The following is a 121,362-nucleotide window of genomic DNA, read 5'->3' on the forward strand; positions in this document are numbered from 1 at the left end:
AGAGGAGAAAGACGCCGCCCTCTCCCTCTAGGACTTAGATGAAACGAAGGAATTCATTAGTACACGTTCATTCATTCCGGGGGTGCTTATATTCTGAAGCGCGGGGGTCATGGAACTCCGGGACAAGGCTCACGTTTCGGAGATGTTCTAAGGGAAAAGCGAGAGGATCACCCTTCGCCCGCGTCGGGCAGCGAGGGCCAGGGCGGGTCCCCTGTGGGGCAGCAGCGGCAGCATGGCCAGGAGAGCAGAGCGAGGGCACAGACCCAGGAGCCACTTTTAATCCTCCTGGTGGCAGAAAAAAAGGACGCTGTTGGGAAAACGGACAAGACCATCTGTCCCACTGCTGAATCACCAGAAGGCTGTGGGCACATGCCCAAAAGCTACGTTGTTCGAGGGAAGGTGGGGTTGGCTTGACTGGACAGGCCCAGGCCCAGCCTCTTCTCAGAAGAGTCATTGTCAAAGGTAGCAGGAGCAACCAGACGCCAATTGCAGAGAATTTGTATCAGCAAGTGTTTAAAAAGATCTCCAGGCTTAAGCCACGAATAATCTGCGGGGTGGTCATTTTAATAGGCGTCTCTGAGGCCGGGCGTGGTGGTGCACACTTGTAATCCCAATACCTGCGAGGCTGAGACAGGAAGATCGCAGGTTTCAGACCAGCTTCAGCTACTTAGTGAGGCCCTCTGAAACTTAATGAGACCCTGTTTTCAAATAAAGAATAAAAAATAGGGCTGGGGGTGTAGCTCAGAGGTAGAATGACCCTGGGTTCAATCCTCAATACCGGGGGAAAAAAAAAAAAAGGCTTCTCTGCATTTAAAAAAAAATACTCTGGTACAAACAGTCGGACAGAATCATGTGTATAAAATCCTACACAACTGACCCTCTTTTAAAAGTCACCTCCAAATGGCTGTTATACTAAAATGCCTTATTTCAGAGTCCCTCTCCTCAGAAGGGCCCACTGGGTACAGAAGGCTTGAAATACTGCAGTTTGGGTGAAAGAGGCGACGAGTGGTATAATTGGGGAGTGCTAGAGGTATATTGTAAGAAATTGTGTGTAACATTCATTTTTATGCTAATGAGTTTCTTTTTGCAGGTCTGGGGATGGAACTCCAAGCTACACCCCCTGCCCTATTTTTTATTCTTTATTTTGAAACAGGGTCTCACCAAGTTGCAAAGAGCCTCACTAAGTATCTGAGGCTGTCAGCGAACCACGATCCTCCAGTCTCAGCCTCCCCAATGCTGGGATTATAAGCATGTGCCACCACGCCCAGCTTAATGAATTTTTAAAGTATTTTAAATTCAAAGAAAAACAGCTATGCCAGGACAATGCTGATAACTCCAAAATGCTGGAACTCCAGTAAGGGCAACAACTCCATTTCGGAAATTGTAAATTAGGATAAAGCTTCTTATATGAATAAACTTTTCATTATAAGTCTTTTCTAAAGCCAGAACAATTCTACTGAACAACTTACCAGTCGGTAATTTAAAAGAAAATGCAGTTAACATTGAGTTTATTAAGATCTTCCACATGCAAAGGTTCTGTGTTTCAAGGGGCCCAAGAGTAACCTGGAGGGCCTACTAGGCATTTAGGTTGATTTATACATGTTAGCTCATAGAATGTTAAGCATTCTGCGTACTCTCATCTCCCTTCTCAAATGAGGGAATGAGCTCAGAAAGGCTTGTCACTTCCTCAAAGTCATCCACAGTGCATGTAGCAGGCCCTCGAGTTCTACTCAGGTCTTTCAATCTCCAGAACCATTTTCTAACTTCACAGCTGATAGAGACACGATTAAACAGTTGTTTCTCTTCTGAATCTGGAGGTAATAGTTTTACAACGTGGAAAAGAGAAATGCTTATCTAAATAGCTGTGGCTGATGATGCAAATATTATTAATAGGTATAGAAGTGCCATTAAAAAATAAACTATGAGCAAATTGTAGAACACTGCGGAGGGAGAAACTTTCAAGGGGAAGATCCAGGGTCTCAAGTGTTAAGTTGCCTGTGACTCACCCGCCGGCCTTATTGAAGCAGACTGCTTCAGTAGGACCCACAGCGGCATCTCTAGCTAGGTTTGAGGAAACATTTAACCTGAATGCAGGAGGGAATCAGGGTTGAGGAGGAAGAGAGGAGAGTGAGAATGGGAAACAGCTACAGTGAGATGCCTGGAGGGTTTGGCTATCGTGCTTTCCAAGAGATGTGAATTATGGTTTCTAAGCACCCAATCTAGCCATTCTCAGCTAGTGAATGCAGTTCACAGTAGACATATTTTTCACTTTCAGAAGGTTGCTCATTTATGGTAAAGATCCTGGCTCATTTCTCACTGAATAGTAAGAGACATTGTTTTGTGCAGTGCATTATTTCTTTCAAGCATCAGTATATCTGTTCAGTACATCACAGTGCAAAAAGTTGTATACTCTGGCCCAAGTCTGTAATATCTAAATAATGTAAGAATGTTTTGCTCTATATATAATAGAACATTTTAAGTTTACAAGCCAGAGTCCATGAATATCTCTGGCAAATTGTCTTCTTCTGATAGTTTCACTAATTTAGGGACATTAAAAGGAATTTTTTAAGTGGTTTTTTAAGTGGTTTTTTTTTTTTAAGTGGTTTTAAGCAGGCATGGTGGTGCACACTTGTAATGCCAGTACTTGGGAGGCTGAGACAGGAGGATTGCGTGTCTGTGACCAGGCTCGGCTACTTAGTGACACTCTCTGCAACTTAGTAAGACCTCATTTCAAAACAAAGAATTTTAAAAAATAGGGCTGGGGGTGTAGCTTGGAGGTAGGATGCCCCTAGGTTTCATCCTCAGTTCCACCAAAAAAAATAAAAATAAAAAAGGAGTCTAAAAAATGTGAACCAGGTGAATAGTAGAGATGTAACAATGTTCTGGGGTAGACAGATAGAAACAACATTCATTATGAAGTCAATGCAAAAATTCCCAAACTTTCTGGCCTAGCATCCCCACACACTTCCACACGCCCCTTATTTTTGTTCAGTACCCCGGAATTGCACCCAAGATTGCTGCTGCCCTCTGGATTGTTCCAGCCCCACACACTCCATAAGGGAGGGAGAAAACTTTTATTGCACATTGTTAAATTCATTTTATTTGAATAAATAAACAATACAAATATTCATGTTCTGAAAATCCCTAGAATTACCATTAAGTGGGCTATAAAGGATAGAGAACATTTTGTGTCTGTTTAAGGCACATATTTTTCACTTATTTTTTGAGTATAGTTATCCAAAATATTTTTGCATGAATTATAAAAACTTGTTCCATGAATCCACAGCTCCTAACCTCAAATTGCACTGCTGTGACCATCTGTGCCTATGAAAGACACGGTACAACACAAGTTTTCACAAGGCCACTTAAAATACAAATAAAATAATGATTTGATGGAATATACATTTGGTACTTTTTTTGTGTGTGGTACTAGGGGTGGAACCCAGAGGCTTTCTACTTCCGGGCTACACTCCCAGACCTTTTTTATATTTTATTTGAAAACAGGGTCTCACTAAGTTGCTGAGAGCCTCACTAAGTAGCTGAGGCTGGCTTTGAACCTGTGCAATCTCCTGTGTCAGCCTCCCAAGCGCAGGGATTACAAGCATGCGCCACCACGCCCGGCTACATATTTTAATTTTCACTTTATGTGTCTTCTTTAACACTGAAGAGAACTTATACATGAATATTAAAACACCCAGTCTTCTGCAGAACTAAAAGCAGAATAAAATAACCATTGACCTTCAGAGTCAAATATCGCACTGGCAGCTGGTGATGGCTCTTCCTGCTTGCTATATTCTTTAAGAAAGGTTTTAAAATGCAGTCGTTTTAGATAGAGAGCCACAATCTTCACTGTCTCAGGGATGGACACTGAGACAGCGAAGTCTCTGTCAGAACAGGGTTTGTTTTCTACTGGGGACACAATCCTTTCAGAGAGGAAAGAGGGGCCCAAAGAACACATTCAAACACTGACAAAATATGGAAGAGAGAACAATAATCCAATACTTCCCTTATCAAAAGTAATTACTTTTTAAAACAAATTCAATATAATGCAGCAAAGACATGAAACATATTTTTAAAAACATAAACATAGTTCTTGGTGAATTATAGCCATAACTGCTCAAAATAATAGTGTTTAAACATACTACACCTGATCTCAAAATATTGCCAACTCACTACATATTAAATTCTCCTCTAGGGCACAAATAAACCCAAGAGCTACTTTTTACAACAGCAGAATAAAGACACCGGAGGTTCATCTTCTAATCTGTATTTTCCAGAATTGGGTAGATCTTTGCACTCTGATATAAAGGTTCGCAGATCGGTCTCTGGGAAGCCCTCTTGTTGGTAGTGCTATGCAGAGGAAGAAAAACGCTTCTATTAATACACCCCTTGGAAACAGCTGTATTCCAAATTCAAAATGGAACCATTTGGCAAGGGAGGACTTTTTATGGCTGTTTTTGTTTGTTTGTTTGTTTGTTTGTTTGTTTCCTAGAGAGCCAATTCACTCCAGCACTGCCAAGTGTTTTACTACTCTTAGGAGCTACTCTTAGGCTTGGCTGAGGTAGGGTGGGTGTGGAACTCTGAGCTGCCCTCCTGAGCTCTTTTTTCCTAGGTCCACTGTCAGCCCACAATGGGTATATGGAGTCCAGCTGTGCATCCTCCTGGGGAGAATGGAGCCAGCTGCATCCTAAATCTAGCACTTCTACCTCCACTCTCTTCTGCAGCCCAGTTAGCTCCAGACCAGAGTGAAGTAAGTTTCTTAAGTGGAACTCAGCTGATCCAGATTAATGGGGTGGTGTTGGGGGCTGAAGGGTAGGCATCTCTCGTCTTCTCCAGATGTCCTTAGCACAGCCTTGAATACTCGAGTTGATCCAGGAGTCTGAATAAAGATCTGAATGCCCTGAGGCACCTTTCCAACCTGTGACCCTTTTAGAGTCCTTCCTCCAGGCAGACAAGTTTATTTAAGGGCCGTGTATGTTAGCCATTTGTGGTCTGAGATCTCTAGAACATGCCCCAACCAGAAAGGATCAGATATAACTTGACGTGCCCTAAAATAGGAGGCTCAGGTTTGTTTCATCAAGATGTCACTTTTGAATGGCACATAGTTCTTCCCATGCAGAGCTGAAGGTAGTGAACTTTGAGAGTACCGTGGGGAGGGATTTGAACAATTACATCTAGATTTTTTTTTTTTTGGTCATCTTGGGGACCACATACATGTCTACAGAGTGAGTATTGAAGAGTGGGGAGGATGTGCAGGTGCTGAAATATGGCCAAGAATGAAGTCCTGGCCCTGGCTTCCTGAGCAATATATTCATGATTATCTACTCCAAACCACTGTCCTTCTGAAGAGAAGGACAATCACATGGCAATATGTTACCTTATTCTTCTTCTTATTCCCAGAAAGAACAGCCCTCAAGTGGAACTATTGGTGCCAATAGCACACCTAACAGTGCCAGGTTAGTAGGAATTTAGGTGTATGTAGATATTTATTCTACCTTTCCATATTCCAAAAGGCTCAAATGGAGTTTCTAATTATCCCACATGAACACTAGCTATTCAAATCATGTTTCTAACTGTATAAAGTATACACAACCAGACTTGACATATTAACCCTTTTGCAGGTCCAGAGGCTGGACCCGTGGGATGGTTCTTATAGAGCCCTGCGAAGAGTAACGGGTTCAGTTACAGATACTACAAGACAAGGGTCAGCTTTTCTTTATGAATATTGCACTTTTAAAGTTCTCCACAAAATCCTGGCCTTCTAAAATGCCATCTGTTTTATTTACTCAATACTTACCTGATTCCTATCATTGTAATATAATATTAGAAAACTTGCTTGAAAAAGGACAAAGACTTAGAGACAAGACTTTTAACATTGTAGAAATTCTATTTCTCCTTCATTTCTGTTTCTTGGCCTCTAAACTTGAAGCCTTCTCTATTCTGAGGAAGCTAACATCCCATCAGCTCTTCCCCTCTCTCGGGTACTCAATTTTCCTGTTACTATACAGAGCCTAGGAGAATGCTGCTCATATGGCTCCTGTAAACCTACCTTAATTGTTTCGTATGTGTCGGTGATCAGTGCAATAAAAAGGCTTAAGATCATATAGATGAAGAGGCTGATGAACGAGTAGAGGTAAATTCTGCTGAACAGCCAGACCAGGTAGCTCTTTTGCTGCATTTTTGCAAAGGTGGCAAACATATCATCTCCATTTATCAGAGAGAAAAGGCACTCCGAGACCCTGTTCAGAGAACGGAACTAGAAAAAGAAAAAAGTTTACTTTCTTCTACATCTCTTTCCATTGGGCATCTTTGTTCATAACATCATTCTTTTTTTTTTTTTTTTTTTTTTTTTGCAGTACTAGGGGTTGAACCCAGGGGCTTTCTACCTCTAAGCTACACCCTCCGTCCTATTTTTTTATTCTTTTTTTTTTTTAAACAGGGTCTCACTAAGTTGCAGAGGGCCTCACTCAGTAACTGAGGCTGGCCGTGAATCTGAGATCTTCCTGTCTCAACCTCCCAGGTACTGGGATTACAAGCCTGTGCCACCATCCCTAGCCATGACACCATTCTAAAAGTATGTGATCAGATATTCCAAGTTTCCCTTTCCCAACAAAGAGCTCAAGGTAGCTACAGCATTTGCTTTGTCATATATCATGCTTAAACCTACTGTATGTGCGTGTGCATATGTTGGGAAACTGGGGGGCGCACTGGGGATGGAATCCAGGGGAGTTCTACTTCTGAGCCACACCCCCAGCTCTATTTTATTTTAATTTTAAAACAAGTTCTCAGCCGGGCATGGTGGCACAGGCTTGTAATCCCAGCATTCAGGAGGCTGAGACAGGAGCATCGCGGTTCGTGCACAGCCTCAGCTACTTAGTGAGGCCCTCTGCAACTTAGGGAGACCCTGCTTCAAAATAAAGAATAAAAAAAATAGTGCAGGGAGTGTAGCTTGGAAGTCAAATGCCCCTGGGTTCTATCCCCAGACCTGCAAAAATAAGTAAATAAATAAATAAAATAAAATAAAACTAGGTCTCACTAGGTTGACAAGAGTCTCACTACTTGTTGAGGCTGTCCGTGAACCTGCAATCTTCCTGTCTCAGCCTCCCAAGTACTGGGATTACAGCACCACGCTGCTCCTTCTTGGTGCCCCTCTTTATTGGAGCAGCCTGAGTAGAAGGTAGAAAGGGCAGTTTCTATAACCTTGGGGACTTTCTGAGATGAACCTTCCCTATCCCCTTTATTTAATTGTTTATTTATTAGTACTGAGGATTAAACCCAGAGGCATTCTACCTCCAAGCTACATCCCCATTCGTTCCCTATCCCTCCTTTTAAAAAAAATTTAGTATATTTTTATTGGTGCGTTGTAGTCAAACATCTCAATGGAATACAAGATTTGTAAGGAAATATAAGCACACATTATCCAATTAGCCTTTTCCAATCCCCATCCCATTCCCTACCACTCCCTCATTCCCTTGCTTGATTGAGTGAATGACTTTAATATATTTGTTTAAGACAATCATGTGTTGTGTTTAAATACTTTCCATCTTCCCCCTTCCCATCCCCTCAGATAGTTCACTTTAATTGCTCCTCTATAGGGCTCCTTCTTGAACCAGAGTTCTTCCTATTACCCATTTCTCCCTAGTTTTCGTATATTAAGGAAAGCATCTTTTTATTTTGTGTGTGTGACATTCCCCTGTGGATGCCGCACTGCAGGCTCCGATCCCGGCCTCGCTGGCCCCGGCACCAGCCTCGCTGCTCAGCAGGCTCCAATCCCGGCATCACAGGCCCCCAAAACTTTTTAAATTTTGAAACAGGGTCTCACTAAGTTGTTGAGACTGTTTTCAAACCTGAAATCCTCCTTTCTCAGCACACCAGGGATTATCAGTGTGCACCACCATGGCTGGCCTCCTTCCCCTTTACAAATTTATAAAAAGACACCTTGAAGTACTTCTGCAGAGGCCAGGTGTGGTGGCACACGCTTGTAATCCCCGTGCTTGGGAGGCAGAGACAGGAGGATCGCGCAGGTTCAAAGCCAGCCACGCGTGCTGGTTTAGGAGACCCTGTTTCCAAATAAAAATGTAAAAATAGGTCTGGGAGTGGAGCCCAGAGGTAGAAGGGCTTCCAGGAACCCCAGTACCACCAAAAAAAAAAAAAAAAAAAAAAAGAAATACTTCTGCAGAGATATTCAAATCCAACCATGCACACTCCTATCTCACTTCAAAGTTCATACCATTTAAAATAAGGTCTAATGCTTAAGACTATAGCTCTGCTAATAAAGTTTTTATTTTTTTGTGTTTGTTTTAATTTTTTATTGGTGCATTATATTCATACATCATATTGGGGTAAAAAGCTTGTGTGGACATACATTTACACATCGCCTAGCCCCTACTCAATTCCTACCCAATAAAGTTTTTAAATATTTCTACAAGTTTCTCCCTGTGCTGCTGTTTGTTTGTTTGTTTGTCTGTTTGTTTGTTTGTTTTGCAGTACTGAGGATAGAACCCAGGGTCATTCTAACTCCAAGCTATACCCCCAGCCCTATTTTTTATTCTTTATTTTGAAACAAGGTCTCACAAAGTTGCAGAAGGCCTCACTAAGTAGCTGAGGTAGTCTGCATGCGAACCAAGATCCTCTTGCCTCAACCTTCCACGTACTGTGATTACAGGTGTGCACCACCATGCCCGGCTCCTGTGCTACTTTTTTTTTTTTTTTGGTGGTACTGGGGTTCCTGGAAGCCCTTCTACCTCCGGGCTACACTCCCGGACCTATTTTTATATTTTTTTAAATTTGGAAACAGGGTCTCCTAAGCCAGCCCGTGCGGCTGGCTTCAAACCTGCGCGATCCTCCTGTCTCTGCCTCCCAAGCACGGGGATTACAAGCATGCGCCACCATGCCCGGCCTTCCTGTGCTACTTTTTAATCAAGTCACATTTTGTGAAGGCTTTCTCATCATCTGCTCTAACATATATTGATGAATCAATTGACTAAGCTTGACTTCGCTGGTCATAGAAGGAACTTAGTTTTCTGACATACTCCAAACAGAATTTGAGACATTTGATTGAATCACTGTTTCGGTCATGTGAATCACACTTTACTCGTTATTATAAATATGGCAATAGAGCCGGGCATGGTGGTGCACGCTTGTAATCCCCGCGCTTGGGAGGCAGAGACAGGAGGATCGCGCAGGTTCGAAGCCAGCTGCGCGCGCTGGCTTAGGAGACCCTGTTTCCAAATAAAAATGTAAAAATAGGTCTGGGAGTGTAGTCCGGAGGTAGAAGGGCTTCCCCAGTACCACCAAATAAATAAATAAATAAATAAATATGGCAATAGATATATGTATATGAACATCAATATTTTAAGGCTGACCCACAAACTAAAAGGAGTTCATTTAAAAGAGACAGATGAGCAACTGGCCCTATTCTAAGAGCTTAATAATAACAAGGCAAAGTTGTGCATCAGTACCTTGTCATGGTAAGGCCCCAGCACAATCCATCCACAGAAGCAGTAGCCTAAATAAATCATGGCTGCACAGCAGCAAAACCTGATGACGTTGGGTAATGCTGCTTGAAGGGTCAGAATAAGAAGCTGAAAAGTAAGAGAGATCGTTAGCATCCCTCAGTCCTTCATCCAAAGCAGTGAAATAGCCATCAAATACCAACAGCATGGACACCCATGGGCTTCCTTACATTGTACTTCTCAAAGAAACCAAGGTATCGGATGACTCCAAGCCACACCAGCATGGTAGATGTCCCGAGAAATATGCTACAGATATCATAACTTGTTAGACTCTAAGATGCAATGAAAAAGAAAAAAAAAAGATTAAAAACAGCAGAAAATAATTGAGCAAGAATATGTATTGGGTAGCTATGAGTCAAGTGCTATTCCGAGTGCTAAAGATAAAGCAACAAACAAACACAATCTTTCACCTGTAGGAGGCTTACATTCTAGTGGGGGGGTTCAGAGAGGGACAGTAGAAATAAACTAATAGAATTTTTGGTACATCAGTGATGATAAATGCTGAGGAAAGAAGTCAAGAGAAGGGATAAGGAATGGATATGTAATTTGTAATAGGGCGATCAGGAAAGACCTTCATGAACAGGCAGCATGTAAGGAAAGATCTGGGGGAAAAAATGAGGGAATGAGTCAAGCAAAAAATCTCAGGCATGAGCTTTCCAGGTACAGAGACCGGGAAGTGCAGAGGCCCTGAGACAGGAGGGAGGCTGCGGAAGAGTGAGCAACAGATAGAGAATGCAGACACAGCGGTCAGGGGGCAGGTCGTGTAGAACCTGGTGGGCACTTAACAATTTTGTCTTTTACCCAGAACAGGTTGGAGAAACTTGAGAACCCTACACAGGAGTGACATGATAAAAACACTATCTGCTATGGTTGACAGAAAACTATTAGAGGAGTAAGGGGTTCATTGCAATAACAGGTGAGAGCGGGTGGGGAATTAGACCAGGCTGGGCCTAATGTCAGTGATGAGAGGAATTTTAATGGTAGAACAGTAGAGTTTCCTCTGGGATTACATGTAAGAGAGGTAGAATTGGTGAAAACGGAGCCTTCAAAGGATCTGAATCTATGGTTTGGGCTTGAGCAGCTGGGGAGGCTTGCCATTGGCTGGAATTGGAAAGCTATGGGAGATGCAGGTATGACCCGTGCAGGTGAGGATTTTAGTTCTGTTTCAGACATGTTAAGTTGGAGAGGAAAGCAGATGTCCAAGTAGAAATGTGAAGTCGACATTTGGATACCTAGGTCTGGAACTGAGAGGAGAATTCCAAGTTGGAGATGTAGATTTGGGAGTCATTAGCAAATACCACATAGAGGATCTACAGCAGAAAAAAGAGAACTGTCCAAGCAGGACAGCTTGAAGGTTATCACCTCACTAGGTTGGCAAGGTGAGAGGGAACCAGCCAGGGACGGTGTGAAGGGCAGCCAGTGACTCAGTGTCAGCCCAGGGAAGAGGCTGTCAGCAAAGCTGCCAAGAAGTCAAGGTGGGATAAATTAGGTCAGTGATGAGACTTAGCAACATGCAAGGTCATTGGGAAGAACACAGAGCCTGCTGGGGACAGGTAGAAGAAAAAACAGGCCAGGCGTGGTGGCACACACTTGTAATCCCAGCGCTTGGGAGGCGGAGACAGGAGGATCGCGCTGGTTCGAAGCCAGCTGCACTGGCTTAAGAGACACTGTTTGCAATAAATATATAAAATAGGTCTGGGAGTGTAGCCCAGAGGTAGAAGGGCTTCCAGGAACCCCAGTACCACCAAAAAAAAAAAAGAAGGAAAAACAGAAGGAATAGAACCACAAATAATGAGATTAACTATTTTTGAGGCTCTTTGCTCTATAAAGGAGAGCAGAGAAATGGGGCAAAACTGAAGAATGGCATAGGGCTGAGACTTCTCTCTTTGAAAAGAGAGAAAAAAAAAAACATGCTAATGGGAGAAGTACCTGGCAGGGAGAGGGAGATGGATCACTAGCTGGAGGGGTCCTTGAGCAAGAAGTGAGGACAGTGCCTGGCGGGTGGAGAAGGAGATGGTCTCAGGTCGCCATCTAAATAATTCACAGTGACAGAGGGAAAAATAGAATTTGTGGGCACTGGTGCTTGTAGGCAGATAAAAGAGGTGGGAGTTTGTGGAAAGTTCTGTTTTATTATTATTGGTCTTGTGAAATAGGAAGTAAAGTCATCAGCTGAGAGTATGGAAGAGGCAAAATGATCATCTGTGATTCAGGAAGAGTGAATGGTCCAGAAAAGCAGAGAATGGTTGTTCTCCCACTAAGGGCTCACAGAGATCAACAATACTTGAGGTTGATAAAATTAGTCTACCCCTCCTCCCTCTGTGTGTGTGTGTGTGTGTGTGTGTGTGTGTGTGTGTGTGTGACTCCCTCTCTCTCTCTTTCTCTCCTCCCTCTTAAAGGTAAATGGCATATGCCACAGCTACATATGCTGGTGGCTGCTGTGTTGATTGAACCCTTCCTCTCCTCCCAGGGCACATGCATTTGCTCTACTGCTCAGCATCCCTTGCAGCTAGGTCTGACTAGTTTATATCCAACAGCAGGATATGAACAAAAAGGAGGTCTTCCAATCTTGAACAATGGCCACAAGACATAGAAGAGCTTCTGCTGTTGGACTGATGTGTGCATGAATTGGAAAGCATTTTCACTTTCCACAGGCCATAGGCTGCAACCCGTTTGTGAGCTGACCAAGCCTGCATCATATAGTCAGGGTGAATCCTTAAGGGCTGGAAAAAAAAAATGGAAATGGGAGGAGCTTGGGTCCCTGAGTGACATCATGGAGGACATCATGCAGCTGAGCTGTCTGCCAACCTAGAAATCCCACCTGAGAGAAATAAGCTAGTCTCCTATTTGAGCCATTGCATCTGGGGGCCTCTGTCCAGGCTCATAACTAGCTCTGTTGGTGACTCTCAGTCATAATTAGTTGCACTGAGGCCAGAAAAATAAAAGAATAAGCAAGACTCTAGCCTAGGTTATTCTTAAAAGGGCATAATCTTGGACTCATCAAGGGAAAAACAAGAATATGGGAGCATTCTCACTTTGAATGAATAAAAGAAAAAAACAAATGCTCACACAATAGAACCCTGGCCTTCTTTCTCCTCCAGCCATTCTTTTCCTGCTGAAGACCTATCATTTCTTGTAAGATATTTTCTACACTCTTATCTTAATTACCTTGGTGGGTATATGGATTTTGTTGTATATAAGAATTCACAAGCCCTCCACACCGCCCTGGAGTTCAGACTCAGTAGATTTAACATGGGGTACTTTTACAGGGACTACCCAATGATATTGATGCAGTGGCTTGTAGATTATACTTTGAAAAATTATTCCTAAGAGACTTCCTGAGTAGAACAAAGAAAATTACTATTATCAAGTCTAAGTCTACTCGATATAAGGCTCAGAAGAAATAATTTACTCTAAAAATCCTTACATCCTGGAAAAATACATGATCTTTAACACAAATGTGATACTAATGATGACGTGGTTTGGAAGAATATTTACCTTTGCCTGGATTTCCATTTTCAGAATGGACCCAGTAATTGTCAGTATGTCACTAACAATAATCATAATGTACCATCCATTGACAAATTCCATTTGATCAGAAACAGAAACTTTCTTCTTGTAATGGAGGAGGAAAAAATTGACAAACTCCTTAGGGGAAAGAGGAGAGGCACAGTGAGTTTCTCCATCTGTCAGAACGTCAGTGGCATCCTGGAAGCAACAGCCCCTACCTGCTGGAGCTGAAGCCCTCGAATCACAGATCTAATGCAGAGGACTAACGAGGAGACGCAAGTCAGAATGACAAAGGCATCGAAGATCATCATGTAGTGAGTGTTCTTCTGAACTGGAAGCAGAGAGGATTACGTAGTGTGCATGTGGCAAGACATTAATGTGGTGACATCTACTCCATTTTAGAATAATAAAATAAGTCCAGCATTCTTTCCAGAAAGACAACAAAGGTAGCCCAACATCATTTCAATTAATATTTAAAGAAAGGTTAAAGTCTTTCTTTTAAAAATCACTGCAACCATCAAAGACCTTTAATTATCAACCTGTGGTCTTTTTTTCCAAATATAGTTAGCCTAGCCTGTATAGCCTATAAACATATTAACATATTCTCATCTGGGTATAAAATATAAGCACCCACTTATGCACCAGGCATTTTTCTAGGTGCTAGGATACAGTGGTAAACAACATAGATAAGGCCCCTGATCTTATAGAGATCTCTATTGCGGTGAGCCAAGGAATGAGGTACATAAGTACATGTACAAAGTACTTTCAGATATAAATAAGTGATCCTAACAGAATAAATTATATTAGCTGACATATATTGAGAATATTTCTTGCCATAATTTCAACCACTTTATTTATGTATTTATTTATTTAATTCATTTTGGTGGTACTGGAAATGGAACACAGGGGCATTCTACCTCTGAGCTACATTACCAACTCTATTTTTTTTTATTTTGAAACAGGATATTACTAAGTTGCTAAGGGCCTCACTGAGTTGGTGAGGCTGGCCTTACACTGTAATCCTCCAATCTCAGCCTCTCAAGTACTAGGATTACAGGCACGTGCCACCACACTGAGCTGTTCTGAGCACTTTATGTGTATGAATGTATTTGATCCTCGTGGGAACCCCAATGAGGGGGGAGTTATTCTCCCCAATTTGCAGGTGAGAAAACTCAAGCATAAAACTTCAGTCTACCCAAGGTGGCATGGTCAGTTAAGTGGCAGAGTCAGGATTCAAAGCTCTGCAGCCTATTTCCGGCACCCATCACTCAAGGTCCCTGATTCCTGGCATCCTTAGGGGACTTATTAAAAATGCACACTCTCTGAGCCTGGAATGGTGGCACACGCTTGTAATCCCAGCATTTGGGAGGCTGAGACCGGAGGATCACGGTTCATGGACAGCCTCAGCTACTTAGTGAGGCCCTCTGCTACTCAGTAAGACCCGGTTTCAAAATAAAGAATAAAAAATAGGGCAGGGGGTATAGCTTGGAGGTCAAATGCCCCTAGGTCCCATCCCCAGAGCCACAAAAAAAAAAAAAAAGCACACTCTCAGGTCTGGACACACTGCATCAAAGCCAATGTGTCCATCCACAAGCCCTCCAAATGAAGCTAACATGTGAGGACCATGGGGGAGGTTGGTGTGGGGACTGGGCAGAAGAAAGTTTCATTACATTAATAAAGGAAGGCTTCACCAAGGGGGCAGTGGGTCTTAGCTGAGACTTGAGTGACAATAAAAGGCCACCCATATGGAGATTTTAGAGAATAAAAAGTGCAAAGGCAGCCAGGTGTGGTGGTGCACACTTACAATCCTAGTACTTGGGACGTGGACACAGGAGGATCGCAGATTCACAGCCAGCGTCAGTAACTAAATGAGGCCCTCAGCAACTGAGTGAGACCTTGTTTCTAAATAAAAATTAAAATAGGATGGGGGATATAGCTCAGGGGTAGAATGCCCCTAGATTCAATCCCCAGTACCACACACAAACACACACACATGCACAGTAACTGAATGTGGTGGCCCACATCTGTAATCCCAGCTGCTCAGGGCCAAGGCAGGAGGGTCACAGAATCAAGGCCAGGCTGGGAAACTCTTTAAAAAACCTGGATATAGTGGTGCATGCCTGTAATTCCAGGGACTCAGGGGGCTGAAGCAGGAGGTTGAACTTGGGGCAGTTCTAACTCCCTTTAGTATTATTTGTTTATTTTAAAACAAAGTCTCACTTGGTTTCTGAAAGTCTCCATAACTTGCTGAGGCTGGTCTCAAACGTTCCCAAGTACTGGGATTATCATGTCCATAAAAGGGGTAGGGGTATACTCAAAGGTATAAGGCCCTTGAGTTCAATCCCCAGTACCACAAATAAATAAAAATAAGAACATCTGGGGATGTAGCTCAGTGAAAGAGCACTTGCCTAGTGTGTGCAAGGCCCAGGGTTTGATCCCCAGCACTCAAAAACAAAAACAAACCAAAAGAGTGGAAAGTCCTGGCCACATGCATGGAGCCAATAAAGGAAGACAGACAATGCCTCAGCCATATGCTCTGCTATAGAGCTTGTTTCTAACCAATCAGATTGCTCTATACTTATTAAGTACTTAAAACTAAGTCTGTAACAAAGCATCCTATTTATACCTGACAATGGGGTTTCTAATGGCTATACAACTGTCTAAAACTAATTCAGAATAACTTTAAAAAACCAAGAAGCAAACATTTGAAAGTCCGTGTGCTGAGTACTTTCATATGCTTTTATTTGTCCTCTTCTAAAGATTGCCAAGAAGCATTATGATACTTACAGATGACAAAATAGGCTTGTGTTTCAAATACACAAGTTTATGATTGAAATAAAGTCTGTGATTCAAGATCCTCATATATTTTAAGTTTCCTATTAGTGCAAAGAATACTCTAATGCAGAAATTTCATTTTATTTATCACATTATTACTTCTGAATTCTGTAAACCAATAATGTAGTAATCTATAAAATAGCATGATTTGACTAAGAACTATGCCACACTCCTAGGCCCCTCACCCCAACTCTGACCTACTGACTCTCTTGGTAAAGCTGGGAAAACTGTTTGCCAGACACCTGAACTCAAGACACCTAGAATTCAAGAACTCCGAACCCAATCATTAACTTCAGCACAACATACCATTAAGTTACTTATGAGGGACTGGAAAATGAGATAGATAAGTTCTTTCCAGATAATATTCTCCAATTCAGCTCCAAAATTCTTGACAGTGCACAGTCTACACCTGAATTCCTGTCCATATTGCTAAGAACAGACCCTTTCTCATTTAGTCTACTTCTTATCTTTGATCTAAGATGATGATCGTATGTGGACTGTTTCAGGTCAAATCCTACCTGACTTCTTTGTGACTATATGTCAATGAACTCCAAGTATCATTTTTAACCCCTGGTTTCTTCAGCTCTAAACATAAGGATTTCACCTCTCCCAAGAATATTTAAAAATATTAAAATGAAGACAGGCATGGTGGCACATGCTGCTTGTAATCCCAGTTCTTGGGAGGCTAATCCCAGTAATTGGGAGGCTGAGACAGGAGGATCCCAGGTTCGAAGCCAGTCTCTGCAAGTTAGTGAGACTCTCAGCAACTTAGCAAGATCTTGTTTCCAAATAAAAAATAAAATAGGTCTGGGGGAGCCGGGCGTGGTGGCGCACGCTTGTAATCCCCGCACTTGTGAGGCAGAGAGAGGAGGATCGCGCAGGTTCAAAGCGCGCGCTGGCTTAGGAGACCCTGTTTCCAAATAAAAATGTAAAAATAGGTCTGGGAGTGTAGCCTGGAGGTAGAAGGGCTTCCAGGAACCCCAGTACCACCAAAAAAAAAAAAAAATAGGTCTGGGGGTATAGCCCAGAGGTAGAAAGCACATGAGTTTCATCCCCAGTACTACTATTACAAATACACACACACACACACACACACACACACACACACACACACACGAGGAAAATGAAGGAGAAAATGTGTAACATGTGCTCCATAAATATTTATTTGGGTCTATGTATGTTTCTGGTGGGGTGTCTATATGTAATAACATATGTATCTCTGAAAGTATCAGATGTCTACCAATACACTGATCTACTTGCAAAGAATCAGAAACTTGGGAATCTTTTATTTGCAGTTCTGCATATCCTGAGAGTAGTCATTTAATAACAACTTTATGCTTTTTAATATGCGTTCTGGAAATGAGTAACACTCATCACTTACTTGACCCAGATACATGCCACTCTTTACATTCTCTGATGGAAATGTCGTTATCTAAACTTATTTTAATTCTTCCATTATGAGCCTTGTTGTCAAATGTTATCTGTAAAGACACAAAAAGGGTCAAAGACATGTGTACAGTTTTGAAAGCCGAGATACCTCTATGTATTTAATTAGGAAGTAATTCTTTCAGGACAGAGGACCCAGATTCTCATCTCTAATGTGTTGATAGCTCTATTCAACTTTGGGAAGCTCCTTTTGTTTCTCTGTGAATTGAGATGGTTGAATTAGATCTTCTATAAAACCTTGTTTCCAGGGTTGAACCTCAATATAAGAGTTAGTTCTTTAAGTGGACACAAGAATCCCAGATGTTCATACATCTAATAAAGAGCTTCAAAAACAAATGAGGCAAAAAATACTAAATAAACCACTACGCATGAATGAAAACTCATTATTTTTCCATGATAAATCCAACTGAGCACCCACAGCAAGGGTTTAAAAATAGCTTTTGAGGACTTAGGGTGTATCTGGGTTCAATCTCCAACACAACAAAAACAAAAACCACAGCAGTTGAATGAATCCAATCTCTATTATAGCCTAGATACCTAGGTAGATCCTTTTATGTTATATCTTGAGGACAACCTTGGCCTTAATTTTGTCTTTTAGATGAGCAAACTTAGGTGCAAACTACTTACATAACTTGCCTAAAGTTACATAGCTACTTTGTAACTATATATGTGTGCAGTTGGTGAGCTGAAATTAGGCTTATCTGGCTCCAAAGTGCCTACATTTTGCATCTGCTGTATGCTGTCCAGTCCACATTTTCTTACAGTAATGTGGTTACACTAATGGCTTCTATTATTACATCACCTTATAGGATACAAGTTTTACTGCAGTTCTGTGAGATGCTAAATCCACAATGCAAAGGCACAACTTGGAATGATTAAACAATAATGTTAATAATAGAACAAGTCTACCTATGTCTAACTAACCAGGTTGCTTTTACTACTGAACTGAGTCCCTAGAAAGGGTCCAGATCTTAAAAGTGTTTCATTTATTCATTCAATAAATATCTGTGTTGCTTACTATATTTGCTGAGGGGGGTCAAAAGATTTACAAAATGGTTTCTGTGTCTTTGTTTTTGTTTTTGTGGAGCTGAGAATTGAACCCAGGGACATTTTACCTCCAAGCTACACCTCTGGCCCAATTTTTTTGTTGTTGTTGTTCTTTATTTTGAAACAGGGTCTTACTAAGTTGCGAAGGGCCTCACTAAGCAGCTGAGACTGGCTGTGAACCTATGATCCTCCTGTCTCAGCCTTCTGTGTATTCAGAATACAAGTATATGCCACCATACCCAGCTTGCTTTTTTGTTTGAGAAGACTTTTATCTAGCAGATTTGGTGATAAACACAAAGAAAATACTAAATAGGAAACGTTAAACTCATATAAAATCCAAAGGGGAGCGGTCAAAAGCAAAAACCACTCACAATACCTAGAAATTCAGAGCATAAGATATATTTCTAACTGGAGAACCACAAAAGGATACATACAGAAGATATCAGGATTATAAAAATTCTGAAAAGTGTCCTTCCCCACAAGAAAGAAAGAAAGAAAGAAAGAAAGAAAGAAAGAAAGAAAGAAAGAAGACCAGATTGTGAATAATAGCTCAAGCTTTAAAAAAAATCAGGTAATACTGATAATTCATTGCACGCTGGTTAATATTAGGATAAAAAATTGTGGCCCAATTCAAAATATTCATGGTTTAGTGGCTTTTCTTGATAAATGCTTTATCTAATCATCATATTTTAAGTGCTACAATTTGTTTTAACCTCAATCTCTTAAAACTCAATTTTTTACAACCAGCTACCTGAATAGTAGGGCACAGCTATTGATGCAAACTACTATTGAAAAAGAGAAGTCCGGAGACTTCCGGGAAGATGGCGACCGAGAAAAGTGGGGCTTAAGAGCCCCGCTAACAACCAATCTCCATTACCACAAAATCAGCGCCTTTCATAGCCAGAAAACACCATTACCAGAGAAACAAAAAAATCACCAGGCTCCAGAGAGAAAGCGGACGGAGAACAGAGCTCAGAGCCACAGAGGAGATACACTGGCCTCACCCCTGAGGACGCAGCAGCAGCGCCATACTGCCGGCGGCAGCGGCAAATTCACCGGACGGCTACAACAAGCCAAGGTGAGCCGCTGCCGAACAGCCAGGCGGGATTCCTTGCCGCAGGTAAAATCTAAAGCTCCCAGTGGCTGAGCTCAGCACACACCACAGGGATTCAGAGTGGAAATCAAAACCAAGAAGAAATACACCAGCCTCACGGCCGAGGGCGTAGCAGTGGCGCCATATTGCCGCCGGCGGCAGCAGCAGAGAATTCACTGAATCCAGTACAGCTACATCTGCGTACTCAAGAACAGTGAGTCAAATTGCGGGCCACAGAGGAGAAATTCCAGTACTGTACTCCCTGGGACTTGACCCAGTGGGGAAGGGGCGGTGGCAGAGATATCACACCATAGGAGAACGTGCAACCTGGCACCCCCCACAGTCTAAAGCAGCCTCTATCGACTCTCTGGGTCGGAGACTCTGTGATACAACCCAGTAAAGGAGTAGTGGGGTCTGAGATACTACTGACTTGAGATCCAGAACACCTTAAGTGAAGTCATAGTGACCCAAGGGAAGAACCCAGAGAAGGCACAAACTTCCTAAATCATGGGAAAGAGGAATAATACTGGAGCAATGAATGCCCACAACCCCACAACATCAGAACCCGATAAAACAGAAAATCAGAGATTTCTAGAAGAGCAAATCAGGAAAATAACTGTAGAAATAATAGAGGTGCTTCAAAAAGAACTCAGAGAGAGCCAAAAAGAGATAAAGGATGCAATTAATGAATTAAAGGCCTCAATTCAAAGCACAAACAACCGATTAGACCACATGGAAAACAGAATCTCACTCTTAGAAGATGATCATTCCAAAAATGAACGCATAGTTTCTAATCTAGGAAAAAATATCTGACAGCGGGAATCTGCTATTGAAGAAATATGGGCCCATTTTAAGAGAGCTAACCTAAGAATAATTGGAATAGAGGAGGGAAAAGAAAGTGAAACCAAAGGGATCAACAATCTCTTCAAGGAAGTAATAGCAAAAAATTTTCCAAACATAGAGCAAGAGGTTGATACACAGATCCAGGAAACTTATAGAACTCCCTTTAGACAGGATCGGAGAAGAGGATCCCCACGCCATATAATTGTCAAAATGACCAATGTGGAAGCCAAGCAGAGAATCTTAAAGGCAACAAAAACAAAGGGCCAAGTGACATTCAGAGGCAAACCAATTAGAATCACTCCAGACTTCCCAAACCAAGTCATGAGAGCCAGAAAGGCTTGGAGTAACATATTCCAAACTCTGAAAGAAAACAACTTCCAGCCAAAAATTTCCTACCCAGCAAAACTTTCTATCAAATTAGATGGAGAAATAAGAAGCTTCCATGACAAACAGAAACTGAAGGAATTTATGTCTTCAAAACCAGCACTAGAGAAAATACTCAAAGAGATTAACTACAAAGAAGAAATAGGTAACACACACCAGAACCAGAGAAACAAGAGTTTCCATCCAACAGTCAACTAAGATTGGTTATCTGTGGAGATTCATTACTTATGTTAGTCTTTTACCTATCTCTAAATGGTATTGTTTGCCTTTATTGTTGTTAATTTTTAGGATTTCTAGTTGGAATATCAATATACCTTCAGATATAGCATTTGGAAATATTTTATCCCATTCTATTAGTAACTGTTAAATCTGTTTACATTGTCTTTGGATATACAATATATATATATTTTTAGGGAGTTTGTATACTCTTCTGTTGCCTGTGCCATTGAAATCATATCCAAGAAATTACTGCCAATTTCAATGTTGTGAGGTTTTATGACCCAGATTTTCTCCTAAAAGTTTATAGTCTTAAGATTTATATTTAGGTCTTTTATCTATTTTGAGTTAATATTTGTATATGGGATTAGGTAAGGGTCCAACTTTATTCTTTTCCATGTAATTATTATGTTTCAACAATATTTAGTTAAAAGATTATTATTTCCACCACCAAATGTTCGTGGAAACCTTGTAAAAAAAAAAAAACTTGACAATACAGGGAAGAATTTAGCTCTAGGCTTTTATTTAACTCCAATGGTTTATATATCTGCCTTTAGAATAGTGCTACACTGTTATAATTATTGTAGCTTTATATGGTTTGAAGTCAGAAAATATATATCTTCTAGCTTTGTTCTTTTTCAAGATCGTTTTGGGTATCTAGAGTCCATATTCCATATTAGGATAGATTTTTTTTCTGAAAAATAAATATATATATTTATTTCTAAAAAAAATAGAAAAAAAATATTCTCTGGTAAGAAAGAAAGTAAAAAGAAATATTGAAATGTTATCTTTAAGTCATCAAAAGCTTGGTATCAGACAAATGAAACTGTTATGTGAGATTATCATTTTTAATTTTTGGATAAATTGCTATAATACTAGATGTCAAGCACTAAGCCAAGCATGGGAGGGAGGGATGGGGAGAGAATGGGGTGGGCATCGGGTGGGGGCTGACTGGGCGATGTGTGCATGTATGTCTACAAAAGTTTGTATCCCTCTATGATGTATGAATACAGTGCACCAATAAAAAAAATAATAATAATAATAATAAAAAATAAAATAAATAAAATAAAAAAAAGAAAAAGAGAAGTCCGGATCTTGTGAAATAAGTCATTTCAAACGCTGTCCTGCTGGGACCAAATAGCAGTAGGTTCCTGCGCTTGATCTCGTGATCCCCTACACAATAACCCAGTGACTGCAACAGTCATGTGTTGGAATCTCAGTACAAAAACCATTGACAATGATGTCAGCAGACAGCCTCATACCCACACCCAGCTCCATTTGTGTCTGAATATCTACCCTGTGCTGGACACTTCCCCCACTCTTATAGAACCTTCGGTGAGGTGCAGAGGCAGATAACAAGTAAACAAATTATAACGAAACAGAGGCGCTCTATCAATGTTCCTTCATGCACAGCCATGGAGACACATCCTGCATCTTATCACGCCTTCACACAAGTGAACCTCTAAGCATAAAACTAGAAACAGTGATTTTTTTTCCTCCAGACTAGAACCAAATTCAGTGAAGCCCACACTTACAGTCAGAGTAAAGTCATAGCAGTCAGGGAGCTCCTGATGACGAACTGTCTGTAGGTTAATGGCCTTCAGTTTAAACTGAAGCTCCACTGTCAGAAGTCTAGAAAACAGAGGGCCTGGGCTCAGTAGACGTGATCACACACAAGAACACTAGCTGTGTTCCCGTGAGCTCCCCTCACCTGTGGAAGTCCAGCGTGAAGTTGAGTTTATTTTCTTCCAGTGTTCCACTATGAAAAGGGTCACCCGGCTCTACAAAGAAACATTCTGCCACAGAAAGGAACAAAAACATGATGTGGTGCCAAAAACAAGCAAATAAAACTGCATTTTGAAAGGATAAGACATTTAAGATCAGTTAACCAGACTCTTGTTTTTCCAAATTAAGCCTTTTTTTTTTTTTTTTGCGGTACTTAGAATGGAACTCAGGAGCATTCTACCTCCGAGCTACACTCCCAGCCCTATTTTTTATTCTTTATTTTGAAACAGGGTCTCACTGAGTTGCGGAGGGCCTCACTAAGTAGTTGAGGCTTTCCGTGAGCCATGATCCTCCTGTCTCAGCCTCCCAAATGCTGGGATTACAAGCCTGCGCCACCACGCCCGGCTCCAAATTAATATTTTAGAAGCTAGATATCAATATCACCTGGCTATAGTGCTTCATGTGTTTTTAAGACAGAAGAGGCTGAAATCTTTGTGGAGTAGTTTGGGAGCTAGAGAAAGACCTGAACTCTGTCCCACTAGGGTCCTATAGAATGCTGCCTTCCTTCTTGTCTAAGACTAGACAAACTTTGAGGGCCTCCCTCTCCTCTTTTCATATCGTAAAGGGTAGGATTTGAAACAATTGCAGTGCCTAAGAATTTCTGTTTTTGTAAATAGAAAAAAAGCATCCTTTTTTTTATAGTACTGGGGTTCCTGGAATCCCTTCTACCTCCAGGCTACACTCCCAGACCTAGTTTATATTTTTATTTGGAAACAGGGTCTCTTAAGCCAGTGCGGCTGTCTTCAAACCTGTGTGATCCTCCTGTCTTCGCCTCCCAAGTGCAGGGATTACAAGAGTGTGCCACCACTCCTGGCAGCATCTATTTTTTAAAATAGTATGTGTTGATCATTATTCCTCAAAAAACACATTTTTAAAAAAGGAACAGAGTGCGTGGGAGGCTGCCACAGGAAGATAGAAAGTTTGAAACCAGCCTCAGCAACTTAGCAAGACTCCCAGCAATCTAGTTAAACTCTGTTTCAAAAAATAAATAAATAAACAAAAAAGGCTAGGGGTATATAAATCCAAGGTAGAAGGATCTGGATTCAGTCCCCGTTACCTCCCACCTCCTCAGTAGAAAAAGAAAAAAAAGAGGAAAAATTTGTTTACTAGTTGGTGTGACTGTCCCCTCAATACAATACAGCAGGAGTTTGTAAGCATAATATTTTGTAAGCCTAATGTCCATTGAGCTAACTGGTGTACCCAGCTTGGAGTTGGCAGGATATGGTGGCTAAGAGCAAAGACAGTCTGGGCCAACTTTCAGTGCTGCCTCTTACTAGCTCCATCCTGAAGATACCATATAACTCTCTGAGCCATTCCTCATTCTTCTAGGAAGTGGGAATAATAACCCTTGCCTCAACTGGCTTTTTTGAGGATTCATGAGTCATAGTAAAGGGCTTAGAACATGAGCTGACATATAATACCCTCTAGTAATCCCAACTGTGTCCCAATAGCTCAGACCACATCATTGCCTTCAGAGATGAAATTAATGATTGTAAGTCAAGGAGTTAAGAGCCAACATTGTAGCTCATAGAAGAACATCACCGGTTTCAATTTCTGGATCAATGTCAAAGGTATCATTTCCAGGACAGATGTTTCCTCGCTTGTAGAAATGCTGACAGATTGCCATAGCAGACTGCTTGGGACCCTGATTCTCATAAGCGTGATTCCCAACTGAGATGTTGCGTAGCTGCAAGTACTTAACCAAAAAGAGAAACAGAAAGTGAGATTCCAGCCAGGGCAGAGGTGAGTCCGCGACATCCAGCCACCAACACACGCAAACCTCAAGCTCACGCTGGAACTGGAGTTTAGAGTCTAAGACTCATCTCTGTCACAGACTTCATGAGCTTCTGGGTTTTTTTGTTTTGTTTTGTTTTGTTTTTTTAATCTGCAAAACTAAAGTCTGAAGCCACATCATCTTGGAAGTTCTTGCCATGTTCAGGGTCTGATTTTTACAAACTGTATGAATACAAATGTTGTTTACCCTTGAACTATTACCTGCAAGCTTCTACTTTGCAACTATACTGTAAGAATTGGGATACACACATTCCATTTAAATCATTTAAGCTCTTTCTTTAAAAATAAGTTAATCTTTATTTTGGCAAGAATACAGTTTAATTACTCTCATGAAATTATTTTCCTTGTCCTAGTAAGTCCTCTAAAATAAAAGGAAACATTGCTTTTGTAAGTGAGAATCTTACGGTACCTTGCATGGTCAATGTACGCTCAATGGGTTTTTGTAGAGGTTTCCACAGTTTACTGTGGGCAGACATGTTTGGCACGACTGGTCATATGAAGATAAAAATGTGTTCCTGTCTCTCTTGGCATTGACAGTTTTGGTTCATGGACACGAAACAGTAATTCTACTGACACATGTGAAACATGATATGATAAATTAAGGAAATAACTTATAGTCTGGGTCTATGGGCCACATCTGAGCTAGGCTTTGTCACAGTCAACAGTGAGAAAGCAGCAGGTCACCAAATCTATGTCCTCAGTCCTCCTTCAACCTCTCCATTGTATTTGATGCAGTTGACTGCTTCTCTTTTGTGGGATACTTCTTCCCCCAACTCCTAGACCACAGACTACTTCTTCTTGGTCTTCCTTGCTGAATCCTCCCCTGGCTGGAAATTCCCTTGTCTTCAGTCCACAACCTCTTTATTCACATTATCTCCACAAGTGACTTCAACCAGGCCCATGTTTCAAACACCATCTATATGCTGATGACTTCCAAATTTACATCTCCACCCCTAGCCTCTGCACCAAACACCTAATCCACGAGTGGCAATCTGCCTACATGCTGCCTAGGGTGTCTAAGAGGAAATGCAAACATATATGTCAAACAGAGGGCCAGGCATGGTGGGGCACACCCATAATCCCAGTACTTGGGAGGCTGAAACAGGAGGATCACAGGTTCAAGACCAGCCTCAGCAATTTAGCAAGGCCCTCAGCAACCTAGTGAGATCCTGTTTCAAAATATAAAACAAGCCGGGCGCGGTGGCGCACCTTTGTAATCCCCACGCTTGGAGGCAGAGACAGGAGGATCGCGCAGGTTTGAAGCCAGCCTCGCTGGCTTAAGAGACCCTGTTTCCAGATTAAAAAATATATAAAATAGGTCTGGGAGTGTAGCCCAGAGGTAGAAGGGCTTCCAGGAACCCCAGTACCACCAATATATATGTGTGTGTGTGTGTGTGTGTGTGTGTGTGTGTGTGTGTGTCTGGGGGTGTATCTCAAAGGTAGAACACCCCTTGTACCACAGGGAGAAATACAAAAAAAAATTGGCAAATAGTAAAACCTACTTCTCTACAACAATTTCTTTTCTGATAAATGACTCAGTAAGCCTATCAGTTGTTCAGGGCAAAACAGAAAGATCTTTTATTCTACTTCTACTCTGTTAGAAAATCAAGCATTGCTTTCAAATTACATCCCTGCAGGAACCTCCTAAGGATCTGAACCTCCTCACCGCATATGTCTCTCATCATCTGCACAGCAATTGTCCTCATTCAACCACCATCATCCCTCCCTAGGATGATCTTTTTGCTTCCAACCCCACCTCTTACACCATCTAACCTCCACCTAGAACTCAGGGGTGAACTGCTGTTTGTGGAGCCCTGAAAACAGTGATTCCCAGCACACAGGCCCACCAGAGACCCCTGTGCTTGCAGTTCCTCCATGGAGTTCTCCCTCAGCCCACCACCAGCCTGCACCAGGGGGCCAGCCCTGACTGCCTCCACTGTTTGCTCTGCCTGCTCTGTTTTATTTTCACAGAATGTACCTTATTCACTGCCTGTCTCTTCCTACTAGCCTAGCATCCCTTGACTTTGGCCTATTTGTTCTCTAGCAGTATCCCTGCACCAAGCCAGTACCTGATTAACAATAGTTAATAAATAGCTGAGCAAATACCTGTTAACTTTTGCCTATGTACATTAGAGTCTCTCCCCTACCCAGAGCCCTTTCTAGCTTCCTGGATTCCCCAGAATAAGATTCGAAGCCCCTTGCCAGGTTCTATGAAGCCCTGAGGCCCGTCTCGCTCTCCACCTGGTTGTGCCAGCCGCCCCTTGTGTCCTCAGATGAGGCAAACGCTCTCCAATCTCAGAATTCTGCTGTGGCCACTTTTTCAGCCTGGACTATCCTCCCAGACTAAGCATTTGGGCCTTTTCTGCACCACCCCTCCCACTGCCATTGCCTCATCCTGCTTAACTCTATTTCACAGCACTCACCACCACCCTAAATCAAATGATGCGGGTTAAACTTGTTTCAAGGCCCTCTCCCCCATTTGAATGTCTTACTCCACAAAAAAGGGGAGTTTATCGAGTCTACTGCAGGTACACAGTAGGCGCTTAAATATTAGTTAATATTAGTTAACAATATTAGTTAATAAATACTAGTTAATGTTATGCAGTATGTTGGAAAAGAATGAGGATAAGATATGAGATTACGGCATCAAGCTCTGTTATTAGTATTCAGATTGAGGAAAGGAGCCCCATGTCTACAATAACAAAAGTGAGCCTCATGAGTTATTGAAGGTGTTAGGTTCTACGTGTAACAGGGAAATAGCTGTATGCTGGAGATCATTCAGTTTTGCAGGTTTTTGTTTTCCAAGTAGACCAGTATGCCTGGAATGTGGGGGATGTAATCAGAAGAAACTCCTGAACCTTAAGCAGGAGTCATGAAGTACAGTCACACCCGTGACAGCTCCCTGCCCCCCTTCTGAGTCTACTGTATGTATGGGGCAATCTCCAAGAGTCACCAGAAGCTCCGAATCTTTTGACCATGGAAACTTGTATCTTGAATTTTTTAGGATCTTAAAATGCAAAGGATCTGAAACTCAGGGCTTCAGGTAGCTGTTAACATGGTAAGCTACATGACCGTCAGACTTCCTGGCTGTCTTAGTGAGGCTCTTTGAGGAGGAATGAACACTGGACAAGGTGGTTTCAGGCAAGTGGTGGGGCTGTGTCCAGCTAACGGGCCCTCAGGGGCATCTGGATGATGACTCTGAGGGGAGACTATGGTGGGAAAGTAGTTATCCTGAGGGATAGCTGGGAACACTGCACAGGGCACCTAAGTGGCTACAGCCTGTGTGGAGTGTTAGTCAGACCAGGCACCTGTCCCTTTGGCCTCTGCAGCTCTTCCTTGAAGAAAGGAGTTTTTACTCACATCTAAGATCCCGGGGCATCTTTTGGGTGATAGCATAACACCAAAATTAAAGATCCCTAGAAGAGTCATGTGGCACCAAAAGTAAAGAAAATTAAAACTGATTGCTTTTTTGTCCCCTTTTTATTTTTATTTTGAAACAGGAGCTTGCTAAGTTGCTGAGGCTGGCTTCAAATCTGTGATCCTCCTGTAGGTGTGCACCACCACGCCTAGCTCAAAATTGATTGTTCCTTGATTATGAATTCTTTATTATTGTTTAGGGATTATTATTGTTGTTGTTGTTGTTGTTGTTGATTATGGATTGATCACCTGATCCTAAGACACATAAGGAGTTTTTTGAGCTCGTTCACACATTCACAAACATCTGAGTGCCTGTTTTATATCTCTGCCTTCATGGAATAAATACATCAAGTGTTGTGTCACTGAACACTGAGATAGATAAACATTTATAAAGATAGAGCATATGTATCTATTGCTATAGCTATATATATATATCATGAAGAATTTATGCAATAATATTTGTGGGGTTTTTTTTGTGGTACTGGGGTTCCTGGAAGCCCTTCTACCTCCGGGATACACTCCCACGGGCTATACTCCCAGACCTATTTTTTAACATTTTTATGTGGAAAACAGAGTCTCTTAAGCCAGCAAGGCTGGCTCCGAACCAGCGCTATCCTCCTGTCTCCGCCTCCCAAGCGCGTGGATTACAAGTGTGCGCCACCACGCCCGGCCTTACTATTTGTGATTTTAGATGACTTCTTTAGAAAATAACCAAGAGGCCAGCTTTACTCTCAATCCTATTCTCCTTATACAGTTCTCTAGATGCATGTACAATAACTGACCTTATTAACCTCAAAAATTCTAAGCTGGGTGTGGTGGTGTAAGCTTGTGATCCCAGCATTTGGGAGTCTGAGACAGGAGGATCGCGGTTCGCGGACAGCCTCAGCTACTTAGCGAGGCGCTTTATAACTCAGTGAGACCCTGTTTCAAAACAAACAATAAAAAGCGAGCTGGGGATGTAGCTTGGAAGTAGAATGCCCCTGGGTTCCATCCCCAGTACCACAAAAAAAAATTCTACTTTTTATTAAAATTTGACTAAGATACTTTTAATCTTCAGCTAAAAGTACCTAATCGTACTTGAAGGACAGTGGGGAATCACTTGCCCAAGGAAAACCACTAATCACAGTGGGTTTTCCTTTCTTTACATACTAGTGCAGTGGTTTTACTGTACTATGTCCTCCCTACGTCTTGTGTTGGAGCTTCAACTGTAATGTGGTAAGAGTAAGGGGTGAGACCTTTAGGAAGTGATTAAGTAATGAGGGCAGAGCCCCCCAAATGGGATTAGCAACATTGTTCAGGACTGGAAAGCATGCTCAGGACCATTTGCCTCTCTGCATCCTCCCACCAAGTGGGGACAGAGCAAGAACACTGGCAACACCAAGCCTACCTGTGCCTTGATCTCAGACTTCCCGGCCTTCAGAACCATGAGAACAAATTTCTGTTGTTTATAGATTATCCAGCCTCAGGTATTTTACTATGGAAGCAGGAATAGACTGAGGTAACAAGGATAAGGAATCTACATGAATTTCTACATGTAAATAATATGAGATCTGATCAACAGAATGTCCTGAATGTCAAGTGCTGTATTGGAATACTGAGTTTAGGCCTATTAGTAAAGATGCTTTATAAAGAATTTAGTGGGCTGTTTACCTGTTTACCTCTTACCTCTACCTGCCTCATCCCCCCAAAAAATACCAAGCTGGTGTAGAGGAGCCTTAGAAAACCTCAATACACTTAATACAAAAATCTCAAAACTGCATATCTCCAACAGTAGGCATAATTGTAGGACATAATTCTGCTTAACAACTTATGCAACTCATTTCTATTACTTTCTCATTCTCAATTCTAACCAAAAGGCTTGATGCCATAGAGATGCATTTTATCCTAGCAATTTACCATCTCACTGTGCACAGATTGTCTCTCGAACATGAAGCGTCATGATCACACTATAATTATGTTTAAAGAAGGGTTGTAATAATTATGAAATGTGGTCTGTAAACTAACCCAGGTTCAGAATACTAAGAGCACTTTCAATGGTACATACAGAATAAGAAATTTGAAATCTGTGAGTATACTGTTTACAGCGAAAATAACTGATGAGAACTTAGACTAAAAACACGACTCATCTGTATAAAAACAAGGTTACTTTTTATTTGGTGGTTCATCAATAGCACAGTAAAATTATTGTGTAACATAAATGCCTCACTGAGTTTTAAATGAACTTTCAGGCATGGGTTATTCTATAAACTCTGCAAAGTTTATATCCTCATTACTTGTTGAGGGCCTATGAAAGTATAAGCTTCGAAGTTTAATGAATACTTCTATCCAGGGCCATGAGTAGTCATTTAAAATCTTTGAGGTTCCCATTCCAAGCTCTTGCTCTGATTCTTTTAATTACATCATTAAAGTTTCTTCTGTCTCTCAGTACTAGACAAAAGCTCTTCTCAATTTCTAGTTTTTTAAAGGTTTGTAGGCAATATATTTTTAAACAATTTTAAAATGGTTTTACACATATTTCATTCCCAAGCAAAACTGTTTATCCTTCTACAGTTGAGTCTTGCTTCTTGTCATGTGCTTTGCTTACCATTTTCCCAGTCTCTTCTTCCTCCCAAATAAAGAACGTGCACATTTTATTTACCTGGTTCATTGCAAAGTTGATCTGATCGTACACGTCACTTTGGGTGTACACTGCATATGTGTCGTCCATTCGGTCCATATATCCTTTTAGGAAGAGATGTTTGAATGCTATAGTGTTTTCTTCCTTAAAAGCTACCACCATCTGGTTACTTAGTCCAAAAAGGACCAGCTTAAAGGAAAAAAAGAAATGACAAGCAGGTGAAAAGTCTGAACAGAAGAAGTACAAGGGCTTGAATAGCAAATAAAAGAGTTTAAATGAATTCTGTAGGATATAGAAGAGGCTGTAAGAAGTCCAAGTCGTGTGGCCAAATTCTATTACTAAGCCTCATTCCCAAAACTGTGACGGTAAGACCAAAATAAGAAAATATCCTTTCAATGCATATCTAAATTAAAGTATTTACATAACGTGCCCTCAATGTTCAAGCAGGATTGATCTCCGATTTTTTACATGAAATTCAGTTTTCATACACACACACAAATTGTTTCAGCTGAGCATGGTGGCACAATCCTTGGGAGGCTGAGAAGGAGGATTGCAGGTTTCAGGACAGTGTTAGCAACCTAGTGAGGCCCTCAGCAACTTAGCAAGACTCTGTTTCCAAATAAAAAATAAAACAGAGTATTGGGAGGCTGAGACAGGATGACTGAAGGTTCGTGGCCAGTCTCAGCTAATTGTGAGACTCTCTGCAACTTAGTGAGACCCTGTTTCAAATAAAAAGAATAAAAATAGGGCTGGGGTGTAGCTCAAAATTAGAATGCCCCTGAGTTCAATCTTGAGTACCGCAAAAAAAAATATTTAAAAAAAAATAAGCCAGGCGTGGTGGCACACGCTTGTAATCCCTGGGCTTGGGAGGCGGAGACAGGAGGATCACGCAGGTTCAAAACTAGCCACGCTGGCTTAGGAAACCCTATTTCCAAAAATAAAATAGGTCTGGGAGTGTAGCCTGGAAGTAGAAGGGTTTCCAGGGAACCCCAGTACCACAATAAAATAAAATAGCTGTAGGTGGTGGCACATGCTTGTAATCCCAGCATTTGGGAGGCTGAGAGAGGAGGATCGCAGTTCACAGCCAGCCTCATCTACTTAGTGGGTCCTTTGTAACTCAGTGAAACCCTGTTTCAAAATAAAGAATAAAAAGAAAAATAGGGCTGGAGGTGTAGCTCAGAGGTAGAATGTCCATGGGTTCCATCCCTAGTACCATAAGAATAAATAAATAAATAAATAAATAAATAAATAAATAAAACAGAGCTGGGAGTATTCCTCAGAGGTAGAATATCCCTGGGCTCAATCTCCAGTACAAAAAAAAACATTTTGTTTGTTTTACGGCACTGTTGTCATTGTAACATAATGCCTTCCAATCACACCCAAAAGATTGGTTTATTTTCTTTCATCTCTTCCCACCAAAACCACTTCAATTTTTCTTCAATATTCTCTCTCTCTCTCTCTCTCTCTCTCTCTCTCTCTCTCTCTCTCTCTCTCTCTCTCTCCCTTTCTCCCTCCCTCCCTCTCTCCTCTCTCTCTCCTCTCTCTCTCTCTCTCCCTTTCTCCCTCCCTCCCTCCCTCCCTCTCCTCTCCTTTCTCTCTCCTCTCTCTCTCTCTCTCTCTCTCTCTCCCTTTCTCCCTCCCTCCCTCCCTCCCTCTCTCCTCTCTCTCTCCTCTCTCTCTCCCCTCTCTCTCTACACTGTAGTCCCAGTACGTCAGAGACTGGCGCAAGATTGCATGTTCGCAGCCACCTCAGCAACTTGGCAAGGCTCTCAGAAACTTAGAGAGGCCCTGTTCTCAAATAAGAAATACAATAGGGCTGGGAGTGTAGCTCAGAGGTAGAATGCCCCTGGGTTCCATCTCCAGTGACACACACACACATCATCATCATCATCATCATCATCATCACCGACGTCATGTCAGTGTTTGCCCACCCCCAGAATCTCACTTTCAATATTAGTTGCCTAACTAGTTAAGAAGAAAAAGCAACAAATTTACTTAAAATCTATCACATCTATCTTTACCATTAAAATCTGCTTTTATTTTTGCCCTTCTGATTTTAACTAGGGATAATTACTCTCAATAGCAGGAAACATATTTTCCTAAGAGTAAATCACAAATAATATATATAAGCATCACAATATACATCCCCCCCAAAAAAAGAACAAATTTAAAGAAGCCAAGGAAATTAGATTTAAAATTTCCCTTTCAACTAAAAAGAAACCCCATGTTTCACTAGCTACTGCCTGTTCTCTTTTGTTAACACCAAATTCTTTGTAACTGGTTCTCCTGATCACAGGGTTATGAGAACCCAAGGGCTTGCCTGTCACAGAAACCTTTGCTATTTCTGAAGAGAGGAATGTCCAGGAAAGTAAGAGGAAAAGAAAGTAGATGTCTGGTTTCCATGATTGCTTTAAAAACCTTCTGTTACACCTCTTGATTGGATTCCCAATATTAAAATGTTTTAATCATTGATTATATCACATGACTAAAATTACAACTTAAGGAAAGATAAGAAGAAATGAAGTAAGGACAAAAGCCAAAGTTTCTCATAAATATTAAAGAGAAAATGGTTAAGATTTTGTGTTTCTTTAAGTATTGTTCTCCACTATGCATGCATTTAAAAATTAGTTTTCTTTAAAAAAAAAAAAACACACACTGTCCATTGTTCTCTTTTCTATTTTAAAGAGGCTTTCACCAAATTCCTGATCTGAAATGCTTACCTGGATAGTCACCATTGCAATTTTTAGAATTTGTATGGCAAGTTTCCATGGCTTTCTACCTCGAGCCCAGAACTTTTCACAAGGATTCATGAAAAAAAATTTGAGTTTTCGCCTCATCTGGTCTTCCAAAAGAAGCTCCTCAGATGGCGATGTGTGCTGGTTAAAGGTGCAGCGATTTTCCTCCTCATGAGAACTGCAGCTACTTATCACTACCTCAGGATTTGCCATCTCTAGGGAAAAAGAAAACAAAAAACAAAAAACAAGATTTCCACTGTGTACAGACATAAGCCCATATTGTTTACCATTGTGGGATAGCATAGGAAGAAGCCCAAAGAAAGATCTGGTGTCAAATAAGCATCATTGTTCTAACCTCCACCACAGATGACTATAAAACCAGCCATAATTCAAAACAATTTTTTTTATTTGCTTTCATTACTTAGTGAATACCCACCGAGTTTGAAAGTTACCAGCTGGGATGGTGGCACACCCTTGTAATCCTAATACTTGGGCGGCTAAGACAGGAGGATGAGAGGTTTGAGAGCAGCCTCGGCCATTTAGTGAGGCTGTCAGCAACCTGGTAAGACTGTTTCCAAATTATAAATTAAAAATAAATTGGTCTGGGGATGTAACTTGGAGATAGAATGCCTTTGGGTTCAATTTCCAGTAGCGCGCGCACAAACACACACCCCACAGTTATCAAATTAAAGTGCTGCTGCTAATAGTAAAAAATTAGATAGATAGATAGATAGATAGATAGATAGATAGATAGATAGATAGATAGATAGGCTAAAGGTGTATCATGCCCGGCTAAAGGCATATGTAAGATATTATATAATATATACAATATATTAAATATATTTTATACATATGGCTTCTGCCTTAGAAGGAACAGCTGTAGTTAGAGTGAAGATTAGAGACCTGAGAGCCTGGGTAAGGACTTCAGAGAGTAAATGGACCCTAAAACTATATGCAAATTTTTGTTTTGTGTAGATACAGTCATTTTTCCCCTGGGGAAAAACAAAAATATTCATCTTTCTTTTTTAAGTTCTAAAATCACTGGATTGAAGGTCACAAAGTATAGAGTAGAAAACCAAGCTCTCATGTGGTTTCTTATCCTGGTTCTCCAGCTTAACCTTTCTGTGACCTGAGGCAAGTCCTCCAGCCGATTTCTTTCTTCTCCTTCAAAATAGGATTATTGGTATCTACCCTAATGGGACTGTAGTGTGCATTAAAGAGATTGCATATAAAACCCTTGCATAGTCTGGCACTAAGCAGGCAGCCTCCCTCGTCCTCTATCCCCAGCAGATACAGTAGCTTTTCTAAGCAGCCAACAAGGTTCTCAGGAGCAGTGTGAGCCTCCTGGGAAGAGATGTTCTACAAAGAGGAGCAGAGGTGCTCAATTGCTCCAGTCCCCAGTGAGCCACATCACTTGTATTCGCTTCTCATTGAAGGCTTTATATTTATGTTTCATGCTCCTCTTTTCAAAGTGCTTTATACCTATTATTGAAAAGGGTTGAGCAGCTTTTCCAAAGTAATGGAGAAATCACTCCAAAGACTGGGAGCTATCAGATTTTCCCTCAAGCTAATTTTGATACTATGGAAACAATATTTAAAATAAAATATCACAAACCACCAAGAGAGTAGAATCCTTCCCTAAAGATGAGAAAGCCTGGCTGAGTTGGATATATTTTTATTACTCGGCAATGGAAGGGGGGATTTTGATTTTTTGTTTGTTTTGGTTTTAAGTGTTGAACTCAGGTGCATTCTACCTCCAACCTACACTCCAGTCCTGTTTATTTTTAAGTGGGGGTCTCATTAAGCTGCTGAGGCTGGCTTAAAACCTGCAGTCCTTCTGTCTTTGCCTCCCAAATACTGGGATTTCAGAAACGTGCCATCACATATGGCTAAGAGGGAAGAATTTAACCTACATTCATACACTATCGGAAAAGCCACTCTTTAGGCTCACACCTCTCTCAAAGTCTAGAAAACCATGTTTGACTTGGATTTCAACATTCTTAGCAAACCAAACATTCCCCCAAGTAGATATTAGCTATAAAACCTAGTCATGGAGAAGGTTTTTAAGATCTTGATTAATGAAAAGATTAATATAAGGATACTGCTGAGTGAATAAAACAGAACCCATTAAAGTGTCAGTCAGATTGTGTGTTAAAATGCCCGTCAATTATCAAGTAAAGACAAAAAAGGAGAGAGAGAGAAAGTTATTAATGCCTTAGGATTCTCGGCCAAGAACATTTTATCTCCTTCAAAAAGATAGAATATGCCAGGTGTAGTGGCGCATGCTTGTAATCCCAACATTTGGGAGGCTGAGACAGGAGGATAGCGGTTTGCAGACAGCCTCAGCTACTACTTAGTGAGGCCCTTTGCAACTCAGTAAGATCCTGTTTCAAAAATAAGGAATAAAAAATTAGGGCTGGGGGTATAGCTCAGAGATAGAATGACCCTGGGTTCTATCCCCAGTACCGCAAAAATAAAATAAAATAAAATAAAAAATAAAAAGGTAGAATATTTTAGCCAGCATGTAAGAATACCTATGGTATTTAAAACAAAGATGATTCTATGTTGATAAAAACTTAGCACATGGAACAAAGTCGTTAATAAAGTATCCTGGGGATTACAAATTTGTAATAAATTTGTTAACAAATTTGTTAATAAATTTATCCTGAGGATACAATAAACTCCTTCCATTTTGATACAGAGAAAATTAAACTTTAAACAAACTAGCCACACACCATGTAACAGTAATCCACAGGAACAAAGGGAAACGAGCCAACCACCATTAATTTATTCAGCACAGTGCACCAAGCTGTTCCCAAAGCAGGACATTTCATTCAACAAGGACTGATCGCCAAACTTGTTACAAACCTTAATTTTGCTTGCCTCAAAAGCCCTTCTGGGGGATGGGGTGGGGGGGGCAGAGACTGGGGAGATTTCACCACTGTATGCATACAGAGTGATGTCCCAATCATTCTGAACTCCATTATGAAATGAGATTACAATACACCAATAAAAGGTATATTTTAAAAAGTGAAAGTCCTTCTGAGGGTGCACCTTGTGGGCTGCAAACTGCTGGAACCCATCCCCCAGTAGCAAGTCTGCCTTCCAGGAGGCACTGAGAAAGCAGAGTGCGAAGTGCCCCTCCTCCCTAGCCTATCCTGGCAGCAAGCATGCACCTGGATCTGACACACAGAAGTTACTTACTTAGAGTGGAGGCTTCATTGGCTTGAGCTGCAGAAAAATGAGAGATAAGGAATCTGTGTAAACATCAAAAGCCTCAAAGTTGGCCACAAAGTAATGCAACCTCTTCTCGCAGCACTTTCTCACTTCATCAGACACAAAACTTCCGTATCTCATTTCTGTCTTTTTAAAGGAGCATCGTGTCTGCCTGTATGGGGCTGGTACTCAGTGCTAAAAAAAAAAAAAAAAAAAAAAGAATGCGCTCGACAGGCGGTGGCCACCATCCTGAGCGCCGCTCTTGACCCCGAGCTCTTTTGACGCCTGGAGCCCTGCTGGAGGCTGCTCTGGGCAGCGCTGGCACCAGGGCTAGCTCCCCCTTCCACCTCTAATAAAGGGACAATCCGAGTGACCTCCAGACCATCTCCCAGCCCCGCGGGCTCCCCGGGCCTCCCAGAGCCAAGGCGGGGGCCGGGGTGGGGGTGGGGGGCTCGGAGGGCGTTGGGTAGTGCTCACCTGACGCAGCTTCGCCCTTCTGGGACCCTCGGGCTGGGGTCCACCCCTGCATCGCGCCCGACTGACCTGGGGCGAGGCCGAGCTGCTGCATCTCGCAGCCCGCTCCCACCCGCGCGCCTTGCATCCCGACCATCCGCTCCGCGCCACCTGCGGCAGAGACTCCGCGCCCCCCTCCCCGCCCGCCCGCGGCTCACAGGACACCTGATGCCTCCGGGCAGCCGGGCGCGGCTCACCTGCGGCCCGAGGGCTGGGGCGGGCGGCCGGCGGGGGCAGGTCTTCTGCTCCACCCGGACCGGGGTACGCGGCATGCCGGCGCGCAGCCCTGGCAGCGTCTGAGGCTCCGCTGCGCCTCCAGCCGCCTCCCCTGAGCCAGGCATCCTCCCTCCCCCGACCCACCGCGCCAACTCGTGACCCCGCGGCTCGGCTCGGGTTCCTCCACGCCCTTCCCCCGCTGCCTTTCAGGATGTCAGGTGGGGGGGCAGCCTCTGGGGGCGTTGGGGGGTCCCCGCGCTCCACACCCCATACTGAAGTCCCTGGCTTTCGCGGTAAACAGCCTGCCCAGTGTACAGGAGCGGCCGGCCCGATGGGGTTCCCGGGTTTCCCAGGGTCCGGCCACCCCTCCGGGCCTGTTCCTCGCAAGTGGTGGTAGGGCTGAAGTTCTTTATTGGATGGACAGAGCCTGGCACCGACTGAGAGGTCAGTTCTCTTCAAAACCTGCTATTCTGGTTTTCGCGTACAAGGGGAAAATCATCAAGTGTAAGACATCAGCCTGAGCCTTTGTACCCTCCCCAGTTCTGGTTGCAGACAAGCTGAAATGAGCGCACTAAACGCTAGGCTCTTCTCTAGCCCGAAGGATCAGGAACGCTGAGCCAGAAACAGCCCTGGGAGCCCCTTAGAAGCCATGTGAGTAGGAACACCTAAAGTAGACTTTGAACGGCAACCTTTTTCTTCATGAATACTTTTCAAAAATTATACTTTCGCATATTTCTTATCAGGATTGGATCAGGAACTTTGGCTAACTTTAATTATAATCACTTTATGATGTTTTATTTTTTATCAGCCATGGCTAACTTTACAAAACTCAGGGGATTTCTCTAACAGGTTATTCCAGAAATTATATCAAGACCTCTTGGATCTTTTACAAAGCCTTTTTTTCAAACCCTAAAGGAGTTTGCAATGATAAAATTTATAAATAGAGCCTGGGGTTTATAAACCAGCCTCAGCTACTTATGAGGCCCTCTGCAACATAGTGAGACCCTGTTTCACAATAAGGAATAAAAAAAAAAAAAATAGGGCCGAGGATGTAGTTCAGAGATAGAATGCCCCTGGGTTAAATTCCCAGTAACACACACACACACACACACACACACACACACACACACACACACACACGGTAAAAATTGACACCTTAATGATATTGAGCCTTGCAATTAATGAACACAACCTATCTTTTCCTTAAGATTATCCACACAAAAAGAAAATCTACATTCCCAAGCAAATAAAATATACCAGACACAGTAATAGGTGCTTTACATGCATTATATTAATTAAATTAATCATTCCTTTATTAGACAATTAGACATAAAAGAAAATGGAGAGAGAGAGAAAAAAAATAATTTTGCAGAGGCTGGTCAGTAAGTGGCATAGAAGGGAATTTGGGCCCTCATTGGTATGAGTCCAAAGCTTGTCTCTTTCCATTCATTGGACTACAGAACTCAACTATGACTAATATTAAGTGCAGGCCATCTTATGCCTCCAAACTGTTCTAAGATTCAGCCTGTTCTCAAACAATCAGCATTTTATTTATTTATTTATTTATTTATTTATTTATTTATTTATTTGTGGTACTGGGGCTCCTGGAAGCCTTTCTACCTGCAGGCTACACTCCCAGACCTATTTTATATTTTTATTTGGAAACAGTCTCTTAAGCCAGAGCGGCTGGCTTCGAACCTGTGTGATCCTCCTGTCTCTGCCTCCCTAGCGCAGGGATTACAAGCTTGCGCCACCACGCCCGGCTCAATCAGCATTTTAAACACTCATTTACCATGATAACTTCAATGTTACAGCAAGGAGACAGCATTAAATTGTGTGGAGGCATACGGGCATTAGAGATTAAATTATATTTTCCAAATTGCACTTGAGAATCCAGTGTGCTAATTATATCCTTTGGGTATCTACCTTGTCCACAACACTTGGGATTCAGGTTAATGAACAGCTCCAGGTATTCTACTACATTGCAAGAAAAGATAATTCCATTCATAATTTGGGGGGGGGGTCTACCAGAGACTGAACCCAGAGGCATTCAACCTCCTAGCTATGCCCCCTGCCCCCCTTTTTTGCTGTACTGGGGATGGAACCCAGGGGTATTAAACCTCTGAGCTACACCCCCAAGCCTATATTTTAGTCTCTTTATTTTTGAAACAGGGTCTCACCAATTTGCGAAGGGCCTCACTAAGTAGCTGAGGCTGGCCCCAAATCTGTGATCCTCCTGTCTCAGCCTCCCAAGTACTGAGATTACAAACGTATGCCACCATGCTGGGCCACCAATTCAACCCATTCTCAATGAAAAGTCCAGCAAGCTGTTTTGTAAAAATTGACAAGGTGATTCTAGAATTCATATAGAAATGCAAAGAACCTAAAATACCTAAATCAATTTTTTATAAGAAAGACAAAGCTGGAGGATTTTTCCTACCTGATTCTAAGACTTACAATAAAGCTATGTAAGCAAAACAATTTGGTATTGATAAAAAAATAGAATAAATATAAATAATAGAGTATCCAACATTTTTGTACATTTGGACAATAAACAATAGAGAGTCCAACATTTTTGGACAACAGAGTCCAAACATAGACTCACACATTTATATCTGGTCATTTGATTTTTGACCAAGGTATCAAAATAACATAAAATGGGAATCAATCTTAACTATCCACATGGTATTGCTACTGGGTCAAAGGAATACACTGACATCAAGCCATGGTTTAGTTAGGTAACCATTTGTGGAAAGCAGAGCTAGCACTCATCAAATAGACACACTTAAGATCTAACCAGCTGTCCTTGCTTTTAACTGCCATGTAATAAGTGTGCGTTCCTGGACCTGCTGGCAAATCATCCTTGCGAAATAAAATAGTTGAAACAAGAAGATCGCAGGTTCAAGACAGCCTCAGTGAGACTCTTAGCAACCTAGTAAGGCTCTGTTTCAAAAGAATAAAAGGGGTTGGGGGTGTAACTCAGAGGTAGAGTGCCCCTGGGCTCAGTGCCCAGTACCACAAAAATAAACTAAGCATTAATACATTTATGCAAATGAAATACATTGTGCTAATCCTATGAGTGGTATTTTAAGAAATAAGTTTTAGAAGTAAAACAAGCCCCTAAATTGGCAATTTTGACATAGGATTTTATATGATGCTATTGATGTTGGTAGGAAATCCAAATGTTGTGCTATCTGAATATCACCTGGTCATGATTGCTTCATTTCCAGTGTCTTAGTCATGAAATGCATAAGGACATTTTGGCCAGCAACAGGCTGCATATTTGTTGGTGTTCCCTTAAATGGAGCTGAAAAATTCCTATCACCTAGTGATTTGTAGCCATCATAACCTCTTAGTGCTACACAATTCCTGTGAGTTTGTGACAATACTGGTGTATACAAACCTACAGCCAGGCTAGTCATCGAAAAGTATAATACAATTATATTTAGTTAATAATGATTAACAGATGACTATGTTACTGATGTATGTCTTTATTCTACTATACTTTTAGCATCATTTTAGAATATACTCCTTTTGCCTGTACAAAACAAAAGTTATAACTGTAAAAGAGCTTCAGGAGTTTCCTCAGGAGGTGTTCTGACAGAAGAAATCACCCTTAGAGGAGGTGACCTGTCAATGCATATTATCACCTCTGAAGATCTTCCAGTGGGAAGAAGTCATGGAATTGGAAGTCAGTGACACCGATGACCCAAACCCTGGGTGAGCCTGGTATAATGTGTGTATTTCTGCCTTCAGTTGTTTGTTTTGATTTTTCATCATTCAAGGTTTATTTCGTGTTTTGGTTGCTATGACAAAATAGTTGGTTGTATTATTCATATATAGGTAGAGCTTTCTTTTTACATCAAGTGGCAATGTGCACTATTGTTACATATAATATACAAAATAAAATTCTTTAGAATAGCTGTGCACAAGACATGTATTACTAGACACTGGATTCCAGGATGTGACTGCCTGGGGGAAAATGTTGGACTAGGCATGTTTGGTTAAGTTAAACAACACACAGGCACATCTGACTTGAGCAGCAGCTAGAGCCTATGAACAGTGGTAGCAGGATCTCAGAGAGGGTGAAACCATCTTACACTAACCAATTAGGACTATACAAGTTAAATACCACCTAGCCTCAGGACTTTAATTTAGGAAATTTTTCCCCATGTGATCTTAATACTACTGCTTTAATCATAGATCAAAGGACAAGATGCACAACCACCAACTAAAACCCTGTTGGAGCCTAGACAATGAAGCTGTATGACACTAGAAGCCTTTATAATCACAGCTCTTCTTTGGATACCCTAAAGTGTACCTGCACTCTTCTTCAAACTAGCCTCTTTCTCAGGCATCAGAGTTACATTCACAACATCTGAGATTCCATTTTGTCCCAAGATTCAAAGAACACTAAGGAGGACATTATCCTTTATTCCTGCCACAGACAGTCCACTGGCCCACAAGGCATAGCCTGTCAATTTTATCACTTCACAAGCACTGTCAACTACCTATTTGTGATCCTCTTTCCAATGTTTCTTATCTGCATCAGTGCCTATATCTCACCTAAATTTTTTGGTGAGATACCCGCAACATTCACTCCACTCTACACAGGTACATAGTCTCCATGCTCTCCAAAGACCCACTCGGGACAACTTGATGGGTGAACTCTCAGCCTTTCCCCCATCAAGTAACTGAATCCAGATTGCAATCACATCCGATCCCATGGTTTTTGGGAAAGCCATTTATCTTCCAAGCCACATAGGTCAAGATATCCACTGGATTGGAAGCAACAAGCAAACTACAGTCTGGACTGTATTTTCTACTAGGAAAGATGAACTTAAAGGTGTTGTGCTGGACCAAATTAAGGCAGTTTTCTCCCTCTTGCTGACATGCCCCCCTGTAATGATAATAAGTTTGGTGTTTGCAGTTACATTAGTTTGTCAGAAACTATTTTGTTACTGTTGTTTTAAGGAAAAGACTACCATAGTAGGGATCCATCACCTCTCCCTTCAATTTGTCTCTCATGATATCAAAAAGTGTAAGTTCAGGACTGGGGATGTGTCTCAGTGGTAGAGTGCTTGCCTAGCATGCATGAGGACCTGCATTCAATTCCCATTACAAAAAAATAATACGACTGAAATATGCCAGGTATGGTGGCGCATGCCTGTAATCCTAGTGCTTAGAAGGCTGAGACTAGAGAATCGCAGGTTCAATCTCAGCAGCTTAGTGAGATTCTCAGCAACTCACTGAGATCCTGTTTCAAAACAAAAAAATAAAAAGGTTTGGAGGTACAATTCAGAGATAGAATGTCCCTGGGCTCAATCCCTGATACCATGAAAACACACACACACACACACACACACACACACACACACACACATTTTAAAATATTAATTACATTGCTGGGTGCGGTGTTGCACACTTGTAATCCCTGCACTTGTTTCCAAATTTTAAAAAAAGTATAAAAATGGGTCTGGGAGTGTAGCCCGGAAGTAGAATGGTTTCCAGGAACCCCAGTACCACCAATATATATAAAGTTTATTTTTCATTTAAAGTAATTTTAGAATTTATTTTGCTTCAATGCTTCCTTCTTTTAACAACTTATTATAAAATGTCTATAATAAGTAGCAACCACTGTCACATATATTATTGCATATAAATTCAAATATATCACTCTCTCTTGGTATAGTCTACATTGCAGAGAAGTCCACTCTACTCCTCCAGTGGCCTCACCTTTTTCCTCTGCAGCTCCTGAACTGGTTCCCTCTGGAGAGATCTGAGGCCCATCCATAGCCTGCAAATCAGCAGGCCCTGCCTGCCCTACTGGGAAGGGCCAGAAACCAGAAATGCTAAACCAGCTGGGGCCACATCCTCCTTAGTCTCCAGTAGACTCAGGCCATTCTGCATGGAAGCAGCAAGAATGCCTTTCCCCTCACTTTGGTGTTGCACATTTTCTAATTTCTCATTGAGGTCCATTTTTTCTAAAACTGCCATACTCCTCAGTCCTTTTATCCAATTCTTTATTCCCAGGTCAGGCTTTTCTGTCTTCTGAGATGCTTCTGAGTGCTTCCTGTACTAGGTTGTAATATTTTCCCCCAACGTGTGTGTGTGTGTGTGTGTGTGTGTGTGTGTGTGTGTGAGCGCGCGCGCTTGTGTGTTTACTGGGGATTGAACCCAAGGGCATTCTAGCTCTGAGCTACACCCCAGCCCTATTTTTTATTCTTTATTTTGAAACAGGGTCTCACTAAGTTGCAGAGGGCCTCAATAAGTAGCTGAGGCTGTCCACGAACCCGGATCTTCCTGTCTCAGCCTCCCAAGTACTGGGATTACAAGCATGTGCCACCACACCCAGTTCTCCACCAAGCATTTTGAAGACATGTAGTAGTCCCAGAAATTTAAGGCTCAAATAAGGATTCTTCCTTCCGATCTTCTCTCCTTCTTGGCATACTAATACACAAAAGCAAAACATTATAAAAACTTCTAAACAGAGTCTTCCATCTCTAGTTTCTGGAGTAACTCTTTTAAAAACATACAGTTAATAGAAATCTACCGCATATCTAACTTGTCAGGTTGTCTTCTGTAAACCCAATCTGAAATTTATTTAGATGTCCTTAAATAATCAAAGTAGTGGATTACAAAACTGTGGGATATGTACACAATGGAATTTTACTCAGCCATTAAAAAAAAAAACACAATTACATCATTTTCAGGAAAACGGATGGAACTGGAGGACATTATGCTAAGTGAGATTAGTCAGTCACAAAAAATAAGAAATCAGATGCTTTCCCTAACATGTTAAAGCTAAGGAGAAATGGGTCAAAGGAGGAACTCTAGATGATAAAGGAAACCCTATAGAGGAGCAAACAAGACAACCTGAGGGGATGGGAGGGGGGAAGAAGGGAACTCTCTAAAGCACATGATGTATTAAACATATCGAAGTCAACTGCTAAGCCAAGCATGGCAAGGAGGGATGGGGAGGGAATGGGGTGGGGATTGGGTAAGAGCTAACTGGGTGATGTGTGCATGTATGTCTACACAAGATTTTTACCCCATTATGATGTATGAATATAATGCACCAATAAAATAAATAAATAAAAGAAATTATTGAATAAGATAAGAGTAAAATAAAATTATTAATTTTTACAATAAATTCAAACAAACCAAAAAAATCAAAGTAGTATTTTCAGCTGTGACTTCTTCACTCATTGCATCTTCACTCTACTAACCTTTAAATATTTTTAAATTGTAGGCAAATTTAATTCAGCATCTGTTGGAAGAGCCTGGAAGAGTTCACCAGCTGCTATGGTGATGTTTCATTTCTGAGCACTCCCATGAACAAACAGATGGTCAGACAATCATGCATCTGTAACATGAAAAATATCATTAAACATTTTCCATTATTAGCTTTCTTGCTACTGTGACTTATGAGTCATTTCTCCAAACATACATCCCCTTGAGGTATCTCTGAAGAAAAGCTAACAAAAAAGTATGGACTCTCATTCAAATCACAAGGTTATCATTCTCACTTCCTTAAATTGAACTGCAAAGGACCATGATTTTTTTAAGAAAAAATAAATTCTGTGGAAGAATATAATGAAGCTTTTGTTAGCTTCTTCTAGGCTTGCTTTCAAGAATGGTCCGCTAAAAAATTAGATATATATTTTATTAAATGCCTCAGATGTTATGTTAGACCGTGGAGATATAAAGGAATGAGACACTTATCCCAGCCTTAAAATCTGGAAGAGGAGACACCCATGTCAACAAGCCATCATGACATAATGTAGTATTCTAATGGAAAAGCAGAGAGAAGGGTGACTACTTCTGCTGGGTGCTCAGATGGTGTCACAGACATGGGAACATTTGAGTTTTGAAAAGTAAAGAGGAGTTTATCAAGTAAGATGAGGAAAGGCATTCCTGGTTGAGGTAGAGGGTGGAGCAGAGGCAGCAGGATGGACAGATGCACAGATGTGAAGGGCTGGGGAGCTTTTAGCAAATGTGTGTAACCAAAGCTCTGGTCTTAACTGGGACACACAAGCTCCTAGGCCTGCACAATAGTACATTAGGGGCTGCACAAAAGCACAAGATGAGCATGTCACAATTGCCTCATTTTTCTTTGTATTTATTCAATTTTATATCAATTCTAGTTGATAGTGGTTGATAGTGGTTTTACACACTTTTAAAAATTAAACATGAGCCAGGTGTGGTGGTGCATGCCTGTAAACCCAGTACATAGGAGACTGAGACAGCAGTTATCCAGCAGTTTTGCAGGTGTGATAAAGGTTGCCATCTTCAGCTCTCTCTTCAGGGCAGTCCACCCATAAGCAAAGCAAGTGAAACAGAAGGACATAGCTTAGATAGCAGAGGAGCATAGAGGTCACGATCTTCAGTTCCCTCAAGAAAGGCAGTCTTCTGCCAAAGTAAGCAAAAGGCTATAAATCCTTAAGCCAGCTGGGTATGGTGGCACAAGCTAGTAATCCCAGGGCTTGGGAGGCCGAGACAGGAGGATTGCACAGGTTCGAAGCCAGCCTCAGCTACTTAGTGAGGCTCTCAGCAACTTAGTGAGACCCTGTTTCCAAATAAAATATTAAAAAATAGGTCTGGGAGTATAGCCTGGAGGTGGAAAGCCTTTGGGTTCTACCCCCAGAACCACCACCAAAAAAAAAAAAAAAAAATTTCTTAAGCCAGTATTTAGACTTAGAACAGTTTCCCAAAATGGGCAGTAGAAAGTAGTCAGGGATAACACTCAGATTTCTAGTTTTACCAGCTGATAGACAGCTGGCAAATATCTAAGACAGAAAATCAAGGAAGAAAAAAGTTTTTGAAAGCTTATCTGAAGGATAATGAGTTGATGTTGGCTCTACTAAGTTGTGGTGTCTGTGAAACAGTAATACAATTGTTCACTCATACATCCAATATCTTTATTTAGCAACTATTCAACATCAGGATCTGAATTACACAGGTAGTTTGAAATGTCCAATAGCTAGTGGAAATTCAGGTCTGGAATTTAAGAGATGCATTAGGCTGAGAATACAGAAGTGGCAGTAACTGATGTGTTTAGAGGTGATCCTGGAAGGTAAAGGGAATAGATCTGATGCAGCCAGGAGGGCACACATAAGGAGAAAAGAGGACTCAGGATTGGCCCTAGGGGGAAACTAAGGGAAAGGGGGTGGAGGAGCCTAGTCGTCCTAAAAGGTTAACAATATTTACATAAGACTTCTTCCTTGTTTATTGTTTTGTTGTGTGTGATTTCTATAGTAAACGTATTTGGATTTCAGAAACAAAAAATCTTCAGAAATTTTTAAAAGAAATAACATATTTCCACGTATTACATAAAAGTTTATTTTCATTTAGGACTGCACACACACACACACACACACACACACACACACACATTTATAAGCCTCTTAAATATTTGAATTGAATGTAAATAATTTAGATCAATTACAGAAATTTCATTACTTTATTACATTCTGCCCATTTACAAATTAGGCAGTTAAGTGGTTTTTTTCAAAGGAAAGAGGAAAACTGTTCAGAGATACACTACACTCTTATGGATCCCAGATGACCCGTTATCACAGCTAAAATGAACCTTATTCATAAATTTACTCCATAAATTCACACTTCTAGACTGAGTCAAATTTTTACAGAAGTTATTTTTGCAAGAGGAACACACAACTCGTTACAGTTCTGGGACGTCCACGATACCCAATTGAACCCAATTTCCTCCCTACACTTGAATTCAGAAGCAGGTATTCCCAGGAGGGCGCCAGCTCTCAGCAGCGGGTTGACCATGGTGTTTCTAGGAAAGCAGTTTTCAGAATTCTTCACCCCCTGCTCCTAGAGATCGCACCCGAGGATTTTCTTTCTGATAAGGTTGTGGTGAGTACGAAGCAGAGACCGGACCGAACCTGTGAGACCTGGCTTCTGCCATTAGTACACCTAAGTGCCTCAATCTTGCTAGTGGTGAACTGCAGAAGTAGCAGCCTAACCCGGACGACATCACACATGACAGCCAATCACAAGCCCACTCTGAAAGATACTGTTAGAGAGCGGACACTCTATTGGTAAAGGTGCCTTGTCAATCTTAGGATAGCGGCCGCCTCTTTCCTCTTAGCAACGGATGCGTCTTGGCAACACCCTGAGGAGCAGCTGCGATTTGTACTGTTGGGGTTTGTTTTTCTGAGTTAAACTCTCATCTCCAGCTCTCGAAGGAGCCTTTATCCAGAGTCCTTTCCCTTCCCTGCTGTCTAGCAATATCAGGTAAGGGCAGCTCTGAATGGGGGGAAAAGAGGCGTGGAGAAAAGTAACGTTATTCACTCTTTCAAAGGTGTTTGGAAATATCTCTGGATGTGCTAGTTGAGATTAATAATAATAATAATAATAATAATAATAATAATATATTCGTTGTTTTGAAAGAGCGTCCAGCCTTTCTAGACCTAACCAGTCTTGGAAAGAAGTGGAAGTGAATATGGAGGGGGAGAAACAAGAATAATAGAAAAACAAGAGTAATCACCAAGTTTGCAGTAATTTGTTACAGCATCAGTAGAACTAATACACCATGCATACTGGTAATTCAGTCTTTCATTCATACTGGAGACTCACAGACAATTGGCAGAAAGGAAGAGAAACCAAGAAGCCATCAATTCAACATTTTTAAAAAATTGTGTAAGCAGGATGTGGTAGTGCATGTCTATAATCCCAATAGTTGGGAGGCTGAGGCAGGAGGATAGGAGATTTGAGGACGGTCTCTGCAAGTAGCGATATTCAAGCAAGCTAGACTTAGTTTTAAAATAAAAATTAAAAATCGGTTGTATGCATGTATGCCTCTACCATCTTGTACTCCATTAAGATGTATGACTATAATGCACCAATTTAAAAAATGGGCTGGGGTGAAGCTTGGAGGTAGAATGCCTCTGCATTAAATTCTCAATACCACACACACACACAAAAAGATGTATAGTATAGTATGTTCACTATGCCAGATATAGGGGTTACTCCAATTGAGATGAAAACACAATCTCACAGTTTAGAGTCTAACTTTGCACACCCCCAATTGAATTCCTTGTTTTCTCTTTCAAATATACTTTTCCCATAGATTCACTATCTCAACCAATAACAACCTCAAGCTTTCAATTCCTCAGGCAAAATTTACTAAAGTTATCCATGATCCCTTCCTTTCTCTGCAACCCTATATCTTCAACAGCAAACCCCATTACCTTTACCTAAAAAATAAATCTAGAAACCAATCACCTTAAAAAAAATGAAGTCTCACTGTATTGTCCAGACTTGTCCTAAACTGGTCTCAAGAGAGCCTTGAACTCCTGGTCTCAAAAGATCCTCCTGCCTCGGCCTCCCCCTGAATAGTTGAGTCTACAGGTGTGTGCCACGCCTGGCTCCAATCCCTTTTTCCATCCCACTCTCCGCTCTCTGATGGGTTATGGTAAGTCCCTTCACTGGTTCCCTTGCTTCAGACCTTCCTTGCTGCCGTCTTAACATCTCATTCAAATGGGAGTCAGGTCAAGTAAAGAAACGTATCTGTTCAAAACCATCCAACAGTTCTGCACCTCACTGAGAGTGAAAGCCAATGTCATTATACAGAACCTTGCTCCTTTGTAGTATATAATTTCCCCAGCTATTGCCTCCCTTCCCCATAAAAGGATAATACATTGCTACCTGTTGCCATGCAGGTAGAGTATGGCTTCCTGTTGTCAGGACTGACCATATGATTCACTTGGGCCGTTGGAACATGATCAGAAGGGACAGCATGCCGACACCAAGGAGAACGTAGGAGCCATTGTGCCGTTCCTTTATCTCGCTTGCCTTTTCCTGTGCCATGCAAATGGCATGTGTCAAATAGGGGCTGCTCCTTCAGCCTGGGCCCTGGAATAAGAAGACGTGAAGCAGCTCATCCACAGCCATATGAGAAGAAGTGAATGTTGTTATATGCCTCTGAGACTTGGGGTCATTGTTACTATAACAGAACTGACTACTATATCTCCATCACCTCTCTAACTAGACCTTCAGCTTGCCATCACTCTACTCCTGATATCGTGATCTTCTGGTTGTTTTATAAATGTGCCTGGCACACTGCTGCTCCCGACACTTTACCCTTATTGTTCTCTTTGCCTAGAAATTCTCTGCCTTTCCCAGATGACTGCATATCTGCTTCCTCCATTCTCATGGGTCTTTGCTCCTGTGTTGCTTAGTGACACCTTTCCCATCATCCACTGTAAATTCACAACTGCCCCACTCCTGTGGTGTCTCTCCCTTTCCCACTTGATTCTCCTTCTTAGCAACTATCACTATCCAAATACTAATTATTGTGCTCCTTTATTTGTTTATTGTCTGTCTTACCCTAAAATATAAGCTCTATGAGGGTAAGCACTTTCTTTTCTTCCTCGTTTTTTGTTGCCTGCTGTATCCATAATACCTAGAATGGCCTCCGGTCCTTCCCAGTCAATAAATACACGTGGAATGAATGGTTTATTTGTGGTAATGGTGTGTGTGTGTGTGTGTGTGTGTGTGTGTGTGTGTGTGTGTGTGTGAATGGTTTATTTGTGGTAATGGTGTGTGTGTGTGTGTGTGTGTGTGTGTGTGTTGAGGCAAGATCGTGTTCAGGGTATTTTTAAATGTTTTAGGCTAAACACAGCTGGAATAGAAAATGGAGAGGGGTACATTGTTAGGAATCTCCCCCAAAGAGGATGAAGCCCAAGATTTGCCATTGGACTAATACTGAGAACTGGGATGGAGAACACTGCATCTCCAAAGTGGAGACAAAGCCACATATTAAAAAATACCTAAAAAGTAAAAATTTCTAAATCATCAGAATAGTAAAATGTTGTGCCATTCTATAGAAATATAATTATTTTACATAGTTGCATTTGTAACAAAATACAGCAAACAGTTATCACTGAGTCAGAGGGGCTGTCGGGTGTAGGGGTCGAGGGTGTGACCCTGAAGTAGCCTGGCCTACTGCCTTCTGTTGTCTGTGTCCCCTCAGCAAAGTCACCTGACCTCTCAGGGCATCCTTTTTCTCATCATACAGTGAGGATAAAGATAACAGTAATAATAAAATGCAGTTAAGATGAAATTAAGCCAGTTGTTGTGGCACACCCCTGGAATCCCAGTACTTGGGAAACAGACAAGAGGAGTACAAGTTTGAGACCAGACTCAGCAACTTAGTGAGACTCTCAGAAACCTAGTAAGACCCTGTTTCAAAAAAAAAAATCTAAAGGGCTAGGGATGTAGCTCAGAAATATAATATTTCTGGGTTCAATCCCCAGTACCATACACACACAAAAAAAAAAAAAAACCATAAATCATGTAATGTATTTAAACCTGTATCAGGAACATAGCCAGAACTCTGCAACTGTGAGCTACCATGTTTACCATCAGAAAAAATGCTCAGAAAAAAAAAATCTAAGGAGAAGAATATAAGTGAACACACAGACACCCCTACTTTGGTCAAAATTTTTTAATCAAAAGATAATTTATTTATTTATTTATTTATTTATTTATTTTGGTGGTACTGGGATTCCTGGAAACCCTTCTACCTCTGGGCTACTCTCCCAGATCTATTTTATATTATTTTTATTTGGAAACAGGGTCTCTTAAGCCAGAGAGGCTGACTTCGAACCTGGGCAATCCTCCTGTCTCTGCCTCCCAAGCGTGGGGATTACAAACATGCGCCACCATGCCCAGCTAAAGAGTAAATTTAAAAATAATAAAACTCATGATATTTTGACCACAGGCTATGAGATAATAGTCAATCTTGTGTTGATTTGTTAAAATGAGGCAAAACTGTCTGAGATAACTAGTTTATGATGATTAAATTTATTATTAGTCCTATTACGTCTTCACAGCCAGCTTGCAAAATAGATTTTATTATGACCATTAAACAGATGAATAAATCTAAGAAGGTAAGTAATTTGCCCAGGGTCATTCAGCTGTATAAAGTAGAGCCTGCTTTTAAACCCAGCTGGCTAGGCGTCTGAAATCACACTCCTAATTAAATAGGATGGGACAAAGGTGGGCATCTTGGAGAATACAGAGATTTGATGTCATGGTGCTGACCTTGGTCAGTGCTACATCCTGTCAAAATGGATGCACAATTCCATAGAAAACTTCCTGAAGCATCCTTTGACAGCACAAATAAGGTTTTAATGGTTACATGCTAGCATGCTAAGATAAAAAGACATTTAAACTATGTTAACTTAAAAATTGTGTATGTATGCTGTGGGCCTGTCTGTCCAGTAGACTAAGCTTGTCCACGTAGTTGGACAGCCCGCTTGAGGCCAGCACAGGCAGCACAAAGCATCTCGCGGGGATGGGAACTGCAGCCAGAGGTCAGGGGACCAGGGAGCTTAGTCCTGCTTTCCCTGGCAGGGCCTGTGCTGAAGCTTTGAAGTTTTGGCAGGTCACCATCTTGCGCTTCAGCTGAATGGCTCCACTGGAACAAGATCTTATCAGTAAGATTGTTGTTGCAATAACCTTTGGTCACAGAACACCTATTGCACTGAAAATGCCTGTTTTTTAGTCCAGAGAAAAGCCTAGAAAACATAATGTTATGCTCACTACATGATAATGCTTAATATTTGAAGTTGTAAATAAATTTACTAATGATGTACCTCTTCATGCAGCCTAAGTCAGAACCATGGCTCCAAAATCTACACAAGGAAAAGGCCCAAGTCGCCGAAAAAAGACCTCACGTGTCAAAAAGAAACAAAAGCAGATATTGCCTGGTAGAATTATTTTTCACTTAATTGGACTTTTTTATGGATTTGTTTCGTGTACAAGTATTTATTGGCAGCCAAAATGATTGTGTTTTTATATATCAAGCAAAATGAAATAATTTTACTGTCATAGAGTCAAATAGATACAGAATTAAATCTGAGGATTCATTTTTACTTTTGATCTATTTAACTAAAATATAAATTAAATGCCATATAATGAATTCTATGGCAAGTATATCAGTAAGAGATAATTCTGTGAGAAAGAAAATTATTGAGATTTTTTCCTAATTATTTATAAGATAGTTGCTTATTTGTATGTGTATGTTTTGAGGTATGGTTAAAAAGTATAATAAGCTAATACATGTATTTGATTTAAAAGCATACATTTTGATATAATTTTATTGTGTTCTAGTGAGTGAGGAAGAAGAACCAGTGAACATGGAAAGCATGGGTATGTAAAAATAGAACTTAGAACTTACGTTCCAGTTTTATATTTTAATAAGTAATAAGCAAGAATACTACAAATTGAAGTAATCATTCAAAATGTACAAGGGATAACATTATACCATGTGATTTATAATATTAAAATGTTTATATAAAGAATTAGAGTGGAAAAAAATTTTAAGCTAAGAAATAGACTTGAATCAAGCAGTCTCTTCAAAAATATTATGTGATTATTGAAAGATCTTCTGTTAATTATAATGTGTTATAAGGTCTGCAGTTATAGCTCATCAAAATGATATTATTGTGAGACAAATCGAGCTAGTTGAATTTTTTTTTTTTTTTTTGCAGTGCTAGGGATTGAACTCAGGGGCATTCTACCTCCCTCCAAGCTACACCCACAGACCTATTTTATACTTTAATTTGAAACAGGGTCTCACTAAGTTATGGAAGGCCTCACAAGTTTGCTAAGGCTGGCCATACTGGGATTATAAGCATGCGCCACCACGCCTGGCTAGACTAGTAGAATCTGAAGCATGCATTTGGTGGGGGCAGGTGACCCAGTACACAGTCTTGGCCACTGTCATTCCAGTGTCTTGGATGACAGCTTCCTGGTCTCTCTGAACACCTGTACTGATAGAGTGCTGCCTCCTTTTTGACCCAAGAGCAATAAGAGTCTCGCAATTGTACCGAGTGTCTTTCTAAGGCAAAACTATAGAATTTTAGTATTGCATTCAACACTATATAAATCACCATCCACAGTATGTTTCTCAAGGATTACTTGTATGCAAATCAAGCCAGCAATCACTCATTGAGCATCTTGTATTATAGTTAGAATCTTAAGGGAGAATCTTAAGGGAGAGTTAAAAAAATAGGTAGGTTGCTCCTAATGCATTATTAACTTGAATTCCAAATGTTTTTTACATGGATGAATTGAAATTTAGAATATACTTCTATATATAATCACTGTTGTGCATACAGTCATTCAAACCCCCCCTGCATGATTGTACCATGGAGCCAGAGGGGCAGCAGGGACAGAAAAAAAAAAGTTTAGTGCTCCAACGTGCGCTCCTCCCCTCGCGGGCACTTCTACTGAGCAGCTGCAAGAAGGACAGCTAGATACCTGGTATGTAGGAGCTGGAGAAGAAGGGCTCTGGAACCCCAGGAATGCAGAGATGGGACAGGGACTTCTGGGGACAGATGCTGAGCTAAGACTGGCTTGGCAGAAGCTGATGGCGATAAAGGTAGGAAAATGGGAAGGAAGCTTACATGAGTGGATGGCAGTGGGCAGAGCGTTCCTTGTCCTCTGGTGTCCTCTGGCCTGGGCCATGCTGCTGGGGCTGCTGCTCAGGACTGGCCTGGGGTGGTACCAGAGACCAGGGATGAAAGCTTCTCCAGCCTCCTTCTCTTCCCTCCTCTTCCAAGGACAATCCTGGGATTGATGAACCAGGAGGAAAAGAAATTTCCTACCCACCTTCCTTCTAAAGTCCAAGGGTTTAGTAATACAACCTGATTGAGAAGTCAGTAATTGAAAAAGGTAAAGAATGCTTCTTGATGAACAAGAAGTTGGACTATAATAAGGAGGAGCCCAAAAGAGTCGAGTCCCACTATTGTGCAAAAGGAAAATTTGTGTAAAAATGGGAGATCATTGAGCAAAAAAGGAAGACAGTACAGATTAGGAAGAGTTGAATGGAGAGTAGCTGATGGGGGAGCCTGAGGAGGGGGGGAGCAGGTGGATCTCCTGAGTTGAGAGAAGGGTGAGAAGGTGGCGTGTGGATCAGCTGGCAAGCAGGATTCTGTGTATACAGCCCCTGTTTTCCTGGTGAAATGAGAAGCCATCACCTAGTGAGAGAGAGAATAGCAGGCCAGGCAGAGGCTGGGGGCATTTTAGGAAAGCAATAAAGGCTTGAAAGACCCTAAAATGATTGGTCCATACCTTTGGATCAATAATTTCACTTTAAGATCTATTCCAAGAAAATATCTAAAAAGCGATGAAATTTATCAGCTAGATGCTTATTCACATGATTATTTACAATAATTGAACACAAATAAGAAAAATTTAAAATGCTTACTTATTAGAAAAGAATTTTAAAATATGCTCCAGAACTAAATTAATTTGAAAAGTTTTAGAAAGATTGTTCATGTGATAGTAAAATACTTGTAACATAACAGTAAGTATTAACAGCAGGATTTAGAATTTCATATAAGGCATATATGAAGCAACTGAATGGAAATTTTAATAGTTCTTTTCTTGAAGGGTATTATTGTGGGCCAATGTTATTTTCTTCTTTATTAATTTGATCAAGTGTGTGTGTGTGTGTGTGTGTGTGTGTGTGTGTGTGTGTGTGACAGAGACAGACAGACAGACAGACAAACAGACAGACAGACTAAGGATTGAGCTTGAGCCCAGGAACATTCTACCCTCTACCTCTGAGCTACATCTCCAAACCTTTTTTTATCTTTTTTTTTTATTAATTTATTTTTTAAATTGGTGCATTGTAGTCATATATCAATCACATTGGAGTACAAGACTTGAGAGGATATACAGGCACACATCATCCAATTAGCCCTCCTCCAGCCCCCATCCCATTCCCTCCCCCTCCCTCCCTCCCACGCTTCTTTGGTGATTAACTTTGATACATTTGTTTATGTACCTCCTGCGTTTTAAAGAGGCTCCGTCCTCCAGTATTACATACCCTCTGATTGATCACATTAGTTGCTTCACTATAGGGCCCTTTCTATAGCTCAACCTCTTCCTGTTGCCCCTTTCCTCCTAGTTATTGCTGATTAAGAGAAGCGTCTGATTTATATTTTCTGCGATATTTCTCTGTGCATGCTGTGTTGCAAGTACCGATCCCACTCTTGATGGTCCCAGTAGTGGCCTGGCTACTCAGTGGACTGATCCAGACGTCACTGGCTCAAGCAGCGGCCTTGCCTCATGGGAGGCCCCAGTTCTGATCTCGCTGGCCCCTGCACCGGTCTAACCTCTATGCTGGCTTTGGTCCCGGCCTTAGAGGCCGCAGGAGTGAACTTGCCTCACGCCAGGCTCTGATGCTGGCCATTGGCCCCTGCACCGGCCTAACCCCTTGGCAGGACTCCAATCCCGGCCTCGGAGGCCCCAGCACCGGCCTAGCCTCACGGCAGGCTCCAATGCTGGCCTCGTTGGCCCCAGCACCGGCCTAACCCCTCAGCAGGTTCCGTTCCCGGGTTAGGAGGCCCCAGCACTGTCCATGTCTCACGGCAGGCTCCGATGCTGGCCTTACCTCATGGCAGGCTCCGGTGCCGGCCTCGCTGGTCCCAGCACCGGCCTAACCCCTCGGCCGGCTCCGATACTGGCCTCGGAGGTCCCAGCACCGGCCATGCCTCACGGTAGGCTGCGATGCCGGCCTCACTGGCTCCAGCACCAGCCTAACCCCTCAGCAGGCTCTTATCCTGGCCTAGGAGGCCCCAGTATCGGCCTTGGCTCAAGGCAGGCTCCAATGCCGGCCTCACTGGCCCCAGCACCGGCCTACCCCTCGGCAGGCTCCGATCCCGGCCTCAGAGGCCCCAGCACTGGTCATGCCTCATGGCAGGCTCCGATGCCGGCCTCGCTGGCCCCAGCACCTGCCTAACCCCTTGGCAGGCTCTTATCCTGGCCTTGGAGGCCCCAGTACCGGCCTTGGCTCAAGGCAGGCTCCGATGCCGGCCTCACTGGCCCCAGCACCGGCCTAACCCCTAGGCAGGCTCCGATCCCGGCCTTGGAGGCCCCAGCACTGGTCATGCCTCACGGCAGGCTCCGATGCCAGCCTCGCTGGCCCCAGCACTGGCCTAATCCATCGGCAGGCTCTTATCTTGGCCTCAGAGGCCCCAGTACTGGCCTTGCCTCAAGGCAGGCTCCGATGCCGGCCTCACTGGCCCCAGCACTGGCCTAACCACTCGGCAGGCTCCGATCCCAGCCTTGGAGGCCCCAGCACTGGTCATGCCTCACTGCAGGCTCCGATGCCGGCCTCGCTGGCCCCAGCACCGGCCTAACCCCTCGGCAGGCTCCGATCCCAGCCTTGGAGGCCCCTGCACTGGTCATGCCTCACGGCAGGATCCAATGCCGGCCTCGCTGGCCCCAGCACCGGCCTAATCCGTCGGCAGGCTCTTATCTTGGCCATGGAGGCCCCAGTACCGGCCTTGCCTCAAGGCAGGCTCCGATGCTGGCCTCACTGGCCCCAGCACTGGCCTAACCCCTCGGCAGGTTCTTATCCTGGCCTCAAGGCCCCAGTACCGGCCTTGCCTCAAGGCAGGCTCCGATGCCGGCCTCACTGGCCCCAGCACCGGCCTAACCCCTCGGCAGGCTCCAATCCCGGCCTCGGAGGCCCCAGCACTGGTCATGCCCCACGGCAGGCTCCGATGCCGGCCTCAATGGCCCCAGCACCGGCCTAATCCGTCGGCAGGCTCTTATCTTGGCCTCGGAGGCCCCAGTACCGGCCTTGCCTCAAGGCAGGCTCCGATGCCGGCCTCAATGGCCCCAGCACCGGCCTAACCCCTCGGCAGGCTCCAATCCCGGCCTCGGAGGCCCCAGCACTGGTCATGCCCCACGGCAGGCTCCGATGCCAGCCTCGCTGGCCCCAGCACCGGCCTAAACCCTTGGCAGGCTCTTATCCTAGCCTCGGAGGCCCCAGTACCGGCCTTGCCTCAAGGCAGGCTCCGATGCCGGCCTCGCTGGCCCCAGCACCGGCCTAACCCCTCGGCAGGCTCCGATCCCGGCCTTGGAGGCCCCAGCACTGGTCATGCCTCACAGCAGGCTCCGATGCCAGCCTCGCTGGCCCCAGCACCAGCCTAATCCGTTGGCAGGCTCTTATCCTGGCCTCAAGGCCGCAGTACCGGCCTTGCCTCAAGGCAGGCTCCGATGCCGGCCTCACTGGCCCCAGCACCGGCCTAACCCCTAGGCAGGCTCCGATCCCGGCCTCGGAGGCCCCAGCACTGGTCATGCCTCACGGCAGGCTCCGATGCCGGCCTCGCTGGCCCCAGCACCAGCCTAATCCTTCGGCAGGCTCTTATCTTGGCCTCGGAGGCCCCATTACCGGCCTTGCCTCAAGGCAGGCTCCGATGCCGGCCTCACTGGCCCCAGCACCAGCCTAACCCCTCGGCAGGCTCCGATCCCGGCCTTGGAGGCCCCAGCTCTGGTCATGCCTCACTGCAGGCTCCGATGCCGGCCTCGCTGGCCCCAGCACCGGCCTAACCCCTCGGCAGGCTCTTATCCCGGCCTCAGAGGCCCCAGTACCGGCCTTGCCTCACGGCAGGCTCCGATGCCGACCTCGCTGGCCCCAGCACCGGCCTAACCCCTCAGCAGGTTCCGGACCCGACCTCGGAGGCCCCAGCACAAGCCTTGCCTCATGGCAGGCTCAAATGCCGGCATCGCTGGTCCCAGCATCGGTCTAACCCCTCGGCAGGTACCAATCCCGGCCACGGAGGCCTCAGTAGTGGCCTTGCCTCACAGGAAGCTCCGATGTCGGCCACTGGCCCCGGCGCCCGCCTAACCCCTCAGCAGGTTCCGATCACTGTCTCTGTGGTTATTATTTCAAAGGTTCCAGGTGTAATGTATCAGATCTCTGCCTCCCCTGAGTATTGGCCACTGGCATGGCCACTGCCTCCACCGTTTCAAATCCTTCCCAGGCTCTTTTTCCACTCTGAATGTTGTCCAGTGTTCCTAAGCATGCGTGATGGTAGCATTCGACATTTGGTGTAATTTCTCCAAAAAAAATAAAGTTGGTAAGATCCGGTTTCTGCTTCTCCTGAATACAAGTCTCCACCACCATCGTGTTGAACTCTTTCAACACCGCATTTCTCCTTGGTCTCCGCTAAACTCTCTCCTTACAGGTGATGTCTGAGATTCTTAACAATATAGAGAAATAGCAGTCCTCTTTCACGGCGAATTTTTCCATAAGTTCCAGTGCATTTAGATAAGTTTTGTCTGCATCTCCAGTGTCCTGGCAACCATAACGGCTTTCTTACTACCTCTCCGATATTTTTCTTTATCTTTTTCTGTTCTGGGCCCGGTTTCTCCAGGGGTCTGGCGTGCTACACGCAGTTCGGCCGGGGCCCAGAGTCCCGCGACCCGGGCCCCAGCTGCCGTGCCCCGCAGCGCGACCCCGGCCCAGAACTCAGCATCTTACTGGGCCCGGTTTCTCCAGGGTTCTGGCATGCTACGCGCAGTTCGGCCTGGGGCCCAGAGTCCCGCAACCCGGGCCCCGGTTGGTGTGCGCCGCACGTGATCCCCGCCCAGAACCCAGCATCTTACTGGGCCCGGTTTCTCCAGGGGTCTGGCGTGCTACGCGCAGTTCGGCCCGGGGCCCAGGGTCCCGCGACCCGGGCCCCGGTTGGTGTGCCTTATCTTTTGTTTTGAACCAAGGTCTGCTAGGTTTCTCCTGTCTCAGCCTCCCAAGTACAGACAGGTACCACCACACACAGCTCAATGTTTTTATAATGGCATACTTACTTTAAATATAAAAAACTGAGCGTGGTGGCACATGCTTGTAATCCCAGTACTTAGGAGGCTGAGACAGAAAGATTGCAGGTTTGCAGCCAGCCTCTGCTACTTAGTGAGGCCCTCCACAATTTAGTGAGAACCAGTTTCAAAAACAGAGAATAAAAAACAGGGCTGGGAGTATAGCTCGGAGGAAAAATACCCTTGGGTTCAAACCCCAGTACCACAAAAATAAATAAATAAATAAATAAATAAATAAATAAATAAATAAATAAATTTAAAGTCTTTAAATTTTAACCAAGAGAATTGTTAAAAGCAAATACTTGCATATTTCCTATTGCTAATATTTTAAGTAGTTATATGTCCACATTCTATTTTGTCTTTCCTAGGTCATCCAGAAATTTATCCATTAGTATTAACTACCAAGACCCAGGAAATATTCAACTGTCGAATGGATGAAGACGTCACAGAAGAAGTACCTTATAAACTTATCAAAAAAGAAGATATTTTTGAGGATTTCCTCAACAGAGCTGCAGTATCTGATTTCTATCCAGTCAAGAAAATTATCCAGGTAAGTACAATATTCCAGTTTGCTTTCAGTCTTACTTTTGAGAAGTTCCTGGTACACAGTAATACAAGTTGGATAGGTTGTTGTTCCCAAGCAGGTATTCCCCTTGCTTTGAGCAAATGCTAGCCTGCCAACTCCTTGGGAATACTGTTCAGCAATCCTCTGTGAAAAGCGAACTCCAGCAGAGACTGGTCAGTTGTCTTGTCCTGCACCCAAAAAAACTCCTTTTTGCCCAGTTTTAATTAGAATAGGAATGGGACCTTATTTTCCCATACCACATTAATAGTTTAATTCTCAAGTTGGGTACTGAATTTCAAGGCACATGGACAGAGCACACCACCAAATGAAATAATGCTTCTCCCTGTTAGAAGTAAAAATTACATGGTAAGTATTCCTGGGTCTAATGTGTATTTAAGAGCTTTTAAAGGTTAACTGAGTAATTTTGCAGCCTGGGGTTATCAGTCACAGATTAGCACTGTGGTTATCTTTTATGATTGGTTGATTAGAAAAATAAAAATTTGTGTCTGAGTGACCACTGAATGTGAATCCTCTCTTTTGATTGTACTCCCACAGGAATATCCTGGAGATGAGATTCTACTTGTTTACGACAAAGATTTTAAATATGGACTTAACTTTTATATTATTGCAACCGAAGAGGGCAAAGAAAACTTTTTAAATGTAAGCAAATCCCAAGCCCCTGTGAGTTAATTGTTGGAAGGACAGTGGTGTCTCTGAAGGATCCCTATACCTCTGCTAATTATTCCTATTCAGAAATATTCTGTTACTCTGGGTCCTGGGTCAGACTCAGGTGCCGAGGAAAGGTGAGGAGTAAATGTGGAGTAAAGTAAGTGGACCATCTCGGGGTGGCAGGCACTATACGATCATTATCCCTCCACGGAGCCAGTGAGAGGGGACACAGGATCTGGAGCAGCCCTGCTCCCCAGGGCCCACTCCCAGGCCTCCACAAACCTTTTCTTCACTCACAGCCTCATCCATGACTCTAGGCAAGTCTCTGCACCTCTTATCTGTAGAATAAGATAATAAGATAAATGGGCACTGGCATTGCCCATTTCCCGGGGCCATCTCAGGAATCAAATGGGTGAATACATCTAAAATCCTTTATTCATGAAGGGCCAGAAAGAGGCTGAGACAGGAGGTTCAGTCAGTCAGCCTCAGCTACTAGTGCTGGCTTCTGTAACTTAGTGAAACCCTGTTTCAAAATAAAAAAATTTAAATAAAATAAAATGGGGCGGGAGGTGCAGAATGCCCCTGGATTCAACCTCCAGTACTGCAAAAATAAATAAAATAAAATAATAAAATAAAGGCAAGAAAGCTAACGGAGCTATAGGATTCACCCGCCAATCTTGAAATCTTATTTGTTCAAGTTAAGGGAATGATTTAGAAGATTTGGTCAAATTGTCTGATGGAGGCAGAGAAGATTGCATGTTTTTCTAATAAGTAAATAAATAAATAAATAAATAAATAAATAAATAAGGGAAACCGTAGATTTCTTTTTTAAATATCTAACAAATTCTAACCAGGCGTGGTGGCGCATGCTTGTAATCCTAGCATTTGGGAGGCTGAGACAGGAGAATTGTGGTTCATGGATGGCCTCAGCTACTTAGCTAGGCCCTTTGCAACTCAATGAGACCCTGTTTCAAAATAAAGAATAAAAACAAATTTGGTCTGGGGGATGTAGCTTGAAGGTAGAATGCTCCTGGATTCAATCCCCAGCACCACAAAAAAAATAAAATAAAGAATAAAAAATAGGGCTGGGGGTGTCACTTGAAGGTAGAATGCTCCTGGATTCTATCCTCAGTACCGCAGAAAAAAAAAAGTCTAACAACTTCTAATTAAAAATAAGCTTTCATGACAGGAAGATGGCGACGGAGAAAAGCGGGGCTTATGAGCCCCGCTAACAACCAATCTCTATTACAACAAAATCAGCGCCTTTCATAGCCAGAAAATACCATCAGCAGAGAAACAAAAAATGTAAATACAAGGGACAGAGAAAAAGAGGGCTGGGAAAACAAGACACCAGAAAGAAACCAGACCGCAGTGCTGCGGCTGGAGCCGCGGCACAGAGCAGCGCGGGCGCCATCTTATTTTGCAGCACCAGGCTCCAGAGAGGAGGGGGACTCAGAACGGAGCTCAGAGCCACAGAAGAGATACACCGGCTTCACACCTGAGGACGCGGCAGCAGCGCCTTACTGCCGGCGGCAGCGGCAAATTCACCGGGGGGCATGAGACCAACGCACTTAACAGCCCACCAGGCTCCTGAAAGGAGCGGCGGACAGTGAGCTGCTGCGGATCAGCCGGGTGGAATTTGGCAGATATTTTGGCACAGGGAGCGTCTAAAGCTCCCAGGGGCTGGACTCAGCAGACCCTGCAGGGACTTAGAGCAGAGCTCAAAACCAGAGAAGAAATATGCCAGCCTCACAGCCGAGGGCATGGCAGTGGTGACATATTGCCACCGGCGGCAGCAGCAGTGAATTCACCGAGTCCACTACAGTGCCATCAGCGCACTAAACAACCATGAGTCAAATTGCGGCCCCTAGAGGAGAAATCCCAGTACTGCACTCCCAGAGACTTGACCCAGTGGGGGAGTGGCAGTGGCAGAGAAATCACACCATAGTCACAACTCCCCGCAGGAGAATGCCCAACCTGACACCCCCCATGGTCTAAAGCAGCCTCGATTGACTCCTTGGGTCTGAGACTTTGCAATACAACCCAGTAAAGGAGTAGTGGTAACTGAGATACCACAGACTCGAGATCCAGAGCACCTTAAGTGAAGTCGTAGTGACCCAGAGAAGAACCCAGAGAAGGTACAAACTTCCGAAATCATGGGAAAGAGGAATAACAATGGAGCAATGAATGCCCACAACCCTACAACTTCAGAACCTGATGAAACAGAAATTCAGGGATTTCTAGAAGATCAAATCAGGAAAATAACTGTAGAAATAATAGAGGTGTTTTGAAAAGAATTCAGAGAGAGCCAAACAGAGATAAAGGATGCAAAGGCCTCAATTCAAAGTACAAACAACCAATTAGACCACATGGAGAATAGAATCTCACTCCTAGAAGATGATCACTCCAAAAATGAATGCATAGTTTCTAATTTAGAAAAAAAAATCGGACAGCAGGAATCTGACATTGAAGAAATATGGGCCCATCTTAAGAGAGCTAACCTAAGAATAATTGGAATAGAGGAGGGTAAAGAAGGTGAAACCAAAGGAATCAATAAGCTCTTCAAGGAAGTAATAGCAGAAAATTTTCCAAACATAGAGCAAGAGGTTGATACACAGGTCCAGGAAACTTATAGAACTCCCTTTAGACAGGATCAGAGAAGAGGATCCCCACGCCACATAATTGTCAAAATGACCAATGTGGAAGCCAAGCAGAGAATCTTAAAGGCAACAAAAACAAAGGGCCAAGTGACATTCAGAGGCAAACCAATTAGAATCACTCCAGACTTCCCAAACCAAGTCATGAAAGCCAGAAGGGCTTGGAGTAACATATTCCAAACTCTGAAAGAAAACAACTTCCAGCCAAAAATTTCCTACCCAGCAAAACTTCCTATCAAATTATATGGGGAAATAAGAAGCTTCCATGACAAACAGAAACTGAAGGAATTTATGTCTTCAAAACCAGCTCTAGAGAAAATACTCAAAGAGATTAACTACAAAGAAGAAATAGACACACACCAGAACCAGAGAAACAAGATTTTCCATCCAACAGACAACTAAGATTGGTTATCTGTGGAGATTCATTATTTATGTTAGTCTTTTACCTATTTCTAACTGTATTGTTTGCTTTTATTGTTGCTAATTTTTAGGATTTCTAGTTGGAATATTAATATACCTTCAGATATAGCATTTGGAAATATTTTATCCCATTCTATCAGTATCTTTTAACTCTGTTTACATTGTCTTTGGATATACAATATATATTTTTATTTTCTAGGGAGTTTTTTTACCCTTCTGTTGCCTGCGCCATTGAAATCATATTCAAGAAATCAATGCCAATTTCAATGTTGTGAGGTTTTATGACCCAGATTTTCTTCTAAAAGTTTATAGCCTTAAGATTTATATTTAGATCTTTTATCTATTTTGAGTTAATATTTGTATATGGTGTTAGGTAAGGGTCCAATTTTATTCTTTTTCTTGTAATTATTATTTCTCAACAATATTTAGTTAAAAGATTATTATTTCTACCACCAAATGTTTGTGGAAACCTTGTCAAAAATAACTTGACAATATATGGAAGAATTTAGCTCTAGGCTTTTATTTAACTCCAATGGTTTATATATCTGCCTTTATAGCAGTACTACACTGTTTCAATTATTGTAGCTTTATAAGGTTTGAAATCAGAAAATATACATCTTCTAGCTTTGTTTTTTTTTTTTCCCCGAGGTTGTTTTGGGTATCTAGAGGCCATATTCCATATTAGGATAGATTTTTTCTGAAAAATAAATAAATGTATGATAGTTTCACATAAAAAAAGAAAAAAATATTCTCTGGTAAGAAAGAAAGCAAAAAGAAATATTGAAATGTTATCTTTAAATCATCAAAAGCTTGGTATCAGACAAATGAAACTGCTATGTGAGATTATCATTGTTAATTTTGGATAAATTGCTATAAAACTAGATGTCAACCACTAAGCCAAGCATGGGAAGGAGGGATGGGGAGGGAACAGGGTGGGGATCGGGTAGGGGCTAACTGGGCAATGTGTGCATATATGTCTACAAAAGCTTTTTTTATCCCATTATGATGTATGAATACAGTGCACCAATAAAAAATTAAAAAAGAAATAAGCTTTCATTTTTTCTTAATATCTTCAACTGTATTTTATCATTGCTTTTGTCTATTTTTCATTTATTATTGTAATATATCTTAAATGTATAGAAAAGTACGGAATGGTATAACAAATATCCACAAAATCACTACCCAAAATGAATATTTTAACATATTCACTTCAAATCTTTTTTATAAAATATTGATGATGCCCCCTCCCTTTTGTCTTTTAATTTCATTTTCACTCCTCCCTATAAGAAGCCATATTCTAAAATTGGTAAATAACCTTCCTGTTCATATTTTATGCTTTTACCATGAATGTATGTTTCACAAATGCTGTATTTTGATGTTTTAATTTAAAATTCACAGATTATATCCTTTTTTTTTTTTTTTTTTTTTTGCGGGTCTAGGGAACCCAGGGGCATTCAACCTCCGAGCTACACCCCCTGCCCTAATTGTTTTTTATTCTTTATTTTGAAACCGGATCTCACTGAGTTGCAGAAGGCCTCACTAAGTAGCTGAGGCTGTTCGTGAACCGCGATCCTCCGGTCTCAGCCTCCCAAATGCTGGGATTACAAGCGTGCGCCACCACACCCAGCTCAGATTATATCATTTTATATAAATCATTCTGCAACTTTTGTTTTTCAGTGAATGATAAATTTCTTGGATCTGCCAATATTGACATGAATAGGCATCTTATGTATGATATCATATATATCTTATATTTAGATGTCATATATAGAGGGAGATTGGGTTTGTTCATTACAATTGCCTTGTGGAGTTTTCTTTTCTAATTGTATCACCCTGTCATCATCCATTTCCCTAGTGATGTTCCATTTGTCATCAATTCCATCACTGTTACCAAAAAAAAAAAAAAGCAGTGAATATATTGGGTTTTTGTTTTTGTTTTTTGTTTTTGTTTTGGTAGTACTGGGGTTCCTGGAAACCCTTCTACCTCCGGGCTACACCCCCAGACCTTCTTTTTTTAATATTTTTATTTGGAAACAGGGTCTCTCAAGCCAGCACGGCTGGCTTCGAACCTGCGTGATCCTCCTGTCTCTGCCTCCCAAGCATGGGGATTACAACTGTGCACCACCACACCCAGCGAATATATTGGTTAAAAAAATAATAATAACATTCAGGGACCGGGATGTAGCTCAGTGGCAAAACACCTGCTTTGCCATTGGGTACAGTGCTCTGGGTTCAATTCCCAGTTCTGAAAAGCCAAAAAAGAAAACCTTTAAAAACATTCATTTCTAGTATTTAAGGAATATCATATTTACTCATATTCTTCTTCTCAAAGAACTTTTCACTAAGTCAGAAAATTTGTTTTATATCTTATCATAAAATTTAGCATTCTGTGTTCATAAAGGTATACAGTAAATGCTTTTATCATTTTTTTTCCTTTCTCTTTTTCTGCTTTTCTTTCTATATCCTTGATATATCTTTTCCATTCTTTTTTGGGAAAGAGTGGTACTGAGGATTCAACCCAGGGGCTTTAAGATGCATCTTGTTCTACCTCCAAGATACATCTCCAGCCCTGTTTTCTGGGGTTTATTTTTCTTTCTTTCTCTCTTTCTTTCTTTTTTAAAACAGAATCTCACTAAGTTGCTAAGAGTCTCAGTAAGTTGCCAAGGCTGGTCTCGAACCTGCAATCCTCTTATCTCAGCCTCTCAGCCTCCCAAGTGCTGCGACTACAGTCATGCCCCATCATGCCCAATTTGGTTATTTTCACTCTTTATTCTTCCCTTTGTTTGCTTAATTTACTTCTCATAATACAAAAGCATGAAATAAATAAGAAGTACTTAGTGAACTTCCATAAAAGTAGTTTATTGCAAAATACATGCATGTAGCTATGAACCTAAATTCAGCATATAAAAGAATGCTATTTGTTTTACTCCAGCCCCCAGAAGTACAAGAAGAACCGGAAGAATATAAGGAACATATTCCAGAAGATGTGTTTGTTTACATACCTCCTGTCTCTAAACCATGGGTTTCTTTGGGCAGTGAAAAAGAAATTGAGGAAGAATCAGTGAAGGCATCTACAAAGCAGGTCAGAGGCATCAGTATGAGCTCCAGTCCTTACTTTCCTAGAGTTGAGCAACTTTAATTCCTAGGGACCCACAAAATTTGCTGTATGTACCTGGAGATATTTTTTATTTCTTTTCTCTGGTGTGTGTGTGTGTGTGTGTGTATGTGTTTTTTTGTTTTGTTTTGTTTGCGGGTCTGGAGATGGAACCCAGGGCCATTCAAGAGCTCCACCCCCTGCCCTATTTTTTATTTTATTCTTTATTTTGAAACAAGGTCTCACTAAGTTGGGGAGGGCCTCACTAAGTACCTGAGGCTGTCTGAGAACCGTGATCCTCTGGTCTCAGCCTCCTGAATGCTGGGATTGCAAGTGTGCGCTACCACATATTTTTATTTCTTATAAAAATAATGGGTCTTATGGGTTGAATCTGTCCCTAAGAAAAAAACATTGAAGTCCTAACCCCAGTATCTCAGAATAGGTCCTATTGGGAAATATCACCATTATAGACATAATTAGTCAAGCTGAGGTCACATTAAAGTAGGGTAAGTCCCTAATCCCATCTTCTCAGAAGATGGCCACGTAGCTGGGTGTGGTGGTACATGCTTATCATCCCAGTACCTGGGAGGTTGAGGCTGGAAGATCACAGGTTGGAGACCAGCCTCAGCAACTTAGCAAGACCCTGTTTCAAATGTTTAAAATAATAATTACATATTATTATTTTAAAATAATTTTAATATTAATAATTTAATTGTTGATAATAGTATGTTAATAATAAAATTAATATTTTAAACATGTATTGTTACTTTAAATAAATAATATTATTTTAAATAATAATACATAACAATTATTTTTTTTAATGGTTAGAGTATAGCTTAGAAGTAGAATGCCCCTGGGTTTAATCCTCAGTACCAAATAAACAGATAAATAAATAAAATGACCATGTGTAGACACAGAGACACAGAATGACCAGGTAAAGAAGGAGGCAGAGACTGGGGAGATGTATGAACAATCCAAGGAGCACCAGGGATGGGTGGCCCACAGCAGGAGCTGGGAGAAAAGAAAGGGCAGATCCTCCCGCAGCTCCCAGAACCAACATGCCAACACCCTGATTTCAGAACTTAACCTCCACAACTACAAGAAAGTCAATTCTTGTGTTTTGAGCCTCTGGTTTTGGTTCTTGGTCAGGGCAGCTCTGGGAAATAAAGCCGTGGTGTGGCCTCCCAAAGCAACTACTGTTATATGTGAGTGACTTATGAAAGTGCTCCGTAAGATAACATTATAATAAGCAGCAAGACAGAGACCTGTAGGAGGCCCTGCAAGAGAGCAATGTCAGGCCCAAGCACCTCGGAGATGCTCCAGCCCAGACCCCAGAGGAACCTGGAGGATCAATTACACCTCAGAGTTGCCCCAAACAGAAACCAAGCTGGGTTACACACACCTCCTACCAGTCCTCCATCCGTCAAGATGTAAACGGCCAGCCGCTCCCCATTTGTACAAACATGGGGGTTTCAGCAGTTCTGACACGGTCCTCCAAAGTGAAGCAGCAGTTGTCACTCACCAGGATGCAAAGCCCACGGAGCTGAAGAGGCCCTCGTGAACTGCACAGAGGGACCTGGGAGGGTCTGGGCAGAGTGCCAGCCCTGTCCTCCACACAGGCATTTTTCTCCAAGGACTTCATTACATAACCTCTGCTGCTTACCTATGTTACAGATCACATACATGATTTCTCGAAAACGAAGTCAGTTTGGTGCGCCAGTTACATTCAGTGACCAGAATGCTTCCAGTGTAAAAGATGCCTACATCGAATGTATAGCCTACCGAGATAAAAATTTCACCCTGAAACAGCTTGAGAAAGACATTGGCATGCAAGTCATCCCCCAAGTCAAGGAAACAAGCACTCAGACAAAATGGTAGGTATGGGATAGATCTGGGTGTTTTTACTGATGAGTATCATAAAATCTAGAAACGTCCATGATAATTCTGAGAGATATTTATAGTCAACAAATGGATTGGCAATGATGACAATAATCTCCACAGAGTAATTCAATTTAAGAAGATCTAATTATGCTCAATGATGCCTTTAAAAAATCTTAAGAAAAAAGAGATACATTTATATAGGACTATGAAGGCTATGAAGTAGGAAAACCAGAGATGTTGTAATACTTAAAGTGCGGGTCATCTCACTACTATCACCTTGGATGCACACATACACACACACACACACACACACACACACACACACACACGCTTTGCAGATCTTCAGTGCAATGTAAAAGTCAGGGCACATACACATAGACACCAAAGACTGGACCAAGAAATGAACCAGAAACCAGAGAAGCAGATGAACTGACAGGGTAGAATCAGAGGAAGTAAAGAGAAAGGCAAGGATGCATAGTCAAGTCCTGGCAGGGAATGAGGACTGCAGAGATCCACAGACACCAAGAAGAAAGGGTGAGAAGAGGAGGAGAAAGGAGGGCTGGGGCTGGGGCTCAGTGGCAGAATGTCTACCCAGCATGCACAAGGCCCAGGGTTGGCGCCTCACTATTGGGAGAGGAAGAGGAAGAGAGGGAGAGGGAGAGGGGGAGAGAGAGACAGAGACAGAGACAGCGAAGAGGGAGGATAGGGGGAGGGGGAAGAGAGGGAGAGGGAGAGGGAGAGGGAAAGAGAGGACAGGGAGAGGGAGGATAGGGAGAGGGGGAAGGGGAGAGAGGAGAGAAAGAGGAGAGGGAGAGAGAGAGAGGAGATGTATATTAGGAGCAAAGAATCTTGAATTTTGAGACAAATTTCAAGCTAAGACAGTGGGATCAGTAGGATTTCTTCTATATTCATATTCCTATAAGTGTGCAGACAAGTCCTAAAAGTGAATTAGCCAGGGTAGAGTCAGGGGGTAGACATGAGACTCAAAGGGACAGTAAACCTCCAACCACAGGGACTCCAACCACAGGACTTTGGGTACAGTAGGCTTCCAGTGAGTGTTGGCTGGTAATAACAACAGTAGCCCTAGAGGGGTGAACAGATGAGAAGTTAAGGGCAGGAGAGTGTCTGTCACCAGAGCAATCCAGACAGGCTGGGCTTGGGAAAGGGTCCCATGACATTGATTATTAGAGATTTATTATAGCCTTCCTTGGTAAGAAAGAAGAAAGAAAGAAAGAAAGAAAGAAAGAAAGAAAGAAAGAAAGAAAGAAAGAAAGAAAGAAAGAAAGAAAGAAAGAAAAGAAAAGGCTAGAAAAACCAGGTGTAGTGGCGCACGCTTGTAATTCCAGCATTTGGGAGGCAGAGACAGGAGGATTGTGGTTTGCAGACAGCCTTAGCTACTTAGTGAGGCCCTTTGCAACTCAGTGAGACCCTGTTTCAAAATAAAGAATAAAATATAGGGCTGGGGTATAGCTTGGCGGTAGAATGCCTCTGGGTTCCATCCCTACTATTGCAAAAAAGAAGAAAGAAAAAAAAAGAAATGGCTAATTCAAAGTCCAAGTTCTTATTTTATGGATGTAAAAACTGCAGGTTGCTACAAGATGACCACAGCTTTCGGCCACATCAGGTAGTGGTATTTGTGTAGGTTCTTCAGTAGTGTTGTACCAGCCTACAGGAAGAGAGGCCCAGCTCAGAGAAGGTTGTTCAATATAATGGTCCAACTTCCTGATTTTGTGTTATCTCACAGGAATTCTTATAAGTTCAGTAATTTGAGTTTGTCCATCAAGAGAATGTAATTATGTTTGATTTTGCAAGGTATACAACAATGTTCTCCTATTTTCATGTTTTTCAACAAAATACTGATTGTAGACCAAAAAAAGGAAAGAAAAAAAAGTAAAGGTAAGTCTTGACACACAAAAATGAAAGAAAAAAAATCAAAAGGAATTCAAATGGTTCCAACTTAGGTGACAGGGAGAAAGCTGGTACCACTGGGATTATAAGCGTGTGCCAGAATTGTTCTATTAAACATAATCAGAACTCTCTTTACCCTTCTGTTCTGGTTACTCTCTATTTAATATATTTGCCACTTGGGACATTTTAGTAACATTCTCTCAACAAACACAGATATCTGATATTTTATTGGGCACTTCATAGTTGCTAGGCATTCCTTTTAAAGCTTTACATGTATTACTACATTCCATCTTTACAATGACCCCATAAGCTGGGTGCTTTAAGAATTTCACTTAGAGATGAGAAAACTGACACAGAGAAGTTAAATAATTAGCTTAGGACCACATGCTCTAAGTGATGGAACCAGGTTCAGCCAGGGCAGCCTGTCCTCAGAGCCATACCCTCAACTATTGTGCCATCTTCTGTGCCCAGCCCTGTACCCTAGGATCACAGGCTTACCCAACCTGGTGAGAGAGACTGGCAGTGACACCCAGAGATGCAAAGCCACATGACGTGTTTGCAGTGGTGGTGAGCCGTGGGAGCAGACTGGACCAGTCTTAGAGATTCTGCTCCCATGGCTGCCGCATGTCATTTGTTTGTGGTTTTGTGCACTTGGAGCAGGGTTCCTCACTTCAATACAGCTGATAGTTGGGCTAGATCATTCACCATTGTGTGAGTGCTTTCTTGTGCTTCGTAGGATGCATAACAGCATCCCTGGGCTCTACCCACTAGACACTCATAGCATTTCCTAGCTGTGCCAATCAGAACTCTTTCCAGACATTGCCAGGTGTCCCCCAAGTATGTGGGGTGTACTGTACTGGTTAAGAAACATCAACTAAATGAAATGAAGAGAGAGAAAATAAATGTGGCAAATGTTAGTAATTGATGAACCAGGGTGGAAAGTGTGTGGAAATTCCTTGTATCCTTCTTATTATGTTTCTGTAAGTTTAAGATGGTTTCTAAATAAAAATTTCATAAAATAAGACTTTTTAATCATGTTGGAGAGAAGCACATGTAAACTCTGAGTGGTGGCCAGTATCAATTGTTTAAGACAAAGAAAAATCTTCAAAGTATAGAATTTAAATATAAAGTAGTAATCTAATATCACTGTCATAGAGACAAACTGTAGGCCCAACATATATTTGTTTTTCTTTCACCTAATTTTTTGCATTTGATTTTCTTTTAACATATTAGGACATACCCCAAAAATGCTACTACACAATATTACCCAAGAGAATTCTCAGAAGAGGAAAAAGAAACACTTGGACAATCAAAGTCTTTGGCTGATTTTCTTAACAATGTGTCCATAAGGTAAAAACTTACATACTGAATTTTTAATTAAATCATAAAATTGTATGTGTATAACTATGGGTCTTAATAAACAGTTCTCTGTGTGATATCTAGAAAGTATGAAGATAGTTATCAAATATGGAGAAACATATGACACATTCTACAAACTATCTCTTTCTCTTCATTGCTAATCAGTATCCCCCACCCTACCCCACACACACACACAGGAGGGCCACACCAAACACAGGATGGCAAATCTTTGTGTGAGGATGTTTTCCTAATTGCAAATTAACAATTACAGGCCATATCCAAATTGCTTGGGATCAGAAGTGTTTCAGATTTCAGGTTCTTTTTAATTTTGGAATATTTGCATATACTTAATAAAACATCTTGGGATGGAGCCCAAGCATAAACATGAAACGATTTGTTTCATGTTTACCTTATACACATAGCCTGGGGGTGATTTTATACAATATTTTTAACAATCTTGATGAAATTTTTCAGTTGTGATATGGTCTTTATGTTCAAACAGTTTCAGGTTTTGGAACATTTCAGGTATTGAGTTTTTGGACTAAGGGTTTTCGACCTGTATCGTATGTACCATCTTCTACTTAAGGCCTTTTCTACTCCCCACTCTTCGTAGCTTCATTGGCTTTTATAGGAAAACGCGGCTGAGTTGGTGTGGATGTTAAAGATGCTCATTCTTAGGATGAAAGCATTCACATTTTACAAGTACAAAAACATCTTTGTAAATGAGGAACTCAGTTCGAATCAGATGTACTTTTTGTACTTTTTTATTATTATGACACCATATCCCTTGTTGCTGATATTCTGTCTGAAAAAGAGAGAGACTTAGCCCTTACCAACTCTTCTACATAAAGTTGGATGTACACTTTGAAGTTCTTGGGTGTGAATTTACCTTCCCCAGGGTCATTTAAGACTTAATGCTTGTGTGTGTGTGTGTGTGTGTGTGTGTGTGTGTGTGTGTGTGTGTCTGTGTGTCTGTGTCTGTGTGTTTTACTGGAGATTGAACCCAGGGGAATTCTGCCCCAGCCTTATTTCTTCTTCTTTTTATTTCTTTTCTTTTCTTTCTTTTTTTTTTCCAGTACTGGAAATGGAGCCATTGCAAAGAATCTCACTAAGTAGCTGAAGCTGGCTATGAACTGAGATCCTCCTGTCTCAGCCTCCTGAATGCTGGGATTATAAGTGTGTGCCACCACCCCCGGCTTCACTGCTTTTTTTTTTTTTTTTTTTTTTTTCAGTACTAGGGATGGAACCCAGGAGCATTTTACCTCTAAGCAACTTCCCCAGCCATATTTTTTATTCTTTCTTTCTTTCTTTCTTTCTTTCTTTCTTTCTTTCTTTGTTAGTGTGTGTGTGTGTGTGTGTGTGTGTGTGTGTGTGTGTGGTACTGGGGTTCCTGGAAGCCCTTCAACCTCCGGGCTACACTCCCAGACCTATTTTATATTTTTATTTGGAAACAGGGTCTCCTAAGCCAGCACGCGCGGCTGGCTTCGAACCTGCACAATCCTCCTGTCTCTGCCTCCCAAGTGTGGGGATTACAAGCGTGTGCCACCATGCCTGGCTTATTCTTTATTTTGAAACAAGGTCTCACTGAGTTACAAAGGGCCTCACTAAGTAGCTGAGTCTGTCTGTGAACTGCGATCCTCCTGGCTCAGCCTCCCAAATGCTGGGATTACAAGCATGCATGCTTTTGAAACAAGGTCTCACTAAATTTCTGAAAGCCTCACTAAGTTGCTGAGGCTAGCTTAAACCTGCGATCCTCCTGTCTCAGCCTCCCAAATACTGGGAGTACAGGTGTGTGCCATTACACTGGGCTCTTAATGTGCATTTGAACCACCTGGGGACTTTGTTAAACTTCAGGCTCTGAGTCTATGGTCCTAGGTGAGAACCAAGGCCTGTGACTGCATTGCAAACAAGCTCCGGGCCATGCTGTTCCTGCTGGTGCCTGGGCCACACTTCAAGTGCAAGGGCCTAGGAAATACTCTGTCTGGAAAGATTAAATACAAGAACATAACCCAGAGAGACTTCAATTATGCTCTGACTAGTGGTGTTAAGGATTAGCAACCAAGGTATCATATGGGACCCTCTTTTACATTTTGGAGTATTATAATTCTATTATAATTTAAGTGTTTATATTTAGTTGTCTAAACAAAGAGCTTCTTATTTTAAGAAACTCACAGTTGAAAATTTTTTCAGCTTATATCTATTAAACACACACACAAACACACACACAAACACACACACCAGGCATGGTGGCACACACCTGTAATCCTAGAACTTGGGAGGCTGAGACAGGAGGATTTCAGGTTCTCAAACAGCCTCAGCAATTTAACGAGGCCCTTTGTAACTTAGTGAGACCCTGTTTCAAAAATAAGTAAAACAGGATTGGGGGCATAGCTCAGAGTTAGAATAATCCTGTATTCATCCCCCCGTACCACAAATCTGTGTGTGTGTGTGTGTGTGTATGTGTGTGTGTGTGCATGCGTTTAGACTTTGATAATCAAAGTGACCTTCTAATTGTGAGCTCCAAGAGGGAGTGAGCTGAGACTTCAAACCTCAACATATAAAGGATAATAAACATTATAGTAACTAAAGATAGAGTCTGTCAAACCAGGGTTCCTGGGCTACAAAGAGATGGTCCAAGCACTCAGACATTTCTTAGAGAAATAATGTTATCATTTTAATGACACAGCATAATTAGCATAATTCTTCATTTAGGACCTGCCTCATACACTGTAGGGAGTGTAGTAATGGAATCAAATGCAGTTGTATCTCCCAGGTATGTGGCATTGTGACAACTAAAACCACCAACATGCATGGGCACACATACTTCTCAACTCCAATTTCCCCTTGTTGAGAAACTCTTCGTTTTTAGTGTGTGTGTGTATGTGTGTGTGTGTGTGTGTGTGTGTGTGTGTGTGTGCGCGAGTACACATTTGAGCTCTCCTCATTTAGTATAAGTGATCACTTAATACTAAAAATGCCTAAGAAAATTGCCTTTTGTGTCCATTTGGGCTTTTCCAGGAAGCAACTGAGATCACTTTAACCATAGAGGTTTCCACTCTGAAAAACAGGAAGAAGCAGGTTTGGGAGGGGGACCTTCAGACAAATTCTCAGCCAGCCTAGAAGAACCTTCAGAGCAAAGCAGCCAGGGCATGAGGCAGAACTGGCCAGGCCCTGGCCCCCTGTAGCAGCCCTGCTCAGCCACCGGCCTGGCTGAGCACAGTGTGGCCTTGGGATCCGAGACCTGCCCAAAGCTTCTAGAGGCCTTCAGCTAATGGTCCCCTGGAGAAGTTCTGAGTAGCAAACCTCCATGAATTTTTTTCTCCTTAGTTATTTATTTCATGTGGGAAATTAATCCTTATTCCCAAATACAACTGAGAATGATTATTTTTGTTCAACATAAATGAAGGAGAAGCTGCTAAAATAGTCATATCTTTGAGTACTGAAATACAGCATCCTAATATCATTTTATGTTTGTTTTTGTTTTGTAAAATAGTGTTGAAATAGCCCTGCAGCAAAATGAAATCATGAACACGTTTACTGATGACTGGAAGAACCTGGCAGAAGAAGAAGGTACCTTCGGGGACAAGAGTGACACCCACCTGAAAGAGTACCAGTCCTTCACCGACCTTCATAGCCCGACGGAGAAAATGGTTACCTGTGTCTCGTGGCATCCAACCATCTTTGGTGAGATGGAAATGACAGGGATTCCCTGTTGTGCTGACATTGAAGTAGTCTTGCTTTGGTATATAGATTTCAAACTAGATCAGTTTCAATAAAGCAACTCTCATTGGCTGAGTGTCAGGCACCTGACAACGCTTTTCACCCCTTCACTAGGAGGTCATGTGACCTCCCAGCAGTCCTGGGATGGGCACAGGTTATTCTATTTTACAATGAGAGGACCACATCTCAGTTCAGGAAAGTGAGTTGCTCAGGCCCCCCAGCTGTCACCATGCAGAATCAGGCTCCCCAGGCTGAACCCGTTCCTCTCGAGACCCTGCCTCTCTGATTTCTGGATGGGACAGGAGCCACCTCCTTTGAAGAGCTCAGCAGCTGTGGGGTTAGAATGTGTGAAGGTATAACCAAGAAGCGAGAGGTCCCTGTGCTCTTTCTTTCTCCGCACACTCCCCACTGGACCATTTCTCACGAAAACAGAAACACTTTGTTTTCTTACTAAATCTCTCAAAGCCCACTCTTTATTTTATACTGGCAGCACATCACAGTTTGGAATGGCCACATCTCCAATGCTAAATAAATGACATATGGCTAGTGGCTGCCATGTTAAACAGCAGCGCTCTAAGAAAACTCTCACTCTACTGGGGAATTTTTCTACTCAACCCTCATCAAAATGGAAATGAAGCCGGGTGTAAGTCCATATGGCTGAGACAGTAGGATCACAGGTTGGAGGAGGGCCTCAGCAACGTACAAAACCCTCAGCAACTTAGTGATACTCTGTTTTACAATAAAATATGAAAAAAAGGGGTTTGGGGTGTAACTCACAGATAGAATGCTCCTGGGTTGATCCCCAGTACTCACCCACCGAAAAATGAGAGTGAACAGTAATTGTGTGGAAAGGCCCATGCTGGAAGCACTTCTCCACAGAGGGCTGCTGCTGACTTCAGTTTCCGCTTGTGTTTCAATCAGGGTTGATCGCCGTGTCGGTGGCCGTACGACTCTCCTTTGAAGACAGAGTACACTTTTCTGGGAAATTATTGCTGCAGCCATCATTGATTCTTTTATGGAGTTTCTCTGATCCCATCCACCCTCAGGTACTTAACAGGAGCTACCCACATAGACTAGACTAGACTTTCCAAATACTACCTTCTCCTAGACCTTTAGCAATTTCTTCTTCTTTTTTTTTTTTTTTTTTTACTACAAAGTACTTCATAACGGCCTAATGTTGTAAACCCTTATAAAGTTAGGATGTCTGCAATGCAGAGCTTGTCATCATTCAATTTGAGTAAAAGAAGTTTACACTTTATTGAAGTGATGTATTGAACAAACAAATGGTATTTTTAAAAAAATAGAAGATGCTTAACTTATTTTTTGAAAACAAACCCTTTAATGAGCTTCATTAAAAGACAGATTGTTCAAATGCAAATCAATGTTAGTTTCCTATAAATTTCCTCAGTTCCAAGGATCACCAGTAGGTGATGATAATGAGTAAAGATGACTCATTGGGGAGCAATAAGGAGAGATGGGAACTTGGCTACAGAGAGCGCAGGGCCCATCTGTGGGACAACTATTTCCACTCTGTTGTTGCTGGTGGTTCCATTGTCAAGAGAATCAGAAATTTGGAATTTTGTATAAAATTTTTCTGTTTCAAGTAGCTTAACTAAAACCAAATACACACATACACACAACACACACACACACACACACACACACACACACACACCACTCAAACCAAAGCAGAGCAATAATCCACACAAAAGCAGATTGAGGTCTAGGTTTGCTCCATAGGGTTCTAGTTTCCATTATCTGCTCAAGAAGAGTTTGTGAGCTGGGCGTGGTGGCACACGTTTGTAATCTCCATGCTTGGGAGGCGGAGACAGGAGGATCGTGCAGGTTCGAAGCCAGCCGCACTGGTTTAAGAGACCCTGTTTCAAAAATATAAAATAGGTCTGGGATTGTATCCCGGAGGTAGAAGGGCTTCCAGGAACCCCAGTACCACCAAAAAAAAAAAAAAAAAAAAAAAAAAGAGAGTTTGTGTGCCAAGCATGGTGGTACACATTTGTAATCCCAGCATTCGGGAGGCAGAGACCGGAGGATCATGGTTCGGAGACAGCCTCAGCTACTTAGCAAGACCCTTCACAACTCAGTGAGACCCTGTTTCAAAAATAAAAAAAAACTAAAACACATTGGACTGGGGGTGTAGCTTGGAGGTAAAAAGCCCCTGTATCCCTGGTACCACAAGAAGAAGGAGAAGAAGGAGGAGGAGGAGGAGGAGGAGGAGGAGGAGGAGGAGGAGGAGGAGGAGGAGGAGGAGGGGGAGGAGGAGGAGGAGGAGGAGAAGAAGAAGAAGAAGAAGAAGAAGAAGAAGAAGAAGAAGAAGAAGAAGAAGAAGAAGAAGAGGAAGAAGAAGAAGAAGAAGAAGAAGAAGAAGAAGAAGAAGAAGAAGAAGAAGAAGAAGAAGAAGGAGTTTTGTGTAATTGAAGGGGGAGTACTTTTTAGTTTTATTTCATTGTTCTTAAATATATTAATACTTTTCAATGATGTATAATTAAGGCTTTCCCTAATAAGCCTTGGACCTCATTCTCCCTTCTTTCTTATCTAAATTAAAGCAGTTTCCTTATATTTTTATAGATTCTAGATATTTTATTATGGACCCAGAGATCAAAATGACAGATCTCTAGCTCTTCCTTGTTGACCTACTTACCAGAAAACCAGGGGCATTGTCCTCTGCATTCTCCTGACATGCAGCTCTGTGGAGCTACTATCTACTCCCTGCCAGGAAAGTGTGGTTGAACTTCCAGGCAATTAGAACAAGGAAAAAAATACCTTTCTCTATCTTAAAGGATAACCTTAAAAAGATAAACTGATAATTTTTTAAGAAATAAAAAAATGATCTTTGTTCTAACCAAAACTACAAGAGAATATTAGAGGATTTAATCTGAGTACATGCAGTGGCATGCCTGTAGTCTGTAGGAGGCTGAGGCAGGAGGATTCTAATTTCAAGGGCAACCTGAAAAACTAAGCCAGACCCTACCTCAAAATACAATAAAAAGGGCTGGGGTTGTAGCTCAGTGGTAGAATGCTTGCCCAAAATGTGTCAGGCCTTCAGTTTAATTCCCAGTATTGGGGATGAGGAAAGTAGAGGTTTCTCTAGAATCTACAAGGTACCAGATAAACCAAGACAATTCCCCCCAACTCCAATTGGAGAACTTTAGCTCAGTGGTGGCAAGCCAAGAGCCTAGGGGGCCTACTTTTCTCAGCTGTGGTTAAAGAGTAACCATTTCATTTTGGCAGCAAAGTCAGAGCCTGGGTGCTAATTATCATTAATTATTATTCCTGCATAATTATTTTTCGCCTTCTAGGTTTTGTATTATTTAAAATTTGGGAACATTATCACCAACAGTATCTTCATATTCTCTTATTCAGTGAATTTAATTTTTGAGTGCCCATATGTGTCAAGTTAGGTGAACAGTAGAGAACATAAAAACTCTGCCCTCAAAAAGCCTACTTTCTACACTATTATAGTTAGATATAAAATATCCCCTAAAGAGCTCATTTAGTAATGTTTGGAGTTGATATATTTGAGTTATGAGGGTTGTAATCCCAGAAGTAGATAAATCTATTGCGATGGATTTAGCTGGGTGGCACCCAGTTGGCCAGTAGGATGTGACTGGAGGAGGTGGTCCCTGGGGGTGCAGCCTTGGAGACTCCTCCCCTGGCTTGCTCTCTCTTGCTCCTGCCCCCATGATGTGAGCACAGTCTGTGTGTTCTCCCTCTTCCCAATTCCTTCTGCCATTAACGTAGATCCGTGGTCCCTGGCCTCACATGAACTGAACCCAAAACTGAAAGAAAATAAACCTTTCCTCTAAGTTACATGGTCAGTCTTCTAGATTATAGCTGCAAGAATGCTGATGTATACACACTTTCCAGAAACATTAATTTCATAGTCTTTTTGTTCAGAAAAAAGTATATACCCCAACACTGACATGCCTTTGTGTAGTGGGGGAGCCCTGGTCCCCTTGAGGACACAACCACTCTCTAGGGTATGACCCATGCCCATGATAAAACTTAGCAAATATGCCTTCCAATCCAGAGTTAGGAGATCAAGGAATGGACTCTTCTAATGCACATTGTTCATAGATGGCTATTAAATTAGACTTTAGCTGCCTAATATTATTTTCTAGCCATGGTCTCAGTAGGTTTTCTCATTCTTTGTTGAATTGCTGGGTATCCTTTAGTTAATGCTGGAGAGCCCAGATGACATCTTCTGCTTCGAGTTCTGTCCGAGTGACCCTAACATCATTGCTGGAGGCTGCATAAATGGGCAGGTACTTATAAAGGCTATTTTTTTTTTTTGCTATTTATTATTGTTAGAGAACATTCTGTAATAGGTTCTGGTTTGCTAGTTTCTTTTGAACTTAAGAATTCAATTCAGCAGAAGGAAAATCCTGCCAACTGTGTTCCAGGAACTGAGGTATAAAGATGTAGTAGATGTGGTATCAGCACTAGAGATGTTCACAGAGTAACCCAGTTACAATCACTGAGACAAAACTGGGTTAAACCAATTCTTGTTGCTGACATAGGACCATATTTTTTCATTCCATGGAAGAACAAAAGCTACAATCATTAACTAATTCTTGAAAAAGAGGCCTCTTCTGAAATGTCCTTGAGGTCAAGGGTTAGGGGATGACACAGATTTTCAGTAGAAATTCACCAGAAAATACACATAAATCATTGAATTCATGCATGTGATACCATGTTTGCTTTTTTCTTTTCTCCTTTTTAAGTCATCTAATTTATATGAAATTTAGGTCCCATCCTCAAATATCATATTTCACTAGTAACACAAAACCAAAAAATTTTTATAATCTAAGTTTAAATTTATTTTGGTCTAATGGGTTTGATAATTAAAAGAGTATATGATCACTTTTGTGTGTGGCTAGGAAAACTTTCTTGTGGCTAAAATTTAAATATCAGCAACTTCCATTCCCACTTAACCATAACCCTTCTCTACCAAAAAATTATAAAAAATAAAAAAACTAGGAAAACAAATTTTCCCCCAGTGTTGTTCAGCAATCACTGAGAATCATATGATTACCCAGAACCCCTCCTCTAAGCCCTGGAAATCCTGAAATCCTTTTTTTTATTCATGACTAAAATAAGACAACTTTGTTTAGGACTATTTTAGGAAAGCACATGACAAAAGTCACTCACAGTTCTGGAACTTTAGCATTTTGTTAACATTTTCTGTGCACTGAAATGCCTTCTAGTCATTAAAAAATTAATCTAGCTGGGCGTGGTGGCGCACACTTGTAATCCCCGTGCTTGGGAGGGAGAGACAGGAGGATCGCGCAGGTTTGTAGTCAGCCTCACTGGGTCTGGGAGTGTAGCCCGGAGGTAGAAGGACTTCCAGGAACCCCAGTACCACCAAAAAAAAAAATTTAATCTAATTTAGTGTTGTATATTCTACTCTATCCTGCTTTTTCAAAACCAGTGATCACCCAGGTATATTCAAATTCACAGTTGGCTATAATATTTACACCCACTATTTCTATTTATAAATAAAAATGATCACTAACTAGCCTTGTATTTAATTCTGGAGACTTCTGGAAAATTATTTTTCTCCCTGGGTTTAAAACAGCTGTACCTGTCATCATGGCACATTCCCAAGGACAGAGGAAGTGCTTCTCAAAAGCAAAGGGAAGTGCATGATATTTACCTTGGATTTTTAAAAAATATTGGCATTTAGTAGCATAAGCAAAAAAATCAAAGTACTAAAGATAGTTATAGAAAGAAAGCATTTTCACATTTTCTTTAAAAGTTGCTAACTTGCCTATTATATAGACTAGATTTGATTATCTACTAAGGTGAGTTATTGGGGGCCATATACTAGTAGTTTTCTAAAAATTATTTTAAGACTCAATTACCTACTTCTTGAACATGTTATATTAACATTAATTTCTGTTTTAGATTGTCCTGTGGGATATCACTGCACAGGCAGATCGCATAGAAAACATTAAGGCCAGTGGTAGTAGAAGTAAAAAAGTCACACTCAAGGTTGGATTTCTACAACTTTTACTTACACTTTTTTTTATTATTATACAGGAGTTTGTTGAAAAGTAGACAAGAAGTCAGGTGCAGTGGCATCCACCTGTGATCCCAGCATTTGGGAGCCTGAGATAGGAGGATCACATGTTCAAAGAGAGCCTGGACAATTCAGCAAGACCCTGCTTCAAAATTAAAAATGTCAGCTGGGTGTGGTGGCACACACTTGTAATCCCAGTACTTGGGAGACTTGAGAGAGGAGGACTGCCGGTTTGAGGACAGCCTTGACAATGTAGTGAGACTCAGCAACCTAATAAGACCGTGTTTCAAAGTAAAAAAATAAAATAGGGCTGAGGGTGTGGCTCAGAGGTAGAACTCCCCTGGGTTCAGTCCCCAGTACCACACACACACACACACACACACACACACACACACACACACACACAAATATATATATATATATATATACATATATATATATTTTTTTTTTGTGGTACTGGGGGTGAAACCCAGAGGCTTCCTACCTCTGGGCTACACTCCCAGACCTATTTTATATTTTATTTGGAAACAGGGTCTCACTAAGTTGCTGAGTGCCTCACTAAGTAGCTGAGGCTGGCTTCGAACCTGCACGATCCTCCTGTCACAGCCTCCCAAGTGCAGGGATTACAAGCGTGCGCCACCACGCCTGACACACAAAAAAATATTTTTAAAAAAATAAGCCGGGCATGGTGGTGCACGCTTCTAATCCCCGCATTTGGGAGGCAGAGACAGGAGGATCGCGCAGGTTCAAAGCCAGTCGCACGCACTGGCTTAGGAGACACTGTTTCCAAATAAAAATGTAAAAATAGGTCTGGGAGTGTAGCCTGGAGGTAGAAGGGCTTCCAGGAACCCCAGTACCACCAAAATAAATAAATAAATAAATAAATAAATAAATAAATAAATAAAGGACTGGGGTTGCAGTTCAATGGTAGCGCTCCCCTGGTTTCAATCCTCAGTACCACAAAAATAAAAGTAAATAACAAGGTTGCCAATTTTAACCAAGACTCAGTAGAAAAAAGAAAAGGAGAAAAAAAATATTATTTCCCAAGTCGTCACATCTTTTTTGTGAGCATGCTCTGAATCACTTTTATATGAACCCTATATTAAAAAATTTAGCAAAAAAAAGTTACGTCATCTAGCCCAGGATGTTGGGGGGTTTGTTGTTACTATTATTAAGTAAAATTAAGGAACCAAGTGATTTATCTAAAGTGCTGTAGCTGAGAGGTGTCCAGACTCTGCATCATAGTGTATGAGCTTCCACATCCCACCTCGCCTCACCAAGAATCAGTTCTCCTGTATAAAATGAAGGGGTTTCCATACTTTCTGGGGTGTGTGTGTGTGTATACTATGATTGTGTGAGGCTGTGGATTCTGTTAGGAGCACTGAGAAAGGATTCCTCTGCTTCCAACTCAGTACTTTCCCCATCATATTGTACAGCTGCCCCAGCCCCAGTTCTTCAGCCTTAATTTCACAGGTCTCTTACCAAGGAATGGTGAGGTGCAGGCCTCTGTGAACATGTGGAAATACTCCTTTAAGAAAGGGATATAAAAACCGGGTGTGGTAATTCCAGTATTCTTGAGGCTGAGACAGGAGGATCACAGTTTGCAGATAGCCTCAGCTACTTAGTGAGGCCCTTTGCAACTCAGTGAGACCCTGTTTCAAAATAAAGAATAAAAAATAGGAGCCGGGCGTGGTGGCACAGGCTTGTAATCCCCGCGCTTGGGAGGCGGAGACAGGAGGATCGCTCAGGTTTGAAGCCAGCCGCGTTGGCCTAAAAGACCCTGTTTCTAAATATAAAATAGTATAAAATAGGTCTGGGAGTGTAGCCCGGAGGTAGAAGGGCTTCCAGGAACCCCAGTACCACCAAAAAAAAAAAAAAAATAGGGCTGAGGGTGTAGCTCGGAGGTAGAATGCCCCTGAGTTTCATCCCCAATACTGTAATAATAATAATAATAATAATAATAATAATAATAATAATAAAGAGATATACCATTGATTCTTTGGGGAACATACCAATGATATTTGTTAACTTTAGAGATAAAATCTTAGACTAAACTGAAGGGGAAAGTCAGTAGTCCTATTACCTAGATTTATATATCGTATAGGGAAACACTTATGTTTTCCTTGAACTTTTATATCTATCTTCAAGTTATTAATTTGAATTGAAATGATGGGTAAAGTATGAGTTCACTCATCAGCTCTCTGAAGTGTGACTTTCTTTTAATATTTCTCTAGCCTATGTTTCTCCTTGAACCAGACAGTAACAAAGAAACAATGTTTATCCGACACTGTGCAGTGTCTTCAATAGAAAATGGGCATAAAAAAGTAATTACAGATATACACTGGCTGCCCGACACATTTGAGGTAAGTCTTATGGCTTTCTACTTTTCTCCTGCTGGATTATATATTTTGCAGATTTTATCCAAAGACGGTGGTTCAAGTAAAATATCCATTGATACTGGAATTTGGGGGGGGGGGGGGTTTCAGTAACTAAGCATCAGAAGTTTAGGTCACTCTGGGCGTGGTGGCGCACACTTGTAATCCTAACATTTGGAAGGCTGAGACAGGATCCTTCTGTGGCTGCCAGCCTCAGATGCTTAGTGAGGCCCTTTGTAACTCAGTAAGACCCTGTTTCCAAATAAAGAATAAAAACAATAGGGCTAGGGGTGTAGCTTGGAGGTAGAATGTCCCTAGGTTCCATCTCCATTACTGAAAAAAAAACTGGGTTCACTGTTTCCATCTTAGTGAGAATAATACCGATCTTTCAACTAGGGATAGTTTAGAACTACTAAAAACTGTAGGTGATGCCAGCATTGATAAAATATAGTAGTTCTCAAAGAGATGAGGGTTTGATAAATAAAAATAAAATACAAATATTATATTCCTTTCTTATTTGTGGATTTGAATTTTATGATGTCGCTGGGCGTGGTGGTACACACTTGTAATCCCAGCATTTGGGAGGCTGAGACAAGAGGATCACGGTTCACAAACAGCCTTAGCTACTTAGTGAGGCCCTTTGCAACTCAGTGAGACCTAGTATCATATATATATATATATATATATATATATATATATATATATATATATAATTTTCAATAAATAAGCAAAAGTAATATGCTAAATAAAATAGTGATTCGACATGAAAATAATCCAACCTGGAAATTAATAACCAAATTAATAATTGTGAAACAATAATGTACTATTTTGGACCTATTTAATTTTTAAATGAAAATTTAAAGGTTAAAGTCATTTTAACAGTATTATTTAAAAGGTAAATCAAGTGTACCTTAATGTTGCTGGCTGCAGTATAAAACTTTCAGAAGGCATTTAGTCAATGTTGTTTTATTTGGTTGTGGTGGGGGGTACAGGGGATGGAACCCAGGGGCATTCTACCTCTGAATGACATCCCCAGCCCTAATTTTTATTCTTTATTTTGAAACAGGGTCTCACTGAGTTGCAAAGGGCCCTCACTGGGTAACTGAGGCTGTCCTCAGACTGTGATTCTCCTGTCTCAGCCTCCCTAATTCTGGGATTACAAGCATGTGCCACCACACTCAGCTTCAATGTAGTTTTTAAGTCATTCAAATTTTCAATTTTTTTACAAGTAATTCCAAATTGAGAATTCAAACTTAAGAAATGATTCAACTTGTGTCTCCAGATACAAAATTACATGCACACCTTAAAAATTATGTAAAGCCAGGCGTGGTGGTGCACACTTGTAATCCCAGTACTTGCGAGGCTGAAACAGGAGGATGGAAGATTCATGATCAGTCTCAGCAACTTAGTGAGACTCTGTTTCAAAATAAAAATAAGCTAGGGCTGAGGCTGTAACTTGGAGGTAGAATGGCCCTAGTAGAATGCACAATCCCAAGTCACACACACACACACACACACACACACACGTACACACACACACAAAATCATGTCAGCATGTATCCATGCAATAAGATTGGAAAAGAAGGTAGAATTCTGTGTGATTTAAGCTTCTCAGATATCTTCCAAGTTTCTATTAATATTGTTAGTTTTAGGATTTGTTGTTGTTTTGAAATAGGGTGCTAGGTTGCCGAGAGTCTCATTAGGGTTGCTGAAGCTGTGCTTGAATCTGTGATCCTTCTGTCTTGGCTTCCCAAATACTGGGATTACCGGCATACACCGCCACACCTGGCTAATATTTAGGATTTTTAATCTTTAAAACATAAAACCCCGGAGCAATCACATCTCTGGGGGCCTCCACTTTACACAACAGGGGAGCCTCAGCGGGTGGGGGTCGGGGGGAACAGGATACAGGGTTCAGGCCACAGCAGGGTCAGCCTGGTGTGCCACCGCCCAGCTCCTACAAAGCCCCAGGCCTGGCCAAGCCAGCGCCTGCCCCTTCCTCACCGCTTCCCCACTGCTTGGTTGGCACTTTTTTGTATATTTGTATTGGTGCATTAAAGTCTCACATTATCATGCAGTTCACTGTGATAGTGCCACACTGCACACAGCACTTGTTGAGCTTCCGGGCTCCCTTCTCATCCCTCCCCCTCCCCGTACAAGCGATTGAGATGGGCACTGGTGTTCTCACATGTGTACATAAAGTGAGTACACATGTTTCCTTCATTACTCCCCTCCCTTCCCACAACAACTTCCCTCACTCCACTGTCTCCTTCATTACCTGAAGTCCCTTTTATATCCCAGTGTTGCGGGAATAGGTTGCGGGTGGAAATGTGCGTGGTGTGTGTGTGTGGAGAAGTAATCCCCCACCACCACCACCACACAGACAGACAAACAGAAAAACCGTGGATTCTTGTCCTAAGCTAAGAATAAGTATTCATCGCTTGGACAGCTGCTGAAGATTTAAAGAAGTTTATTAAAAAGATAGAAATATAGAGATAGTTACAGCCCTGTGCCGGAGCGAGGCACAGGGGGGGCAATTCGAATGAAAATGCCAAAGAACTCCAATTTACTGAGTTTTTATCCTGTCTAAGTCCAGCAGGTGCCTCTGATTTCTGGAGACCATGTTACCCCTTATCTCCAGCCCCGGCTCTGCTTCTGTTATCTCTCCAGCTGAATTTATGGCCTAAAGGGGAAGGCATCTCTGTCTCCAGACACAGGCTTTTACCTTTCGTCTTCTCCCCCAAAATGTGTGAAATTGTTCTCAGGAATGCAAGGAAACACATTTTTCCTGGCTCTAGCCTTCCTTTCTTGCCAGCTAGCCCTGGCTTTCTTAGTAAAGAAGATATATTATAAAATTGGAAATCTTTCCCAATACTGACACATTACTACATTTTAAACCCTCTTCCCAATACTAGTACACCAGCTACTCCCTCGTTTCTGCATATGAGAGAAAACACATGGCCCTTCACTTCTTGTGACGGGCTGATCTCACTTAACATAACGTTCTCCAGGTCCATCTATTTTCCAGCAAAGGACATAAGTTTGTGCTTCTTTGTTGCTGAGTAGAATTCCACTGTGTGTAGATCCCACCATTCTGGGACCCATTCATGTGTTGATGGGCACCCGGGTTGGTTTCATGTTACAGTTTACTTGTCGGGAAGCCCTGCCTTTGTTCACTATTTTGCTCCTATGAGGAGGGGAAGAAATTATGGAAGTCTCGTCTCCCTATTTATTAGAGGTGGCGCCTTCCCAGGCTGCCTATGAAGACTTTTGCCTTATTTGACAGCTAGTAATCAGGAGACCGGAGCTTCCAGGACCTGAGGAACAGCCAAACTCCTCTGCATGTTTACAGAATTGTGCCGATAATGACACTTAATACCACTGAACTCTTATTTAATATGCAGCCTTGTTTTCTGTTGCTCTCACCTGCTCACCTACCTCATAGAAACTCTTATGTTTGGTTCCATCATTGATAGTGAAAACTGAAAGGACTATATTTCAAATAATAATGGATGATGACAGATCATCTATATTTTGTAAAATTTAAAACAACTTATGAATACATGGGTAAGTACTCAAATTATGTGACATGCAGCCGAGTGTGCTGGTGCATGCCTGTAATCCCAGTACTTAGGAGGCTGAGACACGAGGATCATACATTTGAGACCAGCCTCAGTAATGTAGTGAGACTCTCAGCAACCTAGCAAGACCTTGTTTCAAAATAAAAAATGTTTGAAAAGGACTGGAGGTGTAGCTGGGAGGTACACTGCTCCTAGTTCAGTCTCTAGTAACACACACACGTACACACACAAAATTATGTGACATGCAAATTCTCAGGATAAATATCCATATGCATTCTAATTAAAACTTCATTAAAAATGGACAAAAATATATGACAGAATTGCATTTTATTTTATATTATTTACTTATTTTGCAGTACTGGGGCTGGAACCCAAGGATCTTCTACTTCCAGGCTTTAGACCTATTTTTTTTATACTTTTATTTTGCAACAGGATCTCATTAAGTTTCAGAGGGTCTCACTAAGTACCTGAGGCTGGCCGCAAACCTAGATCCTCCTGTCTCAGCCTCCCAAGTACTGGGATTACAAGCAAGCACCATCATGACCAGCCTTGTGTTTGATTTTAAAACCTACTATTTTTCTTTTTTATTTTTCTTTTTTTTTTCTTTTTTCTTTTTCTTTTTTTTTTTTTTTTTTTTTTTTCAGTACTAAGGATGGAACCCAGGGGCATTCTGCCTCCGAGCTACACCCCAAACCCTATTTTTTAGTCTTTTTAGTTTTTGAAACAGGGTCTCACTGAGTTGCAAAGGGCCTCACTAAGTAGCGGAGACTGTCTGGGAACAAAATCCTCTGGTCTCTGCCCCCTGGGGGATTACAATGTTGGGATTACAAGCATACGCCACCTCACCCAGCCTTAAAACCTACTATTTTTCAAATTCTCATGATAAAGTTACGTTCTTTTATAAAAAGTTAAAACAATAAAGAAAAAAATTAAACTGTAAGGAAAAAATCATGCCCTTTCTAGGTACACAGAACTTACTCTTCTTGCATTTTTAAAAATAGGTGAACAGAATGGGCTCCGTCTTTGAGAATCGAAATGGGATATCCTGTCAGCTTATCACATGTTCAGCAGACTGGTATGCCTTATTTCAAACACTGACTATTTTCATACAATGTGTTCTGTTTTCTTAGATGCTTCTAAAATAAGTGTCAACTACTCCTTAAGTAGTTTTGATTACCATAAATGATCTGAGAGACAGATTGTTGGTGGTGTAAAATAAATCTTTTTTATAGAGACAAATATGTTGTTAAAAAAGAATCAGTCAGGCTTTGTGGTTGAAAATGGTGTGTAACGTTAGCCAAAGTCATTGTGCTGCTCTACATTCTTGTATTTATAATTTGCAGTAGATATCATTTACATTGTTTTATTTCAGAATTATAAAGATGAAAAGAAATGGGTCATAGGAGGAACTCTAGATGAAAAAGGAAATCCTATTGAGAAGCAAACAAGACAACCTAGATAAGGAGATGGGAGGGAGGAAGAAGGAAATTCTCTAAAACACACAATGTACTTAAACATATCGAAGCCAACCACTAAGCCAAGCAAGGGAAGGAGGGACGGGGAGGGAATGGGGTAGGGATTGGGTAGGGGCTAAATGGGTGATGTGTACATATATGTCCACACAAGTTTTTTACCCCAATATGACGTATGAATATAATGCACCAATAAAATATTTTTAAAAGATTAACATGTAAGTGGGAAGGCTTCTTTTAAAAATAGAAGAGTTTTTACAGTTGCATTATATGTTTACAAAAAGTTTTTATTGGGGCGTGGTGGCGCACCCTTGTAATCCCCGCACTTGTGAGGCAGAGACAGGAGGATCGCACAGGTTTGAAGCCAGCCACGCTGGCTTAAGAGACCCTGTTTCCAAATTTAAAAAAATATAAAAATAGGTCTGGGAGTGTAGCCCAGAGGTAGAAGGGCTTCCAGGAACCCCAGTACCACCAAAACAAACAAACAAACCAAAAAAAAAAACCAAAAAAAAAGTTTTTATTAACAACCTGTTTAGCTCTATTAGAGAATGTTCACTTAAATAAAATTATGACTCTCAGTTTATAGAAAGAAGAATTTGTAACAATGTAGGAAAGATGAAAAGGAATATTATTTATGTAGTCTCCAAATATTACAAAAACTTTACTATTTAAAAACAGTAGGCTGGGCCGGGCATAGTAGCATACGCTTGTAATCCCAGCATTTGGGAGTCTGGGACAGGAGGATCGCAGTTCACAGACAGCCTCAGCTACTTAGTGAGGCCCTTTGAGATTCAGTTGAGAGACCCTGTTTCAAAATAAAGAATAAAAAACAGGGCTGAGGATGTAGCTCGAAGGTAGAATGCCCCTGGGTTCCATCTCCAGTACCAATAAATAAATAAATAAATAAATAAATAAATAAATAAATAAATAAATAAATAAAAACAATAGGCTAGGCATTGTGGCACACGCTTGTAATCCCAGTATTTGGGAGGCTGAGACAGGAGGATAGCAGTTCTCAGACAGCCTCAGCTATTTAGTGAGGCCCTCCACAACTTAGTGAGACCCTGTTTCAAAATAAAGAATAAAAAATAGGGCTGAAGGTGTAGCTCAGAGAGAGAATGCCCCTAGGTTTCCATCCCCAGCACACACACACACACACACACACACACACACACACACACACACACACACACAGTAGAAGGAGCTATGGAAGCGGCAGCAAAAGACACAAGTGATTCAAGCATCAGCCACCGGCAGGAGAGACCTGATTTACGTATTGAATGACCTACTTTAAGTGGGTGAACTTTTAGTATGAGTCATGTCTTTGTGGGGAAGGTGTACTGGGGGGTCACAGTCAACCTCTGAGCCACACTCCTAGCCCTTTTATATTTTTTGTTTTGAAACAGGGTCTTACTAGGTTGCTAAGGGGCTAACTCAGTTGCTGAGGCTGTCCTTGAACCGGCTATCCTCCTGTATTGCCTCCCAAGTAGTGGGGTTACAGGGGGTGCACACCATGCCCAGTTTATGTGGCATATCTTAATAAAGCTCTTCTATTTAAAAAATACTGTATAGATTTCTAAACTCTATTCTCATATGTGATTTTTTTTTTTTTTTTTGCAGTACTGGGGATGGAACCCAGAGGCATTTTACCTCTGAATGACACCCCCAGCCCTATTTTTTATTCTTTATTTTGAAACAGGGTCTCACTGAGTTGCAAAGGGCCTCACTAAGTAGCTGAGGCTGTCCGCGAACTGCAATCCTCCTGTCTCAGCCTCCCAAATGCTGGGATTACAAGCATGCGCCACCACACCCAGCTTCATATGTGATAATATCGACACAAAGGATGTCTTTAAATACCCCTATATATAGTATAATTCTCTAAAATAAGAAATACAGAACAGTTCCATTTCATAAAAATCTAAGTTTCAGAATGTCAAAATACAGGGCCATTGTCGCATTGTGAATGTGTAGAGTATTAATGCTAATCCTGAGGTAATACCTCTTACTGGTACTTAATAAAAATATATTTATATAAACTTTCTTTTAGCACAATATGCTTCTGGGATATTAGGCCACAGAAAGTGGTAACCCCTCAGACAACAGAGAAAAAGAAAGAGGACATTATTGAAATTCCTTTTGATGTACCATCCACTTTTCTGCATCTAGATCTCTCCTGGAAACCCCTCGCTAAGGTAAGTAACAAGGGATTAGGTTCATCCTATCACTTATACTCACTCTACATACTGCATAAATCCACATTCATATATGTGCCCTGTAAAGGTAACACAGCTCAAATTAACACAGGACTTTACAATTCATGTGTTCATTCAACCATTCATTTACTGATTTTAGTAATAGTAGTAGTAGTAGTAGTAGTAGTAGTAGTAGTAGTAGTAGTAGTACTGGGAATCAAAACTAAGGGCATTCTACCTCTGAGTTACCCCTAGCCCTATTTTATTATTTTATTTTGGAAACAGAGTTTCACTAGATTGCTGAAAGTCTTGCTATGTTGTCAAGGCTGTCCTCAAATCTGCAATCCTCTTGTCTCAGGCTCCCAAGTGCTGGAATTGCAGGTGTGCACCACAGTACCCAACAATTGAAGATTATTTTGGGGTCTTTTTCTTTTTTTGTGTGGTACTGGGGATGGAACCCAGGGGCTTTTCTACCTCTGAGCTACACTCCCAGGCCTATTTTATACTTTATTTGGAAACAGGGTCTTACTAAGTTGCTGAGAGCCTCACTAAGTAGCTGAGGCTGGCTTCGAACCTGTGAGATCCTCCTGTCTCAGCCTCCCAAGCACCACCATGCCTGGCTATTGAAGATTATTTTGATGCTTGCCTAGACTAAACAAGAAATCCAAATCATCATAGACTTGAGAGTGGTATTTCTTGTATGTGTAATAATTATTCGTTTGGATATCAGTTACTTAAAAATTGGTAGGTGTTCAGGTTATAGCCCAGAAAAACTGATTTTCCCTGTACTAATATGCCAAATGACTGCATATTTTGCATACAGATGGTAGGAAATGGCATTATAATACCTCTGATCAAGCTGAACTGAGAATTGAGAAGCTACTTGTCTATATCTCGAATCACAGAATATGGCTAAAGACAGAGTGTGTGAATGAACTTTTTTTTAAAATGTCTAATTTTAATTCCAAGCTTAATACTTTTCTTTTTATTTATAAGTATCACAAAATGACATTATTAAGTATTTACTCCAGGTGGAAGAAACAGCATAGAGGGCTGAGATTATTCTTTGAAGTAACTGGGAAAGAATTGGAAAGAATATTAGAAATTTTCTTGAGTAGGACTTACTGCATGGTAAATAGTTAAAGCAAACAAATAAGAAAAAAAAAAAACCAACACTTGAGAACAATTGCATAGCTTGTAGACAAACATCCTAAAGGAAAGAAGAGGAGAGAGAGCCATGCAGGGAAAGGATTGAGTGTGGCCTTTTGCCATCCTAGCAACGAGGGTACGGTGCAGCCCCAAGGCCACCCCAGAACTCAGAGGCATCTGTGTCCCTGAGAGGAATTGGGGGCAGCCAAGTGGATGCAAGTTTCCTCCACAACTCCCTGGAATTTCACTGAACTGAAAGACTTAGGGAACGAGGGAACGAGTCACTATTTTATATTAAAACTAACAAAGATTATTACAGAATAGAATATAAGACATTTTCAGAAAACACACAGACACACACACATGGGACTTCTGGATTTGGAAATGTTCCTCCAGATAAGCTGCCTTATCCTTAGAAAGGTGGGTTAGGTATTTTTTCATGGGGAAAGGGAACTAGGTGAAAAGGGAAGGGGAAAAGAGGGGAAAATAGGTTTCCCACAATTGGGGGTCAGAAAGGACAGGCAAAATATAAATATCTCAAGGAAATTTAAGGACGCATCTTTCTTTTATGTTCTCCTGAAAGATCAAACTGTCTAAGGGTGAAACAACTTTAGACCATTGCCCTACCCGGGTAAGCATGAACGAAGACCATCTTCTTTACAAAACACAAGGTAACTGTCTTCACCTATTAAAAAGGTATTTAATAGTTTGAGTGCTGGCATTTGATTATATCTAAGGTGAGTTACTTGCTAGAACAGTCTGAGTTGTGGGGGGAAGAACCCACAAAATCAAACTCTCCAAGATGAAATTTTATAATGGCTATAATAGCTCTAACCAATACATTAAAACTGCCTACACACACAAAAGCTTTGACAGAATTCAATTCAATTCAGTTCACTTTCACAAACATTTATTGAGAATGTATCCCTTCCTCCCTCCCTTCCTTCCTTCCTTTGCTTTCTCCCTTTCTTTCTTTCTTTCTTTTTTTTCTTACAGTAGCGGGGATGAAACTCCTACCTCTGAGCTATACCCCCAGCCTTATTTATTCTTTATTTTGAAACAGGGTCTCACTAAGTAGCTGAGGCTGTCCATGAACTTATTTTGCTATGGTTCAGCTATATTCCATTCTATAAAATTATTCTGTGAGCACATCCTCTATTCATCTTTTTAATACAGTGAGCTTTCAAATAAACATAGAGTGAGCTAGGCATGGTGGCACATGCTTGTAATCCCAGTACTTGGGAGGATGAGACTAGAGGATTATGGGTTCACAGATCCAAGTTATTATCATTAACTTCGTACTGTGTCTCATTTATAAATTAGATCTGTATATACAGGACAAAAAAATCTATAGGGTTTGGATATCCTCTTGATGTAACAGATATTTATAGAACATTCTATCCAGCCATATAAGATACACGCCCTTTTACAGAAAACATGGATGTTTCCTAAGATAGACCAAGTATGGTCATATAAAGTATCTTCCCTCATTGTAAGAAAATTAAATTCGATATTAAAAATAGAAAAATCTCTGGAAAAATCTCCCCAAAATCCAGAAATTCAACTACACTTTAAAATAACACATGGGCAAAAGAAGAAACCGAGTTGGGCATGGTAGAGTGCGCTTGTAATTCCAGTACTTGGGTGGCTGAGATAGGAAGATTGCAGGTTGGAGGGCAGCCTCAGCAACCTAGCTAGGTCATGTGCAACTTAGTGAGACCCTGTTTCAAAATAAAAGAATAAAAAAAGGGCTGGAAGGCCCCCTGGGTTTCATCCTCAGTACTACCACACACAAAAGAAGGAGGAGGAGGAAGAGGAGGAAGAGGAAGCATCCAGGAGGAGATATAGGAAGTGTTTTGAGCTGAATGAAAATGAAAAGGCAGTGTATCAAAAATATAAAGTGCTGCAAAGTAGTGCTTAGGGAACAAATTTAGAGCACAAAATACCTACAGAAGAGAAGAAAAAAGGCCTCAAAACAATGACTTCAGCTTTCATCTTCAGAAACTGGAAAATGCAAAGCAAATTAAGCCAAAGTAAATAGAAGAGCAGAATTCAGTAAAATAGAACAGAGAGAGAGAGAGAGAGAGAGAGAGAGAGAGAGAGAGAGAGAGAGAGAGAGAGAAAACACACTATGACTAGGCAGCTTAACTAGTGAAATCTATCAAACATTTAATGGAAAAATAATTCTAATTAAAAATATATTATTCTAGAAAATGAAGAAAAAGAAAATAGTTTTCAATTCATTCTTTGAAACTGGAATTATCAAATCCAAAGACATCGTAAGAACTAAAACTATAAGCCAATATTCCTTAGATGCAAATTTTGTAAAAAAAATTTCAGTGAATTGAATCCAACAATATATATTAAAAGGTTAATATATTGGCAACTTAGAAAGACCCTAACAAAAAGTAAAGAAAAAAAGGGGGGGCTAAAGGTGCAGCTCCAAGTCCCCAGTCCTCCTCTGTGTCTCTGTTTCTGTCTCTGTCTATCTCTGTTCCAAAGCAAAAATTAAAAAGGACTTGGGGTGTAGCTTGAAAGTAGAATGTCCCTGGATTCAATTCTCAATACCACACACACACACACACATACATACCTACATACCAAAAACGAACAAACAAACCACCATGCCTATATTCCCAGTACTTGAGAGGCTAAGACAGAAGGATAGCAGATTTGAGACCAGTCTTAGCAGTTTAGTGAGACTCTCAGCAACCTAGCAAGACACGGTTTCAAAGCAAAATAAAGAGGTGGGAATATATCTCAGTGGTAGAATGCCCCTGAGTTCAATTTCCAGAACCAAAAGAAAAAGAAAAAAATCTATATTCTTATTTTCATTCTCCTTGTTCTATTATTGGTTGAGAAACTGGCATGAAACCATCTCACTACAAATGCAGATTTGTTATATTCTTCTTCTTTCAGTTGTAGTATGAGTTTTTGCTTCAAGTATTTTGAAGTTCTGTTATTATATTATAAATCCCAAGATTAATATATAATTTAGATGAATTGGTAATATATTTAACTTTGAAATATACTTTGTCTAATATTAAATTTATAGCCATCCAGCTTTGTTTAGTTTGTACTAACATGCTATACCTCTACAAACCTTTTACATTTAACCTATTTATGGCTTTAACATGCATTTCTTGTGGGCCATACTTATTTTTCAGTCCAATTTAATCATCTCTATCGTGTGTGTGTGTGTGTGTGTGTGTGTGTGTGTGTGTGTGTGTGTGTGTTACTGGTGATGGAACCTAGGGGCATTCTACCTTCAGCTACAATCCCAGCCCTTTTTTTTATTCTTTTTTTTTGAAACAGGGTCTCACTGAGTTGCAAAGGGCCCCTCAAAGTAGTTGAGGTTGTCCACAAACTGGGATCCTCCTGTCTCAGTCACCCAAATGCTGGGATTACAGGTATGTGTCACCATGTCTGGCTCATCTCTATCTTTCTCTATCTCTATCTTTTAATTGGGATATTTAAAATGCTTTTATTTAATGTGATTATGGATATGATTAGACTTAAATTTTCTCTCTCTCTCTCTCTCTCTCTCTCTCTCTCTCTCTCTCTCTTTCTCTCTCTCTCTCTCTCTCCCTCTCTTTCTCCTTTTAATTTTCAGGGACTACTGTCCTTTGTTGTCTGAGGCCAAATGTCTAGAAATTATTGCATCGAGTTCTGCCTATGTTTTGTCACTGTTGTAGGTGAGACAGCTTCAGTTCAGCCCTAGTTGCCCCATCTTGGCCTAAAGCAGAAATCTCTGTAAAGCGTACATTTCAAATTGCATTGAAATATGATACATATTTTAACAAATGAATCTAAACATTAACATTTACCAAGGGAGGGTAATTTCTATTAGTCCTTCATATCCTTGTCAATGTTAGACTATTCTAGGTTATCTCTTTCCAAAGGCTGCTGAAAAAATGGTGTCATTTCAAGGTATACAGACTTTTCCCCCCACTTAAGGTTTATATACTTTACTTTTACTTTCCTCTTTTTTTCTCTCTCTCTCTCTCTCTTTTGTACTGGGGCATGAATCCAAGGATATTCTAATTCCAGTGACACCCCAGCCCTTTTTACTTTTTTATTTTTGAAACTGGGTCTCACTAAGTTGCTGAGGCTGGCCTAGAATCTGCATTCTTCCTGTCTTAGGCTCACAAGTACTAGCATTATGGGCATGTGCCATCGTTGGCCTTATATTTCATTTCATACTTGGTACAGGTAACACTTGGGAAAAGGTGCATAAAACTGTTGCCAGAAACATTATATAGAAATATTATGAACCTTTGTTTGTTTGTTTCTTCATTTGTTGATGGTGCTAGGACTGAACTCAGGAGTGCTCTACCTCTGAGTTATGCCTAGACCTTTTATATTTTATGTTTGTTTGTTTGTTTGTTTGTTTTTGAGAAAGGGTATGGATAAATTGCCCAAGCTGGCCTCAGGTTTAAGATCCTCCTATCTCAGTCTTCCAAGTACTGGGAATACAGGCATATGACATACTTTTTTTATTATACCCAGCTTGATCCTTTACTTTTTTAAATAATAATTTTTATACTACTCCATACTTATACCTGAGTTCATTCAATGTTTATTAAACTCTTACAAAGTCCCAGGCTCTGAAGAGATGGCTATTGAAAAAGGCAAGTCTGTTTTAATGGAGCTAATGTTCTGGTGGGATAGAAACTAAAATAAGTAGTATAAGTATCCACTTAAGGAAGGTCCAACTTAAAATAAGAAGCTTGCAACACCCCCCCATGCCATCATACAGGAATACACTCCATCAAATGAATGTTCTCATTCCAAACAATGTGATTTTATAGACAGTTCTTAGAGAAAGGCATTTTGACTATAACAGGTCATAAAATGTTCTCAGATTCCCAGCTGAGATTTTAGTTGACCATGTGTCTAGTAGTTCATGTTGTAGGCAATTCCACAGTCCTAAAAAGAAGTAAATTTCACATGATAATTCCTGGTACCTTGTTAACGTGTCCTTATCTACAGAAGTGACAATATGGCCATTTCCTGCCTCCTATGTAAATAGACATCTTTATGGGCTTTAATTATTAGGGATCAGTTACAATATTTTGGGTTTCCTTTGGACTCACTGTCAGCTATCCACCTATTCTGAACCTGTTAATTAGAATACACTCATAAATTTTATTTTATTTATTTATATATGCATACACACACACACACACACACACACACACACACACACACATATATATTTTTTTTGGGGGGGGTTGGTACTGGGGTTTCTGGAAGCCCTTTTACCTCCGAGCTACACTCCCAGACCTATTTTATACTTTTTATTTGAAAAACAGGGTCTCTTAAGCCAGTGTGGCTGGCTTCAAACCTGCGCGATCCTCCTGTCTCCACCTCCCAAGCGCGGGGATTACAAGCGTGCGCCACTACGCCCGGCTATTTTATTTATTTTTAATAGTAATGTTTGTGGAGGCAAAGGGATACCAGGGATTGAACCCAGGGACTCTGTACCATGGAGCTAAGCTCTCAAGCCCTTTTTTAATTTTGACTTTTGAAACAGGGTCTGGCTAAATTACCACATGCAGCCCTTGAACATGCAGTCCTCCTGCCTCAGCCTCTCAAGTAGTAGAACTATAGGTGTGTGCCACCACTCACTCATGAGAATTTTTTTTTTTTTTTATCACTCTTCCTTATTGATCCAATACTGGTTCTTCTGCCATGGACAGCAAGACCTGCCTCTTTCCCCATTTCCTTTAAGACCTGCTCAGTCTCATCCCTGGTGTCTGGTACCCTGTCGCCATCTACTGGCCAGAGACAACTCATCTTTTGCTTGCCATTTTAGGTCCATGATAACACTCTTCTAGATATTGTAATAATGTTTAAGACCCTTTATGCTTATTCTGCATGCTTATTCTAACGATAAAGACTTGGTCTTCTTCTACACAATGTGGCATAGTGGTGAAGAATGTGGACTCTGGAGTTAATGGCCTGAGTTTAAATCTTGAAACCACAATTTATTAGTTGACCAGGGGCACCATTACTTTACCTCTCTGTGCCTTACTTTATTTTCACCTGTTTGAAAACAGAGTGAGAAGGTAAAGTGGGTAAATAATAAAGGTAACTATCTCATATTATGAATAATATTGTGAAGATGAATAAATATACATGGAGCTCACAATCCACGTTAACCACCTTGCGTGTGACTTCGGCCAAACTCAGTCTCTATGAACCTCAGTTTACTTGTGGGGAAATAATGCATAATAGCCTTGGAAGCCGTTGTGGAATTGAATGAAATGGAAAAGATCGCAGTTGAGTGTCAGGCCTGTATGTAGTAAGTAGTCAATAAATGCTAGTCGCTAGAATTGAATCCCAGTGATGGAAAATCCATGGCCTATGAGGATAACTTTGGATTTACTAAATATCCAGTTACTCCACTCAAGTCTGAGTAAATGTAACTGATTATAATTCTTTTATGGCTCATCCTTTGACTCTACCACATTAGACACTATTTTCCTAGACTCACACCTTCTTTAGTGTTTGTGATTTTTTTCCTATCCTGCTACTTATTTGGTTTCTCTTCCTGGCTCCATTTCACCTTGCTGTCCTATAATTATGAATGTGCCTCAAACTTTAACCTCAGTTCTATGCTTTCCTCATTGCACATTTTCCTTTTAGTAACATGGTCTATCTGCATAGCTCCAACTTTGATCTTTGCTGAGAATACTCTACCTGCCCTCTCAACCCAATCTAGTTCTTGTATGTGTGTGTGTGTGTGTGTGTGTGTGTGTGTGTTACTGAGGATGGAACCCAGGGGCTTTTCTACCTCCGGGCTATACTCCCAGACCTATTTTATATTTTATTTGGAAACAGGGTCTCACTAAGTTGTTGAGAGCCTCACTAAATAGCTGAGGCTGACTTTGAACCTGTGCAATCCTCCTGTCTCAACCTCCCAAGCGTTGAGATTACAAGCGTCCAGCTCCCAATCTAGTTTTTAAAAGTCAATGTATTCAGAATTCACAACTGGACTCATCATCGCCTCTGTCTTCCGGCCCCCACTTCCAGTCCTGTGCTCGGAATGTCTTCCTTCACAATATAGCTCACATCAACGCTTGTGTTTCATTACCAATAGGGACTCTGTAGACCATAAAGCCTTTAACATTTTTCATTTTGCACCTTTTTGGCAAACATTTTAAGTGCAAATCCCCAATGTACAATGATTTACAACTTATATACATGTTCTTCTGTACTAATATATTTATTTACATTATTTTAAGAGAGAAAAGCAAGCATCAAAATAAAAGTGGTGAATGCATTTTTTTTTTTTTTTGGCGCAATCCTGTGTGATCGTCCTGTCTCATCCTCCCAAGTACTGGGATTACAAGCGTGTGCCACCACACCCGGCTTACACTGGAGTTTTATGATGTGGGAATGGGGCAGGCGTGACAAAGGATAGAAGATATAAGATAAGTGTATCTTAAAGGCCTTTTCACTGTAACTATGTGCTGCTTCTATCTGTACTCTTCTGAAAGACAAAATACTGGCTCAGACCAAGGCACTGAAGGCAGGAGAAATAAACCCATACCACAATCTGGAAGGAGGGCTGTCCAATCCACTCAAGGCCATAGACGACTTCTGCACCAAGTTCTTTGTGGGGACCGAGGTAAGTGGGGACCATTTTCTTTTAAAATTAATATTCAATTATCAGTTAATAAATTGTTGATATTTAATGTATGATGATAACCTCTCTGGTACATATTTTCTGTGTGAAGGCTTATGATAATTCACTTGTTTGTTTGTTTGTTTGTTTGTTTGTTTTATGATACTGGGGATTGAACCCAGGGGCATCTACCTCCAAGCTACACTCCCAGCCCTGTTTTCTATTCTTTATTTTTAAACTAAGTTGTGGAGGGCCTCACTAAGTAGTAAAAGGCCTCACTAAGTAGCTGAGGCTGACCGTGAACCTGTGATCCTCCTGTGTCAGCCTCCCAAATACTGGGATTACAAGTGTGTGCCACCACACCCAGCTTATTTTTCTTGTGTTAATATGCTTCTTTGCACTTGAGAATTTTAAGCTGAGTGCTCCGTAGATTTACATTTGAAAGTTTCATAGCAAATATGAAAAAATATAAAATTAAGCACCCTTTTCATTAGTAATCTATTGACCAATCAACAAGTATTCATCAAGTACCTTCACTATATGGAAGAAACCATGCTATGTATTAGAGGCTTACCAAGAAATATACACTGTTTTTTTAGTCTAACACAAGCTAGTAGGAAGACTGAAAAACTTGCTCTGTTCATAGGATAAACAACAGTTCACACAATGGTAATGACTGCTGTTTTCAGGCCCTATAACAATAAACAAAGAAAGCTCACATTTATTGAACACTACTGTGTATCAGGATCTGTACCATGTTAGTCTCCAACTTATAGCTCGTTTAATTCCAATAATCCTGTAACATTGGTATTATTGTTCCCATGTCACAGATAAGTCTCAGAAAAGTCTACGGTCAGACAGAGGCAGAGAGGCTCTTTCTATTCATAACTCTCTTTTCCTGAAATAGAGGGGTTTCTCACAGGCCAGGCCAGCTGGGGAAGATGCCCTAGCTCAGTCTCACCAGAACAGTTTGCATTCATGCTTTGGTATCCCAAAACTGATGGATGCCACATGCTCTGAAGAGCAAAGCACCTGCCATGCTAGACGCTGGCGTCAGAGGTGAATGGCACAGTCCCTCTGTCCCCGGGGCACTTTCTTCCCAATTAAAGAGGAAACACACTGACAGAGTGACAAGGGGCAACCCCAGCCCAGAGCCCATTAGGACAAGAGGTGACCCGGGAGCTGACTGACATTAGCAGTTGAGGAGGATCCCGAAAAGACTGGGGCGAGAGTACAGCTCCAAGTAACAGTGTTATCCTGGATAACATTTTGGAGTTAAGAAAATCCAGGATTTAAACCAGGCATGGTGGTATATGCCTGTAATCCCAGTACTTGGGAGGCTGAGACAGGAGGATCACAGGTTCACAACTAGCCTCAGCAACTTAGTGAGGCCCTCTTCAACTTAGTGAGACCCTGTTTCAAAAAAAATATATGGCTGGGTCTGTAGCTCAGAGGTAGAATGCCCCTGGGTTCAATCCCCAGTGGAAAAAAAAAAAAAGATAGAAAAGTCTGGGATTTTCTGGAGACAGTGGAGTAGGGAGTGAGCCAGAATGCCGTCACTGGAGGGCCAGGTTGGAGCCGAGTGACCAAGGCCCTCATTTGAATCCCCCTTGGAAGGCAATGAGACCTGACTGGGGACATCTATGTTTTATAGCTTGGGTTTCACAGCAAGGTGTTTTTATTGTTGTGGTGGTAGTGGTACTAGGAATGAAACCCAGGGGCACTCTACCGCCAAGCTACACCCCCAGCTCTATTTTTTATTCTTTATTTTGAAATAGGGTCTCACTAAGTTGTAGAGAGCCTCACTAAGTAGCTGAGGCTAGCTGAGAACTTGTAATTCTTCTGTCTCAGCCTCCCAAGTACTGGGGTTACAAGCGTGCACCACCACACCTGGCTCCAGCAAGGTTTTTAAAAATTCTTTTTAAATAGTGGCAAAATATACATAACATAGAATTGCCTGTCTTACCTGTTGTTAAATGTACAGTTCAGTGGTATCAAATGAAATCTTATTATCGTACAGCCATTGCCATCATCCATCTCTAGAGCTTCCGTCATCCCAGATAGGAATTCTGCTCCCACTAAACAGTAGCTCCCTGTTCTTGCCTTCCCACTCCATCCCTGCCCTTTTAACTCCTTCTTTACACACTGTTCTCCATGTTTTCCTCTTAATGGGAGAGAAAACATTAGAATTAGGTATCTGTGCCTAGGCGACCTTGATGAAGTCATTGAACTTCTCTCCGCCTCTGTTTACTCATCTGTAAGATGATGGGATGGGGCCACAGAGGAAGGTGTCTCTCTGTCACTTTGTGTGGCTGTTTCCTTTTTTGCCCACCAGTTCCTTCTGCCTCCTCCTCCCCTTAAAATGTCACAAGAAAGTTCCAGAATACACATTCTATGTTCCCTATTCTTAACTTTAAAAGGTAGTTGCTAGTCAGGCGCATGCTGGTAGACCTTTATTTTGAAGACCCTGCTTCAAAATAAAGAATAAAAAATGGGGCTAGAGGTGTCACTCGGAGGAAGAATGCCCCTGGGTTCCACCCCCAATACTGAAAAAAAAAAAGATGTTGCTACCATATTATGGATTCATCTTCCCTTTCGAGCATATTCCACAATATTACATACTGACTTTGCCACATGCTAAAAACAAATCTCTAAATAAGATGAACTTAATCCCTCCCATCATGAATCAACAAGAACATTGGAAACCCAGCAGGTGGGGCCCTTGTACATAGCCTATCTCCACAGCCGCCCATGTTCTCTGCGTTACTATGTATAATTTTTGTATTTCTTCAATATAAAGTCAAGATCAATGAAGATTCTGAGCCTTCCCCTCCCCCACCCACTTGGTCAACGGTTTCACTGCTATACTCCAAAGTCTGACTGCGCAATTCAGAGGAAGGAAAATTTATCTGCTCATAGGGTCCTTGGGAGTCCCAGGTTCAGTCTCTATGAGGCCAGAGACTGTGGATTTCAGGGCATGGTGGCGGGAAATGGAGAGAGGGAGAGAGCAAGATTTGCTCTCACATCATGGTGGCCAGAAGCAAGAGAGTTGAGGAGAAGGGATCATAGATACTCCCCAGGGCTGCAGCCCCAGAGACCCAATTTCTCCAGGATCCACCCTACCAGCCCTGGCCACCATCCAGATAAATCCATTACAATGCTGAGTTACAACTCTCATGACTATAACACCCCCGTTATCTCCAACCGTGATCTGATTAAATTGACCTATTGCTTTGTATCTGTCTTAGTTACAACCAGTCATAGGACATGACATGTAGGATTTTGTCTTGGAAGTTGTCATTGTAATCATCAGGATCCTATAATATTTTTAGGAAGGCGAAGTGATATACACAGATTGGAAAATAGAAAGAGATCCTGAGACGGGCCGATTGATGAGTAAGTTCTGTGGATTGCTCTGTTATGAATAAGATGAATTTTGTGAAGTCCTGAATAACCCTGTTCTTGGTCCCACCCACGGAAGGGACCTGGAGTTCCAACTGATGCACATGGTTCTTAAAGCCTCATGAGAGGCAGAGCTGTCACTGGGGAACCTGCTAGAAAAGACATTGTAAAATCTCAAGTCAGCTGGGCGTGGTGGCACACGCTTGTAATCCCCACGCTTGGGAGGCAGAGACAGGAGGATCGCGCAGGTTCGAAGCCAGCCCCGCCTGCTGGCTTAGGAGACCCTGTTTCCAAATAAAAAAAAGTATAAAAAATAGGTCTGGGAGTGTAGCCCGGAGGTAGAAGGGCTTCCAGGAACCCCAGTACCACCAAAAAAAAAAAAAAAAAATCTCAGGTCACACCACAGGCCTATCGAATTTGAACCTGAGTTTTAATATGATTTGCTGTGTGATTTATTTTTACTCCAGAGTTTGAGGAGCACTGATTTGTATAATGCTTAAATCATTGAGACACCTGAACAACTTAATTAAAAAGTAAGTCACAGGTCCTGTTCCCGTAATCTGGACTCTGGGCAGCTGAGCAGAGATGTGAATCACACCCAGGAGCACAGGAACCACAGTAAGCAAAGCTCCCCATGGGTAACAGGCTCAGATCCTTGGGGAGTCACCACAATTGCAACTGCTTACTTTTTTTTTTTTTTTTTTTTTGTACTAGAGGTTAAACCCAGGAGCCTTCTGTCTCTGCGTTACATTCCCAGGACTTTTCATTTTGAGGCAGGGTCTTGCTAAGTTGCTGAAGGTCTCTCTAAGTTGCTGAGGCTGGCTTTAAACATGCCATCCTCCAGTGTTAGCCTCCCAAATACTGAGATTACAAGCATGCACCACTGTGCCTGGCACAACCGTTTTAATTTTTATCATGGCACAAAAATGTACATTTCAAAGTTTGAGATAACCATAAGCAAAGGAAGAGGTGGTTCCTAGGACTTCTAGGCAGACAGAGGCTGGCCAGAACATTTCAGAACAGTGTGGGGCCGTGCGGTGGAGCTCCTGGCTTGTTTTGCACAGGGGCATCTGCTCAGTCCTCGGCGTGTGTGGACAAGTGGAAAGTGAGACCCACAGGGGCCAGGGGCCAGAGGCCAGGGCCATGCCTGCAGGGGGGCAGCTGTTGGGAATGGCATCTTCACCTCAGATCTCACCCCCCTTCATTCCTACCGATTCTGGCTGCAGAGACTCGAGGCTGCCATAACCTGGGAAGGTTTTCTCAGTCGTGCCGACAGGGTAGCCCTTTAAATCTTGTCGAACAAGCACTTCTACTTTTCTACTGTAACATCCTTTGTCCAGAAACCCAAGTGCATGTTATCAATAATCGTGGGACCTCAGGCGAGGATCAGGTGTGACCTGAAGCAAGGTCAAACACACACAGAACTGAGACTGATCTTCCACACTCTAATTCCCGATTCCATGACTTACGATTGCATGCTGGACATAATGAATTATACTTCACTTCTTTCATGCTTTCTCATGTGCCTATTGAATCCATAATTCACAAGTGTTAATTATGCATGTGCCACATGCCAGACAGTATATATTATGGTGTGGTCTTCACCAGCCTCTTGGGACATAAGCTGAGGGCCTGATGCCGGGACCTGACTGTGCTCAGGTAGACACTGACTCCTCCTGGTCTCAGAGATGCCCTGGGTGCTCCACAGCCTCCCATAGCCAGCTTCCTAAACTGCTTTCCAGGGGATACACAGTAAATAGGTTTATTGTTTATTTTAAAATAATTTTATCCCCCTAATAAAATAACAATGAATGTAAACGCCAAGAGCTTTATGTTTTAACCTCACTGATACTGGTTTTTTCTTTCCTTCTTATGTTCTATCATTCATCAAATCATTCTTGAGAATCTACTGTATGTGATGCACTGGTGATATAAAAATGAATGGGGTAGCCTGGTGTGGTGGCACACACTTGTAATCCCAGGACTTGGGAGGCCGAGACAGGAGGATTGCAGGTTCAAAGCCTTGACAACTTAGCAAGACCCTCCTCAATTTAGTGAGACCCTGTTTCCAAATAAGAAATAAGATCAGGCTGGGGGTTTAGCTCAGAGGTAAAATGCCTCTGGATTCAATCCCCAGTGCCAAAAAAAAAAAAAAAAAAAGAATGGGATGCCACCCTTCTGTAAAGAAACTCCATGACCTATTGGAAAAATCAGACACATAAACACATGGTAACATTGCAGTGTCACTGGTCCTATGGTTGTAAGCAAACAGAGTGACGTGGAAGCCCACAGAAGAACTGACTCTCCTGGGCTGGTAAGAAAAGGTTCTGCTTTGCTTTTTTTGTGTGTGTGTGGTACTGGGGATGAACCCAGGGTCAGTCATTCTACCACCAAGCTGCACCCCCAGCCCTACTTTTTATTCTTTATTTTGAAATAAGGTCTCACTGAGTTCCAAAGGGCCTCACTAAGTAGGCTGTCTGTGAACCTGGATCCTCCTGTCTCGCCTCCCAAATGCTGGGACTACAAGCGTGCGCCACCACACCCCGCTATAAGGTGCTGCTTTTGCCACCTCCACTGCAAGTTTGAAGCCCATTGTCAGCAGTCACCAGTCAACATTCCAGAAAACACCGATATCACTCTGATGTGGTCCTTCATGCACAGTTATTGTGAAGGACCTAGAGAAACCCTCCGGAATGATTTTAGTCACATCAGTATAGAACTCAGTCTCCTTGGAAAGGAAAACAAAAGGCTCCAGGTTGACGGATGATAGGGAAACGGGAGGGAGCTGGCTGCCGCTCCCACTCTCTGTCATCCTGTACAGCACACAGTCAAGGGGGCCGCATGGTGTTTCCATCCCAAGAAGAGGTCTGCAGGTGTGCGCTCACTTCCTCACCCACATCCTTACGTGGGAGAATGGGCCTCTTGTTGAAACCTGATATTTCTCCAGTGGTAAATGCATCTTCAGGGCTCAGCTGAGAACAAATGTGCCTTGTTCAGTAGCTCAAGCCCAGAAAGATGAATTCATCCTTGAGGAAAATGACATTGAATTGGTTTCAAAACCAGCTGTTTTGTTTCGTCAAGACACAATAGTTAAACACAAGGATATTAGCTGGGGATGTAGCTCAGGGTCAAAGCATTTGCCTAGCATGTGTGAGACACAGGTTTCAATCCCCAGTACTACAAAAAATAAAAAATAAAGATATCAGAAGGAATTTGGACCGTATCTATGTTTCTGAAAAAGGAGTAGTTCTACAGACTGATGAATGAGATCTAAGAGTTGACCAGCTACAGAAACATAATCCTGAATTTTAAGACAAAGTTGTGATTTTTTTTTTCCGGTACTGGGGTTGGAACTCAGGGGCATTCTACCTCTGAGCTACATCCCAGCCCTATTTTTTATTCTTTATTTTGAAACAGGGTCTCACTGAGTTGCAGAGGACCTCACTAAGTAGTTGAGGCTGTCCATGAACCGTGATCCTCCTGTCTCAACCTCTCAAATGCTGGGATTACAAGTGTGCTCCACCACGTCTGGCTCAAGTTGTGATATTTTAATGATATAACAAAGAGCTGTATTGAAAAAGAAAAGATCCTATTGAAGACAGAGAGAGTTGAACTGGGTCTTGAAGGGTTGGTTGGAATTTCCCAGTTGGATAAAAAGGGGGGAAATAACCCAGGTTAAAAAAAAAAAAAAAAAGTAACAAGGGGGAACCGTGGAAGCCCAAAGAGCTGTGGACAGTTAGGAAAAGGGGAGGTCTCGTGGCGAAACGTAGCACTAGGGAGGAAACAGCAGCAGGAGAGGTGACAGGAAGGACATGGACATAAAGGTCCAGGTGGGGAAGAGCCTGGACCTGTCACCATGTCTAGTCACAACAGCACAGCCAAGAGATGCTGAGGACAGGGATGAACAGCAGGGAAGTGAGGGAGGGAGAGACTTGGGGTCACCATGCCAGGACTGTGTGGCCAATGGGGTGTGGTGGTCAGGAGGAAGAGGAATTGCTTTTCATTCTTGCACTGAGTTCATGTAAGAAAAATGGGACTAACTTTAATCACCGACTCTAAAGGACTGTGGTGATACTCTAAGTCATCAGTCAAGTATTTTGTAACACAGAAAGCTGAACAGCCCTGTTATCCCCACTGAATGGTTGAAGTACAGGAGAAGTCCATGTGAACATGCCCGGAACTGTAGACTGTTAGACTGTGTGCCCCATTTCCGGTCTGCGAACTGGAGGAATTCTCCTTTTGAGCTCCAGCCCAGCGTCTTCATTAACACTTACAGAGGTTCCATGAGGGAAAATGAAGCAGCTACTTATGATCTGACCCCTCCTAGTCTGCTTATCTCAAATATACAACCAAGCAGAAAAGAGAATTTCTTCTTAGGACCAACTTCTGGGAGACAGATGATGGAACCTGGAGCATGCGTGAGGAAGAAGGCCAAATCCAGCATTTCCAGATGACCTAAGTGACAAGCCGCAGAACGCAGACTGTGAGTGATGACAGCAGAATTATTCCGTGTGGTCTACGAATCAGCATCTGTCCTGTGCCGGGCCCCTCCTCCAAGCACTTTCCATGGTTAGCTCATGTAGCCCTTACGGCAGCACCAGAGATGGCCATGTCGGCATCTAAGACCCGGCCATCTGCCGCCAGAGTCTGCGCTCTCAACCACGGACTGAATCCCACAGTAGATAATGACGCTGCAAACACTTCTTTGTTTACTGTAATTTTCTTATACTAACCAGGCCCAGAGGCTCTGGCACTCAGTGTAATAGCCTAGGGACAGGCTCCATTCATTGCTGAATGGCACACAGGACTTTCAAAGAACGAAAGGAAAAAAGAGTCAAAATGGCCTGGTATTTTAAAGAACAAACCTGGGCTAGGGATGTAGTTCGGTGGTTTGAGCGCTTGCCTGGCATGTGTGAGGCCATGGGTTCCATCCTCCAGACTACATAAGAAACAAAAAAAGCAAAGCAGACACATCATGTTGTTGATATTGCTATACCTGGCAACCACTGCAGTTCGTAGAAGGCTTCAAGTCCTGGACAGCCCTGCTCCCCAGGGCAAGGTGGTATCTCCAGAAGTCTCTATAACCCTGAGGGCAACACCAGGCTCCAAGAGACAGAGGCGGTGGCAAAAAGAAGACTGCTGGAAGCGCACACACTTACCAGGAATCTTCTAGATCGCTACAAGGCAGTCTTAGAAATACGGTCTTCCGTGCCCTCTTCAAAACGGGGGTCTGGATGAAGAGAAATTGGCCTTTAAAAAATAAGTCCCATAGCCAGGCGTGGTGGCGCATGCTTGTAATCCCCGCACTTGGGAGGCGGAGACAGGAGGGTCGTGCTGGTTTGAAGCCAGCTTGCTGGCTTAAGAGACCCTGTTTCCAAATAAAAATATAAAATAGGTCTGGGAGTATAACCCGGAGGTAGAAGGGTTTCCAGGAACCCCAGTACCACCAAAAAGAAAAAAAAAAAAGTCCCAGAAGAGCTCCTTTTACATTTTTATTTATACCTCATAAGTTGTTTTTGTTTTATTTTGCGGGTCTGGGGATGGAAACCAGGAGCATTCGACCTCTGAGCCATACCCTCTGCCCTGTTTTTTATTCTTTATTTTGAAACAGGGTCTCACTAAGTTACAGAGGACCTCACTAAGTAGCTGAGGCTGACCGCGAACCCTCCGGTCTCAGCCTCCCAAATGCTGGGATTACAAGAGTGCGCCGCCATGCCCAACTTATACCTCGTAAGTTTTTTAAAAAATCAATTATAATTGTTTTAAAAAACACAGAAAAATATCCTATCATTACTTAACGTTTTTGTTTTTTGGTTTTTTTTTTTTGTTTTGTTTTGTTTTGTTTTTTTTGCAGTCCTGGGGATGGAACCCAGGAGCATTCTACCTCCAAGCTACACCCTCAGCCCTATTTTTAATCCTTTATTTTGAAACAGGGTCTCACTGATTGCAAAGGGCCTCACTAAGCAGTAACTGAGGCTGTCCAAGAACCGCAGTCCTCCTGTCTCAGCCTACCAAATGCTGGGATTAAAACGTGTGCCACCATGCCCAGCCATCATAACTATTTTTATGTGTACAGTTCAGTAGTGTTAAGGACACACACATTGCTCTGTGACCAATTTCCAGTACTCTCTTCCTCTTGCAAAGCTGAAATTCCATCCCCATTAAACACTAACTTCTCATTCCTCCTTTCCCCAGACCCAGGAAAACCACCTTTCTTCTTTCTGTTGCTATTAACTTGCCTGCTCTAGATATCCATTTAAGTAGAACCATGTAGTAATGAAACGGGGGTTTCTTGAGAGAAAACCCGGCGAGTTCTTGTCTACGGAGAGCGAAGAATGACACCCGCAGACCTCAGGAAGGGGAGTAAAAGGTTTATTGGAAGCAGCAGGGAATGGGGCAAGGGTGGCTGAACACCCCCAAAGGGGCTGGAACTCTGGGTCCAGCAGCTGCCTTCAGGACAATACTTGAGAGTAGCCCAAGCCGAACTGCCTTCAGGTGCAGGCTGCTTTCTTCCAGAGTCCACACGATCTGCCAGAAGGGAATAGAGAAAAGTGGCAGAACACCCCATAGGGGCGGTTGGAACTCCGGGGTCCAGTAGCTGCCTTCAGGGTCACTACCCGATTGTCGCCCGAGCCAATTGCCCATCAGTTGCAAACTACTTTCTCCCAGAGTCCACGCGATCTGCCAGAAAAGAGGTACAGGTCACCCCTAGGGGCCTGGCCAGCCATGATGTCCAGCAGAGGCCTTCAGGTCACTACTCGAGAGTCGCCCGAGCCACGTGCCCTCAGATGCACTCTGCCTTCTCTCAGGGCCAACACAACCTGCGAGAGAGAGAACAGCTCCCCAAAAGGGGAGGGGGTCCCCAGCCGGAAAGTCCCCCCTTTTGCCATCCGACTGTCCAATGCCTGACCGCTTGCAAGTCCGTTTGTGGTTAGGGTGACTTTTGGGATTCTAAGGAGAGTTTGCATAGGGCATTTGCAAGTCCTTTGAAGGGTCTCCTTTCAGGAATGCCAGACTTGCTAGGTGGGTTTGTTGATTAGGAAACTCAGGATGGCTTTGTGAAGCTCTGGCCTTCTTATCTCTGAGCCTTTGGCATTTCAGGCATTTGTCACCCCTCAGGAAACTCAGGAAATTAACTTTTTTCTACCAAGGCCTTTTCCCTATCTGCCTATTTCCTTTCTATCTCCTCAGTAATTATACTTAAATGACTGGATTTTTTCTTTTCTTTTTTTTTTTCAGTACTGGGGATGGAACCCAGGGGCATTTTACCTCCAAGCCACACCCTCAGCCCTATTTTTTTATTCTTTCTTTTGAGACAAACTCTCACTAAATTGCAGAAGGCCTCACTAAGTAGCTGAGGCTGTCTGTGAACATAGATCCTCCTATCTCAGCCTCCCAAGAACTAGGATTACAAGCGTGCGCCACCATACCCCACAGCTTTTTTCATTCAGCAAACATCCTCAAGCTTCATCCATATTATATAATGTATCAGAATTTTCTTCCATTTTAAGACTGAATAATATTCTTTTGTATGTTCATACCACATTTTATTTATCCATTCATCCATCAATGAATGCTTGGGTTGCTTCTACCTTTTGGTCTATTGCAATTAATGCTGCTGTGAATGTGGATAGAAAAATATCTCTTCAAATCCCACCCTTCTAAGGCCTTACAGGATATAGTAGGGTTTTTTCTGCTTAATGTCATTTCAGTGTTCTGGGGAGAAAGGGCATCCTTCACACTGCTCTTAATATAATGAGATTCAGAAAAGTCAGTGTCAGTGAGTTTAGTATAAAGTAGCTAGACCTGATGGTTTGGCCTTGACAGGTATATAGTTTTAGAGCCATCTCCCGAGTTTGTGGGTGTGGAAAGTGAAGAAGGAGGAACATCCAGCCCAATAGCCAGACCTGGGGGAAAGTACACCCAAGCAGAATCCTCCTGTGCTCTGGGTAAAGAGCTCAAGGAAGCAGAAAGACCTTGGGGCCAGGAGCAAAGACTAACGGGAACTCTGAGCATCCAAACCAGCCCCTGCGTTAGTCACCCCAGCTGCAACAAATGGAAGCTGCATGGAACCATTTGCTCCTTTCCAAAACATGAGTGACCATCTTAGTACTTCTGCCCTCACACTCTTCTTAGTCAAGCCATCCCCACATCCTGGCTCACAAAGGCTCCCCGAGTATCTACTCTTCTCCACTGCACCTTTATCCAAGCCAGCACCCTTCTCATCAGAACTACTGCAACAGCCTCTGAAGGCGCCAGGGCACCTTGGGGAATGCCAGCCAGATTGACTCACTTCTAGGCCTAAAGGACTCATCAAAACATGCCACGCATGCCGGGAGTGTGTGGCGGCTCATGGCTGTTATCACAGTACTTGAGGCTTAAACAGGGGGATAGCAGGTTTGAGGCCAATCTCAGCAACTTAGTGAAACCCTGTTTCCAAATTAAAAAAAAATAATTCCTAACATCTCTGTCTTTCTCTCTCTTTCTTGAAACGTTGGAAATAGAGCTAGGGAGATCGCGAAGGAGGTAAAACACTAGCCAGGTTATTAACAACAGCTTTAATCAAGAAACCTGGCAACTTGGGGAGTCAGCGAGTCGTGGGGGAAGGGACTGATGAGCCACCCACCTGGAGAGTCACAAGTAGTCCCAATCGGCCAGCTGAGTCACGTGGTGGATCGGAAGTACCGATGTTTTATAGGCATGTCGATTGCCTCACAACATTTGTAGTCTCACCATCTCTGGAGTCTATCTTGCAATGTTTGGAATCTCGAGGCAACTGGATTCTCCCGATATCTCCGTTTCTGGCTTCCGGGGTTCCGCCTCCTGTCCCTGCTGTGGGGTCACGTGAGGGGGAGGGGAGGGAGAGACCTGACCTATCATCTCTCTCTCTCTCTCTCTCTCTCTCTCTCTCTCTCTCTCTCTCTCTCTCTCACACACACACACACACACACACACACACACACACTAACTATAATCTAAAACTGTCCAGCAAGACCCTGCACAGTCTAGACTCCACTAAACCCCAGTGGTTTTATGCCTCATGCTGGGACTATTGGACTCCACTCTTTCTGCCTCCCTCAATTGTAAAAAGGCACCAGATACTTCCCTTCTTAGGATTTTAGTGTTTGCTTTTTCCTCTTTCTGGAATGCTCCTTCATACTGAAATCTTCCTGTACCCCAAAGCACCAGGGCCTATGTGACTTGTCCTCAGAGGAACCCTTCTGGCCATTCAGTCTAAATTACATATGTCCCTCATTACTTTTTCTTGTAGTCCTTTTTTTTATATAATATTTTAATTATCTAGATATTAAGTTCCCTGAGGACAGGATCACATTGCTCCTAGCCATTGTATCCCCATCTGTCTCTTGTACTTGGCACATATAGGCAACCTACAGGTAGTTACTGACTCGCTGACTGAATTAATGAATGAGTAAATGAATGAGCACATGAAGTATTCCTCTGAGCCAGAAAAGTGGCCTTGATAGGAACTTCCTTGGACTTTCCCTAAAAAGAGGAAGAACAATCCCTTGACAGATCCATCCACCCAAAAATGGCCTTTTTCACTCCGACAGCAAAGAAACCAGTGAGCCTGTGCACCGTCCATGACGGAAATGTCCACACTGTCCAGAGATCACCTTTCTACAACGACATCATCCTCACCATCGGCGGGTGGAACGTGGCCATATGGAAAGAAGGTGTTTTGGTGAGTGGCCTGCAATATGGAGTGGGTGTGGGCTCCTTTGTTATTGAGAAAGACAATAGGAACAACAGCCTGTACTGACATAACAGTGCCTTTGGGTCCTTTTTAGAGAAGTGAGAACAGATGGCGGGGTGCCGATCGTCAGCAGAACCACGGGAAGCCTTTTGAAAGCACAACCATTTGCTTTCCTTTCCCGAGGGAAGTAAACAACAAAGCAAGCCCCTTGTTCTCTGAAACCAAACAGTCTTTTCTTGGAAATACACAGCGTGGGCCGTGGCCTTGTGGTTTCTGCCTCCCTTTGAAACACAAGATGGAATTCTGATTACTGGGTGAAGTCCAAGGAGAAACACTGGGTCTGCCATCTTTCCTTCTGCTATGGGAACACATCGGCAGCTTCAGAAAGTGGGAGTGAGTGGGCCAAGGGGCCTGTCACCAGGCAGGCCACAGCCTGCCAGAGACACGGGAGTCAGAGCAAAGCAGGAGCAGTGGTCTGACGGCCAGCACTGGGAGAGGGGCTGGATCCAGGCAGAGGGACGCCAGCCTGCCCCAAACGAGGATGCCTGAGAAAATCCAGTGAAGCAAGGATATGGGAAAATCAGAACTTTTTGTGGCAGCATAAATTAATATGGTCTTTGGTTAAAAATTTTAGAAGATTATCTAAAGATAAAATATATGTGGAATGACACATATTTCCAATACAATATATATAGTATATATTTTATATAGTATATATATTTCCAATACAATATATATAGAGAGAGATAGAGAGAGAGAGAGAGAGAGAGAGAGAGGGAGGGGGAGTCAGTCTTCTGTGCTGTCTTGAAGATGGAGTTCATGGTTGGAGGAACCCTTTTTGACCCTTTTTTTTTCAATCCAGAAGAGCAATTTTTACATTATATATAGTTATATGTCACACACATATATACACATATAGATACATACATATACGTATATTTACATATATACACACATATAGTGTGTATGTATAAGAATATATATGTGTGTGTATGTGTGTGTATGTATGTGTGTGTATGTATGTGTGTGTATGTATATATATATATATATATATATATATATATATATATATAATGTTCTTTGACCTAATGATTTCTTTCTGGGATTCTAACTTACGCAAACAATATTTATTTATTTATTTATTTATTTATTTATTTATTTTTGAAACAGGGTCTCAATGAGTTGTTTTTTTAATTTATTTTTATTTATTTATTTTGGTGGTACTGGGGATGGAACCCAGGGGCCTTTTACCTCCAGGCTACACTCTCAGACCTATTTTACATTTTATTTGGAAACAGAGTCTCTTAAGCCAGCTGAGGCTGGCTTCAAACCTGCGCGATCCTCCTGTCTCAGCCTCCCAAGCACAAGCATTACAAGTGTGCACCACCACGCCCGGCTTACACAAACAATTTTTAAAAAGAGAACTATATGTGAATATTTATGCAAATTTGTCACTGACAAAAACTGTAAACTACTTAAATGTCCATCAGCAGACTTCTATTTTATTCCAGTTTACTTCTATATACTTTTCTTTTATAGTAAGCAGTTAAAAAAAAAAAAAGAAAAGAAAATTCAGGCAAGATTGTCCAAAGACAATGTGTGGCCTAAGAACCTGGTTACCCATAGAAACTGAGGAGCTGGGCAGGTGGGCAACAAGAGGTTTGAAGTGCCGCCTCAAGAGAGTTCAGGAATCCGTGACAGTCTTTACGCACAGGAAAGTTCCCACATGTGTATTGGAGGGTGGGAGACAGCTCCCTGGTTTAGTGGAGTTGCTGCTGACGTCTGTGGATAATGGGACACATCTCTTTGGTACCTGGGGCTTGACAGTGGGAAGAAAGCATATTCCAATCATCTTTCTCTGTGAAAACTTCCCAAAGCCAGAAAAGTATACCCTGGTAGAAAAAAGAAATTGGTGATGCTCTGGTTACCTAAAATGACTTCAAAATACACTTAGAAGCCATCAGACACTTCCATCTGAAGTTCATTAATTTAAATGTGCAAACTCAGCTGTTGATTTTCAACATGCAACTCACAGCTAGAATTGACAGTCTTTCATTTGCTTTTACTGGCTACCAGATGGGAAGCAGATATCTGACATCAAAATAAAGATATGGGCAAAATTTCCTTGTAATTTTCATTTTTCTAGTGTCCACCAATCTTAACAGAAACAGCTATGGCTTTAGAAGCTATTGGGTTATTAGAACTATCAACAGCTCAATTAGATGGTTTGACCTTTTCTAAAAAGCAACTAAAACAAGAAAATAAACAAGAAAGAAAAGAGCTTGCCTTATATTAAAAAAAAAAAAACCCTACAGCAAAAGGAATTCAGACATTTTAGTGGAATAATTTTTCTGTTCAGTGATCATGGCCAACTGAATTGTACTTAAATTCACTATAAGTTTCTCTTAGGTAATAACAAACACTTTTAATTTGTCTTTTTAAAAAATATGTTTAAAGACTGGACCCCTCCTTCAGTCATGCTGTGCCCCAAAAAGATACACCTCGGGGCATTGGTCTCTAACAAGGCCCGGTGTTTTCTATATTGGCCGAGAAGATGGATACATCGATATCTGGGACCTTCTGGAGAAAACTCACGAACCAGCCCAGTCACAAAATATTTGCATAACCATGATCACCTACATCAAACCCTGGACCTTTTCTGGTATGTTCATTCTTACGGCATGAGCAAAATCATTCAGGGAAACTGGGCTTCCTCATCTTACCCTCTCTCTTCCTTTCTCTTTCTTCTCCTTCCCTTTTCTTCCCTTCCTTCTCTAACCTTCTACTTACTTTTCCTCTCTCTCAACTTGGATAGACAGCCTGAGCTTCTTGCTGTTAGACTCATTGATTTCTGAGATGAGTCTGGTGTGTGTATCAGAGGCTAATTTTGAACCACACAATAGGAAGCTTCTCATTGTCTCCCAGTCAGATGGCGATCTGGAGACAATGAATGAGAAGAAACTCATGTGTGCTGTCTATAATTTTTTCATTATAAGCCACATCTTTCGTTCTTCCCTTCCCTTTTTTTTTTTTTTTTTTTTTTTTTTTTTTGATACCAGGGACATTCTACCTCCAAGCCACATACCTCCCTTCTTATTTTTTGTTTTGGAACATGTCACTAAGCTGCTGAGGGTCTTGCTAAATTGCTGATACTGGCCTCGAACCTGTGATCCTCCTGCATCAGCCTTCCAAGTACTGGAATTACAAGTATGTGCCACCATGCCTGGATACGCATTTTTTAATATCCTATCACCCATAGGCTATATTAAGAAATTTTCTTCATGAAATAAATTACTCTCTGGGAATACATGTCTATTTAACATTAGTGTTTGGATAAATTATAAAGAAAAATTAGTAAATATACAACAAAGCAAGCATAATTCATATATCTATGAAAATATACTTTTTGCCCCAATTTTTCTATTTTATCCAAGTAGTTCCTTTTGTGAAAATCCAATATATTTGTCCTTAGAAATGTCTCTTTGTTTCCTAGCGTATACAGGAATAAAATTGTCTATCCATTTTTTTCTCTTTCTCTGAAACATCACATTTGGAAACTCAGTCTTCAGACACTCTAGCACACCACCATCTGGGCACTGCTTAGTCATATGTGTCACCAGATGTGTTTTCCCATCTTTAGTACACAGCATTGCTTTTATACCTAGAGAGATTAAGAGTCCAGGATTCAGCCATTTGAACCAGACCTTCTAAAAACAAGAAGGCACTCCCACACACTTGATGAAACAAATAACGAAAATCCTCACACACTCTGCATTACCCATTCTCAAGTTTCACGCAAGCAATTTTTTTTTTGTCATAGGAAAACCACGGTTCTGGCTGTGTCCCTGAACCTCATGTGGAGAATGGTTTCCTTTAGTCCTCACTGTGTTTAAGTGGAATGTTCCCTACTCTGTGGCTTTACTTTGAGAATCTTTGGTTCTCCCGGCATCTCTGACCAGCAGGCTCAGCCACAGAAAAGGTCGGCTTTCAGCCACAGCCCTTATATAGACAAAGGGAAGGCGAGGGTTGAGGTGGCAGAGAGGCTGACACAGGCCCAGAGCCTCAGCTCGCATTTCATCCACTGGAAAAAATGAGTCTTGCATGTTTATAGGGTCCAGTCATGACCATCTGATGGAGCTGCCAAGTTCACAGTATCCACAGCAGGTCTTCTGGGAAACTATAAAAAAAACACACACATTTCATGCTTAACCTCTTAAGATAGCTTTCTGTTTGCTGATCCCTCTCCCCCCCCCCCTATTTTGTTTTAATCTTCCAGCTAAGCAACAATTTATAGCCATCGCTGATTATTATGGAACACTGCATATATTAGAAATTCCTTGGACATTAAGTCACCCTTCCACCAATGAGGTTAGTAGTTTTTGGCTTTGAGGGTTTATGTAACTAGATATTGCTGAAGCATATCTCAAAAGTATGTTTGAAATGGCAGCATTTTTCTTTACAAGAACAAAAGATTAATGTAGTCAAAAATAAGAGGATAAGCCAGACCTGGTGGAGCACACCTACAATCCCAGTACAAGGGAGGCTGAGACAGGAATTTTGCAGGTTTAAAAACAGGTTATAAGGCCAGGCGTGGTGGTGCACGCTTGTAATCCCCGTGCTTGGGAGGCTGAAACAGGAGGATAACACAGGTTCGAAGCCAGCCTCAGCTATTTAGTGAGGCTCTCAGCAACTTAGTGAGACCCTGTTTCCAAATAAAATATAAAATAGGTCTGGGAGTATAGCCCAGAGGTAGGAAGCCCCTGGGTTCTACCCCCAGTACCACCAAAAAATAAATAAGTAAAAATAAATAAAATAAAAACAGGTTATAAAGAAAAGATCAATGATTAGAGATGCTAAGTATATAAACAACCAACACAGAACGCTGCATTACAACCTGTTGCAAGGCCCAGCAGCAGCTTGGCTGCTAGCAGGTGGCAAGCTCCCTCCTGCTGCTCAGGGTCCCTCCCTGAGGCCTCTGCTGGCTTTCCCATTTCTATTCCCAAGATACCCAGAGCTCAGCTCTGCTTCCAGCCCCTGTAGGGTCTCCACTGATCGCCTCATTGGGTTTCAAAGTTCCATTGATGACATGAACTTTCGTGTCAAAGAAGAAAAAGGGAAAAAGCAATTCCTGGCTCTTTCTGCTGTACAACTGCTGTGTTTCACAGCTCTCTCCTTCCAACCCTACTCCTTTCCCAGAGATCTCCAAGTCACAGAGACCAGAGTCCAAGCACCGTGGCCTCCAAAGTGAGCTAGCGTCTCCGGCAGCAGGCCCGTGCACACAGTTTCCACATTACACCCAAGCCCCACCTCTGACATGGTGCCTGGCTTCCGTGACGGTTGGGGAGGGGGGCTTCTGCGTCCCGACCACTACACCTGCCATGGGCCTTTGTTTCCAACAGCTATCAAGTGTGAACTACTACTTTGAGAGAGAAGTCAAGCACCTGGAGTACGTAGAACAGCGCAAGAGCATACGTGAGCAAGAGAAAAAAGAAATGGATCTAGAGATGGAGAAGAAGAAAGTCGTAAGTTAAATTCCAGAAGGAAAATTCACTTTCCCTCACGCGAGTTGGAATGTGTTTGGCTTATTTCATGGTTTCCCTGGAATATTACCCCTTTACACACTCTCCTTTCCTTCTTATGAGTCAAGAGGGCGCTTTGATTTCCTAGCTCACCAAGCGTGAGAACTAACCTTGGACACCTTGTGAAATTCTATCCAATTCAAGATACTGTCATTTACTATAATTTAAAAGTCCTTTAATATTATATAGATATGATATACAATTTTAATGTTTTCACTATAAAAAATTTCGGGGGGGAGTACGAGGGGTTGCACTCAGGGACATTATACCTCTGAGCTACACCCCCAGCTCTTTTTATTTTTTGTTTTGGAACAGGCTCTTGCTATATTGCTAAAACTCTTTCTGTGTTGCTGAGGATGGCCTTGAAACTGCTATTCTCTTGTCTCAACCCCTCAAGTACTGGGATTACAGGCATGCACCACCATACCTGACTTGCATGGATTTTTTTTTTTTTTTTTTTTTGTGGTACTGGAGTTTCTGGAAACCCTTCTACCTCCAGGCTACACTCCCAGACCTATTTTATATTTTTATTTGGAAACAGGGTCTCTTAAGCCAGCATGGCTGGCTTCGAACCTGAGCGATCCTCCTGTCTCCACCTCCCAAGCGCGGGGATGACAAGCGTGCGCCACCACGCCCATCTTGCATGGAATTTTAATATAGGAATCTGGTGGCAGATTCCTATAATCTCAGCATTTGGGAGGCTGAGACAGGAGGATCTCAGGTTTCAGGACAACCTCAGATACATAGCAAGAATCTCAGGAACCTAGTAAGACCCTGTTTCAAGACAAAACCAAAAAAAAATTTAAAGAGCTGGAGTGTGACTTGGAGGTAAAATACACTTAGATTAAATCGCTAGTACCAGGGAGGGGGAATATAAGCAGTACAGAAAGAGTTGGCTATGGGAATCAAGCCAGTTGGGTCCAAATCCCCACTCTGCTACTTAGTGACTGAGATTTGGAGCGGCACTCATCTCTGCTGAGCTTCTGTTGTCTCGTCTAGAAAATGGGAGCACGAGTAGCTGCCTTTGATGATTATTGCAAGGCTTTCAGTTAACCTGACAAATAGCAGACTGTCACCAAATGAGAGTGATGATAACTACAATGACAGACGGGAGGAGGAGGAGTTCTGCTATAAAATCATGTACCTAAGCCATGACACCTGAAATAAAGGACGCCTCCATTCCTAAAGGCCACCAACAGCAACCTAGGGCTCTCAAGCCTTCGCCTCTGTTGGTCTTCCCTTATCTAATAGGATCGGGGGGCTTTGGAATAGTCTACAAATTCAGTTCTTCTCCCTTTCTCATGTGAGGCCCTGTCAGTTTGTATCTCGACTTCTCTTTGGTTTATTCCCATCCTTGACCTTTTGCCAAAAATTTTATGGTTGGTCCCACCTGCAGTCTCAGAGCCAAATGACACAGCATCCTTCTACATAATTATTCACGCGAGACTTTAGTTCTCCACTAACAACACCAGCACGTGGAAATACTGTTAACACTGCAGTGATAAATAGATTAACATTATCACTTACTGGTAGATGTTCACTAGTGCAATGTAAACATTTCAAAAACAGTATTTAGTGGTGACAAAATATAAAAGAACACCAACTGGTTAAATTTTCATCATATTCTACTACTACAAACAAATTCGTTTTGGTTTTGTTATTTTGTATACTAACAAACAGTTGAGATTCAGTGGTGGGATGTGACTGGCCACCCTAGTCCTAACTCTGAGTTTGTCCAAAATTTTTATGAGCATTTAAATACTACAGCAACCGTTCCTACCTATCTATATCAGTGGAAGCAAATAGAATTGTGGATAGCCACTCCCCCACCCCAAGAAAAAAAATAAGAACTTGCAGCCAGGCCTGGTGGCACACACCTGTAATCCTAGTACTTGGGAGGTTGGTACAGCAGGATTACAGGTTTGAGGCCAGCCTCAGCAACTTAACAAAACCCATCTTTCAAAATAAAAAGGGCTGGGGATTTAGCTCAGAGGTATAATGCCCTTAGAGTTGTTCCCCAGGAACAAACACACACACACACACACACACACACACACACACACACACACACACACACTTTCTTGTTCTTTGGTATTTTTAGCCATCAGTAAATTGAGAAAGATGTCTTTCTTTTTTTCTCCTAGAAAACATATCAGAAGTCAAAAGAACAAATGGAGGCTGAATTGAAATTGGACTACGAGAGTTACTTGGACCTAGAAAAGTCCATTCTCATCAATCTCGGCCTAATTAGACCCTCTGAGAAGGTGTCATACATGGACATAATATAGAAATACTTTCAGAAGGGGTGTTGAGGGGGCTGTTGGAGGCTCTTCTTTCTTAGTCTTTATTTTTATGTAAGGTGAACTTGTATACTGAACATATATAGGTTTATAAGAATAAGCTTGTATTTCACTTCTATTAAAACATTTGGATTATAACAATAAGATCTATTTCAATTTTTGTACTCTGTATGCATGGAATTTTGTGCTGAATATAAGAGCTTTCAACATGAATATTTTCACTTTCCTCTAGTGATACAGAGCTTGAACATCCCCTCCACCCCATCCCTCCATCCAAGTCCTTGCCCATTCATGCAGAAGCCCTAATCCCAGAAAGAAGTAGAAATCAAACTTTGCTTCTACTACCAGGCTGCTTCTGGTCATCTCTCTAAAGAGTTCTTCTGTGTCACTGCACAAAGTGTAAGGCCATATTAATGGATATTTTTAAACAGATAATACATGAAGACCAAGTAGGATTTATCTAGAAAAGATAAGGTTAACTTATTCTTTATTATTATTATTATTATTATGGTGGTACTGGGGTTGCTGGAACCCTTCTACCTCCGGGCTATACTCCCAGACTTATTTTATTATTTTTTAATTTCAAAACAGGGTCTCTTAAGCCAGAGAGGCTGGCTTCAAACCTGCACAATCCTCCTGTCTCCGCCTCCCAAGCGCAGGGATTACAAGTGTGCGCCACCATGCCCAGCTTTATTCTATATTTTGAAACAGGATCTCACTAAGTTGCCGAGGGCCCCACTAAGAAGCTGAGACTGGCCATGAATCTTCAATTCTCTGGTCTCAGCCTCCCAAGTACTGGGATTATAAGCATGCACCACCACGCC

The 121,362-nt window shown here is 41.9% G+C and overlaps 2 protein-coding genes across 3 annotated transcripts; one reads left to right on the forward strand and one right to left on the reverse strand.

Moving 5' to 3' along the window:
• Nucleotides 1-4,215: 4,215 nt before the first annotated feature.
• On the reverse strand, nucleotides 4,216-33,587 carry MCOLN3 (mucolipin TRP cation channel 3; the record flags this gene model as incomplete). Of its 2 annotated transcripts, XM_080692687.1 has the most annotated exons (12): nucleotides 33,220-33,587; nucleotides 30,521-30,688; nucleotides 24,214-24,367; nucleotides 22,598-22,682; nucleotides 22,422-22,518; nucleotides 17,239-17,338; nucleotides 13,241-13,353; nucleotides 13,011-13,160; nucleotides 9,686-9,787; nucleotides 9,462-9,584; nucleotides 6,050-6,256; nucleotides 4,216-4,350 (listed from the first exon to the last, which is right to left on the reverse strand). In XM_080692687.1, the coding sequence occupies exons 1-12, from the start codon at nucleotides 33,535-33,537 to the stop codon at nucleotides 4,216-4,218; spliced, it is 1,752 nt and encodes a 583-aa protein (XP_080548813.1). In that variant the 5' UTR covers nucleotides 33,538-33,587. The 2 variants fall into 2 exon arrangements, with proteins under 2 accessions (XP_080548813.1, XP_080548814.1); XM_080692688.1 differs by lacking the exon at nucleotides 30,521-30,688.
• A 16,296-nt stretch (nucleotides 33,588-49,883) lies between these two features.
• DNAI3 (dynein axonemal intermediate chain 3) lies at nucleotides 49,884-120,526 on the forward strand (the record flags this gene model as incomplete). The annotated part of the gene is made up of 22 exons (XM_080691455.1): nucleotides 49,884-49,986; nucleotides 52,327-52,365; nucleotides 59,199-59,380; nucleotides 59,951-60,055; nucleotides 66,074-66,223; nucleotides 67,910-68,109; nucleotides 71,258-71,374; nucleotides 74,877-75,067; nucleotides 76,025-76,149; nucleotides 79,294-79,383; nucleotides 81,026-81,112; nucleotides 83,375-83,503; nucleotides 88,098-88,171; nucleotides 90,616-90,760; nucleotides 92,493-92,580; nucleotides 99,415-99,545; nucleotides 102,875-102,938; nucleotides 112,517-112,647; nucleotides 115,117-115,321; nucleotides 116,936-117,027; nucleotides 118,059-118,181; nucleotides 120,383-120,526. The coding sequence occupies 22 exons, from the start codon at nucleotides 49,884-49,886 to the stop codon at nucleotides 120,524-120,526; spliced, it is 2,715 nt and encodes a 904-aa protein (XP_080547581.1).
• Between the last annotated feature and the right edge of the window lie 836 nt (nucleotides 120,527-121,362).

The sequence above is a fragment of the Muscardinus avellanarius genome (assembly GCF_963383645.1).
Source record: "Muscardinus avellanarius genome assembly, chromosome: 3".
Taxonomy (NCBI): domain Eukaryota; kingdom Metazoa; phylum Chordata; class Mammalia; order Rodentia; family Gliridae; genus Muscardinus; species Muscardinus avellanarius.